General features: G+C 44.4%; 1 protein-coding gene across 1 annotated transcript; it reads right to left on the bottom strand.

Annotated features, from left to right (window-relative positions):
* Window positions 1-52,895: 52,895 nt before the first annotated feature.
* Window positions 52,896-110,135, bottom strand: LOC145798737 (uncharacterized). The gene is made up of 6 exons (XM_082887589.1): window positions 109,929-110,135; window positions 99,147-99,308; window positions 98,460-99,053; window positions 98,282-98,380; window positions 53,338-53,653; window positions 52,896-53,200 (listed from the first exon to the last, which is right to left on the bottom strand). The coding sequence occupies exons 1-6, from the start codon at window positions 110,133-110,135 to the stop codon at window positions 52,896-52,898; spliced, it is 1,683 nt and encodes a 560-aa protein (XP_082743715.1).
* Window positions 110,136-144,179: the final 34,044 nt, after the last annotated feature.

The raw sequence follows: 144,179 nt of genomic DNA, 5'->3' as shown, positions 1-144,179 counted from the left end.
AACCAAATGCTAGACCCACCAAAACTAAGGGCAAGAAGGAAATGAGCAAGCATACATAGGCCGATGATATGTTGTTGAAAACCCCGCCAGAGAAGGTCGCCTCTGTCGCCGACATCAAAAAATTGATAAATCGAGCTGGGAATGTCTAGTTCTCCGTTGTGGGCCAGAGATCGAGCCTCGTGTAAAGTAAGCCCAAACATCCGTGCCAAAGCTTAGGCATGGCCAAAACAGGATTGAGGCATGATTTCCTCATCACGCCAAGATTCCATTAGCGTATGAAATTCTTCAATTATTGGGCATATTGTAGACACCCCATTTTTGACCGCCCTTAAGACTTGGGCACTACTGATACTTTACTTGGTGGTGAAAGGTGTGCCGGACAAAGGTTCAGTTTCTTCGGCAAGGAGAGAGAGTCAAATCTCAACTTCATGCCCCTTTTTGGACCAAAACAATCTTGATCAAAAGATTTTAGACCTTGAAACCCTCTCTTTCAAATAATTTGAAAATAAAGTTCCTACGATGTTCCGACGCTCGCATTTCGTTAAATGTTGCGCTTTTCGGTAAACCGAGCAAGGACAAAGTGGAAATGAATGAAAAAGAGTTCAAATCTTTGAAAAATCTTTCAAAACACCTTGTTTAGGGATTTGGAGTTGAAGAAAAGAGGAGAAGAGGAAAGAAACCAAGTTGAAAAAGAAGGTGGGTATAAATCGCTACGAGAAAGTCGAGCGGTCCTCGCTAAATCAGGCCTATCCTTGTGAATACTTGGATTTCAACTATGAGGCCACCACTGTTGGAAAGCTTACTTCCGAGGCTTCATTTTACACTCAGGAATCTTCTAAAGCCAAGTCCGGATGGGGGAGATATGATTGGTTGAAGTAGGACATCAATCCGGTTGGATCGAAACTACACGGCTTCACCAAAACAGGCATAACTTTTTTCACAGATGGAATTTTAATGCAAGGTTGGCGCCATTGGAAAGCTAACTTCTGGGGCTTCAATTTGGGTACCTATTGACCACTTTTTGGCCTTGGCAGCCACCTGCCGGCCACCAAAGTAGCCGGCCGGCCAGAAAAAGTAGCCGGCTAACCAGTTTTCTGGTCGACAGATTTTCACCTGCTCCCTCACAGTTGTATCTTCCAGCTGGCACAGCTGGCAAGCATTTTGGCTATCCTCATACACGTGTATGGAGGGATTTCCTTGGCCCTTAGCTTCTTGGAGAAGCTTGTGCTTTTGATCTCTATAAGAGGGAGGCTCCTCCTCCCTCCTCTAGTTCAGAAAAATTAGGGTTTGAGTGATACGTATACATTTGTATCTATACATCTTCATTTCTCTCTTGTTTTGTGCCTTAAAGTGTAGATTTGTCTCACTTTTGTACACAAACACACACTCAAACACCTTACTTGTGTTGCTGAGGCCACTTGAAGTTGTTTTTGGTGTTCTTGGACTGGTTTGAGCTCAAAAAGTTGGCTGGAATTGCAGTATTGAAGAAGGTCTTCAAGCGTGAGCACTATTGGTTTATATTCTCCATTTTTGCACAAGCTTTTAGCCTATCTTACATACTGTTTTAAGCTTAGTGTTCTACTGATAAAAAGTTCTGTTTTTGCATGCTTTTGATCTTTGTTTAAGGCCACTTTTGTGTTTGGGGTTGTTTACCCCCTCTTAGGCCTTGTTTGGCCTTGTTTTTGTGCCTCTTTTGTGAGCTTCGGGACCACCTTTTTTTTGGCCTTCTGGTGTTTTGAGGTCCCAAGAAGGAGAGGGTCACCCCCTCTCCTTGTTGTCTTCAATACTTATCGTATATGCCTCATGTTTGAACATCTTTGTTAAGCTTGTGTTGGCTTGATCTTAGCTTATATTTGGGCCTATTTTGATGTGTCACGCCTCTGTTTTTACTTGGTTTTGCCACTCCATGCATGCCTAATACACTTGTAGTGTAAGCCTCATAAACTAGCTTTGTATTGCTTCTTGAAGTGGCATGTCATCCTATGCTTGTTTTGAGTCCACCTCAGTGGGTTTTTGGGGTTGTTTTGCCATGACATAAATCTGTTTTGACTTGGTTTGGGTGGCCCTTACATGCATCATACACTTGTAGCGCATTCCCATGAAATAGCCTAGTGTATCTCATGCCTTGACATGTCATTTTAGGATGCTTTTGGCTTAGCTCTGAGAAGACTTTGTTCATGTTTGAACATGTTTAAGGTCTGATTTGTGTTGTCTTCGCCATGCATGACCTGTTTTGAATAGCCATGGTTCAATTTTGCTCATTGGCCTTGTGTATTGAGTCCCCTTGCATGCATTGCTGGGCTTATTTCGATGATTTGGCATCATTTGTAATGTTATTTCAGTCCATGTAGTGTGGCCATACACTTGTATTTTTCATTCATTTAATGCATTGGAGGGTTGGTCTTTTATGCCTTAACATGGGTCATTGTGTATGTCTTCATGCCATAGCTTGCGAGCCATCATTTCAATGTGTTTTTGGGATTATTATGCCATGATATAACTCTGATTTTTGCTGGTTGAGTCATCTCATGCTTGGTCTTGGTAGGTGTAGAGTAATCCTCCCTATTGCCTTTAAATGATCCGTGTTTTGGCCCTTCAAGCTAGTTTATTTTGGCTTCCTTCGTTGCATGTTTTATTCTCATTTTAACATGTACTAGGACTGTTTTAGGTTGCCTTTGCCATAACCTTCATGCTTTGTATAGCTGTAGTGCAAGTGGCCTTGCTAGCTTTGTGTGTTGATGCCTCATGCATGTTATCTTTGAGCTATTTGGATGATTTGGCATCATTTAATACTTGATTTCAGAGCATGTGGCATTGCCATATTCCCACTTCATTCATGCTTTAAGTGCCTTTGAGTGTTGTGCTTTTGTTGCCTAGTTGGTGGCCAAGTATGTATGCTTGCATGCCTAGGTCTTTGGGTCCTCATCTCAGCACATTTTGGTCTTTGTTAAGACCCATTTCAACTTTGTCCATGCTTAGTTCATGCATATTTTCCATGTAGTGCATGCCTCATGTGCAGTCCTCTTTGATAGCTTCATGCTTTAGGGACCGTGCCATGCCATACTTGTGTTATTTAAATGATTTGGCATCATTTCTTGCTTCATTTCAGTGCACTTAGTGTCATTACACTTCCATGATTTTCATTCTTTAAGTGTTCTTGAGAGTTGAACTTTAGTACCTTAATTGGTGAGCTAATTGGCATGTAAGCTTTTGTGTGTTTTCGGTGCCTTCATGTTAGCATTTTGGCCACTGATTTTGGGTGTCGCTGAGGCCCAACCATGTTTAGTGTAAGTCCATTTTACCATGTCGTTGCATGCTTGTTTCATTTTGCATGTTGTTGCATGCTATGCATGTTTGCATATTTAGGTTGTATGCCTATTATATATTAGTTGCATTATGTGATATTGTTGCATACTTGTAGCATGCTTAAGTAGTTTGCATGTCTTGCTTGCATGCTTAGGTTGCATTGCATTGTGTATGCATCCCTTGCCTCTTGATCAAGCATGATAGAGGTTTGGGACCCTTATGTGTTTTGTGCATTTCATTTGATATTGGATTGCACATTGGGCTCCTTTGGCCATCATGCATTGAACTGTGTGATTGGTGGCTCGAGGGTCGGAGACTACACTCTTTTGAGTCTCAAATATGATAAGGGGGGTGGTCATGCAAACATTGTCTTGAAAATGTATTGCCATGCTCTGTTTGTCCTCGGCTGCAGCAAAACAGCATTTTGCAGGAAGAAATGGCCGGTCGGCTACTTTCAGTGCCGATCGGCTAACCTTTGTTGGCCGACAGATCCATAAGTGGTCGATGGCCTAATCCAATTGATCGATGGCCTCTCACAGAACCCAGAAGGTGATTCAGAAGCATCCTTGAGACTTGTGCAGTTTTCAGAAGCACAGAGCATTGTAAACAGAGGCAGCATGAGCATGGTGATAGATTTCCGAGCGGAGCCGAGCATGCATGCATTTGTTCCTCTTCCCGAGGCCTCTTTACTGCTTTAGTAGTTTAATTAATTTGTTTAATTAGTTAAATATTGTGTTATAATTAATTAGCTTATTAGTTAGTTAATTAGTTAATTTGTATTATTCTTTCGGACCCTCCGTTGAGAGGGCCAATTTTATAATAAGTGTGCGTGAGTGTGTGAATGTCTTCCAACCCCACGTCTTTCTCCCTTTTATTTATTTGCTTTCGATGGTTAGATTTAGGCATGTTTCAATTAGCATACTTATGCTCGCATGTTTGCATTCATTCATCTGTCTTGCATGCATCGGGCTCGACGCATCATACTAATTGCATTATATTTCAATTCCAATTTGAATACATGTACCAAGTTGAATTCCACATGCCATTTTAGAATAGCCGAGCCTATTATAGTTGCATTTTTGCATGTGTTGCATTAGCCATTTTAATATGAACTAGGATCATGCATTGATTACTAACTAGTTTTTGTTTTAGCTTGGAGTACTCGGTAAGTGTTTATGCTTTGGCATCTTGCATGAGTGTGAGTGTTACGTTGATAGCATGCTTGCCATGAGGCTATTTGCTTGTGTGATATAACTGCTTGAATACCTGTGGGTGAAGGTTGGATTACTTGAATGGGAACAATTCATCAATATGCGAGTTTTTTTAAGCCCACTTGAGAGTGGCAAAATCATGTTTTCTTAAGCCCACCCGAGGGTGGCAAATCCACGTCTTAGCCTACTTGCGAGTAGCACCTTCAAACCATTTTCAAACAAACAAACATGAGATGTTTCGTTCCAATTTAGGCGATCTAGTCTATACTTGTGTGTTGTGCGCATCACATAGTAATTCTAGGCTAATAAACCGGAATAAGAACGCATGTGCTTTTTAAAAACAAGATATCATGTTTAGTAGTGGCCGATCTTTGATCGGGCGAGCGGGGGTGCTCATTGCATGACCTTCCCTAATCGTACCCAAGTTCCCAAGCCGAGGCAACTTTGGTGATGACGGACACGTGGCCTTAGGCAACGAGTCAAGGTTTCCTAAATTTCCCAAAAATTTTTAGGTGTCGACTCTGTATTTGGCAAAGCAGTCCATGTTTGACACTTCTTTACAGAAAATCAGTTTTCCAAAACGATTTGCCAGATTTGGACTCTTTGGTGATTTATCGGTCTTGCATTGCACTTTGCGAGATTAGATTCAGAACCGTGACATTTGAGTCCGCTACTGTAGTTAGCCCAAAATGAACAAAACAGGGATTTTTTCCCCGGGACGTTCGGGACGTCTACAGTTTCTAGCGACTCTGCTGGGGATTTAGAGAACTTGACTCGAAGTCATGATATGTTGTTTTGTTTACACTTATGTTTTTCCTTGCATTGCATTTGCATTGGTGCGCCTAGGACACCGTGTTTGCCGTATGCTATTCCTGAACGGTTTGCCGGAGGCTCGCTTTGAGGAGCGTGCCATAAGGCTGACCGGTTGCAGGCTCTGCCACGACGGGAACACAAATCCTGATTTTACCGGGGCACCCTTTTTGACCATTCGACCTAGTGCATATTCAGAATCTATAGTGACTATTCCAAGCTAGGACAGGTTGCTTACCCGATTATAGGTTGGTTGAAACCGTTGCGTGCGTAGTGAAACCCTAGTTCTTGACGAAACTAGGACAGGGAAACCCTACCCCTCCATAGGGGTGTTTTGGCTCTCACTTGTTTGTTATGTGCTTTTAGAGTGTGTCTCTACAGGGAATGCATGTATCAGTTTGCAAGTCTAGGTATCAGGCCTGCGGGCATCAGTATTTTGGGGGAATCAGTTTTACCTGAGGGTATCAGATTTGAGGCAGAATTTCGGGGCAGAATTCAGTAAAAAGTACAGTCATTTAGTTGTGCTCAAATCTGTTCTGGTGAAATTGGGCTGAGATGCTGCCTATTTTCTCTTTTGCTAGGTAGTCTTGGAACCATAGCTTCAGAAGGCTCCAATATCCCCCGGGTACATTGGACTTGTATTGATAGACTTTGTCAAGTCAGAGATTCAGTTCAAGGGCCACCAGTTTTCCTTCGCCAGTGGTAAGGCATATAAGGGCCAGACAGGGCTCATTGGTTCATTTGATCCGATAGTCACCAGTCACGTCATCAGTAGACCCATGATGGCACAGGGTTCGGAAAAATTAGTGGCCGTGATAGCAGCGTTAAATAAGGGAACTACCATGCAGGATGAGACTAGTGCTGAAACACAACGCCCATCTAGGGCATCCACCTCACATCCAGCTTGGGGACCCCAGCCGAACTTTGACCACTTCCGCCAGCTGAAGATTTACAGGGTCCAGATCCTCGAGAAGGGTTAGCTCAAGCCCGAGTTTTTAGGCCCCTGGTGCAGCCTAATGAGAGGCCTTATCCCCTTGATGCTAATGACCTCGATCTGACCGCGGTAAAAATTGCGAACCTTGAGAAGCAATTCAAAAAGGCACAGGGCCTTAACTCCATTCCCGACATTGAGGATGGGTACACTGAGGCTACCGTACGGCTCCCAAACAGATTCAAAATGCCATATATTGACTGTTTCGATGGGTCTGGAGATCCTATGGTACATATCTGGCTTTTCTTGGATGTCCTGAAGCCGATGGGTCTGACTAAGCCACATAAACTCTCTCTGTATGGAAGAACCCTGTCGGGTGTAGTAGCCGCTTGGTATGCCAAATTGGAGAATACAGTGAAGCAAAACTAGGAAGAATTGGCTGAGGCCTTCGTTGATCAGTATTCTTACAATACCCAAGTTGAAATGACCATCCAAGAGCTTGAAGCAACTCGCCAGAACCCGACAGAGCCTTTTGTGGAATTTGTTGCAAGGTGGAGAGCAAAGGCAGCGCAGATGACAGATCGCCCTTCTGAGCATGATATGTTGCAAAAGTTGATAGTTGCTCCACTATTCACTTTCAAAAGTTTGCATGAACTGGGGGTTCAGATCGAGAATACGTTCAACAGTGGGATCATTCCTAGAACAAGTGAACCGATAAGGAGGGTTTTTGCAGGGAGTACCAATACTGGTAGTAGCATTATTCCCAAACCCATTGAGATTAATACAGTCGTCACAGCCGACCCTTTTGCCAATCCAAGCCTAGAAACAGCCGACCCAACCTGAGCTCAGGGTAGAACTTTCACCCCCCTCTATATGAGCCCTGACTAGCGCACTAAAAGTTTTGATGCAAAGAGGGTATCTCAAACCCCTCGATCTTCAACCTCTGTCTGACCCACTCCCAGCCAGACATAACCCCACCAAGTACTGTGTGTACCATCAACAGTGCGGTCATGGCACTGATCATTGCTACCGCCTTCGTCATGAGGTCCAGAATCTCATCGACAATCGGACGATAGCTCCACCTCCAAACCCCAATGACCAAACATCTCCTGCCTACCTCAACCTCATCCATATGTTCCCATCTGCCTACAACCCGAGCATATACATCACCCCGGCCCATTTACCCAAGCCTGAGGTGTTTATCCCGGAAAGCATGGACTTATGCATGATGGGTACATCTGAACCCCAATCATCTCAAACTCGTAAGCCCACTACTTCTGAGCTGATGAGAATGATTGAAGATCTTCAGAGAACTGTGGCAGATCTGGCCTTTGGGATATTGGCTCCGTCATCGACCACATCACATGCCAGAAATTTCACGCCAAGAGGCTCTCCAATCTTGGGGCAAGCTGCAATTGAAAATGTTCAACTTGAAGCCATCTCAGATCTGGGTGGTGGCGTATCAATAACAACAGGACCCCGCTCTGATATAGCAACCCGATCCTTTGGCAAAGTGGAGGCGAGTGGAAAGAACAAAGTAGGGGTAGGCATTGATCCCCATGAACACCTTCTGTGGACCGTTGAGGCTTTGAAAGCCGAAGGACTGAACAAACAGCAAGTGCTTACAGTGGTTGCAAAAACTGTGGATGGCACTTTTGCCACTCAGAATGAGAGCCGTTTGAATCAAGGGGCAAGCCGGGAGAAGGGCCGTCGTACCAGGAATGTTCCTTTCAACTCTAATCCCGCGCTCAGAAGAGATCAGCAAACCCAGTCAACGCCTACCAATCCCTTTGCCGATGCATCCAACAAAACTCCACAAACCTCTAAGTACCCACCCCGAGGTCAGAGGGTCTTCCATGCCCTCTACATGCCTTTGTCCAAAGCTCTCCAAATCCTCATTGGATAAGGCCATCTCAAACCCCTTGAGTCTCGGCCTCTCCCTGGTCGTCTTCCAGCCAGTCATGATGCTGGCCAGTACTGTGCCTTCCATTAACAAGCCGGCCTTGACACTGACATGTGTTTTCGTCTTAGCCACAAAATACAAGATTTGATTGATAAGGAGGTCATCGTCGCACCAAGTCCTGCAAAGTCTATCAGCACTGGATCAGTGAACTTGGGGGATAATATGATGCGATCGGGGAATGAACTACCGGTGGATGGCGCACAGTTTACTCCAGATGTGATGGATGGCCCGCACTCTTTTGAGCATTGTACAAATGCTGTTAATTTTGCTTTCTGACTTGGGTATTGAGTCAGTCTTGTTATGATGTATTGAGTTAGTCTTTTTATACCGAGTCAGTTGCATCAGTCTTGTTATATCGAGTCAGTCCTGTTTTGTTAGAGTCGGGTGATTTCGAGGGTGTTACCTCGGACATCACTTGCTTGTTTAGTGTTTGTCTTTTCGCTTTCTTTCGAGTCTGTTTCTGCCTTGGAGCCAGTTATGCCAACAGATCTAAATGAAACAACAGTGATTTTCACACTTTTGATTTTGTTTCTGCCTTGAAGCCAGTTGTGCCAGAAATCTGAATGAAATGGCAGTGCTTTTCACCTACTTTTCTGTGCCTTGAAATCATTGCATTGACCTAAGTTTTTCAAAACTTTTTGAACATTGTGATGACAAAAATTTGATCAATTGAGAGAAAGAGAGGCATGGTAATCCCTTAATGAATGAGATCATGCTTGTTAATGTGAGTACTGAGAAGGATCCTGGCTTGATCCAGATTGGTTCTACATTGTCTTCAGCGCGAGCGACTAGTCGCTTTCTTAAAAGATTTCAAAAAATGTTTTACGCCGTCCTGCGAAAACTTGCGTGGGATCGCTCTTGAGATTGTGCAGCATAGGATCACTCTCAGCCTCAAAACTTGACCCCTTTTTCTTTCAAACCTTGAACATGGATTCAGAATGTTCAACGGTCAACCATAATGCGAGGCCTGTGTGGCCAAATTTGAAGCAGCCCATGAACTAGGGGCAAGACAAATCAGATCAAGAAGATCAGGTGTTATCAAAAGAAGCTTGCAAAGCTGGATCAGAAATAGCCCTTGAACTAGGGGCAAAAATGTCAGATGTGCTCGAAGAGCCAAAGATGGATCATTCTGCAAACCAATGAAGACTGGCAAGAATGCCAAATCCCAGAAGGGAGGAAAGAAGGAAGTTTTTGTTGAAGGACAACTGAGTTCCTATCCACAAAACTAGGGGAAAATTCAGCCCCCCATTGGTTGGACTTTTACATCATCAGCGAACATTAGCCATTCTCCTGGATTCAGATGGCTTCGAGATTTCAAAACCATTCAACATGGACCAAGCTACACTTTTACCCTTGAGAGGCTCGCTGGGCTGAAAATCCGGAAGGGCGACCCAGGAAAAAGTTAGAGTAAGAAAAAGAAAAGAAAAAAAAAAGAGAACAAAAAATGAAGAAAAAATGAAAAAGAAAAAAAGAGAACAAAAAATGAAGAAAAAAATGAAAAGAAATGAAAAAAGAGGAAAGAGAAACAGAGCTCGCGAGGTTGAAAACCCAGAAGGGCGGCCTTGGCAAAAGTTAGAGCGCAAAAGGAGAGGTTAATACCTGGGTGTACCTTAACCCCGAACTACGTAAGGCTTGATTCCCATGTTTGGGATACATAGGCAACTTCATTCTAAAGTCCAGCCATAAACACTTCCAAATCGATTGTGTCCATGGAATGGTTCTGATCATCTTGGTCTTCTCTGTATCCGAGAGTCCAATTGTGATCTTCACTCTGAAGACTGAGTACAGTGTGTTGCGGTGCTATTCAAACAAGGGGCAACCTTCCGTTGCCATACAGTGTGCTGTGGTGCAATTCAAACAAGGGGCAACATTCCATTGCTATGCAGTGTCCTTTAGACAAGGGGCAATTTTCCATTGTTTTGGATTTGAGGTTGCGTATCTCAAGAGTAAATTCTGGGTTGGTCGAGCAGTGGCTATTTGCAAAAATAGTTTTTGAGAATTTTTAATGAGGTTAACTAATTCTCTCGAAAATTATTCTAAAACTGGACCATTTCTTAGACCTAAAAAAGGAAAATTTTCAATGCTCATAACCTAACTTGCATGATTTTTGAATCAGGAAAGTTGAATAAGCATGTTAACCTGACTCTCATTTTGGTCAAAATTGTTTTAACAGAAAGCAAAAGCAAAAAAAATGATCAAAATGATGATCTAAGGGCACAGTTAAGTCGGGAGTTCTGTCTTTTCCCCATTGTCGACATACTTGCCAAAAAGGGCACTCTACTTGCCAGAAAGGGCATTCTATTTGCCAGGAAGGGCACAACTGAAGCTAACAACAAAAGGGCCAAAAGCTATCTCACCCTCCGAGCAGCGAGATATCAAGCCAAGTGCAAAGCATGAATTGGAATGGATCAGGATATTCCACTCCCTCATCTGGACACATCTAACCATGTCCAAACTCCCCAGCGGAGCATCGTCAACCGATGTCAACTGCAGATTGGCTACACACCTGGTTGCAGCACAACTCCTCTGTAGGAAAATTCACTAGCTGTGCTCAGAAGAATGAGAATCTAGCAGAATGCTAGGGGATGAGAGCCCGCAACTTCTTGTTTATCCATCAACCACCTAGGGAGGGATAAAAAATGAGAGATTGAAGAATAGAGAGATGTGCATTGAGAGAAAAAGTGATGAAAAGGGCTTTTTCAGAAAAACAGAGATTGAGGGCCGAGTGATGTGAGAATCACAAATAAGAAATGGTGGGAAACAATATCCAGAGAAACTGGCTCCTCGTGAACTAAGAGGTCTTTCGCCGCTGGAACACATTTGAGTGTTATGTGTGTGTGTGTTTTTTTTTTGGTTTGTTTCGATTCTTGTCTTGAGTCGTTTTGAGTGTCAACAGATGTTGTTCAGGTTATTTTACCTTTGTCTTTCCCTTTGTTGAGTCGTGGTATGCTGTGTTCAGTCGTAGGCTCAATACCTGGTCAAAAAAAAAAAAAAAATCATCTCTCGATTTCAAAAAATAAATCGTTTTGTGCTCAGAGTGCTGTGCCATTCTCCACATTTGTGCAAAACAAGATTTGTTCTTTCATAAACCGCAGGGTTCAACCCAGGTCATGTGAGAATAGTAGAACAAGGACCTATCTGAAGCTATATAGGTTCCGGACTGCAAAGCAAAAGAAAAGAGGGAAAATTTGGAGCATCTTAGTGTGTTTCAACTCCAGCAAATTCCGAGACTGCATTCCAGGTGCATCTCGTCAAGCCTGGCCTTTCTCTAGAGCATGAGTGTATCTCGACCCCAAGTTTAAGCCTGACAAGTCAGAATGGCAATTAAAGCAGCAACAGATGTTATCTCTCGCCAATATGAATAGGGTGTGCCCTTTTTGAGCTGAGTGTGTTGCAAAGTCCTCTGAGAGGTAAATTGGAGGCACCAAAGTACATATTTGATGCCACCTCGCTTGAATAGAATGTGCATTTTCATACACTTCTGTTGCATGCATGCCGTGTATCGTTATGATTCATGCATAGAATATGCTTTGAATGTTGCATAGAATGTGATTGCTTTCAAGTTTGCATAGAACATGCCTGTCTTTTGCATAGAAAATGCCCCCCATGCTTGCATAGAAAATGCTCGTATCTCTTGCATAGAAATTGCATTCTTCCTTATTTGCATAGAAAATGCATTTTATCGCACTTCTTTTGTGCACCCTCATCGCACTGTTTTGTGCAGTTTACACTCGCGCTTTCTTGCGCATCGCACTGTTTTGTACAGTTTACACTCGCGCTTTCTTGCGTATTGCACTGTTTTGTGCAGTTTACACTCGCGCTTTCTTGCGCATCGCACTATTTTGTGCAGTTTACACTCGCGCTTTCTTGCGCATCGCACTGTTTTGTGCAGTTTACACTCGCGCTCCCTGGCGCATCGCACTATTTTGTGCAGTTTGCACTCGCGCTCACTTGTGCATCGCACTGTTTTGTGTAGTTTACACTCGCGCTTTCTTGCGTATGGCACTGTTTTGTGCAGTTTACACTCGCGCTCTCTTGCGCATCGCACTATTTTGTGCAGTTTACACTCGCGCTCTTGCGCATCGCAGTGTTTTGTGCATTTCATTACATGCTCTCTCTTGCATAGAAAATGCTTGTAGCACTTGTTAGTGCATTACTCGTGCTTTCTTGCGCACTTAACCTGCACTTGTTAGTGCATTGCTCGCACTTTCTTGCGTACCTTACCTGCACTTGTTTGTGCATTGCATCGCGTTATCTTGCGCACTTTACCTGTACTTGTTAGTGCATTGCATCGCACTATCTTGTGCACCTGTATAGCACTATTTTGTGCATTCACTCTTGCATCGCACTGTTTTGTGCATCATGTTAGCACTGTCTTGTGTATTTTAACCTGCATCATATTGTTTTGTGCATTCATTCTCCACTCGCACTGTCTTGTGCACTCCTCTGGTCTGGGAGACCTTAAATCCTCTGGTCTAGGAGACCTTAAATCTTGCATCTCTACTTCGCACTGTCTTGTGTACTCTCCGATCTAGGAGATCTTAAATCCTCTAAAGGTGTAATTCCTTTGGTGTTTGTCGTGCCCAAACGACTTCCAGTGGTCTGGTAAAGCCACCTGCCTGTGTTTGCGGTGATTTCCTAGGAGACCAACTGAGACGGTGGAAACTAGAGTTCAAATGGCTCATGCCTAGAACACAAAGGTTCGGGATTTCTGAGACTAAAGTCTGGTTTAAATACCCAGGGGTGTATCCTCGGCTTGAAATCTGTATGGCAGCCCCATAGATTGAGATAGCATGTGTATGCGCCTCAATTCTGGATACTGAACTAACCTAGTCTGTCACCCTGTTGGAGAATAGGGAAAGCTGCGACCATAGTCAGGGAGAAAAGTAGTACCTGTGGTTTAACCGAGAAGAAGGGGAAGATTCCCATATCAGCATGAGGTAGGACATTGCCGAGGTAAGTCATTGCCAATTGCCCCTGAAAGGTACCTTCACTTCCCAACTATTACATTGCATTTTTACATTGCATTGCATTGCATAAATCCTGAATTTTCAAACCGGCTTCGCGTAGCATATAAGTCCAATTTTCAAACCGGCTTCGCGCAGCGTATAAGTCCAACTTTCAAACCGGTTTCACATATCGTATAAGTCCAATTATCAAAATTTTCCTGCATAACATTTTGCATCCTGCCCCTGAACTACGCTGGTTTGATTCCTTGCAAAGTGATACGTAGGCAGCCTGTGGGCGCAACCATTTATTTATCTATATTTTGTTTGTTTGTCCAAGTCTTCGGCCTTGTCAAAAATGGGTCGTCTCTGGGCTTTGACATTCACTCTCGTCATTTCTTGACTTCCAAGTTCTGTCAAAGAGGGGCAACTGTAGACACGCCTTTTTTGACCGCCCTTAAGACTTGGGCACTACTAATGCTTTACTTGGTGGTGAAAAGTGTGCAGGGCAAAGGTTCAGTTTCTTCGGCAATGAGAGAGAGTCAAATCTCAACTTCATACCCCTTTTTGGACCAAAAAAATCTTGATCAAAAGATTTTAGACCTTGAAACCCTCTCTTTTAAAATATTTTAAAAATAAAGTTCCTACGATGTTCCGACGCTCGTATTTCGTTAAATATTGTGTTTTTGGGTAAACCGAGCAAGGACAAAGTGGAAATGAATGAAAGAGAGTTGAAATCTTTGAAAAATCTTTCAAAACACCTTATTTAGGGGTTTGGAGTTGAAGAAAAGAGGAGAAGAGGAAAGAAACCAAGTTGAAGAAGAAGATGGGTATAAATCGCTATGAGAAAGTCAAGCGGTCCTCGCTAAATCAGGCCTATCCTTATGAGTACTTGGATTTAAACTATGAGGCCACCACTGTTGGAAAGCTTACTTCTGGGGCTTCATTTTACACTTAAGAATCTCCTAAAGCCAAGTCCGGATGGGGGAGATATGATTGGTTGAAGTAGGACATCAATCCGGTTGGATCGAAACTGCGTGGGTTCACTAAAACAGGCATAACTTTTTGCATAGATGGAATTTTAATGCAAGGTTGGCGCCATTGGAAAGATAACTTCTGGGGCTTCAATTTCGGCACCTACCGACCACTTTTTGGCCATGGAAGCCACCTGCCGGCCACCAACGTAGCCGGCCAGCGAGAAAACGTAGCAGGCCGACCAGTTTTCTGGTCAGCAGATTTTCTCCTGCTCCCTCACAGCTGTATCTTCCAACTGGCACAGTTGGCAAGCATTTTGGCTATGCTCCATTTCCTTGGCCCTTAGCTTCTTGGAGAAGCTTGTGCTTTTGATCTCTATAAGAGGGAGGGTCCTCCTCCCTCCTCTGGTTCAGAAAAATTAGGGTTTGAGTGATACATACACATTTGTATCTATACATCTTCATTTCTCTCTTGTTTTGTCCCTTAAAGTGTAGATTTGTCTCACTTTTGTACACAAACACACACTCAAACACCTTACTTGTGTTGCTGAGGCCACTTGAAGTTGTTTTTGGTGTTTTTGGACTGGTTTGAGCACAAAAAGTTGGCTGGAATTGCAGTATTGAAGAAGGTCTTCAAGTGTGAGCACTATTGCTTTATATTCTCCATTTTTGCACAAGCTTTTAGCCTATCTTACATACTGTTTTAAGCTTAGTGTTCTACTGATAAAAAGTTCTGTTTTTGCATGCTTTTGATCTTTGTTTAAGGCCACTTTTGTGTTTGGGGTTGTTTACCCCCTCTTAGGCCTTGTTTTTGTGCCTCTTTTGTGAGCTTCGTGACCACCTTTTTTTTGGCCTTCTGGTGTTTTGAGGTCCCAAGAAGGAGAGGGTCACCCCCTTTCCTTGTTGTCTTCAATACTTATCATGTATGCCTCATGTTTGGACATCTTTGTTAAGCTTGTGTTGGCTTGCTCTTAGCTTATATTTGGGCCTATTTTGATGTGTCACGCCTCTGTTTTTACTTGGTTTTGCCACTTCATGCATGCCTAATACACTTGTAGTGTAATCCTCATAAACTAGCTTTGTATTGCTTCTTGAAGTGGCATGTCATCCTATGCTTGTTTTGAGTCCACCTCAGTGGGTTTTTGGGGTTGTTTTGCCATGACATAAATCTGTTTTGACTTGGTTTGGGTGGCCCTTACATGCTTCATACACTTGTAGTGCATTCCCATGAAATAGCCTAGTGTATCTCATGCCTTGACATGTCAATTTAGGATGCTTTTGGCTTAGCTCTGAGAAGACTTTGTTCATGTTTTAACATGTTTAAGGTCTGATTTGTGTTGTCTTGGCCATGGATGGCCTGTTTTGAATTGCCATGGTTCAATCTTGCTCACTGGCCTTGTGTATTGAGTCCCCTTGCATGCATTGCTGGGCATATTTCGATGATTTGGCATCATTTGTAATGTTATTTTAGTCCATGTAGTGTGGCCATACACTTGCATTTGTCATTCATTCAATGCATTGGAGGGTTGGTCTTTTTATGCCTTAACATGGGTCATTGTGTATGCCTTCATGTCATAGCTTGCGAGCCATCATCTCAATGTGTTTTGGGGGTTATTATGCCATGATATAACTCTAATTTTTGCTGGTTGAGTCATCTCATGCTTGGTCTTGGTAGGAGTAGAGTAATCCTCCCTATTGCCTTTAAATGATTCGTGTTTTGGCCCTTCAAGCTAGCTTATTTTGGCTTCCTTCCTGGCATGTTTTAGTCTCATTTTAACATGTACTAGGACTGGTTTAGGTTGCCTTTGCCATATCCTTCATGCTTTGTATAGCTGTAGTGCAATTGGCCTTGCTAGCTTTGTGTGTTGATGCCTCATGCATGTTATCTTTGAGCTATTTGGATGATTTGGCATCATTTAATACTTGATTTCAGAGCATGTGGCATTGCCATATTCCCACTTCATTCATGCTTTAAGTGCCTTTGAGTGTTGTGCTTTTGTTGCCTAGTTGGTGGCCAAGTATGTATGCTTGCATGCCTAGGTCTTTGGGCCCTCATCTCAGCACATTTTGGTCTTTGTTAAGACCCATTTCAACTTTGTCCATGCTTAGTTCATGCATATTTTCCATGTAGTGCATGCCTCATGTGCAGTCCTCTTTGATAGCTTCATGCTTTAGGGACCCTGCCATGCCATACTTGTGTTATTTAAATGATTTGGCATCATTTCTTGCTTCATTTCAGTGCACTTAGTGTCATTACACTTCCATGATTTTCATTCTTTAAGTGTTCTTAAGAGTTGAACTTTAGTACCTTAATTGGTGAGCCAATTGGCATGTAAGCTTGTGTGTGTTTCCGGTATCTTCATGTTAGCATTTTGGCCACTGATTTTGGACGTCGCTGAGGCCCAACCATCTTTAGTTTAAGTCCATTTTACCATGTCGTTGCATGCTTGTTTCATTTTGCATGTTTGCATATTTAGGTTGTATGCCTATTATATACTAGTTGCATTATGTGATATTGTTGCATACTTGTAGCATGCTTAAGTAGTTTGCATGTCTTGCTTGCATGCTTAGGTTGCATTGCATTGTGTGTGCATCCCTTGCCTCTTGATCAAGCATGATAGAGGTTTGGGACCCTTATGTGTTTTGTGCATTTCATTTGATATTGGATTGCACATTTGGCTCCTTTGGCCATCATGCATTGAAATGTGTGATTGGTGGCCCGAGGGTCGGGGACTACACTCCTTTAATTCTCAAATTTGATAAGGAGGGTGGTCGTGCAAACATTGTCTTGAAAATGTATTGCCATGCTTTCTTTGTCCTCTGCTACAGCAAAACATCATTCTGTTGGAAGAAATGGCCGGTCGGCTACTTTCAGTGCCGATCTGCTAACCATTGTTGGCCGACAGATCCATAAGTGGTCGATGGCCTGATCCAATTGGCCGGTGGCCTCTCATAGAACCCAGAAGGTGATTCAAAAGCATCCTTGAGACTTGTGCAGTTTTCAGAGGCGCAGAGCAGTGTAAACAGAGGCAGCATGAGCATGGTGATAGATTTTCGAGCGGAGCCGAGCATGCATGCATTTGTCCCTCTTCCTGAGGCGTCTTTACTGCTTTAATAGCTTAATTAATTTGTTTAATTAGTTAAATGTCGTGTAATAATTAATTAGCTTATTAGTTAGTGAGTTAGTTAATTTGTATTATTCTTTCGGACCTTCTGTCGAGAGGGCCAATTTTGTAATAAGTGTGCGTGAGTGTGTGAATGTCTTCCAACCCCACGTCTTTCTCCCTTTTATTTATTTGCTTTCGATGGTTAGATTTAGGCATGTTTCAATTAGCATACTTATGCTCGCATGTTTGCATTCATTCATCTGTCTTGCATGCACCGGGCTCGACGCATCATACTAATTGCATTATATTTCAATTCCAATTTGAATACATGTACCAAGTTGCATTCCACATGCCATTTTAGAATAGCCGAGCCTATTATAGTTGCATTTTTACATGTGTTGCATTAGCCATTTTAATATGAACTAGGATCATGCATTGATTACTAACTAGTTCCTGTTTTAGCTTGGAGTACTTGGTAAGTGTTTATGCTTTAGCATCTTGCATGAGTGTGAGTGTTACCATGATAGCATGCTTGCCATGAGGCTATTTGCTTATGTGATATAACTGCTTGAATGCCTGTGGGTGAAGGTTGGATTACATGAATGGGAACAATTCACTAATATGCGAGTTTTTTAAGCCCACTTGAGAGTGGCAAAATCATGTTTTCTTAAGCCCACCCGAGGGTGGCAAATCCACGTCTTAGCTTACTTGCGAGTAGCACCTTTAAACCATTTTCAAACAAACAAACATGAGATGTTTCGTTCCAATTTAGGCGATCTAGTCTATACTTGTGTGTTGTGCGCATCACATAGTAATTCTAGGCTAATAAACCGGAATAAGAACGCATGTGTTTTTCAAAAACAAGATATCATGTTTAGTAGTGGCTGATCTTTGATCGGGCGAGCGGGGGTGCTCATTGCATGACCTTCCCTAATCGTACCCAAGTTCCCGAGCCGAGGCAACTTTGGTGATGACGGACACGTGGCCTTAGGCAATGAGTCAGGGTTTCCTAAATTTTCCAAAAATATTTAGGTGGCGACTCTATATCTGGCAAAGTAGTCCATGTTTGGCATTTCTTTACAAAAAATCAGTTTTCCAAAACGATTTGCCAGATTTGGACTCTTTGGTGATTTATCGGTCTTGCATTGTACTTTGCGAGATTAGATTCAGAACCGTGACATTTGAGTCCGCTACTGTAGTAAGCCCAAAATGAACAAAACGTGGATTTTTTCCCTGGACGTTCGGGACGTCTACACATATTTCTTGTCCCCCGAAGCTAAAGACGTGTGTAATCGGGTCCCAGCATCGTGTTGCGGCATGAAGGAATGGGAAACAAAGTGGAGTTCGACTCAACGGAAAAAGTGCATTTATGCCAAATCCCAGAAATTTAACTTTTCCGTGCCGTCTAAAGGCGTTATCCAATTCGAGAGCTTTTTGGTGAAAAATGGCTCCATTTGTGGAAGAAATTCCAGTTGAAATGAAGTTCTAGAGGAGAATTCATGAAGCTGAACCTTTTGTAGAAGATAAGGCTATGAGTGGAAGCCAACTGTCAATAATCTGGCGATTCTCACTGTAACATGGCCCGCGAAAGGGGGGGACCTCACGCTACAGTTCGGACTCTCGATTTTGTGTCACGGTTCTTAATCTGAACCAAAGAGTCCAAATCTGGCAAATCGTTTTGAGAAACAGATTTTTTGAAAAAGTAGTGCCAAACATGGACTGCTTTGCCAGATACAGAGTCGCCACCTAAATATTTTAAAATGGGAGAATTTAGGAAACGCTGACTCGGTGCCGAAGGCCACATGTCCGTCATCATCGGAGTTGTCTCGACTCGGGAGCTTAGGTACGATCGGGGAAGGTCAGCTATGAGCACCCCCTTTCGCCCGGTCAGAAGACCGGCCTCTACTAACCGTGATATCCGTATTTGAAAACTTTATGTGTTCTTATTCCGTTTATTAGCTTAGCATTACTATGTTATGCGCACAGCAAACAAGTATAGACTAGATTGCCTAATTTGGAAATGAACATTGCATATCCGTTCGGTTTGAAAATGCTTTGGAATTTGCTACTTGCAAGTAGGCTAAAATGCGGATTTCAACGAGTCTTTCCAACTCAAACAATCCAACCTTCACCCACAGGCATTCAAAATAGTTTAACACATAAGCATCTAGCCACATGTTAAGCATGCTGTCATGGCAACATTCACACTCATGCGATATGCTAAAGCGGAAATACTTACATAGTACTCCATGCCAAAACAAAGAACTTGTTAGCAAACATGCATGATCCAAGTCCATGTTAAAAATGGCTAATGCAACACATGCAAAGATGCAATCTAAACAGGCTCGGCTAACCCTAAACATGGCATATGAAATGCGATCAACTATCACGTATTCAATTTTTGAATTGAAGTACAAATGCAGTTAGCGTGATGTACCGAGCCTAATGCATGCAATACAAATGCATGGATGCGCACATGCATAGCATAAGGTATGCTAAATTAAACGTGCCCTAATCTACCATCATAAGCAGGTAAATAAAAGGAAAGAAAGACGTGAGGTTGGAAGACATACATACACTCACGCACACTTATTACAGAATTGCCCTCGCTCGGAGGGACCAAATAAATATTACAAATTAATTAACTACGTAAGCTAATTAATATTACAAATTAACTAATTTAATTAACAAATTAAATAAATTAATTAAAGCAGGAAAACGCCTCGGGAAGCGTGCCACCATGCGCAAGCTGCCTCTGCTTTCCTTCCTTTCCTCCTCTGGAGGCTGTCAAAACCTCAGGGCTGATCCCTTGGACAGAGAGGATCACCGCCGGCTGATTGAAATTTCCACCGGCAGTGTAGTATGGCCATCGGCACAAAATAGGGTCTGTCGGCAGAGAAAATGGTGCCGGTCGGCACATTACACTGCCGGTCGGCAGAGTATTCCTGCAGAACCTGCAACTCACAGCAACAGAGGGCAAAACAAGGCATGGCAGCATATTTCAAGGCATGTATGCATCAACCATGTCTCTTATCATTGTGATAACTCAAAGGGACATGTGCCTCGGTTCTCGGACCACCAATCACGCATTTCTATGCATGATGGCCCAAAGAACCAAGTATGCAACTTTGGTTTCAAATGCAATGCAAACCAATCAAACAAAACTCCCAATCCCTATCACCCAAGTCAAGGGACAAGGAATGCATGCAAGATGCAATGCAACCTAGGCATAAAAGCTAAGGATGCAACATGGCATGGCAAAGCACTTATGCAATCATGCAAGCATACATATGGCAATGCAAATGGATGGCAAAGATGGACTTAAACATGAATTAGGCAACTCTAATAAGGCCTAAAACAGTGGCCATAAGTGCTAAAGAGTGAAGGCTAAATGGCATACACACAAATGCACATAAGGACCAACACTTAAGCACAAATCAAGCAACATTCAAGCACACTTGAAAGGGACAAACAAGAGCAATTAGCATACATTATAAGCTCTAAAATCATGCTAATACATGGTGCCAAACCGAACAACAAATCAAGCCAAACATGCACCCAAATGGCCTAAGTGTTCGAAGCAAATCAATGAGGCATTGAGCTACACTTAACAAGACCAAGCAAGGCATGCATTAAGCGACCAAAAACAAGTTTATAGCACATTAAAACAAGGCTAAAGGACTCTTTAGATGGCATCTAAATGGCCCAAATACAAAGGCATACACCATGGCCAAAACATGGAGCATTGCAACACATGCTTTCAAAGCATTAAAGAGACATGCAAGGCAATCAAACAAGCATGTAAATGGGACTGAAATGGCATGTAGGATGATTCCAAATCATCAAAACAATGCAAAGATGGCATGCTACACATGCACTTACTCAAGGCCAACAACCCCAAATACAAAGGAGCTATATAATGCATGCAAAGATCAACCCAAACGATTATGGAAAGAGCTAAAACATGGCAAAATAAGCACATAAACTTCACAAATACAAGCCTAAAACATGCTCCAACAAAGGCTAACAACCTAGGACATGTTAAGGCACAAATAAGGCATTACATGGCAACTATGCTAAACATGCATGAAGTTCCAAAACCAACTTGAAATCATGTTATATCATGGCTATATAAGCATGAAAAACAAACCAAATATGCTCAACACACACTCAAGCATAGGCTTCCTTAAGAGGCCAAAATATGCCCTTTTCAAGGACAACAAGGAGAGGGGGTGGCCCTCTCCTTCTTGGGACTTCAAAGCATCATCTTCACCACTGAAATCCCTCAAGATTTCAGTGGTGAAGAGACCTCAACACCAAAATCCCGGAGCTAGCACAAAATGGCTCAAAATGAGGCCTTTTGAGGCCTAAGGGTGGTCAACACCCCTCAAACAACAAAACACTCTTAATAAAAAATAAAGAGGGCTTAAAAACAGAACTTTTTTATGTTATACAATAATCACAAAAACAGCTCTAAGACAGGTGAAAAAACAATGCAAAAATGGGGGGAAAAGGGACTAGTTTCTCACCCTTGTAGTCCTCTTCAACAATGATGCTCCAATGGCCTCCTTTGGCTTGAATCCAACACCAAAACTTCAAACACACTCTTTAGAACCTCAGCTCCAAGAGGAAGGTGAAACACTAGGTGTTTGTGTGCAATAGTGAGACACAAAACACCTAGTGTGCAAAATGAGAGGGAAAGAGAGATAGGTTGTGTATGTCTAACCCTAACCCTAGAAAACCAGAGCTCTCCTCTGTATTTTTCCTCTCTCAAAAATGTCTAAGCCTCTCCCTCCTAAGCCTTTTGAGAGAGCTTCTCTCTATAAGCCTCTTGTAAAGCTTACAAGACAAGCTTTGCAAGAGGGAGATCCCTCCATACACGTGTATGGAGGGGAGCAAAAGTTATACAGCTGTCCAAAAATATCTGCAAAAGCAGATGAACAGCAATCGGCCGGCAAAAAATGCCATCTTGGCCAAACAAAGTGCCGACCGGCACAAAAAAGTGCCGACCGGCAACAAATAGTGCCGACCGGCAAACTATTTTGCCGGTGGCAGCAAAAACCAGCCGGTGGCATCTAGCCACTGCCGGTGGTGGGTGGGGATGGTCTACAAGCCCCACCCTGCCTCTCAAAGGCAAGATGCAAGTGTTTGGTGCAAAACCAGACACTAAACGGTCGAGTTCGGGGATCCTGAGGCAAGGCGCGTGAGCCGAGACCTCCGGGAACTCCAAACGAACACAATCATGGATGATCACCGAGTGTTCAAACGGTGACGTCCAAGTCTTGAGGACGGTCAAAAATGGGGTGTCTACAGTTGCCCCTCTTTGACAGAACTCGAAAGTCATAACAATGACGGGAGTGAATGTCAAAGCCCAAAGACGACCCATTTTTGACAAGGCCGAAGACTTAGACAAACATACAATACAAATAAGATATGCGCCCGGAGGCAGGGGCAAAATGCAAGACAATGCACAGAGCCGAGCATAACTTATGATCATGCAAAGAAAGCTGTAATGAAGCAAACATGCGACAGTTTTAAGCTATCATACCAAACTACACTACAATGCAGAAAGGATGTAAGAGAATTATGGAATTCTCAAAATGTCTCACTCGGGAGATACAATACCTGTGCGGCTCGTCTGGTTGCACCAGCTTTAAATGAACCGTACATACAATATCGTGCCTGAAAAGAAAACAAACTTAACAGGTACAATATGGTTAGCAACATGCATGACAATGCAAATGTGGATGCAAAACGATATGCGATATATACAAAACAATGTATAAACAATGCAAATGCAGATGCAATGTATTTGAAACAATGCAAACTACATGCAAAGCATTTGAATCGTGATCCAATCACGAGCGGTTCGAAACCACACCTATGTCAAATAGATTGATGGAGGTAACAAGTCTGTCTACCATAGAACGGTCAACTGAACTATGAGTATTGTAGACAGACGCAAGAACAAGTATTGGGTGGAATTGACATAAGTGGGGAAACAACCTGCTGGAGAAAGGACTACGATCCTAATGCCGGATGCAAAAATTACACTACAATGTAATGGATGAATATGGCACGCAGGCCAAACCAAATCTTGCCTAGGAAAGGCATGTACACACACAAGCCATGTGTAACGCAGAAAAGGTGCCGCAACCCTCAACCAACATACCAGCGTGGAATCGGCGCGATACACAAGAACTGCGTTTTAACATGAAAAGTAAGGGCACATACCGGACCAAGCTCAACCTGGAAAGGCGCTAGCCATAGGCGGAAGGTGATGCAATGAATGCATGCAATCTACAATGCAATATCTACAAATATGCAATTGAATGGATATGGATACAATGGATATGGCACGCAAGCCAAACCAAATCTTGCCTAGGAAAGGCATGCACACGTACGAGCCATGTGTAACACAGAAAAGGTGCCGCAACCCTCAACCAACATATCAACGTGGAATCGGCGCGATACACATACAGAACTGTGTTTTAACATGAAAAGTAAGGGCACATACCAGACCAAGCTTGACCTGGAAAGGCGCAAGCCATAGGTGGAAGGTGATGCAATGAATGCATGCAAACTACAATGCAAATGCATGACAATGCACTATGATGCAATGACTATGATTGCAACTTTCCCTATCTTACCAACAGGGTGATATACTAGGTTGGTTCAGTATCCAGAACTGAGGCGTAGACATGCCGCCTCAACCTATGGGGCTTCCATACAGATTTCAAGCCGAGGGTAAACCCCTGGGTATTTAAACCAGACTTTAGTCTCGGAACTCCCGAACCTTTGCGTTCTAGGCATAAGCCATTCGAACTCTAGTTTCCACCGTCCCAGTTGGTCTTCTAGGAACTCATCGCAAACACAGACAGGTGGCTTTACCAGACCACCGAAAAGTCGTTCGGGCACGACAAACACCGAAGGAATTGCACCTTCAGAGGATTTAAGGTCTCCTAGACCGGGATGCAAAATGTATGCATGACAATGCATGTTTTGTTTGTTTTTTTGTTTTTGAGATGCAAATGATGTATGAAATGCATGTTGCATGAGATGCGCGACAACACGCGGCTTTCGAAGTGTACGACAATGCGAACACTAAAGGTCTTACACCTTCCAAGGATTTAAGGTCTCCTAGACCGTACGTGTTTAAGGTCTCGCCAGACCATGCGTGTTTAAGGTCTCGCCAGACCGTGCGTGTTTAAGGTCTCGCCAGACCATGCGTGTTTAAGGTCTCGCCAGACCATGGTGGTATTGCACGACGGCATGATGCGCAAAATAGCGCAATGCGTTAGGCAACGCGAGTGCACAGGACAGTGCGATGGAATGCATGCAAAATGCAATGAGATGCGCAAAACAGCGCGAAATTGAAATGCACAAAACAGTGCAATGCGCAGAACAGCGCGAACAATACAATGCACAAAACAGTGCGATGCGCAGAACAGCGCGAACAATACAATGCACTAACAAGTGCGATGCGCAGAACAGCGCGAACAATACAATGCACAAAACAGTGCGATGCGCAGAACAGCGCGAACAAAATACAATGCACAAAACAGTGCGATGCGCAGAACAGCGCGAACAATACAATGCACTAACAAGTGCGATGCGCAGAACAGCGCGAACAATACAATGCACAAAACAGTGCGATGCGCAGAACAGCGCGAACAAAATACAATGCACAAAACAGTGCGATGCGCAAAATAGCGCGAAGGAAATACAATGCACTAACAAGTGCAAGTAAGGTGCGCAAGATAGCGCGAACAAATGCGATGCACTAACAAGTGCAATTGAGGTGCGCAAGATAGCGCGAAGAAAATGTGATGCACAAAACAGTGCGATGCCAAGTGTGACGTGCATGCCACACGGAGTGTAAATGGGCTTGAATGCGCAACAACGCACGTATTCCGGAATGCATGACAATGCAAGGAATGGAAATGCAATGATGATGCATGAGAAATGTGCACGACAATGCAAAGGGGTGCGTGTTGCAACGCATGTAACACGTGCATAACAATGCAAATGTGCGGCGCACGACAGTGCGATGTAATGTACCGAAGTAGTGTGATGAACTTGTGCAACACACATGGGGCAACCTTTGAATTCAAAAGGATACAAAAAGGATACACCTTGCACGAATTCGAGTGCCACGCACTGGAGACACGGCCCGCGGTCAAAACGGAGGTCGGTTGAGCGTCGGAGATGCACTTTCTTGCACTTTCTTCAGCTATGAAGACCAAAATCTTCTCAAATGGCCTAAACAAGGCTGTGGGAACCCTACCGGCAGTAAGGGGAGGCCACCGGCTGGCCATCGGCACAAAAACAATTATATCGGCACAAAAAAGTGCCGGCCGGCACAAAACATTGCCGACCGGCAAACAGTTGCTGAATCGGGGCAGTTTTGTCTTTTCACTTCGGGCATTATAAAATAGGGCTTGAAAACCCTATTCTTCACTTTTCCACCGCCGAAAATTCTTGCCCTCTCTCTCTAGAGTGCTTTTCTCTTATTTTTCGCCCGTTTCTTCGCGTTCTACGCCCGTTTCGTCGTCGGATTCGCGATCCTCTTCGCGTTTCGGACATTTTCCACCGATCACATTCTCGTTTCGGTGCCTCGTTCGGCGTTCTCGCCTTCTCGGGGTTTGTTCCCCTCACTTTCCTCTTCATTTCCGTGCCTCTTCACATTCCGGCCCTCCCGGCCATTTTCGACCCTCTCGGGAGTTGACTTTTCAGTTGACTCTTCATATTCTGGCTCGGTTTTCCTTTTCCGGCCATTTTCACACCACTCTCTACATGGCGGACGACATTCCACGTGGCGGGACTCCCCCGGACCACGAGATGGACCCCGGGGTCGAGCTCTTACCACTGAGCGAGCGCCCGTTCGACCCGGCGACCTACCGGCCGGCGATCCACGTTCTGCCCCCAGACGGACTGCGTCAGTTCCGGAGCTTCGAGAGGTACGCGCCCCCTGAGTTACTGCTACGCGAGCCTACCTCCCACCTTTCATTCGGCACTCCCGAGGTAACTCTTCGTCTTCTGCTTTACTTTCTGCAATGTAGGATACAAAACTGCCATAGTTAGCTGTATTCTTTAATTGCTGAAATCTGATATGCCGTAGACCGTAGTTGACTGTAAACATACATACAACTGATATCTGCTTGAGACTGACACATGCACACACACTGCACTAGCCCTGAATCACCCAAACACACGGCACTCACTGTATTCTACTGCACACACACTAGTACCCAGTATTTGTCTGAATCTGTTAGATTTGCATACATGCCTCATCTGTTCTGAGACACCCAAACACGCTGACACAGCACACGTATTTTCCTGTAAGCACACCGGTACTCGGTATCTGCCTGAATCTGACAAACTTGCATACATGCCATATCTGTCTTTTCAAAATCGCATTTTGAATGTTGTCCTGCGATTGTTGTTTTCTGTTTACAGGAGGGTTCCCATACCATTCGCGGGTATGGGAATACTGGTGCGCGGGAGTGGTATGACGAGCTCCCTGATGCGGTCCAGCGCATCGTGGACCGAGCGGGCTTCGGCACCTTCTGCCGAGGGCTCTCTAGGCTCTCCACATGCAGACCTCTCCTTGCTGCTTTGGCGGAGAGGTGGTGGGACACCACCGATTCTTTCCATTTCTCTGCTACAGGGGATATGACGATGACCCCTCATGACTTCTCGATGCTCACAGGCATCGGGGTAGGGGGTGATCCGATCCCCTTCGACATAGCGATGGATGAGTGGACCGCCGCTCAGGTTCATCTACTGGGGGAGGCCCCTCCGCTAGCTCGCCCGGGCTTCGTCCGATATTCCTGGTTCGAGGCACAGTTCAGGGTCCTGCCTGCATTGGGGGAGGAGATTCAGATGACCGAGGAGGACGTGGAGAGGTATGCTCGGGGCTTCCTCATGTTCCTGTTCGGGACTACTATCTTCGCCGACCGGGCGAACACCGTGCCTCTCTGCCTTCTCAGCGCACTGGTGGACGTCCGAGACATCTTGCACTATGACTGGGGCGGCGCTGCTCTGGCCACCCTGTACGGCTATATGAGCTCGGCTTCTCGCGGCAGCGGCCAGCTGCTTGGAGGTTACTGGCGGGCTTGGGAGGTACACTTCTTCTCCGCTTTTTTCATTCCTGTCCGATATTCTGTACTCTGTACACTGCACACACTGTAGTCTGCTTTACACTCACTGTATACTGTACACACGGCACACACATACATTCTGCTTTGCACTGACTGTACACTGCTCACACTGTACACTGCACACAATACACGGCTCAACACACGGCTCTGCCATTTCTGCTTTATTCTGTATACCCTGCTTTATCTGATGGTCATACTGACATCTGTTTTGCAGTTGTGGGTTTATGCCTACTTCCCTAGGCTTGCACCTGTGCCAGTTGCGGAGCCTCCTCCGGCTGTTCCTTTCTCGAGTCGCTTTGACGGGGGATGCACCCGGCGACCACGGGAGACGTTCGGCTTCTTCCGCCGATATTTCGACACCATCACCCCGGCCGAGGTATGCTTTACTTTCAGTTCATTTAGGCTTCGCTTTCCCACTGCATATTTCAATAACAGTAGATGACAAACTGTCTATCACTTTCAGATCACATGGCGGCCATGGGCTTCCTTGCCGTCGGCGATGCGGGGTCGGTTCCCTGGTGCTGAGGAGACCTCGCGTTTCCGGATTCTGCTAGAGGGCCCGGTCTGTCGGGCTTGGTACCTGGGGGAGCGTTTTCTACGCCAGACCCGCGGGTTACCTGAGCAGATAGTCCCGGCTCACCCTCCTGCAGAGATGAGGGAGACCGAGGGGCTGACCACTGAGCAGCTGGATGATTATTCCATCGGCTGGGAGGAGGCCGGCTTCCGAGGCACCGGCGACTATCAGGAGTACGTGCGGACGTACCTGATGCGACCTTTGAGCGGCCGTCGAGCAGAGGGGGCCAGGCCTGTAGCATCGGCGGCTGGGGCCGGAGCAGGAGCAGGGGCCGGATCTTCGAGGAGGGCCCGGGTCCGTGGCAGGGGCGGAGTGCGGGGTGGACGAGGAGCTGGGTGGCCTGCCCTTCCTGCTGTACTGACTTTTCAGGGGCAGGGTGGGGCGACCTATCAGATCCCCTTCGCCCCTCCACCAGCTGGTCATGAGTTCACTGACATCCCCGACCTTCCGCCGGTATGTATCACTGCACTTCGTACAGTTATTCAATTCAGTTTACTTGATATTCCACAGAATACTAATGCATCTGATACCTTTGCAGGCTTCCTCTGAGTACACCCGTCAGTCGTTGGCGATGAATGCCTCGATGATGGGGATGCTCCAGCGGACATTTGACCTTCTAGCCGTCTACAGCATACCGGTATGTCCTTCTGACACTGGCCTCAAACCATTCATACACTGCTTCGCATAATCTGATGCACGGCACAACACCTGATGCACTGATCTCACAGTATCTGAACACTGCATACACTGCATTCTGCACTAAACTCTGTACTGACAAACTGCTCACGACATTCATACACGGTACTCATACACTGCATTCTGCACTGATAAACGGCTCACGGCATTCTTACTGTATTCATACGCACTGCATTCTGCACTGTTAAACTGTCTACAGTATACTGATGCATTTCACTTTTGTGCACTTTTTCAGCCTCCTTTCCAGATTCCCATGGCAGGAGGTGCTCCAGCTAGACCTGCTCTCCCTGCTCGGGGGAGAGACGAGGAGGGCAGGATATTTCCCCGCACTAGGGGAGGGCGGACTCACGTCGGGAGTAGCTCGCGAGCTCCAGTCCCGGACGATGATGACGAGGAGTCAGAGGCGGAGGCAGGGTCATCGGAGGAGGAGACCGGAGACGGTTCTAGCTCGGGCTCTGATGACGACGCTGTTGATGCTCCTGGACCCTCGTCCAGGAAGAGGACCAGGACAGACTGACGGCCCTTCGGAGTGCTTGACACAGATGCAGATTTTTGCTATCTTTTCTTTCTTTCTTTGTACTTTTCTTTTTGGTTGGTAGATAGATTACCTTGTACTGCCACAGGCAGATTTTGTTTTCAAAGCTTGTACATTTGAAAAGATAGTGAAATGAAACAGCCTTTTTATCTGAAAAAGTGTTTACATTTACACATTTCATGCATTGCATCGCATCTCATCATGTTACACCTCAATGTAAATGCAATCGATCGCTTGTCTGAAAATTGAACACTTGCACTGTAATAATCAGATAACTTAAACAGCCAACAGCCAAAAATAACCCAAGCAACCCACTGCCTGATTCTGGACACACAGCCCTTACTCTGTTAGGGATTAATCTGCATACAGCCCAAAACGCAGCATTCGGTTCATTCTACACACAGCAAACTCTGAACAAACGACCCAATCTGACAAGACGGAGCTCAAAGACGGAACCGGTTGGAGTCGAAACACGTTCGAATGTAGAGAATGGCACAACATTCTGAGCATAGATGATTTTTGAAATTGAATGAGGGTTTTTCAAACCGGGATATCGAGCCTACCACTGAACACAGCGGGGAGGACTTAAACAAAGAGGTACACGACCTAAACACAACGAGACACGCTCGGGAGAGACTCAAAACAAAAGACGAGACCGTCAAATGAAAGAGACACGACACACAGACGCGTAACCGAAGATGGGGGACCTCGGACCACGAGGAGCCAGTTCAATCTGGGTATTGTTTCCCACCCATTCTGATTTGTGATTCTCACATCACTCGGCTCTCAAGCTCGGATTTTCTCTCAAAACCCTTTTCCTCACTTTTCTCTCAACTTACACCTCTCTATTCTTCAATCTCTCATTTTTCATCCCTCCCCAGGGTGATCGATGGATGAACAGGAAGTTGCGGGTTCACGCCCGATGCCGTTAGCTCACCGCCATTTCTTCTGGCGGGCAGAGTGCTCTTCTGGCAAGTACGTCGATGACGGGGGAGAGACAGAACGCCTGGCTCAACTGTGCCCCTAGTTCATCATTTTAACCATTTTTCGTTTTTGCTTTCTACTAAAACAGTTTTGATCAAAATGAGAGTCGGATTAACGTACTCGTTCGATTTTTGGTTTGAAAAGCATGCAGGTCAGGCAGCAAGCACTGAAAAGTTTCCTTTTTGGGTCCAAGACAATGGTCCGATTTTGGAAAATGAAATAGTTCTCGAGAAAGTAGTCAACCTCAGTAAAAATTTTCAAAAACTATTTTTCAAACAGCTGATGCTCAACAAGCATGGAACTTACTCTTCGAGATGCGCAACCTCGGATCGGAGGCGATGGAAAATTGCCCCTGGTTTAAAGGGGGTGGGAGGCAACGGAAAGTTGCCCCTAGTTTGAATGGTGTCTCACGACGGCTCATGGCAACGGAAAGTTGCCCCTTGTTTGGGATGGTGCCACAGCAATCTGTAAACAGTCTTCATTGGCGGTGGTCGAACTCTCGGACACAGCGATGACGAAGATGGTTATAACACATATATGGACACAGTCACCTTGAAGGGTGTTGGCCACTGGACTTTGGAACGAAATTGAAACCATTGCATGGACTGAGACGCTTATGAAAGCGTTGGGGGCTGGACTTCATGATGAAGTTGCCTACGTATCCCAAACATGGGAATCAAGCCTTACGTAGTTCCGGTTTAAGGTACACTCGGGTATTTAACCTCTCCTTTTTAGGCTCTAACTTTTGCCAAGGCGCCCGATGCGGGTTTTCGACCTTGCGAGCTTTGTTTTTCTTTTCTTTTCAATTCTTTTCATTTCTTTTCTTTTCATTGATTTTCTTTTTTTGTTCTTTTCTTTCTCTTTTTTTTTTTCTTCTTTTTTCTTTTTTTGTTCTTTTTCTTCTTTTTCTTGCTCTAACTTTTGCCTGGGTCGCCCTTCCGGGTTTTCGGCCCAGCGAGCCTCTCAAGGGTAAAAGTGTAGCTTGGTCCATGCCAAATGGTTATAGGGTTTCGAAGCCATCCGTATCCAGGAGAGTGGCTGTTGATTTGCAAGAGGACTCATCTTCAGCTCTTCGAGCATATCTGACATTTTTGCCCCTAGTTTGAGGGGGGGCTTCTGATCTAGCTTTACAAGCTTCCTTTGATTTGATCTTCTTGATCTGACTTTGGTGCCTCTTGTTCGAGGGCTACTTCAAAATGGCCACATAGGCCTCACGTTGTGGTTGACCGTTGAACGTTCTGAACTCAGGTTCAAGGCTTGAAAGTGAGGGGTCGAATCTCGAGGCTGAGAGCGATCCTAAGCTACACAATCTCAAGAGCGATTCCACACAGGTCTTCGCAGGATCGCGCAAAACATTTTTTTTTTGAAATCTTTTAAGAAAGCGACTAGTCGCTTGCGCTGAAGACAGTGTAGAACCTATCTGGATCAAGCCAGGGTCCTTCTCAGTACTCACATTAACAAGCATGATCTCAATCATTAAGGGCTTAGCACGCCTCTCTTTCCCTCAGTTGATCAAAATTTTGCAAATCCCGAGGAATTCCTTCCTCTTCGTTTTCACCGCAGTGTTCAAAAAAAAGTTTTGAAAAAAAAAACTTAGGTCGATACAATGATTTCAAGGCACAGAAAAGGCAGGCGAAGAGCACTGTTATTCCATTCAAACTTCTGGCACAACTGGCACACGGCGGAAACAAACACAAGAGTGTGAAAATCACTGCTGTTCATTCAAATCTGTTGGCACAACTGGCTCCCTGGCAGAAACAGACTCAAAAGGACAAACACAAAGCAAAATAGTGATATCCGAAGTAACACCCCCGGAATCACCCGACTTTAACAAAACAGGACTGACTCGATACAACAAGACAGACCATTAATCAAAAAAGACTGACTCAAAACAGAGAGACAGACTCAAAACAAAACCACAAAACTGACTCAACACCAAAGTCAGAAACTACAAAAACCAACATTCGCAAATGCTCAAAACAGTGCGTGCCAAATGCCACATCTAGAGTAAACTGAGTGCCGCCCACAAGTGGTTCATCCCCTGATCACATATCCGTACCATCCCCCGAGTTCACTGATCCAGTGGTGATAGACTTTACTGAGCTGGTGCGGCAATGACCTTGTTGTCAAACAAATCCTGTACATCATGGCGCAGACGAAAGCAGCTATCGGTCTCATGACCGGTTTGTTGGTGGTATGCACAGTATTTAGTCTGGTCATGCTTTGCAGGGATAGGATCGGGTAGGGGCCGTTGTTCCAACGGTTTCAGATGTCCTTTCCGGAGTAAGACCTCCAGAGCCTTTGACAAAGGCATATGGAGTGGGGTGAAAATCCTCTTGACTCGAGGTGGATATTTGGTTTTTTGTGAGCTACTTCCGGATGCACCGGTGAATGGGGTGGCTGTTTTTGATGCGGTGGTGGTGACCATGCCCACTTCAGAAGACCTTGCAGCTGCGTCACCGCTGGTGGTCGCATTCGAATTGCGGGAAAATGCCCTCCTGGGCTGCTCCTTATCCTGGTCAAAGAGGCCCTGTTTCATAGCATCCTCGATCTGCACTCCCATCTCATACAAGTCTGGAAAGGTAGGGAAGGGGATCACGATCATTTTCTGCATTAGCTTGGGCTGGAGATTGCGCACAATCATCCGAATTTGATCTTTGTCAGTTGGCCTAATGGTCATCATTGAGGCCTTGGCCCTCCAGCGGGCCACGAATTCTGAGAAGCTCTCTTTCGGCTCCTGTCTCATTGTCTCAAGATCACAGGTCGTAATCTCGATTTGGGTATTGTATGAATATTGTGCGACGAAGGCCTCGGCCATCTCCTCCCAGTTTCGTTTCACTGAATCCTCCAATTTGGCATACCAGGTGACCGCAATACCCGACAGGGTCCTGCCAAAAAGGGAGAGCTTCTGTAATCTTGTCAAGCCCATCGGGCGCAAAACATCTGAAAACAAGCTCAGGTGGACTATGGGATCTCCTGACCCATCAAAACGGTCGATGTGAGGCATCTTGAACCTATCCGGCAGAGTTACAGCTGCGTCGGTGTACCCGTCCTCAATGCCCGGGATGGACTTCACGCCTTGAGATTTCTTAAACAGCTTTTCAAGCTTGCTCATTTTTAATGCCATGGGGTCCACCTCGGACTCAAAGGGAGAATCCGATTGATTGATAGGAGTGGGTGCTTTGGATAGTTGAGGCGGGATCGGGGGCGGAGCTGGCCCGACTGGAATGTCCGTATCATCCTGGACATGGGTTGCCTCCCCGAGTATGGGAACTCTTGGTGGGGGAGGAGCCTGGTGTGAAGTAGATACTCCAGTTTGCTGCTCCAATCTGGCAATTGTCTCTGCCTGTTGGGCTATGACCACAGCCTGTTGCTTGGCGAATTCTGCTTGACAGACAGTGTCTTGCTGCATGGCTTTCATACTATCCTGGAGTTGGCGCACCATCTCTTCCAGACTCGACATATTGTCCTGATCTAACTGAGCAACTAGTATATCTCCCTGAGGTAAAAACAGATATCTCAACCCAACTGCACACAGGCGAGATGGGTAATGACTACTGATCTGAAGACTGTTGAACTAATAATCTGTGTCTGATTGGCCTTTTTACCCTACCTCTGGCGAAGGAACACTGATTGCCCTTGAACTGAATCTTTGACCCGACAAAGTCTATCAGCACAAGTCCAATGTACCTGGGGGATAGTGGAGCCTTCTGAAGCTATAGTTCCAGGACTACCTTGCAAAAGAGAAAACAGACAGCATCTCAGCTTAATTTCACTGGAACAGATTTGAGCATACTAGGATGAATGTACCCAATACTGATCACTGTTTCCCAAATATCTGCCTGTAAACTGATACCCTCAGGTAAAACTGATTCCCCAAATACTGATGCTGATGCCCACAGGCCTGATGCCCAGACTTGTAAACTGGTATATGCATTCCTGTAGAGATACACTCTAAAAGCACATAGCAAGTAAGGAGAGCCAAAACACCCCTATGTTGGGGTAGGGTTTCCCTGTCCTATTTTGTCAAGAGCTAGGGTTTCACTATGCACACAGCAGTTTTCAAACAACCTAACATGGGGTAAGCAACCTGTCCTAACTTGGAATGGTCACTATGGATCCGAATATGTACTAGGTCGAATGGTCGAAAAGGGTGCCCCGGTAAACCGGGGTTTGTGTTCCCATACTGTCAGAGCCCATAGCCGGTCAGCCTTATGGACATGCCTTGACAAGACAAGCCTCCGGCAAACCGTTCAGGAATGGCAGATGGCAAACACTGTGTTCCTAGGCGCACCACTGCACATGCAATGCAAAGAAACACATAAATGAAGTCAAAACAGGATATCACGAGTTCGAGTCAAACTCTCTAAAAATCCCCAGCAGAGTCGCCAGAAACTGTAACATGGCCCGCGAAAGGGGGGGACCTCACGCTACAGTTCGGACTCTCGATTTTGTGTCACGGTTCTTAATCTGAACCAAAGAGTCCAAATCTGACAAATCGTTTTGAGAAACAGATTTTTTGAAAAAGTAGTGCCAAACATGGACTGCTTTGCCAGATACAGAGTCGCCACCTAAATATTTTAAAATGGGAGAATTTAGGAAACCCTGACTCGGTGCCGAAGGCCACATGTCCGTCATCACCGGAGTTGTCTCGGCTCGGGAGCTTGGGTACGATCGGGGAAGGTCAGCTATGAGCACCCCCTTTCGCCCGGTCAGAAGACCGGCCTCTACTAACCGTGATATCCGTATTTGAAAACTTTATGTGTTCTTATTCCGTTTATTAGCTTAGCATTACTATGTTATGCGCACAGCAAACAAGTATAGACTAGATTGCCTAATTTGGAAATGAACATTGCATATCCGTTCGGTTTGAAAATGCTTTGGAATTTGCTACTCGCAAGTAGGCTAAAATGCGGATTTCAACGAGTCTTTCCAACTCAAACAATCCAACCTTCACCCACAGGCATTCAAAATAGTTTAACACATAAGCATCTAGCCACATGTTAAGCATGCTGTCATGGCAACATTCACACTCATGCGATATGCTAAAGCGGAAATACTTACATAGTACTCCATGCCAAAACAAAGAACTTGTTAGCAAACATGCATGATCCAAGTCCATGTTAAAAATGGCTAATGCAACACATGCAAAGATGCAATCTAAACAGGCTCGGCTAACCCTAAACATGGCATATGAAATGCGATCAACTATCACGTATTCAATTTTTGAATTGAAGTACAAATGCAGTTAGCGTGATGTACCGAGCCTAATGCATGCAATACAAATGCATGGATGCGCACATGCATAGCATAAGGTATGCTAAATTAAACGTGCCCTAATCTACCATCATAAGCAGGTAAATAAAAGGGAAGAAAGACGTGAGGTTGGAAGACATACATACACTCACGCACACTTATTACAGAATTGCCCTCGCTCGGAGGGACCAAATAAATATTACAAATTAATTAACTACGTAAGCTAATTAATATTACAAATTAACTAATTTAATTAACAAATTAAATAAATAAATTAAAGCAGGAAAACGCCTCGGGAAGCGTGCCACCATGCACAAGCTGCCTCTGCTTTCCTTCCTTTCCTCCTCTGGAGGCTGTCAAAACCTCAGGGCTGATCCCTTGGACAGAGAGGATCACCGCCGGCTGATTGAAATTTCCACCGGCAGTGTAGTATGGCCATCGGCACAAAATAGGGTCTGTCGGCAGAGAAAATGGTGCCGGTCGGCACATTACACTGCCGGTCGGCAGAGTATTCCTGCAGAACCTGCAACTCACAGCAACAGAGGGCAAAACAAGGCATGGCAGCATATTTCAAGGCATGTATGCATCAACCATGTCTCTTATCATTGTGATAACTCAAAGGGACATGTGCCTCGGTTCTCGGACCACCAATCACGCATTTCTATGCATGATGGCCCAAAGAACCAAGTATGCAACTTTGGTTTCAAATGCAATGCAAACCAATCAAACAAAACTCCCAATCCCTATCACCCAAGTCAAGGGACAAGGAATGCATGCAAGATGCAATGCAACCTAGGCATAAAAGCTAAGGATGCAACATGGCATGGCAAAGCACTTATGCAATCATGCAAGCATACATATGGCAATGCAAATGGATGGCAAAGATGGACTTAAACATGAATTAGGCAACTCTAATAAGGCCTAAAACAGTGGCCATAAGTGCTAAAGAGTGAAGGCTAAATGGCATACACACAAATGCACATAAGGACCAACACTTAAGCACAAATCAAGCAACATTCAAGCACACTTGAAAGGGACAAACAAGAGCAATTAGCATACATTATAAGCTCTAAAATCATGCTAATACATGGTGCCAAACCGAACAACAAATCAAGCCAAACATGCACCCAAATGGCCTAAGTGTTCGAAGCAAATCAATGAGGCATTGAGCTACACTTAACAAGACCAAGCAAGGCATGCATTAAGCGACCAAAAACAAGTTTATAGCACATTAAAACAAGGCTAAAGGACTCTTTAGATGGCATCTAAATGGCCCAAATACAAAGGCATACACCATGGCCAAAACATGGAGCATTGCAACACATGCTTTCAAAGCATTAAAGAGACATGCAAGGCAATCAAACAAGCATGTAAATGGGACTGAAATGGCATGTAGGATGATTCCAAATCATCAAAACAATGCAAAGATGGCATGCTACACATGCACTTACTCAAGGCCAACAAGCCCAAATACAAAGGAGCTATATAATGCATGCAAAGATCAACCCAAACGATTATGGACAGAGCTAAAACATGGCAAAATAAGCACATAAACTTCACAAATACAAGCCTAAAACATGCTCCAACAAAGGCTAACAACCTAGGACATGTTAAGGCACAAATAAGGCATTACATGGCAACTATGCTAAACATGCATGAAGTTCCAAAACCAACTTGAAATCATGTTATATCATGGCTATATAAGCATGAAAAACAAACCAAATATGCTCAACACACACTCAAGCATAGGCTTCCTTAAGAGGCCAAAATATGCCCTTTTCAAGGACAACAAGGAGAGGGGGTGGCCCTCTCCTTCTTGGGACTTCAAAGCATCATCTTCACCACTGAAATCCCTCAAGATTTCAGTGGTGAAGAGACCTCAACACCAAAATCCCGGAGCTAGCACAAAATGGCTCAAAATGAGGCCTTTTGAGGCCTAAGGGTGGTCAACACCCCTCAAACAACAAAACACTCTTAATAAAAAATAAAGAGGGCTTAAAAACAGAACTTTTTTATGTTATACAATAATCACAAAAACAGCTCTAAGACAGGTGAAAAAACAATGCAAAAATGGGGGGAAAAGGGACTAGTTTCTCACCCTTGTAGTCCTCTTCAACAATGATGCTCCAATGGCCTCCTTTGGCTTGAATCCAACACCAAAACTTCAAAACACACTCTTTAGAACCTCAGCTCCAAGAGGAAGGTGAAACACTAGGTGTTTGTGTGCAATAGTGAGACACAAAACACCTAGTGTGCAAAATGAGAGGGAAAGAGAGATAGGTTGTGTATGTCTAACCCTAACCCTAGAAAACCAGAGCTCTCCTCTGTATTTTTCCTCTCTCAAAAATGTCTAAGCCTCTCCCTCCTAAGCCTTTTGAGAGAGCTTCTCTCTATAAGCCTCTTGTAAAGCTTACAAGACAAGCTTTGCAAGAGGGAGATCCCTCCATACACGTGTATGGAGGGGAGCAAAAGTTATACAGCTGTCCAAAAATATCTGCAAAAGCAGATGAACAGCAATCGGCCGGCAAAAAATGCCATCTTGGCCAAACAAAGTGCCGACCGGCACAAAAAAGTGCCGACCGGCAACAAATAGTGCCAACCGGCAAACTATTTTGCCGGTGGCAGCAAAAACCAGCCGGTGGCATCTAGCCACTGCCGGTGGTGGGTGGGGATGGTCTACAAGCCCCACCCTGCCTCTCAAAGGCAAGATGCAAGTGTTTGGTGCAAAACCAGACACTAAACGGTCGAGTTCGGGGATCCTGAGGCAAGGCGCGTGAGCCGAGACCTCCGGGAACTCCAAACGAACACAATCATGGATGATCACCGAGTGTTCAAACGGTGACGTCCAAGTCTTGAGGACGGTCAAAAATGGGGTGTCTACACTCACATTTGGTGGCTGGCAGATGGCTAGCAGGTGGCCGACATGCTACTTTGGTAGCCAACAGGCCACCTCTTGTGCCCGGCAGGCCACCCTCTATAGCCAATAAGCTCTCTCTGGCCGACAACCTTTTTCTCAACCCTACCGTCCACTTGTTTGCTGAGCAGTGCTGGAAACATGTGTTTTGTCTTTATCTTTGAGTGTTTGAAGGTCTTGTTTTGAGTCTTTTTGGTTTTAGCCAGTTTATGTATTTGTACTTGAGTTGTTTTTTCTTTGTTTATCGAGTTGTATGTTGTAGTTTATATTTCGTTTGTTGGTCAGTTTATTATCTGATTAAGAACGTTGTTTCAATCAAGTGCTCTTGGCCAATTCAATTTCGGTCCATTTTCATGCAAATATGGTGCTCATGATGCAAAAATAACAACACTTTTTATAAATAAATAAAAAAACTACGAGGTTTTATTCCGATCATGGTTTTTTTTTTTAATTATACAAAAGAGAAGTACAAGTTTCAAAGCAAAATAAAACCTATCTGAGGCTATACATCTACGGAGCTAGATAAGGAAGAAGAAATCAGGGCTGAGCCAAATGGAAAAGAAGCAGAGATAGCTGTAGTAGCCGAAAAGGCTGATGAGAAAGGAAAGCTGCCAGAAAGCACTAGTGTGGAAAACCCAGCCAAGGAAGTGGGTGTTGTGAATGATGTGGATACCGAACAAGAAGCTGCACTGAAGCAGTTTGAACGAGAATGGATTGAAGATAGCCAGGAAACTATAAAGTTACAACACCCTAGGGGGGGTACCTATGATGTAAAGGTGATACAAGCAGAGCCGAACAACTGTTTGTCGGCCGTTGAGGGCAAATAATGGGACGATAATGATTTGCATATGGCCCACACCGACGAAGACTGGGGCGATTGCCTTCCGAACAATACGTAGGACACCAAGGAAATAGACCATCTGATAAGAAGTGGGCGGTATTTTAAGCCGCCATACCTAAATCAAGCAAAGGCATCTGGAAAAGACAGAGAAGCTGAGAAACAGAAAGAGAAACAACTAGAAGAAGAGGTATTGTTGAAACTACTCAAGAAAATTCAAGCTGACATCTCTATTTGGGGTCTTCTCATGGCCTCCTGGGTACACCGATAGGCAGTGCTGTTGGCAATGGACAAGGCTAAATTGTCCATTGACACAACGCCCGAGCAGCTTGTGGGTTTGGTTTTTCCAAGTGGTGCCAGGCCAACCCTTACTTTCTCTGACAAAGAGTTGTCGTCGGAAGGCTCGGCTCATAACAAACCGTTGTACATATCTGTGGAATGCAAGGAGAAATGGGTGTCAGTGGTGTTGGTAGGCACCAGTTCAGCCATTAATGTCTGTCCTTCTCACACCACCTATGCAATTGGCCTTAAACCAGCGGACTTTGTTTCCACATCCCAAGTAATACGGGGCATATGATAACAAAAGTAGAGAGGTCATGGGCACAGTGCAAGTCAGAGTCCAGGTGGGCCCAGCTGAGCAAGAGGTCGAATTTCACATCTTGGATGTGCCGGCCACTTTCAATTTGTTATTAGGGAGACCCTGGTTACACCATGCAAAGGCTGTCTCTTCCACTCTCCATCATATTGAAGTACCCTCATGGGGAAGGAGTAGCAATTGTTTTTGGGAATTCATCCATTGATCCTCTGCCAGAGGTAACTATGCCAGTGCTGGAGATCAACCATGGCGAAGAGGATGTATTCCTCTTGGGATTTACTCTGGCTAAAGCCTGGGTAATGCAGACCATTCTAGTCGCGCACCAAGGCATGTATGTCAGCACCTAGTCTATTTATTTCATGAACAAATTGCATCACGTTCCAGGAATGGGACTCAGAAGAAGTGGCCAGAAAGACGTTGTAGCACTGACAAACATGCTACACTACCCACATGCCTTTGGACTGGGCTATGTGCCCACTAAGGAAGACTGGATAAGGAAGGAAGAAGAGATGAAAGGCAGGGCCAAGGCCAAGAAAGCTGGAAAATGTTATGAACTTATCCACAAGCCAATCCAGGAGACGTTGAATGGCCATTTTGTTCGGGAATGAGAGGATTTCCCCTTTTGTGGCTTTCCCGAGCCTTGGGTAAATTCCTCAAAGCAACGTGTCCCCGGGTTCGAGATCTTCTTTGATCTACAGCTGCAGGACAATGAGGATGAGGAAAGGGTTGAATGGAGCATCAAAGCTAAACAGAGCATGGAAAGTAACTCAAATGGCAACGAATTTAGAGTAGGGGTAGCACTAGCTAATCTCTTGATAGATCCCGTGGCCGGCCTAAAGAACTTGGGGGATAACTTTACTATCTCCATGATCAGGAAAAAACTGGGTGTGAACCCAACTAGTGGCATTTTGGATGCATCAGGGGCACAATATCTTACCTGGGAGCTTGAGAGGGGCTATCTGTCCGGTTCTGAATCGAGTGATAAGCTAGAATCTGATTCCACTGAATCTGTAGGGTAGGGATCGAATTCAAGTTCTTTTGAGTTTGAGTCTGGTATTTCTGGAGGTGGTAACCCAGATACCAAAGTCCTGTCTAGGTCTTCATTCAGCTTTTCTTTTGAGTCTGTAACCGATGATCTGGACTTTTTGAATGAGAACTCTGTAGGTTTTGTATACTTTTCTATGCCGTTGGTTTATTGTATTGACCAAGATTTTCAAAATTTTAATGAAAACGAAGGGGAAGAAATTCACCTGGCTTTGAAAAACTTGATTGATCAAGAGGAAGAAATGTATGTTAAGCCCTGTATTGATGAAATCATTGCCATTAATGTGGGCACCAAGAAGGATCCACGCTTGGTCCAAATCGAGTCCACATTGTCTTCGGAGAAATGCGAGCCCTTAGTCGTTTTACTAAAAGATTTCAAAGATGTTTTTGCATGGTCCTACGAAGACGTGTCTGGAATCGACCCTGAGATTGTACAGCACCGGATCCTTCTTGACCCTGAGGCTTGCCCAGTGAAGCAGAAACTGCGCATAATTCACTAAGATTGGACACTAAAGATCAATGAGGAGGTCACCAAACAGATCGATACAAGATTCTTGTTGGTATCTGAGTATCCGACTTGGTTGGCCAATATAGTCCCGATGCTGAAGAATGATGGCAGAATTTGGGTTTGTGTTGATTTTCGGGACTTGAACAAAGCCAGTTTGAAGGATGACTTTCTGTTGCCGCATATTGATGAGTTCGTAGATTTCATTGCGGGCCATGCCTTGCTCTCCTTGATGAATGGGTTTTTTGGTTATAACCATATTCTGATAGCTCCCGAGGACAAAGAGAAAACTGCGTTCACAACGTCGTAGGGCACGTACTGTTATTGAGTCATGCCGTTTGGGTTCAAAAATGCTGGGGCTACTGTAGACGTCCCCGAACGCCCCAGGAGGAATGAGTCCCCCGTGTTCCGTTCGATATTGGGCTCACTACAGTTCGGACTCTCAATTTGTCACGGTTCGTAATCTGAACCAAAGAGTCCAAATCCGGCAAATTGTTTTGAGAAAACAGATTTTTGAAAGAAGTGCCAAACATGGACTGCTTTGCCAGATACAGAGTCGCCACCTAAATATTTTAAAATGGGGGAATTTAGTAAACCCTGACTCGGTGCCGAAGGCCACATGTCCGTCATCACCAGAGTTGCCTCAGCTCGGGAGCTAGGGTACGATTGGGGAAGGTCAGCTATGAGCACCCCCTCTCGCCCGATCTGAAGATCGGCCTCTACTAACCATGATATCCGTTTTTGAAAATGGTATGTGTTCTTATCCCAGTTATTAGCCTAGAATCACTATGTTGTGCGCACAGCAAACAAGTATAGACTAGATTGCCTAATTTGGAAATAAGCATTGCATATCCGTTTGTCTTTGAAAAACACTTTGGAATTTGATACTCGTAAGTAGGCTAAAATACGGATTTCAACGAGTTTTTCCAACTCAGACAATCCAACCTTCACCCACAGGCATCCAAGTAGTTATATTACATAAGCAGCTAGCCTCATGGTAATCATGCTATTATGGCAACACTCACAAGCATGCAAGGATGCTAAAGCAAAAGAACTCACAGAGTACTCCAAGCCAAGATAGGAACTAGTTAGTAATCACATGCATGATCCTAGTTCATATTTGAAATGGCTAATGCAACACATGCAAATATACAATCCAAACAGGCTCGGCTATCCTAAACATGGCATGTGAAATGCTGCAATTAACACGTATTCAATTTGGAATTGAAATATAGATGCGGTTAGAATGATGCGCCGAGCCCGGTGCGTACAAGACAAATGTATGAATGCACGCATGCTATAGCATAAGGTATGCTAAATTAAACATGCTCTAGTCTACCATCATAAGCGGGTAAATAAAAGGGAACAAAGATGTGGGGTTGGAAGACATACACACACTCACGCACACTTATTACACAATTGCCCTCACTCGGAGGGTCCAAAAGAATAATACAAATCGAATAATGAATTAACTATCCTAGCTAATTAAATATTACAAATTACCTAATTAGTTAACAAACTAACTAAGCTAGGAAAAACAGTAAACCGCCTCGGGAAGAGAGCTCAATGCGATGCATGCTCGGTCTTGCTCGGGAATTCACTGCCATGCGCAATCTGCCTCTGTTTTCCCTGCTCTGCTCCTCTGAAGACTGTTAAAGTCTCAGAATTGCTTCTCTGGATATTGGGGAATGCCACCGGCTAAAGGGAATCATCACCGGCTGTGATTTGGTATCCATCGGCACACAATGAATCCATCGGCTTCCGATTTATTGCCAGTCGGCACTCTATGAAGTCGATCGGCAAGAAGTTCCTGGAGAACCTGTTTGACAGCAGCAAAGGACAGAACTTTGCATGGCAATGCAATTCAAGCCATATATGCACCAATCATGTTCCTTATCATGTGAGCGAGTCAAAGGGACATGCTCCTTGGTTCTCGGACCATCAATCGCGCATTTCCATGCATGATGGCCCAAGGGACCAAGTGTGCACATTTTGATGTCAAATGCAATGCAAACCAACAAACCAAAGCCCAATTCCTATCACTAGATCAAGGAACGAGACATGCATGCTAGATGCAATGCAACCTAGGCATGCAAGCTAAGGATGCAACATGGGAACGCAAGATGTACATGCAAGCATGCAAACATACATGCAAGGTAAGCATGCAAGCAAGCAAAGGATGGACTTAAGCATGATTTAGGCAGCTCTAATTAGGCCCAAAACAGTGGCCAAAGTGCCCAAAATGAAGGACTAATGGCATGCAAACATGCATGCGAATGATCTCCAACACTTCAAACATTAAAGAGCAATTCTCAAGCACACTTAAGAGGATGCAAACATGGACATATAGCATGCAAATTAAGCCTTGAAAATCATGCTATAGGAGGTGCCAAACCAACTTAAACAAGACAAACATAGAATGCAACAATGGTCTAAAACTCAAGACAAGCCAAGAGGCTTAAACCAAGACTAGATCAACCAAGCCTCACAAGGCTAAGGGGACTTAAAATAGGTCTAAGGCAGGCCTAGACAACACCCAAGGGACACCTAGATGGCATCTAAGTGGCTCAAATTCAAAAGCATTCACAATGACCAAAACATGGAGCATGCAAGACAAGCTTTCAAAGCTTCAAAGAGGCATCCAAGGCAAGCATACAAGCATGTTAAAGGGACTGAAATGATGCTATAAATGGCACCAAATCATTAAAACAAAGCAAGTAATGCATGCTACACACTCGCACACTTAAGGCCAACAAGCCGGAATGCAAAGGGGCTATACCAAACACATCATGGCCGACCAAAATGACTAAGGACAGACCTTTAGCATGGCAAAATAAGCACAAAAGCTTCGCAAAGCTCGACCTAAAACATGCTTGAACAATGGTTTACAACCTAAGGCATGTTAAGGCCTAAGCATGGCATTACAAGGTAGGTATGCTAAGCATGCATGGTGTACCAAAACCAACATACAACAATGCTATTTCATGGCAAAATAAGCATAAATAACAGCCAAGGCATGGTCAACATGAGGCTTAGCTAGGTGCTCATTAAAGAGGTTAAAATGGCCCTTTTCAAGGACAACAAGGAGGGGGGTGGCCCTCTCCTTCTTGGGACCTCAAGGCACCATCCTCACCTCTGAAATCCCTCAAGATTTCAGTGGTGAGGAGGCCCAAACACCAAGGTCTCGGAGCTCACTCAAAATAGCACAAAATGGGGCCTCTCAAGGCCTAAGAGGGGTCAAACACCTCCAAAACACAAAACACTCTAAACAAACTATTTACAGGGTCCAAAAACAGAACTTTTTTATATTATACACTAAGCTCAAAAATAGTTCTAAGATAGGCAAAAATAGTATGCAAAAATGGGGAATAAAGGAGTAAGATTGTTACCCTTGAAGATCCTCTTCACAAATGAAGCTCCAGCAGCTTCTTTGAGCTCAAAACAGCTCCCAAGCTTCAAGAACAAACCTCTGGCCCTTCAAGAATCAAGCAAAGGTGTAACACTATGTGTTTGTGTGCAATAGTAAGACACAAACACACTTATACACACACAAGAGAGAGATATAGAGATAGGATATGTATCAAACCCTAACCCTAGAACTCAAACCCTAAAAATGGCTGTCTAAAATGTCTAACCCTTTTTTTCTAACCCTAGAGCCAAGAGAGGAGGGCTCCTCTTATAGAGAAGCCAATCTTGTAAAGCTTACAAGGTAAGCTAACAAGAAGGCCATCCCTCCATACACGTGTATGGAGGGGAACAAAATATCATACAGCTGTATTAAAATATCTGCAAAAGCAGATGAACAGTAATCGGCTGCTCAAAATTGCCATTTTGACAAAATGAACTGCCGACCGGCAATATACATTGCCGATGGCAACAAAACACCAGTCGGTGGCCTCTGGCCATGGCCGGTGATGTGTGGGGATGCCTCACAAGGCATTCCCTGCCCCTCCAAGGCAAAACACAAGTGTTTGGTGCAAAACCAGACACTAAACAGTCGAGTTCGGAGATCCTGAGGCAAAGCGCGTAGCCGAGACCTCCGGGAACTCCAAACGAACACAAACATGGATGATCACCGGGTGTTCAAACAGTAACGTCCAAGTCTTGAGGACGGTCAAAAATGGGGTGTCTACAGCTACCTATCAAAGGGCGCCAACCACCATTCTGCATGATATGATCCACAAAGAAGTCGAAGTGTATGTGGACAACATGATAATCAAGTCCAAAGATCAAGAGGGTCACTACACCTCCTTGGAGAAATTCTTTCAATGGATCAGGGAATATAGATTGAGGTTAAACCTGCAGAAATGCATCTTCGGCATAACAACAGGAAAAATGTTGGGCTTTCTAATCACACAGAGGGGAATCGAAATAGATCCTTCCAAAATCAAGGCCATCGTAGAAATGCCACCACCAAGGACTAAAAAGGAGGTGCGTGGCTTTCTGGGCAAAGTACAATTCATAAGGCGGTTTATCTCTAAACTAACCTTGACTTGTGAACCGCTACTTGGTCTCCTGAAGAAAGGAAACAAATTCCGACGGGACGATCGATGTCAATTTGCCTTCGAGCAGGTTAAGCAGTATCTAGAGAATCCGCCAGTGTTATTACCGCTAGAGTCGGGGAGGCCTTGGATTTTGTATCTGTCAGTAACAGATTCTACCATGGGAGGCATGCTAGCTCAAGAACCTGAAAATAGGGTAGAGAAGGCCATCTAGTACTTGAGCAAAAAGATGCTAGACTATGAGACCTATTACACTCCTCTTGAGAAGGCTTACTTAGCCTTGGTATGGGCTACCCGGAAGCTGAGGCACTACTTGTTAGCTTACTTTGTAATCCTGGTTTCGAAATTGGATCCCATCAAATATCTCTTTGAGAAACCGTCACTTACGGGTAGGCAAATATCTTTTTGAGAAACCGACACTTACGGGTAGGCTAGCCCATTGGTTGCTTCTCCTCTCCAAATTCGATCTCAAATATGTCACCCGCAATTCGATCAAGGGAAGAGCTGTAGCAAAGTTCCTGGCAAACCACCTAGTAGAGGGAGATGAGGCAGTGGAATACCTGTTCCCAGATGAAAATATTCTGCATGTTGAAGAGGAAATTGCATGATGTATTTTGACGGAGTGTCTCACCAGTATGTTTATGAGATCAGTATGTTACTGATAGCGCCTGATAGTTCCTAGATACCCTTAGCTTTCAAACTTCGGTTCAAGGTGTCCAACAACGAAGCAGAATATGAAGCGTGTATTACTAGTCTGGAAGCTGCCCTAGAACTAGGGGCAATACGGTTGGATGTCATCGGAGACTCAAACATGGTTATCTCTCAAGCAAACGGAGACTGGAAAGTCAAAGAAGAGAAAATGAAGGTTTACCATCAGACTTTGGATATGCTGATCCTGAGGTTTGAAAAGTTGACATTCACGCATCTACTGAGAGAGAATAACAGGTTCGCTGATACTTTGGCAACTTTATCTTCTATGGCAGACATCTCGTTGGGAGTCAGGATGCGTCCAATCATTATCGAACCGAAATACACACCAGCCTATGAGACCGTTACTACAATAGATGAGGCTTCAGATAAAAACTCCTGGTATTACAATATTTGGAACTTTCTAGAAAAGGAGGTGTATCTATCGGGGGCAAATGCCAAGGACAAACGGGGAATACAGCGTCTGGTCGTCCAGTACATTATCTGTGGGGGTAAGCTCTACAAAACAGGCCATCTGGGAATGCACAAGTTGTGTGTAGAACAAGAAGAATCAAAGCGCCTTATGGAGGCCATCCACGGGAGAGAGTGTGGAGCACATATGAATGATGTAATACTAGCCCAAAAAATCCTTAGACAAGGGTATTACTGGTCTACTGTGGAAGAAGATTGTATTTGTTTTGTATGATAATGCCACAAGTGTCAAATTCATGCCAATCACATGAATATCCCACTGTCGAAGCTCAATAACATGAATTCACCCTGGCCATTCTCTGTCTAGGGGATAGACGTTATCGGCGCAATGACGCCAAAGGGGTCAAACGGGCATGAGTTCATTCTGGTAGCGAATGATTACTTCACAAAGTGGGTGGAGGCCCAGTCCTATTCTGTGCTAAAGGTGTCACATGTGGCTAGGTTTATCAGGAATAACATCATCTGCCGATATGGGGTTCCGAATAAAATTATCTCTAATAATGGGTCACATTTTAAGAAAAAGGTGTTAAATCTGCTTGAGAAGTATAATGTGGCTTTTTATAAGTCATCAACTTACAGGCTGCAGACTAACGGAGCCGTTGAGGCTGCGAACAAAAACATTAAGAAAATTCTACAGAAGATGGTGGAGACTTACAGGGACTAGCCAGAGAAACTAACGTTTGCACTTTGGGGCTACAGAACGTTGATTCGGACATCTACAGGGGCGACCCCCTATTCTCTTGTTTATGGCATGGAAGCTGTTCTGCCAATTGAAATTGAAGTACCGTCACTGCGAGTTATGGCAGAGTGTCAGATAACAGAGGCGAACTGGCAACAGAGCAGGTTTGAGGAGTTAATGTTGTTTGATAAGAAGAGGCTGAAGGCATTGTATCATGTTCAGGGCTACCAACGTAGAATTGCTAGGGATTTTAACAAGAAGGTTAAGTCTAGGAATCTCAAGGAAGGAGATCTGGTGCTCAAAGACAACAGAACTCCAATCCATGACCCTAGGGGCAAGTTGAGACCCAATAGGACTGGTCCTTACATCATCAAAGCTATCTGGTCACGAGAGACAGTCATTCTTATGGACCTAGATGGCTTGGAATTTTCACAACCAATCAACATGGACAAGTTGAAGGAATATTACCCTTGGGAGGCTCACTAGGCCGAAAACCCGGAAGGGCGACCTAGGCAAAAATTAGAGCATGAAAAATTAGAAACAAAGAAAAACTAAGCTCGCAAGGTTGAAAACCCGGAAAGGCGACTTTAGCAAAAGTTAGAACGTAAAATGAGAGAGTTAACACCCGAGTGAGCCAGAACCGAACTACGTAAGGCTTGATTCCCATTTTGGGATACTTAGGTGACTTCATCCTGAAGTTCGGCCATAACCATCTCTAGCTTGAATGTCCAGTTTGTTTATTTGATCGGGCCATCTTTGTTCATTTTAGCTTGGTTGTGTTACTTTGATTCAGCAGAAGAGCCATTTGAGATGAAGAGCAGTAGCGATGGATGAAATCAGGAGTAGTTGTGGTCTTCTGATTTGGGGCTGTGCATCTTAAGGATTGATTCTGTGCGTGTTAGGTAGTGATCACTTTCGAAAATGGCTTTGAAAAGTTTTAATAAAAGTTGATTTTTCTCAAAATTTTACCTTTTACAACTTAGACCATTTTGGGACCAAAAGGAAAAACAAAATTTCGTTGATTTCAACTTTAATTTCGTTGATTTCAACATTAAGTACATTCTCTAAATCTCTGATACAAATCAAAGTTGCTTTTACATCATAAAACTTAAAAACAAAAAGGTCAAAGCAATAAATTAGGGGCATAGATGAGTCAGGTGGTCCTGCGTCCTCTGCTCGTTCTTGTGGAAGCCTTTATAGCCAAAGTTCGCCCAACCAGTGCCTCCTCTTCAAGCCAAGCCAAGCACTCGCCAGAAAGGCATAACTGAAACTAGGGGCAGGGGCTAGAAGCTCTCTTGTTCTCCGAGTAATGAGGTACTGAGTTGCGTTTGAAGCGCGAATGGGGAATGGAGTCGGGTATTCTATTCCCTCACCCAGACGAATCTGATTATGTCCAAACTGGCGTCTGAATTGGAAGGGGAAGTAAAACGCGTAGTGCGTCAAACCAATCAACTGTATGCCCGGTTGACGCGTCATGCTGTAACTCATTTCGGCTAAATCAAGCTAGGGGCAATGCTAGGCTATGTCGGGCGCCGATCTATTACACATCCAATTGTACCACTATCCCTCATTGGGAAAGTCCACCAGTCGCTGACAGAAGAAATAAGCTAGAGCTAAATACTCGGAGTAAGGGTCCACCACCTTTAGCTTATCCATGAGCCATATCTAGGGAAGGATGAAAAATAAGAGAGATTAAATAATAGAGAGGTGTACATTAAGAGAAAAAGTAAAGAAAAGGGGTTAGAGAAAAACAGAGCATGAGTACCGAATGATGTGAGAATCACATATATAAGAAGGGTGGGAAATATTACCTGAAGAAGTAGTGGACTTCCCGCAAACCTACTGGTTTCCCGTCGATGAATAGCATCCAAACCCATTAGGGTTTCGGCCAATGCTGAGCCAATACAACTCTTACCCTCTTTCAAGCCTTGTGCCACTTCAATTAACCGGATGTGAGCTTTGCTGAAACTAGGGGCAAGGAGGAAATGTGCTAGCATACATAAACAGAGGGTGTGTTGCCGAAAACCTCGCCAAAGAAGCTCACCTCTATCTCTAATGTCAAAAATTCGATGAATCAAGTTGGGTATATCCAACTCTTCATAATGGGCCAAAGATCGAGCTTCATGCAAAGTAAGCCCACACATCCATCCCAAAACCTGGGCGTGGCCAAAACAGGGCTGAGGCATGATTTCCTCATCACACCAGGTTTCTATCAATGCCCGAAATTCTTCAAGACTTGGGCACATTTCCTGTGTGCTAAAGCGAAACACATGTGTAATTGGGTCCCAGCATCTGACCGCGGCATAGAGGAACGGAAAGCAAAGTGGAGTACGGCTCAATGGGAAAAGTACATTTATGCCGAAACCTCAGAAATTTACCTTTCTTGTGCCGTTTAAAGTGGCTATCTAATCCGTGAGCTTCTTGGCAAGAAATGTTTCCATTTGTGGAAGAAACAATAGCTAAAATGAGGTTCTGGAGAAGAAATCATGAAGGAGGACCTTTTGTAGAAGATAGGGCTGTGAGTGGTGGCTAACGGTCGGTTTTCTGGTGGTTCTTCACGTTAGTGGCCTGCACACCACTAATTGTGGCCGGCAGTCCACTTTTTCTGGCCTGCCATCCACCAGTGGTGGCCGGCCGTCCACTTGTGGGCCAGGCAGTTTTGGGCAGCCTATTTTTGTCTTGATCTTTGTGTTTTGAGGTATTGTTTTGAGTCTTTTTGGTTTTAGAAAGTGTGTACATCTGTGTTTGAGTTGTTTTTACTTTGTTTATCGAGTTGTATTTTTTGTTTTTGTTGTCGATTGCCTCATTACCTGATTAAGAACACTGTGACAATACAAGTTTTGGTTTTAAATTCCACTCCATTTTCATTCCGCAAATGTGGTGCTCATAATGCGAAAGCAAAAACACTTTTCATAAAAACTGCGAGGTTTTATTTCGGTCATTTTTTTTTTATTTTTTTTACAAAAGGCAGTACAAGTTTCAAAAGTAAAAGTAAAACGTATCTGATGCTATGCATGTGCTAAGCTACAAAACAAAAAGAAACTAAGCAAAAAGTACAAAAATCGGCGTCAGTTATTTCAAGCTCGAAAGGCCTTTTTTGTCCTCTTTCTCGGAGAAGACTCAGGGACACTGTCTCCAACCGCACCGCTATCTGAATTAGACTCAGAGCCAGCCTTGGCATCATCTCCGCTCCCTGACCCCGAGCCAGCATCATCACCTCCGTCCTCAGACTTAGAATGTCAACTCATTGCCTCCTCGGAGTCACTAGTCTCGGTATCATCGTCACTCAAAACGAGCTCTGAGGGATTGCTCCGGCCCCGAGCACCCCTATCGCTACCTCGATCTCAGCGCTCAACTCGGCCATGTGCTAGGGCCTATCTCTGTCTTCTCTCTACTACTGGAAGAGGTGCTGCAGGTGCTGGTGCCACTACTGCCACTGGTGCCCTCGATATATATGGAATTTGGAAAGAAAAAAAAACTAGATGTTAACATATCAGATACAGTGTATGTATGCGGAATGAGTGCAAAAGGTACAGGATGAGTACAGTGTGTCAGTGAAGTGAATCAGTGCAATGTAAGGTGGTGTGACTGTTACGGTTGGCGTGTCAGTGGGTATGCGTGTCAGCGTACTAGTAGGAATGTGATAGTGCGGTGCACAATAGTGTGAGGTGGCAATGAAATATATGTGGAAAATAAAAAAACTACCTGGATATCGTGCAGATCCAGCAACGCCTCTCTCCCTTGTACCATGCTAGCCAAAGAAGCAACCAGCTGTAGCCGGCCCTCCGTGTACTCAGTAGGTAGCTGTAAGTGCATTTGAATGATCAATATCTAGAATAATCAATATTTGAAATGGAAAATGTGGGGTGCAAATTGTAAAGTGTGGTCTATACTTGAGGTGTGCCACGAGCTCTAATATACCCGTGTCCTGTTTTTGCCTGTTCGATCAGGATCTGGTAGGCTGTCCGGTCAGCAGCTAACATGTAAGCACAGTGGGAATCTCCAGCCAATCGGTAATCTGCCCAACGAGAAGGGCCCCTCTAGTGTCAGCTCTAGTCGCTTGAGTCACCTCACCCACCACGGGAGCACCTGCTGCCTCGCTTGCATGAACGCCCGTCAAAGGGGGCATGAGATGAGTCTAGATGAATGTCGCATAGTCGCCCTTCGCTCTGAAGAAGTCAGCATCTACGCCCACCATGAACTGGATAATCACCTTAACTAAGAGGCTATCTACTGTCTTCATGGACATTGGGGTTGGCATGGAAACAACCGGATCTGGCGAGCCTACGGTCTGGCGTATAAACCGCTCACTTAAGAACCAGGCCCGGCAAACCGGGCCCTCCAACAAAATTCGGAAGCGAGATGTGGCTCAAGCCCTGGCGTACTGGTCTCTTACTCTAGCCGGCATCATTGCCCAAGGCTGCCACATGATCTGTAAACAGAGAGTGTACAAAACAGTCAGTTGTCAAAGTATGAATCAGAACGCTAGTAAAGCAAAAATGACTATGAGTTCAGATTACATCGGTGGAAGAAGGTGAAGGTCATGTTGTCGCGGCTCCGGTGCCGGAATCAGTCATTGTATTGCCGCGAGTGAGGCATGACATGGGGGATCTCATCTACAAGCTCTGGAGCCAGAGTTGGGAAATAGGCATAAATCCATAACTATAGGGAGAAGGCAGTGGTGTTATCAGCACAATGCATGAACAAATATGAAAACAGAAAGTGCAAAGCAGACAACACAAGTTGTGAACAGATATAAAACAGAAAGTGTAAAGCAAAAAACACAATATATGAACAGATATTGAGCAGAAAGTACAGAAGCAGAAAGGTGTGGTGCATACCTCCCAAGCTCTCCAATAGCCTCTAACCGGCTGTCTCCTCTTGCAGGAAGTAGAGCTCTTGTAGCTATAGACTGTGGCAAGGCCAGCTCCACTCCAGTCATAGAATCAAACTCGGGGTAGTGTCGCGAGGGCGCCCAGTAAGTACAAGCCTACGGTGTTCCACCTATTCGCAAACAAGGTGGTACCGAGAAGGAACATCAAGAAACCCCTGTCATACTACTTTACCTCCTCTGGTGTCTCGGGCTCGCTTTTGCCAAAGTGCTCGGCGAACCAACTATACCTCACCATCGCCAGCCTGTATAGAGGCGGGCGTGCTCTGAGAAGGTGGATCCAAGCTGCCTCTCACTCACCCATGTCCATATCGAAGGGGATCGGATCACTCCTTACTCCTAAGCTGGTGATCATGGCTAAGTCGTAGGGAGTCATCGTCGTCTCCCCGGTAGACGAGATGTGGAAAAGGTTGGTATTGTCCCACCACCTCTCCACCAACGCTCCAAGAAGAGCTGGGCTCGCTATGTGTCGTGAAAGTCCATAGTAGAATAGGCCAAAGTCGGCCTCGTCAACAAGGTCGCGGACCTCTGGAGGGAGCTCATCGTACCAGTCTCTCGCTGTCGCTGCCCCATTCCCTCCGTAAGAGCGGGAGTCCCCTGTGGCAAAAAGAAAAAGAAAAATGGGGAGTGAATCAGACAATGATAAAAGAACATTCAAATGAAGGGCAGTTTAAAAAATACAATTAAAGGAAAGGCAAGAAAGCATGAAAATACAGTTCATACCTCCGTGACACTGTAGGAAAGATGGGAGTCTGGCTCCCTCAGTAGAACGTCCTCTGGCACGCCACCGGTGAAATTGCTGAAGCGCATGATGCCTCTAGGCGGCAGTATGTGTGTGAGAGGATAATAAGTCATGGGTTCAAAAGGCCGTACCCTTAGTGGTAGTGGCTCAAGCTTGAGCTCTGGAGCGAACTCTGCCTCATGGTCAGCCGCGATGCCCTCCATCGCATTGCCAGCCTCGACGATCACCGGCTTCTCAAACTCGGCAGGGGGTGATAGTGGACGTGGAACGTCAGAAGGAGCACCATCATGTGGAATATCATCCGTCATCTGGAAAATGGGTGAAAAATGAAGAAAAGTGAAGAAAAATAGAGAAAACTTGGAAAAAGTCAACCCTATGAGAGAGAAAATGAGAGAAAAAGTCAAAACCCAAGGAAACTCACAAAACCCAAGAGAAACTCGAGGTGAACAAGCCTAAAGTGGTGAAAACTCAAGAAAAGCAACGAAATCAAAATCTAATCGGTTCAAAGTGTAGAGAATTAAGAGGGTTTCGCGAATAAAGTTTGCGTGGGGTGTTGGAAAATGCGTATAAAACACAAATCTAGAAAGTGGGAACACATAGAGAGAGGGAAGGATTTCAAACTTGGTAGAGGGGGAAAATGAGGTATGGTGATGTGTATATAAAGACCCGAAAATGGCAATTTTGCCCTCGAAAGTGCACGGGTGGCCGGCAAGTGGCTGGCAGTCCTCACTTATGGCCAGCAGGTGGCCGACGGTCCTCATCTGTGGCCTGGTTCTGTTTTGTGCCTCTGTTCCCCGAGCAGTGTATGGGAGGTTCTCTTTTGGATTCAGATTAATCTTTGAGGAACTTGAAACTGTGTTCCGATCGAGTCATTCCCAATATTAACTGCGTTCTGGCACGTGAATGTTTTCCATTTGACAATATGAGCAGGGCATATCATTTTTGAGCATGTTGAAAAGTCTCTGAAAGGTAAATCAGAGGTTGTCGCCGAGCATCATTTTTATTTATCTTGTCAAAATACATATTTGTTCTCTTCTATTACATAGAATATGCATTTTCATATATACTTATGTTGCACACTTGTCCTGTATCGTTCATGATTCATGCATAGAATATGCTTTCAATTTTGTGTAGAGTATGCCCTTGTTTCTTCCATCGAACATGTTTTCAATTAACATCATATATCGGTTGTCTATCTTGCAAGGAACATGCATTGTCACTATATTGATTTGTAATCTTCTTCACTTTGTGCATCTATCGCACTTGTTCACTTTGTGCATTTATCGCACTTGTTGACTTTGTGCATTTATCGCACACGCTTACTTTGTGCATCTATCGCATATGCTCATTTGTCTTTGCATCCATTGTTTTTATCTCAGGACCCGTGAAACGCGACCCTGGGCAAGTTTTATCTCGAGACGCGTGAAATGCGAGCTCGAGTGGTTTTTCTCATCCTCTCATGACTTCAGTCTGATTAGAGTATCTCAGGACGCGTGAAATGCGACCCTAAGCGGGTTTTATCTCAGGACACGTGAAATGCAACCCTGTAGACACCCTATTTTTGACTGACCTTAAGACTCAGACGTCATCGATTGAGCTTTCGGTGATTATATATGTTGTGCTCGTTTCGAGTTTCCGAAATTTTCGGCTGAGAGCCTTCCCTCCGGACCTCTGAACTCTTTGTGCTTTGGCTCAGTTTGTGGACCGAATCTTGTTTTCTCTTCCCTGGACGGAGGGGATGGTCTTGTAGACCATCCTTTTGTGGTCATAGGCCACCTTTCTCGTTTGGAGACCCGTTTTCGATTTTTGGAACCTTCGGTCGCGCGCCTTGTCTCGGGATCGCTTAACGTTCTCCATTTGGCATGGTTTTTTAACCACACCTTGTTACCTCTGCCTATGGGGGCACTGTGGTCTGGGAGACCACTTTTGTGGTCGCAGACCACTTTTGATGCCCGTAGACTAGTTTTCGAGGCTTTCGGCTGCGCACCTTGCCTCCCAATCTCTCGTCTTGCATCCGTTTTGGTTTGTTTTTGGTACAAACCTTGTTTTCCTTGTTTGGAAGATGGTACAAGGGTGGGAGACCACTTCTTCCCCTTGGAGACCACTTTTTCTCCTGCCAGCCAATTTTCTGATTTGATAACTGGTCTCCTTGGTCTTTGGGTCACCTTTTCTGGTTGGCCACCACACCACTGCATTGTTTTCATGCTTTAGACTTTCTCCCACCATGGCCAACTAGTTGTCTTCTTGGGATACCACTTGAAGTGGTCGGCCGACCACTTTAAGTAACTGGCCGACCACCTCAAGTGGTCGGCTGCTTTTTGTCACCTTTTTGGAGATATTTTTAGCCAGCTGGTACAGTTAGAGAGCAGTAGGACCATCTTCCATACACGTGTATATGGAGGGATGGCCTTGAGCCTTAGCTTCTTCAAGAAGCTTGTGCTTTTGTTCTCTATAAGAGGGAGGCTCCCCCTCTCTCCTCCAGGTTCAGATTTTGGAGATTTGAGATATACATACACACTTGTATCTATATCTCTCTTTTGTTCTTGTTTTGTGCCTTAAAAGTGTCATTTTGTCTCACTTTTGTACACAAACACACACTTAAACACCATCCTTGTGTTGCTGAGGCTTCTTGAGGTTTGTTTTGGTGTTCTTGGACTGGTTTGAGCTCAAAGAAGTTGCTGAAGTTGCAGCTTTGAAGGTGGTCTTCAAGGGTGAGTCTTTAACCTTTTAAACCCCCATTTTTGCTTAAGCTTTTAGCCTTATTTGCATGCTGATTTAAGCTTGGATTTCTACTACAAAAAGTTCTGATTTTGTATGCTTAAGATCTTTGTTTAAGGTCACTTTTGTGTTGGGGGTTGTTTACCCCCTCTTAGGTCTAGTTTGGCCTTGCTTTTGTGCCTTGTTTTTAAGCCTTTGGGGCCACCTTGTTTTGGCCTTCTCACCACCGAAACTCAGAGGAATTTCAATGGTGGGAAGGGTGTTTTGAGGTCCCAAAAAGGAGAGGGTCGTCCCCTCTCCTTGTGTCTTCAATACTTGCTTTGAATGCCTCATGTTTGTTAAGCTTATGTTGGCCATATCTTAGCATGTATTTGGGCTTATTTCAGCATGGCACGTTACTGCCTTGGTTTGGTTTTGTCACCTCATGCATGCCTTATACACTTATAGTGTAAACTTTGCAAACTAGTCTTGTATGCTTCGTGAAGTAGCATGTCATTCTAACTTGTTTTGAGTCTATCTCAGCATGTTCCTGGTGTTGTTTTGCCATGTCATACCTCTGTTAAGCGTTGGTTTGGTTGGCCCTTGCATGCTCCATGCACTTGTAGTGCATTTCCATGAACTTGCCTAATGTGTGTGTAGACGCGCCCGTGGGCCTCATGCTACAGTTCAGACTCAATTTGTGTCACGGTTCTTAATCTGAACCAAAGAGTCCAAATCTGGCAAATCGTTTTGAGAAAACAAATTTTTTGAAAGAAGTGCCAAACATGGACTGCTTTGCCAGATACAGAGTCGCCACCTAAATATTTTAAAATGGGGGAATTTAGGAAACCCTGACTCGGTGCCGAAGGCCACATGTCCGTCATCACCGGAGTTGTCTCGGCTCGGGACCTAGGGTACGATCGGGGAAGGTCAACTATGACCACCCCCTTTCGCCCGGTCCGAAGACCGGCCTCTACTAACCATGATATCCGATTTTGAAAACGCTATGTGTTCTTATTCCAATTTTTAGCCTAGAATTGCTATGTTATGCGCGCAGCAAACAAGTATAGACTAGATTGCCTAATTTGGAAATAAACATTGCATATCCGTTTGTTTTGGGAAAATGTTTTGAAATTTGCTACTCGCAAGTAGGCTAAAATACGGATTTCAACGAGTTTTTCCAACTCAAACAATCCAACCTTCACCCACAGGCATTCAAACAATTTATAACACATAAGCATCTAGCCACATGTTAAGCATACTGTCATGGCAACACTCACACGCATGCGGGATGCTAAAGCATAAACACTTACATCGTACTCCGTGCCAAAACAATAAACTAGTTAGCAAACATGCACGTCCTAGTTCATGTTAGATTGACTAATGCAACACATACGGGATGCAATTGAAGTAGGCTCGGCTAACCTAAGCATGGCATGTGAGATGCAATCAATTGATGCACGTATTCAATTTTGAAATTAAAGTACAAATGCAGTTAGCATGATGTGCCGAGCCTGATGCATGTCAACAAATGCATGAATGCACGCATGCATAGCATAAGGTATGCTAAAATAAATGTGCCCTAATCTACCATCATAAGCAGGTAAATAAAAGGGAAGAAAGAAGTGGGGTTGGAAGACATACATCACACGCACGCACACTTATTACAAATATGCCCCCACTCGGAGGGACCCAAAATAATAATACAAATTAATTAACTACGCAAGCTAATTAAATATTACAAATTGCTTAATTAATTAATAAATTAACTAAATTAAAGAAAAACAGTAAACCGCCTCGGCGCGAGGGCCAGATGCAACACATGCTCGGGACTGGCTTGGAATCGCACTGCCATGCATAGTTTGCCTCTGTTTTCCCTGCTCTGCTCCTTTGAAAACTGCCAAAGTCTCAGGGATGCCTCTCAGGACACTGGGGGATATCATCGGCTGAGCAGAATTTCCACCGGCAGTAGCATTTAGTCACCGGCACAAAAGAGATCCACCGGCCATCGATTGACTGCCGGTCGGTACTAAACACTGCCGGCCGGCAATAAATTCCTGCAGAACCGGCAACTCACAGCAGCAGAGGGCAAAATCTTGCATGGCAATGCAATTCAAGCAATTTCTGCACCCATCACATTCCTTATCATGCTAATGACTCAAAGGAGGATGTGCCCCAATTCTCGGACCACCAATCACGCATTTCCATGCATGATGGCCCAAAGAATCAAGTGTGCAACTTCAATTTTAAAATGCATGCAAACCAAATAAACACACAAGGAGACCTAACCTCTATCATACTCATCTCAAGAGGCAAGGTGATGCATGCAAGATGCAATGCAACTTAGGCATACGAGCTAAGGATGCAACATGCCGATACAAGCAAACATGCAAATAAGCAAAGGATGGTCTTAAACATGAATTAGGCAGCTCTAGTTAGGCCCAAAACAGTGGCCAAAATGCTAAGTGCATGGAAGCAAATGACATGCAAACATGCATAGATACATGGTCCAAGACTTAAGCATAATGAAGCCACTTTTCGACACATTTGAAAGGCACAAACATGGACAATTTGCATGCAAATTTCAGAGGCGATAGGTGATGCAAAACAGCCCCGAAACATAACGAAACGACACTCAACGCATGAAATAAATCCCGAAATGCAAGATTAGGCACATGAAATGGCTTACAGCTATATAAAGCATGCACAATATGGACATGGAGCATGAAGACAGAAGCAAGACAGCCCTGAGACAAGCATTTTTACAGTTTATGACATGGCCAAACAGCAAGCAAAGATAGGGCTAAAATGGCGTACAAAAACAGCCCTAAACATGAGATTATGAAGCAACTCACAGCTGCTGACCCCAAGCATGTTAGGGCCCTTCAACAACATTGAAGAGGGGCCAAAAATATGACTACTTACAGTTTATGGCAGCCCCAAAAACAGTATATAAATACACTCAAAATGTCATGCAAGGTGAGGCTCAAAAGAGGCTACAACACAAAGTATACAAAATATTCAACAAACAGCCAAAGACCCTTAATGAAACATGAATAATGGATCAAAATGAGGCTGTTTTGAGTTCGGACCTCAGTCCAACAACAGCAACATCAGGGGTTGCTAAGGCATGCAAGAATGGGACCAAAAAGAGAATATAAGGGCAAGTATAACATGGAGGTCCCAAACAGTGTTGAGCCCTTCTTCAATGTTGAATAAGGGCTCAAAAGAAGCAACTTCACAGTTTATAACATGCCTCAAAACAGATCACACGCAGGCCAAAAATACATGCAAGATTATGGCATTTAAGAAGGACAATGAAGCAAGTGCAAGAGGGGGGGCTCAAACAGTGTTGAGCCCTTAATGAAACATGAAAAATGGCTCAAAATGAGCTTAACTTCAGTTAGGGTCGGAGCCCAAAGATGTAAGCACAAGGAGCTAAGATATAGGCCAAAAAGATGCACAAAAGAGGGAAAATGGGACTCACCCTTGTAGAACCAATCTTTAGCAACCTTTGGACCGAGTTTGGGAGCTTTTAACCTCTGGAGGACAGCCTCAAGCTGCTGGAATGGGCGTTGGAGGTATTGTGCTATGGCTTGGTGTGTAAATGGCCAAGGATAATGACCTTTGGAGCTTGGAAGAGAGGGTTGAATGTATAGATATAGGGTTGTATGTATAATGGTGCCTCAGTTGGTTTTTTCTAACCTAGTATAAGGAAGAAGAGAGCTTCCTTTATAGGCAAAACAAAGTGTAAAGCTTCTTGAGGAAGCTAAACAAGGGTGCATATCCTCCATACACGTGTATGGAGGATCCAGTCTGTGCCCTCCAGCTGGCACAGCTGGCATACACTCAATCTGAAGAATGCTCCGGAAGGTCGTCGGCCATCAAAAATGGCCGGTCAGCACAATAAATTGCCGGTCGGCATAATAAATTGCCGGTCGGCACAAACAGAGTGCCGATGGGTGTCCGGTGAGGTCAAAAAAGTGCCGGTGGATGTCCAGATTGAAGCCCCGGAAGTTAGCTTTCCAATGGCGCAAACCTTGCATTAAAATTCCTCCTGTGGAAAAAGTTATGCCCTTTTTCGTGAAGCCGCGCAGATTCGATCCAACCGGGATGATGCCCGACTTCAACTGATCATATCTCCCCCACCCGGACTTGGCTCTAGGAGATTCTTGAGTGAAAAATGAAGCCCCGGAAGTCTTCTTTCCAATGGTGGTGACCTCATAACTAAACTCCAAGTGTATAGACAGATAAGCCCGATTCAGTGAGGGCTGCTCGACTCACTTCTACCCGGATTCATGCCGAACTTCTCCCAAACTAGTTTTCTCCTCTCCTTTCCTCTCTTCTTCAACTCCAAACCCCTAAACAAAGTGTTTTGAAGGATTTGCCTCTCTCCTTGCTGAAGAAACTGAACATTTGCCCTGCACGCCGTTTACCACCAAGTAAACCATCAGTAACGCCCAAGTCTTAAGGGCGGTCAAAAATGGGGTGTCTACAGTGTACCATGCTTTAGATTGTCATTCTAGCGTGATTTTGGCTTAACTTCAAGAAGCTTTTGTCCATGTTTTAGCATGCTTTAGCTCTGATTTGTGTTGTTTTGGCCATGCATGTCATGCTTTGTATAGCTATAGTGCATACTAGCTTGTTAGCTTTGTGCATCAAGACCACTAGCATGCCATACTTGGACTGTTTGAATGATTTGGCATCATTTATAATGTGATTTCAGTCCATGTTTCATGGTCATGCACTTGCATTTAGCACTTATTCAATGCATTAGAGGGTTTGCCCCTTTATGCCTTAACATGGATCATTGCGTATGCCTTCATGCCTAAGCTTGCGAGCCATCCTTTCAATGTGTTTTGGGGGTTATTTTGCCATGATATAACTTTGATTTTTTTTGGCTAAGTGATTCCATGCTTGGTCTTAATAGGTGTAGTGTAATCCACCTTATTTGCCTTGTATGCAATATGCCTTATGCCCCCCTCATGCTAGATTGTTTTGGCTTCCTTCCATGCATGTTTTAGACTCATTTTGACATGTTCTAGGACTGTTTTGGGTTGCCTTTGTCATATACTTCATGCTTTGTATAGCTGTAGTGCAATTGGTCTTGCTAGCTTTCTGTTTTGGTGACTCATGCATGCTATCTTTGAGCTACTTAGATGATTTGGCATCATTTAATATTTCATTTTAGAGCTTATAGCATGGCTATGTTCCCACTTCATTCACCATTTAAGTGCCTTTGAGAGTTGTGCTCTTAGGCCTAGTTGAATGGCCAATGCATTGTGCATGCATGCCTTGCCTTCTGTGCCTTTATTTTGGTGTTATGGCCACTGATTTGGACATGGCAGAGGTCTGTCCATTTTGGTTTAAGTCCATTGAGCATTGTGTATGCCATGTTACATCGCATTGTGCATGTTATGTCATTGTTTGCATTGTGTATGCAATGTTCTTGTTCATATTATGTATGCCATAATCACATTGCATTGAGTATGCCATGTAGTTCATTGCATTGAGCATGTTTGTTTACATGTTCTTAGCATTGAGTGTGCCATCCTTTTCATAGCATTGTGTATGCCATGTTGTTTGCATGTTGATTCATTGCATTGTGTATGCCATGTTGTTTGCATTGTTGCATTGTGCGTGCCATTTGCCTTGTTAGGTTGTTCATGTTTCATTGCCTGTTTGCATGCTTGTCTCTTGCACATTGTTCATATGCTTGTTTAAGTTGCATTCCATGCTTGCATGCTCGAGTCGCGTTGTGTATGCCATGCTTTTTTTGCATTTGTGTTTGGAATAGGTGTTAGTCCAAACACGGGAAACAAGGGACGTTTCATACTTGAAGTGATGAAACGTGCCTCAATCCTCGGTCTCCAACCCTCTTGATCATACATGATAGAGTTTTAGGCATTTATGTGTTTATTTGTGGATTCATTTCATATCGAATTGTGCAATTTGGCTTCTCGGCCATCATGCATCGAGATGCGTGATTTGTGGCCCGAGCGTCGAGAACCACACTCCCTTGAGCTTATGAAATGATAGGGAGGGTGGTTGTGCACACATATCTTGCAAATACTTTGCCATGCCCTTTCTTGCTCTCTGTTGTAGCAAATTGGAAGAAAGCAGCAACAACTGGTCGGCCAGCCAAAAAAACTAGCTGGCCGACCACTTTTTTTGGTTTCCAGTAGCAAAAGGTGGTTGGCCAGTGGCTGGAGAGAGCAACAACTGGTCGGCCACGCTCCCACAGGTCCCCAAGGTGAGTTGGAAGCTTTCTGGAGCTTGGTGCAAGTTTCTAAGAGCAGTTGCAAACAGAGGCAAGTTGGGGCATCGCGATAGATTTCCGAACGAGACGACTGTGCATGCATGCACTCCTTTCCCTCATAGGGCCCCTTTTCATTGCTTTATTTAGCTAATGTGTTTAGCCAGTTTACGCTTTGGTTTGTACCTTAATTAGTTAATGTGTTTAACTATTCAATTGTTTTGTAATAATTAGTTAACTAGGATTAGTTAATTACTTTGCTTGTAATAATTAGTTTAATTAGCTTAGATTGGCTAGTTGGCTTTTTTATTCGAACCCTCCGACAAGAAGGCCAACTGTTGTAATAAGCGTGCGTGTGTGTGATGCATGTCTTCCAATCCCCATTTCTTTCTCCCTTTTACTTACCTGCTTATGATGGTTAGTTTTAGGGCATATTTCATTAGTATACCTTGTACTTCGCATACGTGCATCATTCATCTGTATTGCATGCACTGGGCTCGGCGCATCATACTAACTGCATTGTATTTCAATTCCTATTTGAATACATGTACCAAGCTGCATTTCACATACCATCTTAGATAGTCGAGCCTCTCTAGTTGCATTTTTGCATGTGTTGCATTAGGCATCTAGCATAGTTAGGATTCATGCATTGATTTCTAATTAGCTTCTTTCTTTGGCTCGGAGTACACTATGAGTGTTTAAGCTTTAGCATCTTTGCATGTGTGTGAGTGTTGCCATGATAGCATGCTTGCCATGAGGCTATTTGCTTATGTGATATAATTGCATGAATGCCTGTGGGTGAAGGTTGGATTACTTGAATTGGAACAATTCATTGATTGCGAGTTTTAAGCCCACTTGAGAGTGGCAAATCACGATGTTTTCTTGAGGGTGGCAAAATCCGCATTTTAGCCTACTTGCGAGTAGCAAACTGTTTTCAAACAAATGAACATGCAATGTTTTGTTCCAACTTAGGCGATCTAGTCTATACTTGTATGCTGTGCGCATCACATAATAATTCTAGGTTAATAACCGGAATAAGGACACACGTGTTTTCAGAAACAAAATATCATGTTAGTAAAGGCCGATCTTTGATCGGGCGAGCGGGAGTGCTCATTGCATGACCTTCCCCTCTCGTACGCAAGTTCCAGAGCCGAGGCAACTTTGGTGATGATGGACACGTGGCCTTAGGCACGAGTCAGGGTTTCCTGAATTTCCCCAAAATAAAATATTTAGGTGGCGACTCTGTATCTGGTAAAGCACTTCTTTATAAAAATCAGTTTTTCAAAACGATTTGTCGGATTTGGACTCTTTGGTGATTTATCGGTCATGCATTTCACTTTGCGAGATTAGATTTAGAACCGTGACATTGAGTCCGAACTGTAGTAGCTATTGAACAAAACGGATTTCGCGCCATTCGCGCGCGGAGCCAGGACGTTCGGGCACGGCTACAGTTTCTGGCGACTCTGCTGGGGATTTAGAGAACTTGACTCGAACTCATGATATCTTGTTTTGACTACACTTATGTGTCTCTTTGCATTTGCATTTGCATTGGTGCGCCTAGGACACCGTGTTTGCCGTATGTTATTCCTAAACGGTTTGTCAGAGGCCCGCTTTAAGAAGCGTGCCATAAGGCTGACCGGTTGGGGGCTCTGCCACGACGGGAACACAAACCCCGATTTTTACCGGGGCACCCTTTTTTACCATTCGACCTAGTGCATATCGGAATCCATAGTGACTATTCCAAGCTAAGACAGGTTGCTTGCCCGATTATAGGCTGTTTGAAACCGCTGTGTACGTAGTGAAACCCTAGTTCTTGACGAAACTAGGACAGGGAAACCCTACCCCCCATAGGGGTGTTTTGGCTCTCACTTGTTTGCTATGTGCTTTTAGAGTGCGTCTCTACAGGAATGCATGTATCAGTTTGCAAGTCTGGGTATCAGGCCATCAACATCAATATTCAGGAATCAGTTTTACCTGCAGGTATCGGATTCAAATTTGGGGCAGTGATTTGGGAACAGTGATCAGTGGTTGAGAACAGTTCTTTCAGCCTGTGTTTGCCAACTGTGTGTTGTCTTTATTTAAGCTATTATGCTGTCCGTTTTTCTGGTTATTTGTTTCCTTATTATGCTTTATTTATCTTTTTGCAAGGTAGTTTAGCACCATTGCATCCGACCAGACAGATATTCCCCGAGCACTCTGGGTTAGAGGTCGTAGACTTAATCGATCCGAGGATCTGATAGACGGACAACCAGTGTTCCACTCTTTACCCCTGGTTACTAAACGGAGGTCAGTAAGGCGCAGTGTATTGGTACAGCGGTTGCCAGATCAGTGGTCCTTGAGTAGTCAGGCTGAGATTTCTGAGTCTACTGCAGAGATAGATATACCAGTTGTTCAGTTAGACCAGTACAATATGGCAGGAATGGAAGAGATGATGTGTCAGCTCCAGGAAACTATGAAAGCCATGCAGTAGGATGCTGCTCCCCAGGCAGAACTGGCTGCACGCCAAGCAGAAGTAGTGGCCCAACAGGCAGAGCTAATCGCCAAGCTACTGCAGCAAACCGGAGCATCTGCTTCACACCCACCTCCTCCCCCACCAAGAGTTCCAATACCTGGGGAGACAGCGACGTCAAGGACAATACGGACAGCCCAACGGGGCCGGCTTCGCCCTCAATCCTACCTCAGCTATCCAAAGCACAGACTAACCTGAGGGATACACCGTTTGAATTTGAGGTGGATCCGACAGCGCTAAAAGTGAGCAAGCTAGAAAAGCTATTCAAGAAGTCTTAAGGGGCTCATTTCATTCCGGATATAGAGGATGGGTACACTGACTCAGCCGTGACTCTGCCAGACTGGTTTAAAATGCCATACATAGACCGTTTCGATGGGTCTAGGGATCCCACGGTACACTTGCGGCTGTTCTCAGATATCTTAAGGGCGATGGGCCTCTCCAGATTGCAAAAACTTTCTCTGTTTGGCCAGACCCTGTCGGGTATAGCGGCCATTTGGAATGCAAAACTGGAGGACTCTGTTAAGATAAGGTGGGAGGAGATGGCTAAGGCCTTTATAGCTCAATACTCTTACAACACACAGATCGAGATCACAACTCGTGATCTCGAGACAACCAGGCAGCAGCCGAAGGAGAGCTTCTCCGACTTCATAACCCATTGGAGGGCCAAAGCCTCAATGATGACCATCAGGCCGGTGGACAAAGACCAGATACGGATGGTTGTGCGTAATCTCCAGCCCAAGCTCATGCAAAAGATGATCGTTCTCCTCCTACCCACCTTTGCAGATCTACATGAGATTGGGGTGCAGATCAAGGACGCCATGAAACAGGGTCTGATTGACCATGAAAGAGAGCAGCCCAAGAGGGCATGCAACCGCAGTACAAATGCAGGCACAAGCAATGCTGCAGCTGCCAGAATTTCAGATGTAAGAATGGTCACCACCACTACCCCTCCATAAACCCTTGTAGCTACACCCTTTTCCGGTACGTCTGGAAGTAGCTCACAAACAGCCAGATATGCACCCTGAGGCCAAAGAACCTTTACTCCACTATACATGCCCCTGTCCAAAGCTCTAGGGTTTCTGATTAGGAAAGGGCATTTGAAGCCCCTGGAGCCGCGGCCATTACCAGACAAACTTCCTTCCTCCCATAACCCAGCCAAATACTGTGCCTATCACCAACAACATGGTCACGACACTGACCAATGCATCAGACTGCATCACGAGATCTAGGATCTCGTTGACAACAAGGTGATCGCACCTCCAGAAAAACCAAATGTCACAGCCAACCCTCTCCTACCACATAACCAAGCTCCACCACCCAAACGCATTAACCTGATCCAAACTGGGGTTGCGTCATATGACCTTAGTATATATATCACACCCTCCCACCTACCCAAGCCAGAGGTGTTCATTCCAGAAAGCACGGATTTGTGCATGTTGAGCACCTCTCTAATCTAACCCGAACTAGTGGTGGTGACTATCGAAGATAGAATCGGGATGATTGTGGGAGCAGATGGAAGTGATAATTCAGAGCCTGAGGGGTCTGTGAGCGTTGAATACAACCTGAGTGGTTACATCACATCAACAGGCCAGATTAAACTGAGGATAGGGCTGCCGGTTGGGGCAGAGATCTGTGTGATTAGGGAGGATGAACCCAGTCAAGGGTTGGATAACTTGGCAGAATTGGAGGAGGATATCGCGAATTTGTAATTCTTCAATGAACAGGGTCCTGGGGGACGTGACCGTCAACTGGTTTGATTTAGATGGATCAGCGGAAGCTACTGGGTGGCTCAGCAACGAGCCCAATGTTATCGAGCAACCCCAGCCATAACAGGGATTGTTAGAGATAGGGACATCAGCTATAGCCGGAAGGGCCAGGAATCAGGATGCACCGCTGGAGAGCACCGGTGTTAAGAATTTTGCTCAGGATCAAAGCATTTTGAGTACGAAAGATTCTGAACAGCAGGCTACACTAAATCAGTTTGAACAGGAAAAGATTGAAGACCTTGAGAGAGCTAGAAAGGCCAAAGCCCCTAAGGGGACAGAACGTGCTTTGAGCACAGAAGTAGTTGTAATGGAACCAGATAGCTGTTTGTCGATGGCCGACGGAATGTGGTGGGAAGATGACGACCTATGTCTTGCCCACACAGATGAAGATTGGGGGCAAAGTCAACCGGATGATACCTGGTACATTGAGGAGGTTGACCACATGAATAGGAGTGGGTGGTATTTCAAGCTCCCACACTTAGATCAACCAGAGGCTTCCAAAAAGGACAAAGAAGCGGAGAAGCAGAAAGAAAAATTACTCGAGGAGGAAACTGTACTGAAACAGCTTAAGAAGATACAGACAGACATCTTCATTTGGGGACTGCTTTTGGCCTCAAGAGTTCATAGACAAGCTGTCCTTTCTGCGATGGACAAGGCTAAACTTTCGATCAATACCATGCCTGAGCAGCTGGTAGGATTGGTTTTTCCGGGAGGAGCTTCCCCGACGTTGACCTTCACTGACAAGGAACTACCGCCTGAGGGCTCAAACCATAACAAACCGCTTTATATCTCTGTCAAGTGTAGAGACAAATGGGTACCGGCGGTTCTTGTTGACACGGGATCCACTATCAATGTGTGTCCGTCGAGGACGACATATGCTATCGGGTTGAAACTCGCGAATTTCAAGCCTACTGCCCAGGTGATAAAGGCATATGACAACACTAGCAGAGAAGTGATGGGGGACTGCACAGATTCAGACTCAGGTTGGTCCAGGACAACACGATATTGAGTTTCAAGTCTTGGATGTTCCCGCAACCTTTAATCTACTCCTAGGGCGGCCGTGGCTACACCAGGTGAAGGCAGTCTCTTCCACCCTGCACCAAATACTGAAATACCCCCACGAGAAGGGGGTTGCTATAGTTTTTGGAAATTCTTTAATCCATCCACCGCCAGAAGTGTCCACACCAATTTTGGAGATTGAACATGGCACGGAGGATGTATTCCTGTCAGGATTTACCCTAGCCGAGGCCCGGGTTGTGCAGAACATCTTTGCTGTTGATGAGGGGTTGTATGTCAGCACACAATCAGTGTACCTCATGAACAAGCTTCAACACATCCCTGGGATGGGATTATGAAAAAGTGGCCGAATGGGCATTACTGTATCGGCCGAAGTGCTGTACAACATGCATACCTTTGGCTTAGGCTATTTGCCTACCAAAGAGGACTGGGTGAGGAAAGGAAAAGAAGTGGCCGGAAGAGCCAGAGCCAAGCAGACCGGGAAGCGTTATGAGTTGATGCATCGGCCTATTCGGGGCACCTTGAATGGACGCTTTGTCCGGGAGGGGGAGGACTTTCCGTTCTGCGGCTTCCCAGAGCCATGGCTAAATGCAGAGAAGAGGCGTCTGTCGGGATTTGAGATTTTCTTTGACTTGCAATTGTCCGGGGATGATGTTGTCGAAGAGCAGATAGACCCACAGCTGAGGCTGAGCAGTATAAGGAAATGGATTCCGAGAGCACCGAGATCGAAATGGGGGTAACACTGGCTTGTTTACTTTCAGATCCTCCGATCGTACATGAGTGCTTAGGGGATAACTTCTCGGTGTCCATGATCGAGAATGAAACAGCTGCGAGTCCATCTTCAAACATTTTGGATGCATCCATCGCACCCTCCCTCGTCTGGCAATACGAGGAGGGATTCTTATCGAGCAACACCGGGTCAGGTAGTAAGCCAGAATTTGATTCCACCGAGTCTGTGGAGTCGGAATCAGGTTCCAGCTCGTCTAAGTCTGAGTTCGGTATTTCTAGGCATGACAACTCGGATGCCACAGTCCTGTCTAGGTCGTCTTTTTCTTTTTCCTTTGAGTCTGTTGTAACAGAGAAATCAGGCGATTTGGAGGTGGTTAATGAGAATGGAATGGCTGTGTCTTCTAAGTACTTTTCTGTGCCTTTGATTTATTGTATTAATCATGACTTTCAAAATTTCGATAAAAACGACGAGGAAGAAATTCTTCCGGTTTTGAAATATTTGCTAGATCAAGAGCAGGAGAGGTTTGTTAAATCGCTGGTTGATGAAATCACCCAAATTAATGTTGGTACTGAGAAGGACCCGCGGCTGGTCCAGATCGGGTCCACGTTGTCTTCGGAGGAGTGCGAGCGCTTAGTCGCTTTATTAAAAGATTTCAAAGATGTTTTCGCGTAGTCCTACAAAGACATGCTTGGAATCGATCCTGAGATTGTACAACACTGGATCCCTCTTGACCCAGAGGCCCAACCTGTTAAGAAGAAACTCAGAAGGATCCGCCCGGATTGGGCTCTCAAGATCAAAGAAGAGGTCACCAAGCAAATTGACATAGGGTTCCTGCTGGTATCTGAATACCCAACTTGGTTGTCCAATATAGTTCCGGTGCCAAAGAAGGACGTCAGAATTCAGGTATGTATGGACTTCAGGGATTTGAACAAAGCCAGTCCGAAGGATGACTTTCCTCTGCCGCATATCGATGAATTAGTGGATTTCACTGCTGGGCAAGCACTGCTCTCGTTCATGGATGGGTTTTTGGTTACAATCAGATTTTGATGGCACTCAAAGACTAGGAGAAGACTGCTTTTACCACCCCGTGGGGGACCTATTGTTATAGGGTAATGCCATTTGGGCTAAAGAATACTGGAGCTACATATCAACGGGCTGTGACCACGATTTTGCATGATATGATCCATAAAGAGGTTGAGGTGTACGTAGACGACATGATTGTCAAGTCCAAAGAAACAGAGGGCCACTACACCGCCTTGCAGAAATTCTTCCAAAGGTTCAGAGAGTATCGGTTGTGGCTGAATCCTTAGAAGTGTACGTCTAGTTTTACAGTAGGGAAAATGCTGGGGTTCTTGATCACACAGAAAGGCATCGAGGTCGATCCTTCCAAAATCAAGGCCATCTTAGAAATGCCCCCGCCAAGGACTGAAAAGGAGATGCGAGGCTTTCTGGATAAAGTGCAATTCATAAGATGGTTTATCGCAAAATTAACCTTGACTTGTGAACCACTCTTTGGTCTCCTAAAGAAAGGAAAGAAATTCCAATGGGACGGCCGATGCCAAGCTGCTTTCGAACAAATTAAGCAATATTTACAGAACCTACCTGTGTTGTCACCATCTGAGTCGGGGAAACTGTTGATTCTATATCTTTCAGTGACTGAAAGTACAATGGGTTGCATGCTCGCATAGGATTCTGAGGACAAAGTGGAGAAAGCTATCTACTACCTGAGCAAGAAAATGTTGGATTTCGAGACCCGCCACACTCCGCTGGAGAAGGCTTGTTTGGCCTTGGTATGGGCTGCCAGGAAGCTGCGGCACTACCTGTTAGCTCACTCCATAATATTGGCTTCGAGATTAGATCCCATCAAATATCTCTTCGAGAAACCAGCACTTACGGGTAGGCTAGCCCGTTGGTTGTTTCTGCTATCCGAATTCGATTTGAAGTATATGACGTGCAAGTCAGTGAAGGGGAGAGCGGTAGCGAAGTTCCTAGCCAATCACCCAGTTAAAGGAGATGAAACAGTTGCGTACCTGTTCCCAGACGAGGCCATTCTGCATGTCGAAGAAGAATCCTGGACGATGTACTTTGACGGAGCATCAAACCAATATGGGTATAGGATAGGGGTGTTGCTGATAGCACCCGACAATTCCCTCATACCTTTAGCGTTGAAACTTCGGTTCAAAGTCTTGAACAATGAAGCAGAGTACGAGGCATGTATTGCTAGATTGGAAACCGTCCTAGAACTAGGGGCAAAATGGTTGGATGTCATCGGGGACTTGAACCTTGTTGTGTCTCAAGCTAAAGGAAATTGGAAAGTTAAAGAAGAAAAGATGAGAATCTATCACCAGACCTTGGACGTGCTGATTTCTCGGTTTGAGAAGCTGAATTTCGCTCATCTGTTAAGGGAGAACAACAGGTTCGGTGATTCATTAGCAACTCTATCTTCTATGATAAACATCCCTTTTGGAGCCCGGATACGTCCAATCATCATTGAACAGAAATTTGTGCCGGCCTATGAGTTGATTGCTGCCATAGATGAAGTATAAGATAAGAGTCCCTGGTATTATGACGTCTGGAACTTCTTGAAAAAGGAAGCGTATCCACCAGGGGCAAAGGCCAAAGATAAGAGGGCAATTCGAAGAATGGCTGCTCAGTTCATCGTCTGCGGGGGTAAACTGTACAAGAGGGGTCATCTGGGGATGCTTAAACTGTGTGTTGATGCTGAAGAATCCAAGCGCCTGATGGAGGCCATCCATGGAGGAGAATGTGGAGCGCACATGAACGGGGTGATGCTAGCCCGGAAGATCCTTAGACAAGGTTATTACTGGTCCACCATGGAGGAGGATTGTATTGGCTTTATTCGGCGATGCCACAAATGTCAGATCCATGCAAACCGCATGAACATTCCGCCATCGAAGCTGTACGACATGACTTCGCCATGGCCATTTTCAATCTGGGGGATTGATGTGATTGGAGCTGTCACTCCGAAAGGGTCCAATGGGCATGAATACATTCTGGTAGCGATAGACTACTTCATGAAGTGGGTTGAGGCCCAATCTTACGCGGTGTTGAAGGCTTCGCATGTCTCTAAGTTCATCAGGAATAACATCATCTGTCACTACGGGGTCCCGACTGAGATTATTTCGGATAATGGTTCCCACTTCAAGAAGGAGGTGATCGACTTGTTGGAGAAGTACAACATGGCTTTTCATAAGTCATCTACATATCGGCCGCAGACCAACGGAGCAGTTGACGCAGCCAACAAGAACATCAAGCACATTCTGTAGAAGATGGTGGAAACCTACTAGGACTGGCCAGATAAGCTATCATTTGCTCTTTGGGGCTACCGGACTTCAATTCGAACTTCTACTGGGGCAACTCCGTACTCCTTGGTTTATGGGATGGAGGCTGTTCTGCCTATCAAAGTTGTGGTTCCGTCATCGCGAGTATTGGCTGAATGTCAGATAGCTGAGGCAGATTGGCAGCAAAGCAGGTTCGAAGAACTCATGATCTTTGACGAAAGGAGGCTGAAAGCATTATACCATGTTCAGGGTTATCAACGAAGAATTACCAGGGCTTTTAACAAGAAGGTTATGTCCAAGAATTTGAACGAAGGGAATCTAGTGCTCAAAGACAACCGAGCTCCCATCCCTGACCCTAGGGGCAAGTTCAGACCCAATTGGACTGGTCTTTACATCATCAAGTCTATCTGGTTGGGTGGAGCTGTCGTTCTGATGGACTTAGATGGCCTAGAGTTCTCCCAATTGATCAATATGGGCAAGTTGAAGAAATACTTTCCTTGAGTGGCTCGTTAGGCCGAAAACCCGAAAAGACGATCTAGGCAAAAGTTAGAGCATGAAAAATTTGAAATAATAAAAATTGAGCTTGCAAGGTTGAAAACCCAGAAAGGGCAACCTTGGCAAAAGTTAGAGCGCAAAAGGAGAGTGTTAATACACGAGTGAACCCGAGCCGAACTACGTAAGGCTTGATTCCCATTTTTGGGATACGTAGGCAACTTCATTCTGAAGTCTAGCCATAAACACTTCCCTGATCAACTTTGTCCATGTGGTCATCTTGGTCATCTTTGTCGGTTCAGTATTCAAGAGCTCAGTTGTGATCTCCAGTGCAGTGCTATTCAGACTAGGGGTAACTTTCCAGTTGCTGGGATCCGGGGTTGTGCATCTCAGTGATAGATCTCAGGCGTGTCTAGTTCTGATTCATATCGAAAATGGTTTTGGAAAAGTTTTAATAAAAGTTGATTTTGTTCAAATTAATCTTTTTACAACTTAGACCATTTTTGGACCAAACGAAAAATTTTCAGTACCCACAACCTTCAATTACATTGATTTCAATACAGAGTTCTCCAACTGTTGAATACAAATTGAAGTTGTTTTTTATTACATTCATAAAGAAAACTTCAAAGTACTAATTAAGGCAAATAAGCTTGGGGCATAGTTAGGTGTTCCTGCGTCCCTTCCCAGAGCTTGTGGACGCCTCTAATGCCAAAGTGGGCCCGATCTGCGCCTCCTCATCAAGCCAAGCTATGCACTCATCAAAGAGGGTGCAACTGAAAATGGGAGCGGGGGCTAGAAGCTCTCTCGTCCTCCATGCTGTGGCATACCGGGCTAGCTGTGCGCCTCAGACCAGAAACGTAGCAGGTACTCTATTCCCTCTTCTGGGCAAGTCTGATCATGACCGAACTGGGGCCGAAATCGGAATGAGAAGTAAAAGACACAGTGTGTTAGGCCGATCAACTGAATCCCGGGCTGGCGAGTCATGCTGTAACTCATCACCAGTAAATTGAGCTAGGGGCAGCGCCAAGCAACGTCGAGAGCAGTCAAACTGCACATCCATTCGTACCACCATCCCTCATCAGGGGCATCAACTAGACGTCGTCGGAAGAAATAGCTGCGAGCTGAATATGCCGGGCATGAGTCCACAACCTTCAATTTATCCATCAAACATATCTGGAGAGGGATGAAAAATGAGAGATTAAAGAAAAGAGAGGTGTACGTGGAGAGAAAAGTAAGAAGAGGGTTTTGACAGAAAAATCGAGCCTGAGGGCCGAGGATGTGAGAAATATATGTGACACCCCTGTTCTGTATTATGCTAATTGCTCCCAAATGCCAATGTGATTATATGTTTTGATATGATTTTGTGTGCCATTATGCGAATATATATGATTTTGAAGTTTTATCTGTTCATCGTAGGAATATCTGTTTGAATAACCTGCTTTGGAAATTAAATTGAGGGCCTTATCGGCCACAGAACCCGAAATTGATTACGCCATTTAGATTGGCATAATTCTTAGAGCCTACGGTGAAATTTAATTGAAAAATTGATTCGGACCAGATTAAGTTGATTAAATTGGTAAATTGGTGCCCAATTATTTACTATTATTATTATGAGTTAGTGAAAATTGTTGGGTGAGGTCACTACACTTCCCATTCTCTCCTATGTATTCATTTTGGCTGATCAAACCTTGAGAAAAGGGGGAGAGTCGGCTGTAGGGAGGGAGAGAGGAGAGAATTGTGCAAATTGTAGCTTAAAGCTTGGGAACCTTGAAGATAATCCAAGAATTGTTATAGATCGTGGGAATCAAAGCTTCTAGGTGAGTAATTCTTGGATTATAGTTTGTAATTTTGTGTGTTCAAGCTAATTGGGTGATCAAAAGTAAGATTGAAATGAAATTGGGTTGGTTTTGTTGGATTGAAGCTTGATATATGCATGCATGTAAGGAAATGTTTTGAAATAGCATGTATAAGCTTAAAATACATGATTCATGTAGAGTTTTGGTTGAAACTCATGTCTTGATCACCATTTGTGTTGTCTAAGTTGAGAATGTGGCAATTCATCGCATGCATGTACAATTTAAGAAGATATGAACTTGAATGTATGAATTTGTTATGTTAGAATGAGTTTGATGGGAGATTGGGGCATGCATGTGAATTAATTGTGAATTGAGCTCCATTGGGTTGTGATTTGGGGTTTACATCATGTTAGTATAATTATATTTGAGATTTGAGTCATTGCATGCAAGATATGTTGGTTGGAAACCGAATTTGAGCTCAAGAACACATTCTGGGTTTTCTAGAATTTTGAGGCCCGCTCGAGCGGGAGAAACTACGCTCGAGCGTAAATTTCGTGCTCCCAGCACTTTTTTGCAGAGTTGGCTGTTCGCTCGAGCGGGATATTTCACGCTCGAGCGGGGAGCTTTTGCAGACGAGCCTTCCGCTCGAACTCCCTAATTCGCGCTCGAGCGTAATTTTGAGGTAACCAGTACTTTTGCAGGCCTCTTGGGTCCGCTCGAGCCGGGAAGTCCACGCTCGAGCGGGGACCCTGTTTTCTTAAATTTCGTTCATGCGTTCTGTGTTTCGTTTTCCGTTCTCTTCCACTTGTAAACACTCTTAGGCATGTGTTAAACATCGTAAATGAGTTAATGAGATAGGAATAAAGCCTAAAGAGGAATATGTGAATTAAAGAACGAATTGAACTGTTAGTGACCCTTTTGTGTTCATGCAATGTGTAGGGTCAAGCTCCAGGGCAAATCCTCAAGCCGATCGCTGTGAGTAATATCAATATTTGAAAGCTTGTCAATGTCCAGTTGTTTATTCCCTTATGAACTTTATGAGTTGTTAATTGGGATTGTGGACAAAAGTCTGACAGGAATGAATGATTGGACCAAAGGTCGTTTTGATAGGAATGAATGGACCGAAGGTCGTTTTGACGTAAACGAATGGACCAAAGGTCGTTTTGATAGGAATGAATGGACCGAAGGTCGTTTTGATGTAAATGAATGGGCCAAAGGCCATTTTGATAGGAAGGAATGGGCCGAAGGCCGTTTTGACGAAAATGAATGGGCCAAAGGCCATTTTGACAGAAATGAATGGGCCGAAGGCCGTTTTGACATAAATGGATGGGTCGAAGGCCGTTTTGACATAAATGAATGGGCCGAAGGCCGTTTTGACAGGAATGGAAACCTGAATGGGCCAAAGGCCAGTATGTTGGAACTACAGTCACTTGATCTAAATTTTGTATAAGTATATATATGTTAAGTAGAAATGTGAATTGGGCCAAAGGCTGTTTGGAACATGTTGTTCTACATTGTTATGTAATTTCTGTATTTGATATTATTCACTGGGCTATTGCTCACGCTCATTCATGTGTTTGTAGGTGAGCCAAGAGAAGTCCAAACCCAGCCCCAGTGAAGTCGGCCAGGAACAACATCAGTTTTGGAGAGTCCTTGTGTCTCACGCACGAGACCCATCCTTGCCATTTTGTTATGTATTTATAGTTTGTCTTGTTGGCAAGGACTTTATGTATATCTGTATATAGTTTTGATATGGGTTGACTCATTTTGGATGATCCTGTCTGTAAAGGATTTTATGGCACTATATTTTGTTGTGGGTTATTAACATATACGTGTATGGTTTGTTTGATGTGCATATAAGCACGGCTCTATGGACAAAGTTTTTAATTATTGCTTCCGTTTGGCCCCTTTACTCTGACGAGCTATGTCTGTTTTGGTCTGAGGCCATAGGTAATCTCAGGATTACTGGTCGGTTATGTCCTTAACCCATAGGGGCGGGTTCAAGTCATGACAGAGTGGTATCAGAGCACGAGTTAATAACTCACACACTTGTCCAAAAAACAAAGAGCAATAAGCGTCTAGATAAGATCTAGGATGCATTCATGTGATAAATACGAGTTTGGAAGCATTGATTATATGCTTAAATGTTTTGTTATGAACAATTATATGTGTAAGTTGTGAACTACTTGCATTGCAAATTATCTGAAAATATGTGTTTCTTAGTGTATGCATACTTGTGTACCTTTTGTATGAAATATAATGCAAGTTTAATCAGATGGTGAGAACCAGAGGTGATGAGATAGAGGAATCTTCTACTGCCAGACTGGACAGAATGGAAAGACTGATACAGGAAATGGCAGAAGCTTTGAGACAGCAACAGGAGTGGCAACAACAGTGGCAGCAACCACATCCGCCACCTCTGCCTCCGGCACCACCCGTGCCAGATAATTAAAATGATGACCGGATTATAGCTCTCACCAAGGAATTCAAGAAAATGAAACCACCACAGTTCCACGGGGGATTAGATCCGTTGAAAGCCGAAGCATGGGTCCTCGGCATTGAGAAATTATTTGAAGTGTTCCCCTGTTCAGAGACTCAGAAAGTGCTTCTAGCCACTTTTATGCTAGAAGACGAAGCGAGAAGATGGTGGATGTTGATGCGAGAGAATCATAAGGATGTTGACTGGGTAAAGTTCCTAGAAATATTCTATGACAAGTACTTTCCGCAGTGTGTCCGGGATAGGAAAGTGACAGAGTTCATGGAACTCAAGCAAGACAGCATGACTGTAGCTGAGTATGAGGCCAAATTCACTGAGTTGGCCAGGTTTGCACCACACGTAATTGACACTGATTATAAGAAGGCAAGGCATTTTGAAGGTGGGCTCCGAAGTGATATCCTAGAGAGAGTGAATGTCCTGAAGTTGGAGACCTACATCGGGGTGCTTGACCGGGCCATCATATCAGAGGCTAACATAGCTAGACAAGCTAAGCCAACAACAGAATGGAAAGGCAACAAAAGACAAGGCTTCTTTTCGAAGAAGAAATTTCTGAAAAAGCAAAACACGGGTTCCTCAAATACTTCGAGTTCTTCCCGAGACACAGCTCCCATGTGCAACATTTGTAGCAAAAGGCACCGTGGAGTCTGTTACCGTGCATCGGGGGCCTGCTTTAAGTGTGGGAAACAAGGGCATATAGCCCGAGATTGTAATCAAAATAGTGGAAAGATAGCTTCTAGCTCCACTGCATCGATCCCAAAACCGGGAAATACTTTGAGATCTGCTACTACTGGGGATACAGTGAGATAGGGGAGAGTTTTTGCACTCGTTCCGGGCGATACACGGAATGCCAATGCCGTTGTCTCAGGTACTATTTCAATATGTAACCAGGATGCCTTTGTATTAATTGATTCTGGATCAACACACTCATTTGTGACATGTACATTTGCATCTAGACTGAATAGACCCCTAGAGTTGTTGCCATATTTCTTATGTGTGTCTGCTCCATCGGGGGAATCTGTGTTATGTGAATATATATATCGGTTTTGTGACATGCATATTGAGGATGCTTCCCTATATGTAGATTTGTTGCCCTTGAAATTTAGACATTTCGATGTAATTTTGGGCATGGATTGGTTGACCAAGTATTGTGCCACCATAGACTGTGTGGCAAAAAGAGTTGTATTTAAACCACCAAAACAGAAAGAGATTGTGTTTGTGGGTAATGGGGTAGTGCCTCCACCTTATTTGATATCTGCAATGAAAGCATGTAAACTGATCAGGAAAGGGTGCCAGGGTTATTTGTGCTATGTGTTGTCTGAACAATCTGAGAGTGTTGAATTGAATAATATTCCTATTGTTAGAGAATTTCCAGATGTGTTTCCGAATGAATTACCAGGGGAATTGGTAGACAGGGAGATAGAGTTTACAATTGAGACTGTGCCAGGTACCCAGCCTATTTCGAAAACTCCCTACAAAATGGCTACTGCCGAAATGAAAGAATTAAAGGAACAGTTGCAAGACCTTCTTGATAAAGGGTTTATCCGGCCTAGCACTTCGCCTTGGGGTGCACCAGTGTTATTTGTAAAGAAGAAGGATGGTACTTTGCGCCTGTGCATTGATTACCAGGAATTGAACAAGGTAACGATAAAGAACAAATATCCCTTACCCCGTATTGATGACTTATTTGACCAGTTGCAGGGATCACAGGTGTTTTCTAAGATTGATTTGAGATCGAGGTATCATCAGCTGAAGGTTAAAGCAGAGGATGTTGAGAAAACTGCATTCAGAACGAGGTATGGTCATTTTGAGTTTCTTGTTATGCCATTTGGAGTGACTAATGCTCCGGCAGCATTTATGGACTTAATGAATAGAATTTTTAAAGCCTACCTTGATGAGTTTGTTGTTGTCTTCATCGATGATATTTTGATATACTCTAAAGATAGACTTGAACATGAACATCATTTGAGGATTGTTTTACAAATACTTGGGGAAAGAAAACTATTTGCTAAATTAAAGAAATGTGAGTTTTGGTTGGATGAGGTTGTTTTCTTAGGGCATGTGATCAACAAGGAAGGAATTTCAGTGGACCCGCAGAAAATAGAGGCAATTGTAAATTGGCCTACACCGACTAATGTGACAGAAGTTCGCAGTTTCATGGGTTTGGCTGGGTACTACAGGAGGTTTGTGAAGGACTTTTTGAAATTAGCTGTGCCTCTTACCCAATTGACACGTAAAGGACAACCATTTGAGTGGAATAGTGAAAGAGAATCAGCCTTTCATGAATTGAAAACAAGATTGACCACGGCACCAATTTTGACACTACCTTCAGGTACGAAAAATTTTGTGATTTTCAGTGATGCATCTCATAAAGGTTTGGGTTGTGTGTTAATCCAGAACGGAAAAGTTATTGCTTACGCCTCCAGGCAGTTGAGGCCACACGAGAAGAACTATCCAACACATGACTTAGAATTGGCCGCAGTTGTTTTTGCCTTGAAAATTTGGCGGCATTATCTGTATGGAGCAAAATGTGAAGTCTACACGAATCATAAGAGCCTGAAATACTTCTTCATGCAGAAAGAGTTGAATATGCGTCAGAGAAGATGGCTAGAACTGATAAAAGACTACGATCTAGAGATTCAGTATCATCCCGGGAAAGCTAATACAGTGGCGGATGCCTTGAGCAGAAAATCAACAAGGAGTATAGCTTGTTTGCTTACTGAACAAAGGGAGATTTTGCAAGACTTTGAAAAGTCTGAAATTGAAGTGGTAGTATGTGAACAGGGCAGATTGATAGCCGCTATTACAGCCGAGCCGGCAATTGTTGATGAAATCAAGCAGAAACAGAAAGAGGATGAGTTCCTCAGAAAGGTAATTGATGAATTTGAGACAAGTCCAAAAGCAGAATTTAGTATTGAGAATGAAGTGTTGAAATTCCGGAACAGAATATGTGTCCCTGATATCGCGAAACTAAAGAAGAGGGTTTTGGATGAAGCCCACAGATCCGTATTTGCTATGCATCCGGGTAAGAATAAAATGTATCGGGATTTGAAACAAACCTATTGGTGGCCTAAAATGAAGAAAGAGATTGCAGAATATGTGTCCAAGTGCCTTCAGTGTCAGCAAGTTAATGCTGAACATCAGAAACCAGGCGGTCTACTTCAACCTCTCCCTATTCCTGAATGGAAGTGGGAACATGTGACTATGGATTTCGTTGTTGGCCTACCTCGGACTTCTCGAGGTATGGATTCTATTTGGATTGTAGTTGATAGACTGACTAAATCTGCACATTTTCTGCCTGTCAAAACTACATTTACTGCTTACAGGTTGGCTACTATTTATGTTGATGAAATTGTCCATTTACACGGAGTTCCGGTATCTATTGTGTCGGATAGATATCCGAAATTTGTATCTAGATTGTGGAAGAGTTTGCAGGAAGCTATGGGAACAGAACTAAGGTTCAGTACTGCATTCCACCCACAGACAGATGGGCAGTCAGAACAAACGATACAGACTTTGGAAGATATGCTTCGCATGTGTGCTTTGGATTTTCAGGGGAGTTGGGAAGATTACTTGCCACTTGCAGAATTTGCTTATAATAATAGCTTTCACTCCAGCATCGGTATGGCACCATACGAGGCTTTGTATGGTAGGAGGTGTAGATCACCTATTTGTTGGACAGAGGTCGGGGACAGAGCTTTGCTTGGGCCTGAAATTGTACAAGACACCTCTGAAAAGATCAAAACTATTCGGCAAAGGCTCAGAACAGCTCAAGACCGACAGAAGAATTATGCAGACATTCGGAGAAGACCTCTTGAGTATGAGGTCGGCGACCATGTGTTCATCCGTGTTTCTCCGATGAAAGGCCAAGTCAGATTTGGGAAAAAGGGCAAGTTGTCGCCCCGTTACATTGGGCAGTTTCAAATTTTGGAGAGGCTTGGTCCAGTTGCTTATAGAGTTGCTTTGCCACCGGGATTCGAGCAAATCCATAACGTGTTTCATGTGTCGACGTTGAGGGGTTACCTCCGAAACCCGTTACATGTGATTGATTATCATCGGGTAGCTATTGATGAGAATATGGAATACGCTGAATGGCCGGAAAGAATTGTTGACCAACAAGTGAAAGAATTGAGAAACAGGTCCATCCCAATGGTGAAAGTAGAATGGAAGGAACACTATGGGACGGATGCTACGTGGGAAAAAGAGGAGGAAATGCGACTACACTATCCACATTTGTTTCCCGATGAAGGTAAATTAAGTTTGGAGGACCAAACTTCCTAAAGAGGGGAAGACTGTGACACCCCTGTTCTGTATTATGCTAATTGGTCCCAAATGTCAATGTGATTATATGTTTTGATATGATTTTGTGTGCCATTATACGAATATATATGATTTTGAAGTTTTATCTGTTCATCGTAGGAATATTTGTTTGAATAACCGGCTTTGGAAATTAAATTGAGAGCCTTATCGGCCACAGAACCCGAAATTGATTATGCCATTGTGATTGGCATAATTCTTAGAGCCTACGGTGAAATTTAATTGAAAAATTGATTCAGACTAGATTAAGTTGATTAAATTGGTAAATTGGTGCCCAATTATTTACTATTATTATTATGAGTTAGTGGGAATTGTTGGGTGAGGTCACTACACTTCCCATTCTCTCCTATGTATTCATTTTGGCTTATCAAACCTTGAGAAAATGAGGAGAGTCGGCTGTAGAGAGGGAGAGAGGAGAGAATTGTGCAAATTGTAGCTTAAAGCTTGGGAACCTTGAAGATAATCCAAGAATTGTTATAGATCGTGTGAATCAAAGCTTCTAGGTGAGTAATTCTTGGATTATAGTTTGTAATTTTGTGTGTTCAAGCTAATTGGGTGATCAAAAGTAAGATTGAAATGAAATTGGGTTGGTTTTGTTGGATTGAAGCTTGATATATGCATGCATGTAAGGAAATGTTTTGAAATAGCATGTATAAGCTTAAAATACATGATTCATGTAGAGTTTTGGTTGAAACTCATGTCTTGATCACCATTTGTGTTGTCTAAGTTGAGAATGTGGCAATTCATCGCATGCATGTACAATTTAAGAAGATATGAACTTGAATGTATGAATTTGTTATGTTAGAATGAGTTTGATGGGAGATTGGGGCATGCATGTGAATTAATTGTGAATTGAGCTCTATTGGGTTGTGATTTGGGGTTTACATCATGTTAGTATAATTATATTTGAGATTTGAGTCATTGCATGCAAGATATGTTGGTTGGAAACCGAATTTGAGCTCAAGAACACATTCTGGGTTTTCCAGAATTTTGAGGCCCGCTCGAGCGGGAGAAACTACGCTCGAGCGTAAATTTCGTGCTCCCAGCACTTTTTTGCAGAGTTGGCTGTTCGCTCGAGCGGGATATTTCACGCTCGAGCGGGGAGCTTTTGCAGATGAGCCTTCCGCTCGAGCTCCCTAATTCGCGCTCGAGCGTAATTTTGAGGTAACCAGTACTTTTGCAGGCCTCTTAGGTCCGCTCGAGCCGGGAAGTCCACGCTCGAGCGGGGACCCTGTTTTCTTAAATTTCGTTCATGCGTTCTGTGTTTCGTTTTCCGTTCTCTTTCACTTGTAAACACTCTTAGGCATGTGTTAAACATCGTAAATGAGTTAATGAGATAGGAATAAAGCCTAAAGAGGAATATGTGAATTAAAGAATGAATTGAACTGTTAGTGACCCTTTTGTGTTCATGCAATGTGTAAGGTCAAGCTCCAGGGCAAATCCGCAAGCCGATCACTGTGAGTAATTGTAGACACCCTATTTTTGACCAACCTTAAGACTCAGACGTCACCGATGGAGCACTTGGTGATGTTGCATAATGTGCTCGTTCAGAAGTTTCAGAGTCGCGGCCGTATGCCCTGCCTCCGGACTTCCGAACCCTTTTCTGTGCCTTGTCTCGGTTCGCGAACCAGACTCGGTTTTCTCTGTTTCTTTTCCTGAAGGGAGGGAGAGGTCTCGTAGACCATCTCTCAATGTCCGTAGGCTACATTTGGTGGCCGTGGGCCATTTTGCCCATTTCGGAGTCCAGTTCCCGGTTTTCGGAGCCGTCAGGCCGTGTGCCTCGGTTCGGGACCGCTTAACCATCTCCTATTGCTTTGATTTTTGGCATACATCTTATTTCATCCATTTTGAGGGACACTGGGGGCTGAGAAACCCACTTCGAGGTCAGATACAATTTTCGGTGCTTAACAGCCCATTTCCGGGACCCCGAACTGCGTGTTTTGGCTCCGAAACATTCGTTTTGCAACGGTTTTCGCTCATTTTTTGGCAGGTACCTCTGTTTTATCACAGGGAAGGTCACTGAAGGATGGGAGGCCAGCAATTGTTGCAGCAACCAGTTATTTCTCTTCCGGAGCCTCCCGGCGCCCGTTTTTCGTACTTCCGGGCTAATGTTGAATACCTTAGAGCTAGTGTTGCCAACTTTCAACCACATATCTGTGATCTACACACCTGAGAGGCCCCTAAAAGTTGGTGGCCGGCCATTAAGGTCACTTGACCCTTTTGACCCCTTTCTTCCGGGCTAATGTTGAACCCCTTGGACCTCTTTTCTTGAACTTTGAACCACATATCTGTGATGTACACACCTGAGAGGCCCCTAAAAGTTCATGGCCGGCCAGTAAGTCAACTTGACCCTTTTGACCCCCTCTTTCCGAGCCATTGTTGAACCCCTTGGGCCCACTTTCTTGAAATTTCAATTACATGGTTGTGTTGTACACACATAGGGCTACCTCCCCAATACCTGGCCGGCCAGAAAATGTGGTTGACCCTTTTGACCCCTAGTCGGCCGGCTAGGGGGTGTGGCCGGCCGGCCACCTCCAGCAAAAGTGAGCGGCCGGCCGTGCTCTCCTCACTGTGCCCCTTCCAGCTGTGGGGCAATATCCCCCAGATATTTTCTGTATCCGGGGGATATTTTGGGAGAGAGAATTCCTCTCCATTTCACCCCCCTTTTACACCCCCTTTCTTGACCTTATAACCAGCTGAGGGTCTTCTTCATGAGGGTTAGAAAAATTCTTCTCCAAGGACAAACCCTAAACTCCATTGTCTTCTTCTTCAATTCTTCAAAAAAACCCTAAGTCTATAATCTTCATTCCTTCTACACCACCAAGCTCTACCACCACCATCTCATTTCCAGCAGCTAGGAGGGATTCTTGAAGGCTAAAGAAGCTGCAAATCAACCCAAGAAGCAACAAAAACTTGGATCTTCAAGGGTAAGTTACACTTTGATCCTTTTGACCCTTTCCTTTGATCTATTTTTAAGCCTCATTTCTTTTTGGTTTCAAGCTTCGGCCCTAACTGAAAAGGGCCATATTTTGAGCTCATCTTCACTTCTCATTAAGGGCTCAACCTTGTTTGAGCCTTCCATAATATACTTGCTTCATTGACCATGTTGTATGTCATGATTTTGCATGCTATTTTTGACCCATGAGAAATTTATTTTCGAGCATGTTATAAACTGATATGAGGCATATTTTGAGCCCCTCTTCAACATTGGAGAAGGGCTCAACATTGTTTGGTGTTTCCATATGTCACTTGTAGTTATATCCCCTATTTGGCCCCATTTTTGCATAAATTAGTAGCCCTCTTTGCTTCTGTTTTTGGACCTTGGTCCGAACTGAAAGTGGTCTTATTTTGGCCTATACTTCATGTTTCATTCACACTTTTTTTTCTGTTTGGTGATTATTTTATATACTTCATGTTATAGCACCTTTTGAGCCTTGTTTTGCATCACATTTTTGGCATGTTTGTATACTGATTTGAGGTCTGCCACATACTGTAAATGTTCATTTTTTTGGTTCATCTTCAGTGTTATAGAAGGAAATTTTTCAGTTTGGGTTTAGCTTATACCACTTGCTTCATTACCCCTATCTTGGCCCCTGTTCTTGTATGCTATTTTTGCCATGATTATACTTGCTGTTTGGCCATGTTTATAACTGGAAAAGTGCTTATTTTGGGGCTGTCTAGCTTCTGTCTTTGCATTGCATGTCCATGTTGTGCATGATTAGCATGGCTATAGGCCATTTCGGGTGCCTAATGTTGCATTTCGGGACAATTTCATGCATTTGGTATCATTTCGCTACATTTCGGGACTGTTTTTCCCCATATTTTGTTGCTGAAATTCTGTTAGTATACTTGCATATCATTTTTGCCATTTTCCATATCATTTCATCGCATTTTATCATTGCCTCGGTTTGCGTGCCCGTGTGCACGCATTTCGAGGCACCTCATTTTCTGCCACCGGCATCCGATGTGAGCGTGGCTGAGGCTCACTCATGTTGGTATAAGCCCACTTGTCATTTCCATTCCATTTCATCGCATTTTATCATTGCCTCGGTTTGCGTGCCCGTGTGCACGCATTTCGAGGCACCTCATTTTCTGCCACCGGCATCCGATGTGAGCGTGGCTGAGGCTCACTCATGTTGGTATAAGCCCACTTGTCATTTCCATGCCATTTCATCGCATTTTATCATTGCCTCGGTTTGCGTGCCCGTGTGCACGCATTTCGAGGCACCTCATTTTCTGCCACCGGCATCCGATGTGAGCGTGGCTGAGGCTCACTCATGTTGGTATAAGCCCACTTGTCATTTCCGTGCCATTTCATTGCATTTTATCATTGCCTCGGTTTGCGTGCCCATGTGCACGCATTTCGAGGCACCTCATTTTCTGCCATCGGCATCCGATGTGAGTGTGGCTGAGGCTCACTCATGTTGGTATAAGCCCACTTGTCATTTCCATATCATTTCATCGCATTTTATCATTGCCTCGGTTTGCGTGCCCGTGTGCACGCATTTCGAGGCACTCCGTTTTTATCCGCTGGCATCCGATGTGAGTGTGGCTAAGGCTCACTCATGTTGGTATAAGCCCACTTGTCATTTCCATGCCATTTCATTGCATTTTATCACTGCCTCGGTTTGCGTGCCCGTGTGCACGCATTTCGAGGCACTTTATTTTCTGCCATCGGCATCTTATGTGAGTGTGGCTGAGGCTCATTCATGTTAGTATAAGTCCATTTATCATTTTCCATGTCATTCACTATCGCCTCGATTTGCGTGCCCGTGTGCACGTACTTCGAGGCATCTCATTTTCATCATATTCTGTCATCGTCTCGATTTGCGTGCCCGTGTGCACGCACTTCGAGACATCTCATTTTCATTGTATCTGTCATCGTCTCGATCTGCGTGCCCGTGTGCACGCACTTCGAGGCATCTCATTTTCATTGTATCTGTCATCGTCTCGATCTGCGTGCCCGTGTGCACGTACTTCGAGGCATCTCATTTTCATTGTATCTGTCATCGCCTCGATTTACGTACCCGTGTGCACGCACTTCGAGGCATCTCATTTTCAGCATTCCGTCTTTTTCTCGATTCGCGTGCTCGTGTACACGCATTTCGAGGCATCTCATTTCTATAGCATTCTGTATGTTAGGATTGTATCTTAGTTGCATTTCATGCATGTCATGCATACTGCATCATGTCCGGAATAGGAGTTAGCCCGGGCACGGGAAACGAGGTACATTTCGTACTCCGAGTGATGGAATGTGTCTCAATTCCCCAATCACCGACACTCCGGATTATCCATGATGGAGTTAGGTTTTAGCTGTAGTTTCATGTGCATTCATCCTATATTGAGTTGTGCATTTCGACTCTTCGGCCATCATGCCTCGGTATGCGTGATTGGTGGCACGAGGATCGAGACATGCATATATTTGTGCAGATACATTGCTATGCCCCTTTCCTGCTCTCTGTTGCAGCAAAACGAAGAATCAGCAATTTTTCAGGGCTCAGCACACATTTCAAGAACAGATGTAAACAGAGGCTAATTGGGGCATTCCGGTGGATTTCCGCGCAAGACAACCCGGACATGCATCATCCACCAGAAGCAAGATAGTCCCTGGCTTGCACGCCAGTTCATTTGCTTTCTAGTTAATTCATTAATTAATTAGAATTCTATAATATTTTGGACTGTAATATTCTTTTATTTTGGGGACTGTAATATTTGGACTGTATTATTTATTCGGACCCTCCGAGTGAGGGCACAACTGTAATAAGTGTGCGTGAGTGTGATGTATGTCTTCCAACCCCATGTCTTTCTCCCTTTTATTTATCCGCTTATGATGGTTAGATTAGGGCATATTTAAATTAGCATACAGTATGACAGCATGTTTGCATCATTCATCTGTATTGAATGCACCGGGCTTGGCACATCATACTAACTGCATTTGTATTTCAATTCCAAGTTGAATACATGGTAGTTGTAGCATTTCATATACCATCTTAGAATAGCTGAGCCTGCTATAGTTGCATTCTGCATGTGTTGCATTAGACATTTCTGTATACTTAGGATTCATGCATGATTTCTAATAAGTGTCTATTTTGGCTTGGAGTACTCGGTAAGTTTTTATGCTTTAGCATCCTTGCATGCGTGTGAGTGAATGCCATGATAGCATGCTTACCATGAGGCTATGTGCTTATATGATATAACTGCCTGAATGCCTGTGGATGAAGGTCGGGTTATCTGAATTGGAGTAAATCATCAAATGTTTCAAGCCTACCTGCGGGTAGCAAAACCTCTTTCAAAAAAGGCAAACATGAAATGTTTTGTTCCAATTCGGGCGACCCGGTCTATACTTATATGCTGTGCGCATCACATAGTAACCTAGGCTAATAACCGGTATAAGAACTCACAATGTTTTCAAAAATTGATATCATGGTTAGTAGAGGCCGGTCTATGACCGGGCGAGCGGGGGTGCTCACGAAGTGACCTTCCCCAATCGTACCCAAGTTCCCGAGCCGAGGCAACTTTGGTGATGACGGACACGTGGCCTTTCGGCATCGAGTCAGGGTTTCCTAAAATTCCCAAAAATATTTAGGTGGCGACTCTGTATCTGGCAAAGCAGTCCATGTTTGGCACTACTTTTTCAAAAAATCAGTTTTCTCAAAACGATTTGCCGGATTTGGACTCTTTGGTTCAGACTTAGAACCGTGACTGCGAAAGTCGAGTCCGAGCTGTAGCGAGGTCCCCCGCGAGGCTTGTTACAGTTTCTGGCGACTCTGCTGGGGATTTAGAGAGCTTGACTCGAATTCATGATATCTGTTTTTGACTACACTTGTGTGTTTCTTTGCATTGCATTTGCATTGGTGCGCCTAGGACACCGTGTTTGCCATCTGCTATTCCTGAACGGTTTGCCGGAGGCTTGTCTTGTCAAGGCATGACCATAAGGCTGACCGGTTATGGGCTCTGCCAGTATGGGAACACAAACCCCGGTTTTACCGGGGCACCCTTTTTGACCATTCGACCTAGTGCATATTCGGATCCGTAGTGACCATTCCCAATTAGGACAGGTTGCTTACCCGTTTATAGGTGGTTCGAAACCGCTGCGTGCGTAGTGAAACCCTAGCTCCTGACAAAATAGGACAGGGAAACCCTACCCCAACATAGGGGTGTTTTGGCTCTCACTTATCTGTTATGTGCTTTAGAGTGCGTCTCTACAGGAATGCATGTATCAGTATATGAGTTTGGGCATCAAGCTTGCGGGCTTCAGTTCGGTATTGTCAGTATCAGGCCTGCGGGCATCAGATCAGTACATGAGTTTGAGTATCAAGCCTGCGAGCATCAGCTCAGTATTGTCGACATCAGGCCTGCGGGCATCAGTTTTGTATTACGGGTATCAAGCCTGCGGGCATCAGCCAGTATTTGAGGATTATTTATCTGCGGATATCAGATTCTGTTTTAGGGAACAATGATACAGGGATGATAATCAGTGTTTGAGGACAGTGTATATTTCAGCTTATTGACTGTGTGTTGATTATGCCCGACTGTGTGTCTTGCATTTTATTTTAAGCTGTTACGTTGCCCGTTTATCTGTTTATTATTTCCTTTTCGCTTTATTTATCTTTTGCTAGGTCAGTTTTAGCACGATTGCTTCCGACCCAACAGGCATTCCCCAAGCACCTTGGACACGAGGTCGTCGACTCCACCGATCTGAGGATCTAATAGACGGACAGCCAGTGTTCTATTCTCTACCCCCTGTTATCAGAAGGAAGCCGAAAAGGCGCAGTGTGTCAGAACAGAGGTTGTCAGGGCAGTGGGTTACTCCGTCAGAGGACTATAGGACTGAGGTCTCAATTACTATTGCAGAAATAGACATACCAGTTAGACAGATGGAGCAACAGAATACATCGGGGATAGAGGCTCTAATGCGCCAGATGCAGGAGAGCATGAAACAGATGCACGATGATGCCGCCCGTCAAGCGGAATTCTCCAAACAGCAGGCCACAGTCATGGCCCAACAGGCTGAGTTGATTACCAGATTGCAACAACAGAACACAGCGTCTGCTTCACAACAAATCCCTCCTCCGACGGGGGTCCCATTACCCGAGAAGGCTCCTGCTATTCAGGACGTTCCCCCGAACACCCAAAATACTGTACCGACTGTCCAAAATTTACAAGAGGACACGAGTCTTCCAACGGGGCCAGCACCGCCCCCGATTCCATTACAACTGTCCAAGGTTCATACATCCAATCACCCGGACTCTCCATCCGAGGACGAGGTTGATCATACGGCTCTGAAATTGAGCAAATTGGAGAAACTCTTTAAGAAATCCCAAGGGGCTAAGGCTATGCCGGATATCGGAGATGGATATACCGAGGAGGCCGTGACACTCCCCGATAGGTTCAAGATGCCACAAATAGACCGTTTTGACGGGACTGGTGACCCCATGGTCCATATCCGACTGTTTGCGGATGTCTTGCGGCCAATGGGCCTAACACGACAACAGAAGCTCTCACTATTCGGCCGAACCCTGTCGGGTGTGGCCTCCCATTGGTACGCAAGATTATCGGATGAGGTGAAGAAGAATTGGGACGAGATGGCTGAGGCCTTTGTCACACAATATTCATACAACACACAGATCGAGATCACAACCCGTGATCTTGAAACGACGAGGCAAGAGCCCAAGGAATCTTTCTCGGACTTTGTGATCCGATGGAGGGCAAAGGCGTCGACGATGACTTTAAGGCCCACTGACAGAGATCAAATTCGGATGATTGTGCGCAATCTCCACCCCAAGTTAATGCAAAGAATGATTGTGGTCCCCTTCCCTACTTTCGCAGATTTACATGATATGGGAGTGCAAATAGAAGATGCTATGAGGCAAGGACTGCTTGACCAGGACAGAGAACAACCGAGGAGGACCTTCAATCGCAATAACAATGCAGGCCCGAGCGGCGCTACAAATACAAGGGCCTCGGAAGTTGGTATGGTCACCACCACTCCCCCTCCCCCTCCAAGGCCCATGACTGCCACACCATTTTCCGGCGCGTCCGGAAGTAACTCACAAAACAGCCGGTTCCAACCACGAGGCCAAAGAACCTTTACTCCACTATATATGCCTCTGACCAAAGTTCTAGGAATACTGATCAGAAAGAATCATTTAAAACCCCTAGAACCAAAGCCATTACCAAATCCACTTCCCCCCTCATATGACCCGTCAAAATACTGTGCATACCACCAACAACACGGTCATGACACCGACCGTTGTTACAGACTGCGTCATGAGATCCAAGATCTTATTGACAAACAGGTAATCGCACCTCCCGACCAACCCAATGTTACGACCAACCCTCTCCCATCACATAACCAAGCCCCTCCTCCCAAAAGAATTAACTTTATCCAGACTGGGGTCGCATCTTACGATCCTAGCATCTACATTACTCCCACCCACCTACCCAAGCCGGAGGTGCTCCTCCCCGATTGCACTGACTGCTTATGCATGGTGGACATCTCCAAAACCCAACCGGAACCGATGGTGGTGACCGTCGAAGGCAGGACAGGGCAGATTTTGGGGGAGACCGAGTCTATTGAATCTGGAACTGGGCATAATTTTGCTGAGAGGGCTTATGATCCAAGCAAGTACATCCTATCAACGAGCCGAACTGGGCTAAGTGTAAAATTTCCCGAGACAGGAGAGCTATGCATGATCCGAGGGGAGGGATCTGAGTTATGGGCAGATGAGCCGACAACCGTAGAAGAGGACTTTGCTAACTTGCAATTTCTCGATGATCAGGAGCTGGAGGATGCGTCCATTAACTGGAATGATTATGAGGGATCAGAGGAGGCCACGGGATGGCTCGAAGATCAACCGGATGCAGTGGGGGAAGCTCAACCAAAACAGAGCCCGGCAGGGGCAGAAATATCAGTTGTGGCCGGAACGGCCGAAAATCAAGTTGTACCGCCAGAGAGCGCCGGTGTTAAGAATTCCGCTCAGGACATGGGCGTTACGGATGTGGGAACTATTGAACAAACAGCTGTACTGATGCAGTTGGAACAAAGGAAGTTTGAGGAAACTGAGAGAGCCAGAAAGGCAAAAGGCCCTGAGGAGACCGAAAGTGCTGTGTGCACAAAGACAAGCAATGCTGCAAGCATATGGGCAGAGAGCACTGAGAGTGCGAGTAGACTGGAGCCGGACAGATGTTTGTTGGCTGCCAGTGGAATGTGGTGGGAAGATGACGATTTGTGTCTTGCCCACACCGATGAAGACTGGGGGAATAACCAGCCGGATGATACTTGGTATCTGGATGAAGTGGCCCACATGACAAGAAGTGGGCGGTACTTCAAGCCCCCACAAATAGACCAACCCGAGGCATCCGGGAAAGACAGAGAAGTGGAGAGACAGAAGGAGAAGCAGATTGAGGATGAAGCTGTGCTGAAACAGTTAAAGAAAATACAAGCAGACATCTCCATCTGGGGACTGCTAATGGCATCGCGAGTGCACAGAGAAGCTGTCCTATCTGCCATGGACAAGTCGAAACTTTCCATAGACACCATGCCTGAACAGCTGGTTGGGCTGGTTTTTCCGGGAGGAGGTTCCCCGGCATTAACCTTTTCGGACAAGGAGCTACCGCCTGAGGGCGCAAATCATAACAAGCCTCTCTATATTTCTGTGGAATGTAGAGATAAGTGGATACCGGTGGTACTTGTTGATACCGGGTCTGCAATTAATGTTTGCCCAACTAGAACGGCATATGCAATTGGGTTGAAGCCCGTAGATTTCGTCCCAACCACCCAAGTGATCAGAGCATATGACAATACCAGCAGAGAAGTGATGGGGACTGTTAAAATTCAAACCAAGGTTGGTCCAGGACAACACAGTATTGAATTTCATATCTTGGACGTTCCCGCAACCTTTAACTTACTTTTGGGGCGACCGTGGTTGCACCAGGTCAAAGCAGTCTCTTCCACCCTACATCAAATGCTGAAGTACCCCCACGGGAAAGGGGTAGCAATCGTTTTTGGAAATTCATCGATCCATCCGCCGCCGGAAGTGTCTACACCCGTCTTGGAGATCGAGCACGGCACGGAGGATGTGTTTTTGTCGGGGTTCACTTTGGCCGAGGCTCAAGTGGTGCAGAATGTCATGGCTGCGAATGAGGGCATGTATGTTAGTGCACAATCCATATACCTCATGAATAAGCTAAAACATACCCCTGGGATGGGATTAGGGAGAAGCGGCCGGAAAGGCGTTTCAGTATTGGCCGAAGTGCCACACAACCCCCACGCCTTTGGACTGGGTTATCTGCCCACCAAGGAGGATTGGGTAAGGAAAGGGAAAGAAATGGCCGGAAGGGCCAGAGCAAAGAAGGCCGGGAAGCCATTTGATTTAATGCACAGGCCCATCTGGGGTACCCTAAACGGACGTTTCGTCCTGGAGGGGGAAGATTTTCCATTCTGCGGCTTCCCGGAGCCATGGCTAAACGCGAAGGGGGAGCGTGTGCCTGGTTTTGAAATCTTCTTCGACATACAACTATCTGGGGATGACGTTGCCGAATCGCAGACAGACCCACCGATTGAGGTTGAGCAATGTGAAGCAGTGGATCCTGAGAGTACAGAGCTGGAAATGGGGGTAGCACTGGCGAGTCTACTATCAGATCCTCCGATCGGCCAAGAGTGCTTGGGGGATAACTCTTCGGTTTCTGTGATTGGAGATGAAATAGCTGCGGGCTTTCCAGCGCCGATCTTGGATGCATCTATCGCACCTTCTCTCATCTGGCAGTATGAAGAAGGCTTTTTATCTAGCAGTTCCGGGTCAGGTAGTGAGCCGGAATCTGATTCTGCCGAATCTTCTGCGTCGGAATCAGATTCCAGCTCGACTGAGTCTGAGTCCGGTATTCCTGGGGGTGATAACCCGGATGCCACAGTCCTGTCTAGGTCGTCTTTTTCATTTTCTTTTGAGTCTGTTGTAACAGAGGAATCTGACGGCTTGGAAGTATTTAATGAGAATGATGTGGATGTGGTTTCCGAGTATTTTTCTGTGCCTTTGATTTATTGCTTAAATCAGGATTTTCAAAATTTTGATGAAAACAGCGAGGAAGAAATTCCTCCAGTTTTGCAACGATTAATTGATCAAGAGCAGGAAAGATTTGTTAAACCTTTAATGGATGAAATCACTACTGTGAATGTTGGTACTGAGAAGGACCCGCGGCTGGTCCAGATCGGATCCACGTTGTCTTCAGAGGAGCGCGAGCGCTTAGTCGCTTTATTAAAAGATTTTAAAGATGTTTTCGCGTGGTCCTATGAAGACATGCCTGGAATCGATCCTGAGATTGTACAGCACCGGATCCCTCTTGATCCAGAGGCCCGCCCTGTCAAACAGAAACTCAGAAGGATTCGCCCGGACTGGGCCCTCAAGATTAAGGAAGAGGTCACCAAGCAAATTGACGCAGGGTTCCTGCTAGTATCTGAATATCCAACTTGGTTGGCCAACATAGTTCCGGTGCCAAAGAAGGATGGCAGAATTCGGGTCTGTGTAGACTTCAGAGATTTGAACAGGGCCAGTCCGAAGGACGACTTCCCCTTGCCACACATCGATGAATTGGTGGATTTCACGGCAGGACACGCCTTGCTTTCGTTTATGGATGGTTTCTCAGGCTATAACCAGATAGTGATGGCACCCGAAGACCGGGAGAAGACTGCGTTCACTACCCCGTGGGGGACATATTGTTATCGAGTGATGCCATTCGGGTTGAAAAATGCTGGAGCTACGTATCAACGGGCAGCGACTACAATATTGCATGATATGATCCATAAGGAGGTCGAGGTGTATGTGGACGACATGATTGTCAAGTCCAAAGATAGAGAGGGCCACTACACCGCCTTACAAAAATTCTTTCAACGGATCAAAGAGTTTCGGCTGCGACTGAATCCCCAGAAATGCACGTTTGGTGTTATAGCAGGGAAGATGCTAGGGTTTCTGATCACACAAAGGGGCATCGAGGTCGATCCTTCCAAAATCAAGGCCATCTTAGAAATGCCACCACCAAGGACTGAAAAGGAGGTGCGAGGCTTTCTAGGTAAAGTGCAATTCATAAGACGGTTTATCTCTAAATTAACCTTGACTTGTGAACCACTTTTTGGTTTCCTGAAGAAAGGAAAGAAATTCCAGTGGGACGACCGATGTCAAGTAGCTTTTGAGCAGATCAAAGAATATCTACAGAACCCATCCGTGTTGTCACCGCCAGAACCGGGGAGACCGTTGATACTGTACCTTTCGGTAACTGAGACTACCATGGGCTGCATGCTCGCGCAGGAGTCAGAAGACAAAGTGGAAAGAGCCATCTACTATCTGAGCAAAAAGATGCTAGACTACGAGACCCGCTATACGCCACTGGAGAAGGCTTGTTTGACCTTGGTATGGGCAACCAGGAAGCTGCAGCACTACCTGTTAGCCCACTCTGTAATGTTGGTTTCGCGTTTGGATCCCATCAAATATCTTTTCCAGAAACCAGCACTTACGGGTAGGCTAGCTCGTTGGCTGCTGTTGCTCTCCGAATTTGATTTGAAGTATGTGACGCGCAAGTCAGTAAAAGGCAGAGCGGTAGCGGAGTTCCTTGCCGACCACCCGGTTGAGGGGGATGAAGCGGTTGAGTATCTATTCCCAGATGAAGCCATTCTGCACATCAAAGATGAAACTTGGACAATGTACTTTGACGGAGCGTCAAACCAGTATGGGTATGGGATAGGGGTGTTGCTGATAGCGCCTGATGATTCCCGCATCCCTTTAGCATTCAAACTCCGGTTCAAGGTCTCCAACAATGAGGCAGAGTATGAGGCATGTATTGCTGGCCTGGAAGCAGCCCTGGAACTAGGGGCAAGACGAGTGGACGTCATTGGGGACTCGAACCTTGTTGTGTCTCAAGCAAAAGGAGATTGGAAGGTCAAGGAGGAAAGGATGATAATCTACCACCAAACCTTGGATTTGTTAATTCCTCGGTTTGAGAAACTAAATTTTACCCACCTCGTAAGAGAGAACAACAGGTTTGCAGATTCACTAGCAACTCTATCTTCTATGATAGACATCCCGTCCGGAGTCCGGATGCGTCCAGTCATTATTGATCAGAAGTTCGTGCCGGCATACGAGTCGATTTCCGCCATAGATGAGGTTCAAGACGGCAACCCCTGGTATTACGACATCTGGAACTTCTTAGAAAAGGAGACATATCCACTAGGGGCAAATGCCAAAGATAAGAGGGCTGTCAGAAGAATGGCTGCTCAATTCGTTATCTGCGGGGGAAATTTGTACAAAAGAGGTCATCTGGGAATGCATAAGCTCTGTGTAGAAGCTGAAGAGTCAAAACGCCTGATGGAAGCCATCCATGGGGGGGAGTGCGGTGCACACATGAATGGAGTAATGCTGGCCAGAAAGATCCTCAGACAGGGTTACTACTGGTCAACCATGGAGGAGGATTGTATTAATTTTGTTCGGCGATGCCACAAATGTCAAATCCATGCAAATCGCATGAACATCCCGCCGTCAAAGCTGTACAACATGACTTCGCCGTGGCCTTTTTCAGTCTGGGGAATCGATGTGATCGGAGCTGTTACCCCGAAGGGGTCAAACGGGCATGAGTTTATCCTAGTAGCGATAGATTATTTCACAAAGTGGGTCGAGGCCCAATCATACGCAGTGTTGATGGCGTCGCATGTCGCAAAGTTCATCAGGAACAACATCATCTGTCGCTACGGGGTGCCAAACGAAATAATTTCAGACAATGGTTCCCACTTCAAGAAAGAAGTGATAGACTTATTGGAGAAACACAATGTGGCTTTCCATAAGTCATCTACATACAGGCCGCAGACCAACGGAGCGGTTGAGGCCGCCAACAAGAATATCAAGCGTATACTACAGAAAATGGTGGAAACCTATCGAGATTGGCCAGACAAGCTGCCATTTGCTCTGTGGGGCTACAGGACTTCAATCAGAACTTCTACTGGAGCAACTCCATATTCATTGGTCTATGGAATGGAGGCTGTTCTACCCATTGAGATTGAAGTTCCATCGTTACGAGTATTGGCTGAATGCCAAATAGCCGAAGCAGATTGGCAGCAAAGCAGATTCGAAGAACTCATGCTCTTTGATGAAAGAAGACTGAAAGCACTGTACCACATCCAAGGCTATCAACGCAGAATCGCCCGGGCTTTCAACAAGAAGGTTAAGTCCAGGAATCTGAAAGAAGGAGATTTGGTGCTCAAAGATAACCGAGCTCCCATCCACGACCCAAGGGGCAAGTTCAAACCCAATTGGACTGGTCCTTACATCATCAAAGCTATCTGGTCAGGTGGGGCTGTGGTTCTGATGGATCTAGATGGCTTGGAGTTCTCACAACCGATCAATATGGACAAGTTGAAGAAATACTATCCTTGAGAGGCTCGCTAGGCCGAAAACCCGAAAGGGCGACCTAGGCAAAAGTCAGAGCACAAAAAATTAGAAAATATAAAAACTGAGCTCGCAAGGTTGAAAACCCGCAAAGGGCGGCCTTGGCAAAAGTTAGAGCGCAAAAGGAGAGTGAAAATACTCGAGTGAACCTTAGCCTGAACTACGTAAGACTTGATTCCCATCTTTGGGATACGTAGGCAGCTTCGTCTTGAAGTTCAGTCATAAACTTTTCCCCGATCAACTTTGTCCATTTCGATCATCTCAGTCATCTTTATCCATCAGCATTTACCGTGATCTCCGGTACAGTGTTCTTCAAACTAGGGGCAACTTTCCGTTGCTTTGGAGTGCCGCATTGTTCTTCAAACTAGGGGCAACTTTCCAGTTGCAGGGATCTGGGGTTGTGCATTTCAGTGACAGATTTTCGGCATGTCCAGTTCTGATCCACATCGAAAATAATTTTGAAAAAGTTTTAATAAAAGTTGACTTTGTTCAAATCAATCTTTTTACGACTTAGACCATTTTTGGACCAAAAAGTGGAAAATTTTCAGTACCATAACTTTCAATTTCATTGATTTCAAAATAGAATTCTCCTGCTCTTGCATTACAATCGAGGTTGCTTATTTTAGTACAGTCATAAAGAAAACTTGAAAATGCTAAATAAGCAATAAATTTGGGGCATAGTTGAATCAAGTATCTCTGTGTCCCCTTCCAGAGCTGGACGGAGCATCTGATGCCAAGCTGGGCCCAACTTGTACCTCCTCTTTGAGCCAATCCATGCATTCATCTGACAAAGTGCAACTGAAGGTTGAAGCAGGGGCCAGAAGCTCTCTAGTCTTCCATGCCGTGGCATATCTCTGGCTGGCCAGCCATTCACTTTTTGCAAAAATGGCCGGCCAGCTCCCCGGGATGGCTGGCAGTGCTGCAATGTGTCTCCTCGGCCCTGTCTTACTCTTCGAAGGAGAACTCCAAGCATTTCCATGAAACGGGAGAGTCGAAGGCCTTCATTCCGGATGCGTTCCGATGCCCAGATCGTCAGAAGTACACTTTGTTGTTGAGTCTTGCTTATCGAGTTGTTGTTTTGCTTATCGAGTTGTTTGTCGAGCGGACGTGTTTTGTGTTTTGAGTCATTGCTCTCTGTTTAAGCAATTTTTGTTTAAAAGTCTTGTTTATTTGCGTTGTTGCATTTTGCTTATCGAGTTGTAAACTTGCTAAAGATTCTATTATATCTTAGTAAGTTGAGTTGTTTAGTTTGTTGCGTCGGTTCACTACCTGATTTGGTGATTACACAATGCGCATTACCATTCAATTTCATTTTTGTGCAAAGTAAATGATGCGATACGATGCTAAAAGTTCAAAATACAAACACCTTTCCAAAAGCTATTTCATTTCATCATGCTTTACAACAAACAAAGGTACAAGTTTTACAAAAATAAAACTGCCTAACAATGTGCAAAGTGCTACAAACTACTAGTAAAAGAAAATAATAAAGCAGGAAATAGCAACATCAAAATCCTCGGGAACGGGAACGAGAAGCACGCCTCGTCCTCTTTGGCGGGACGACCTCCACGCCATCGTCTGAGTCGGAGCTGTCATCCTCAGGATCCTCCTCAGCCTCACCTCTGTTCCCCGAGCCAAAACCGGAGCCTCCCTCCTCAACAGATGTCTCAAACTGACGGTCGGTAGCCTCAGCATCCTCCTCCTCCTCATCAGACTCCACCTCCACAACATGAGCCCTGCGTCTGCGGACAGGCCCTCCTCGAGCTCCCCGATAAGGCCTAGATGGCCCGGCTCCTCGGGAAGGCCGAGATGACCCCTCCCCCTGATAAGGCCCGGATGGCCCAGCTCCCTGATAAGGCCCAGATGGCCCAGCTCCCCAATGAGGCCCAGGTGGCCTGGTCTGCGGCTGACCGGACCATGAAGGCATCTGAAAACAAAGAGTCCAATTCAAATACATCAGTCCAAATATGTACATCAGATGCAGATACAAGCAAAAGCTACATGAAGTGGGTGCATGTAAATACAGTGTACAAGTGAGGTGTGTGTCAGATGTGCTCTACACAAGTAGTCTATCGATGCAGTAGAAATCAGCATGACATCAGAAGTATGATAAATGCCAAAAAACTGAAGGGTACCTGAATGCCCGCGACGGACAACTGTGCCTCCCTGCGTAGGACCATGCCCTCGAGTGTGGCCACCAGCCCAACCATCTCCTCCATGTACCCTCGCGATGGCTGCAAAAATGAGTTCATAATCATTAGTGAACAGAAGAGTGTCTAAATATCTGAAATGATAAATGAAAGTGGAGCATACCGGCGGTGAGTCCGGATCAATGGCGTATCGATCACTGGGCATTGGAGGCTCTAGTGGAATCGGAATCGGAGAGCTAGTCCCATACTGCCACGCCATCAACTCAGTAGGCATATCTGGCCATCCCAGATGAGGATGAATCGACGGGTTCGGAGGAAACGGTCTACTCCCACCTCTAGATGTGTCAGCCCTGCTAGAAGAAGGGATGTCTGTAGCTCGAGCCTGAGCCTGATCCGAGGATGACATACCGGCAGGTCTCATCATCGGAATACGAGCTTCTGTCAATGGAGGCATCAAATATATATGACGATAGGTGGCGTAGTCCCCCTCTGCAACATATAGCAAAGCATCGCTGCCCAGCATGGCGCCGACTACCTCTGAGTAAGAGAGCCTGTCAGCGGTCCGCATACTAGCTGGAGGTACCGCGGGAACATCCTGAGAAAGATGCCCCCGTACCTGGCACAGAAAGCGCTCCCCCAGGAACCAGACTCTGCCGACTGGCCCTTCGAGCAGGACCCTATACCGGGAGATGCCTGATGCTCCGGTATACTGAAGTAGGAGATCATCACCCAGGGGTGCCCAAGGCTGCCAAGTAATCTGCGGATGATAAATGTATAAACCAATCAGAAAACGAGGATATACAGAGCAAGTCAAAGATGAAAATGAAAAGAACTGAAAGTTCTGAAGTACCTCTGAGTGTCGCACAGTGTCGAAGTACTGTCGCAGGCGAACCAGGGTCTCTCGAGGCCTCGCCCGGTGCGGGCCCTCAAATATCAATGAATATGGGGTCACGGGAATCCCCACCACCTCCAGCACTGGGGCTAACGATGGGAAATATACATAAGCCCATAGCTGAGAAAAGCAGTGCAGAATGTAAGTACGAAATGCTGAGAGCAAAATGCAGATTGTAAAAGTGCGCTGTGTGTGCAATGTATAAGTAATGAAAAGCAAAAATGTAAATCAGGGGGACAGAAAATACCTCCCAAGCTCTCCAGTAGCCACCAAGCAAATCGCCCCGCCCGCGGGAGGTCGCGCTCATGTAAAAGTAGAGGGTAGCCAGGCCAGCGCCACCCCAATCATATCTACTGACCTGTGATAGGTCGACTAGAGCGCTCAGCAGATATAGCCCAATGGTGTTCCCTCTGTCGGCGAACAGGGTAGTCCCGAAGAGGAACATCAGGAAGCCACGAGCATACTGCTCTGTCTCCTCAGGAGTCTCGGGCACCATCTCCGCCCGCCGGAAATGAGAGGAGAACCAAGTGTATCTGACTCTCCCTGAAACCCTATCAACAGGTGGGCGAGCCCCCAACAAATACATCTAGGCGGCCTCCCACTCGCCCATATCCTCGTCATAGGGGATGGGCCAACCTCCGACATCAAGGCCGGTCAATACAGCAAAGTCAAAAGGGGTCATGGTCATGTCCCCGGTGGCAGAGAAATGAAAGGAATTGGTGGTGTCCCACCATCTCTCTACCAAAGCTGCCATCAAGGTCCTCCTGGCAGGACAGCGTGACAACCCGGTGCAGAAGGGCCCAAACCCTGCCAAGTCTACCAAATCCCTGACGCCCTCCGGGAGCTCAGCATAGCAATCCCGCGCCATGGTAGAACCATATCCTCGCACACTGCGGGAACCACCCTGCATTCAGAATGAATATATGTGTCAATAATAAGATGAAATGGGCTGTATGCCAATGATAATGAAATGGGCTGCGTGTTCAGAGAATTTGAATTTTGGGCTGCGTGTTCAACTTTCAGTTAATTTGTGGGCTGCGTGTTCACTATCTACCTGGGCTGCGTGTTCAGAGAATTTGAATTTTGGGCTGCGTGTTCAACTTTCAGTTAATTTGTGGGCTGCGTGTTCACTATCTACCTGGACTGCGTGTTCAGAGAATTTGAATTTTGGGCTGCGTGTTCAACTTTCAGTTAATTTGTGGACTGCGTGTTCACTATCTGCCTGGGCTGCGTGTTCAGAGAATTTGAATTTTGGGCTGCGTGTTCAACTTTCAGTTAATTTGTGGGCTGCGTGTTCACTATCTACCTGGACTGGGTGTTCAGAGAATTTGAATTTTGGGCTGCGTGTTCAACTTTCAGTTAATTTGTGGGCTGCGTGTTCACTATCTACCTGGGCTGCGTGTTCAGAGAGTTTGAATTTTGGGCTGCGTGTTCAACTTTCAGTTAATTTGTGGACTGCGTGTTCACTATCTACCTGGGCTGCGTGTTCAGAGAATTTGAATTTTGGGCTGCGTGTTCAACTTTCAGTTAATTTGTGGACTGCGTGTTCACTATCTACCTGGGCTGCGTGTTCAGAGAATTTGAATTTTGGGCTGCGTGTTCAACTTTCAGTTAATTTGTGGACTGCGTGTTCACTATCTACCTGGGCTGCGTGTTCAGAGAATTTGAATTTTGGGCTGCGTGTTCAACTTTCAGTTAATTTGTGGGCTGCGTGTTCACTATCTACCTGGGCTGCGTGTTCAGAGAATTTGAATTTTGGGCTGCGTGTTCAACTTTCAGTTTAATTGTGGGCTGCGTGTTCACTATCTACCTGGGCTGCGTGTTCAGAGAATTTGAATTTTGGGCTGCGTGTTCAACTTTCAGTTAATTTGTGGACTGCGTGTTCACTATATACCTGGGCTGCGTGTTCAGAGAGTTTGAATTTTGGGCTGCGTGTTCAACTTTCAGTTAATTTGTGGGCTGCGTGTTCACTATCTACCTGGGCTGCGTGTTCAGAGAATTTGAATTTTGGGCTGCGTGTTCAACTTTCAGTTAATTTGTGGGCTGCGTGTTCACTATCTACCTGGGCTGCGTGTTCAGAGAATTTGAATTTTGGGCTGCGTGTTCAACTTTCAGTTAATTTGTGGGCTGCGTGTTCACTATCTACCTGGGCTGCGTGTTCAGAGAGTTTGAATTTTGGGCTGCGTGTTCAACTTTCAGTTAATTTGTGGGCTGCGTGTTCACTATCTACCTGGGCTGCTTGTTCAGAGAATTTGAATTTTGGGCTGCGTGTTCAACTTTCGGTTAAAGTGTAGGCTGTGTGTTCACTTTCGAATTCGGGCTGTGTGTTCGACAAATCAGTGTTTGAGCCATGTGTTTTAATGTGGGCTGTGTGTTCGCAATTAATTAATGAGCCGAGTGTTCAATAATTCAAGTGTTGAAACTACATGTTCAAAGATGTAAGGAAAATACTATGTCACAAGCTAAATGTTTAAGCATGGCAAGGGTGCGAAATGTAAAATACAGAAGATGAGGTAAATACCTCTCGGGCCTCGTGAGAGAGATGCTGCTCCGGCTCTCTGAGAAGCAGATCCGCGGGTGCTCTCTCGTCGAAACTAGTAAAATGACGAAAAACGGCACGAGGGAGGACGTGCGCCGCCGGACGGTACCTCTCGGGCATGAAAGGTCGAGTCCTCGGAGGTAGAGTCGTGGGATCGAAATCATCCCCGGCACCTGGAAGACCGCCACCATGGGAAGAAGTACCCGCCATTTTCAGGAATCTGCAAAAGGGGAGGAAAAATGAGCAAAATGAGCAAAAATTGGAAAAAGTCAACAAAAGTCAACTCTCGGGAAAGAAAAATTCAACAAAAGTCAACTCCCGAGAAAATATTCTAAATATTAAGATGAACTTACCTCAAGTGGTGAAAATGCAAAAAGAAGCTCCGAAACCGGAATTTAATCGCTCCAAAGTGTTTAAAACTAAGTGTTTTTACGAAAACAATTTGCGCGAGGCGTTGGAAAACGCGCGTAAAACTCAAAACTGGAGAGAAAAGTGTTGAAAGAGGCAAGAAATGAAGTGAGGATCAGCTGCCATTTATAGGCCTCAAGCCTTGGGTGAAAAGGCATGCAAAAAGGAGGGGAAAAGACCAAAATGCCCCTGGGAAAAGGGCATGGCCGGCCGGCCTCTAAAAATAGCTGGCCAGCCATCTGCTTTTTGCAGAAATGGCCGGCCAGCCATTAGCTTTTGTGGAAAACGGTTGGCCACCTCCCCTTGGGAAGATAAACGGCCGGCCATCATCTCCACATGCTCACCTAGCTCTCTGCAAATTTTGAGGAAGATCGGAGTTCCCGGAACCTGAAAAAGTTCAAGAAAAGTACACTTCCGGTCGCGAAATTGCTCCGTCGGGACTTCGGTTTCAAGTGCTGACATGTGTCTCATCATCATTCATCGAAATCAAAGTGTATCCTTTTTGAATGAACTGTAACCTTTCAAAGAAGCAGATCGGAGGCCGTGATCGAGTTACCCTCGCCGAAACACGCGTTTCCATACTCGTTGTTTCACGACGAATGACACTCTGATTCATGCTCGTTTTGTACTTTCATGCACACATCTTGCATTCTCATGGGCATACTCACATTGTCATGTACATTTCTTGATATTTGTATATCTCTGTGTTTGAGCATGCGTTGTCACACATATTCCATTCTTGCATTGCGATGCATTCACTCACCAACACTGCGTGTGTCGAATTTTCGGAATCACATCAAATATGTGTTGTTAGCATATTGTACTTGTTGCAATTTCTCTCTTTTGCAGGCACGATATTGTATGTACGGTTCAATTGAGGCTGGTGCGACCAGACGAATCGCGCAGGTATCGTATCTTCTCCGTGTGAGACAGGGCGGGGATTGAATAATCCTCCGCATTCTTAACTGCATGAAATGTAGTTGTTGCTTTGCATTCTTGCTTAAAACTGTTGCATCTATTTGCGAATACTTGCTTCATTACAGCTTGCTGCATTTGCATGATCATTGGGTTACCTTCGGCTTCTTGCATATCATTTGCATTTTGCCCCCTGCCTGCGGGCATGCCTGCGGGCACATCTTTGTCTATCTTGTATGTTTGTCTAAGTCTTCGGCCTTGTCAAAAATGGGTCGTCTCTGGGCTTTGACATTCACTCCCGTCACTTGTGACTTCCGAGTTCTGTCAAAGAGGGGCAACTGTAGACACCCCATTTTTGACCGACCTTAAGACTCAGACGTCACCAATGGAGCACTTGGTGATGTTGCATAATGTGCTCGTTCAGAAGTTTCAGAGTCGCGGCCGTAAGCCCTGCCTCCGGACTTCCGAACCCTTTTCTGTGCCTTGTCTCGGTTCGCGAACCAGACTCGATTTTCTCTGTTTCTTTTCCTGAAGGGAGGGAGAGGTCTCGTAGACCATCTCTCAATGTCCGTAGGCTACATTTGGTGGCCGTAGGCCATTTTGCCCATTTCGGAGTCCGGTTCCCGGTTTTCGGAGCCGTCAGGCCGTGTGCCTCGGTTCGGGACCGCTTAACCATCTCCTATTGCTTTGATTTTTGGCATACATCTTATTTCATCCATTTTGAGGGACACTGGGGGCTGAGAAACCCACTTCGAGGTCAGATACAATTTTCGGTGCTTAACAGCCCATTTCCGGGACCCCGAACTGCGTGTTTTGGCTCCGGAACATTCGTTTTGCAACGGTTTTCGCTCATTTTTTGGCAGGTACCTCTGTTTTATCACAGGGAAGGTCACTGAAGGATGGGAGGCCAGCAATTGTTGCAGCAACCAGTTATTTCTCTTCCGGAGCCTCCCGGCGCCCGTTTTTCGTACTTCCGGGCTAATGTTGAATACCTTAGAGCTAGTGTTGCCAACTTTCAACCACATATCTGTGATCTACACACCTGAGAGGCCCCTAAAAGTTGGTGGCCGGCCATTAAGGTCACTTGACCCTTTTGACCCCTTTCTTCCGGGCTAATGTTGAACCCCTTGGACCTCTTTTCTTGAACTTTCACATATCTGTGATGTACACACCTGAGAGGCCCCTAAAAGTTCATGGCCGGCCAGTAAGTCAACTTGACCCTTTTGACCCCCTCTTTCCGAGCCATTGTTGAACCCCTTGGGCCCACTTTCTTGAAATTTCAATTACATGGTTGTGTTGTACACACATAGGGCTACCTCCCCAATACCTGGCCGGCCAGAAAATATGGTTGACCCTTTGGACCCCTAGCCGGCCGGCTAGGGGGTGTGGCCGGCCGGCCACCTCCAGCAAAAGTGAGCGGCCGGCCGTGCTCTCCTCACTGTGCCCCTTCCAGCTGTGGGGCAATATCCCCCAGATATTTTCTGTATCCGGGGGATATTTTGGGAGAGAGAATTCCTCTCCATTTCACCCCCCTTTTACACCCCCTTTCTTGACCTTATAACCAGCTGAGGGTCTTCTTCATGAGGGTTAGAAAAATTCTTCTCCAAGGACAAACCCTAAACTCCATTGTCTTCTTCTTCAATTCTTCAAAAAACCCTAAGTCTATAATCTTCATTCCTTCTACACCACCAAGCTCTACCACCACCATCTCATTTCCAGCAGCTAGGAGGGATTCTTGAAGGCTAAAGAAGCTGCAAATCAACCCAAGAAGCAACAAAAACTTGGATCTTCAAGGGTAAGTTACACTTTGATCCTTTTGACCCTTTCCTTTGATCTATTTTTAAGCCTCATTTCTTTTTGGTTTCAAGCTTCGGCCCTAACTGAAAAGGGCCATATTTTGAGCTCATCTTCACTTCTCATTAAGGGCTCAACCTTGTTTGAGCCCTCCATAATATACTTGCTTCATTGACCATGTTGTATGTCATGATTTTGCATGCTATTTTTGACCCATGAGAAATTTATTTTCGAGCATGTTATAAACTGATATGAGGAATATTTTGAGCCCCTCTTCAACATTGGAGAAGGGCTCAACATTGTTTGGTGTTTCCATATGTCACTTGTAGTTATATCCCCTATTTGGCCCCATTTTTGCATAAATTAGTAGCCCTCTTTGCTTCTGTTTTTGGACCTTGGTCCGAACTGAAAGTGGTCTTATTTTGGCCTATAATTCATGTTTCATTCAAACTTTTTTTTCTGTTTGGTGATTATTTTATATACTTCATGTTATAGCACCTTTTGAGCCTTGTTTTGCATCACATTTTTGGCATGTTTGTATACTGATTTGAGGTCTGCCACATACTGTAAATGTTCATTTTTTTGGTTCATCTTCAGTGTTATAGAAGGAAATTTTTCAGTTTGGGTTTAGCTTATACCACTTGCTTCATTACCCCTATCTTGGCCCCTGTTCTTGTATGCTATTTTTGCCATGATTATACTTGCTGTTTGGCCATGTTTATAACTGGAAAAGTGCTTATTTTGGGGCTGTCTAGCTTCTGTCTTTGCATTGCATGTCCATGTTGTGCATGATTAGCATGGCTATAGGCCATTTCGGGTGCATAATGTTGCATTTCGGGACAATTTCATGCATTTGGTATCATTTCGCTACATTTCGGGACTGTTTTTCCCCATATTTTGTTGCTGAAATTCTGTTAGTATACTTGCATATCATTTTTGCCATTTTCCATATCATTTCATCGCATTTTATCATTGCCTCGGTTTGCGTGCCCGTGTGCACGCATTTCGAGGCACCTCATTTTCTGCCACCGGCATCCGATGTGAGCGTGGCTGAGGCTCACTCATGTTGGTATAAGCCCACTTGTCATTTCCATGCCATTTCATCGCATTTTATCATTGCCTCGGTTTGCGTGCCCGTGTGCACGCATTTCGAGGCACCTCATTTTCTGCCATCGGCATCCGATGTGAGTGTGGCTGAGGCTCACTCATGTTGGTATAAGCCCACTTGTCATTTCCATATCATTTCATCGCATTTTATCATTGCCTCGGTTTGCGTGCCCGTGTGCACGCATTTCGAGGCACCTCATTTTCTGCCACCGGCATCCGATGTGAGCGTGGCAGAGGCTCACTCATGTTGGTATAAGCCCACTTGTCATTTCCATGCCATTTCATCGCATTTTATCATTGCCTCGGTTTGCGTGCCCGTGTGCACGCATTTCGAGGCACCTCATTTTCTGCCATCGGCATCCGATGTGAGTGTGGCTGAGGCTCACTCATGTTGGTATAAGCCCACTTGTCATTTCCATATCATTTCATCGCATTTTATCATTGCCTCGGTTTGCGTGCCCGTGTGGACGCATTTCGAGGCACTCCGTTTTTATCCGCTGGCATCCGATGTGAGTGTGGCTAAGGCTCACTCATGTTGGTATAAGCCCACTTGTCATTTCCATGCCATTTCATTGCATTTTATCACTGCCTCGGTTTGCGTGCCCGTGTGCACGCATTTCGAGGCACTTCATTTTCTGTCATCGGCATCTTATGTGAGTGTGGCTGAGGCTCATTCATGTTAGTATAAGTCCATTTATCATTTTCCATGTCATTCACTATCGCCTCGATTTGCGTGCCCGTGTGCACGTACTTCGAGGCATCTCATTTTCATCATATTCTGTCATCGTCTCGATTTGCGTGCCCGTGTGCACGCACTTCGAGGCATCTCATTTTCATTGTATCTGTCATCGTCTCGATCTGCGTGCCCGTGTGCACGCACTTCGAGGCATCTCATTTTCATTGTATCTGTCATCGTCTCGATCTGCGTGCCCGTGTGCACGCACTTCGAGGCATCTCATTTTCATTGTATCTGTCATCGTCTCGATCTGCGTGCCCGTGTGCACGTACTTCGAGGCATCTCATTTTCATTGTATCTGTCATCGCCTCGATTTGCGTACCCGTGTGCACGCACTTCGAGGCATCTCATTTTCAGCATTCCGTCTTTTTCTCGATTCGCGTGCTCGTGTACACGCATTTCGAGGCATCTCATTTCCATAGCATTCTGTATGTTAGGATTGTATCTTAGTTGCATTTCATGCATGTCATGCATATTGCATCATGTCCGGAATAGGAGTTAGCCCGGGCACGGGAAACGAGGTACATTTCGTACTCCGAGTGATGGAATGTGTCTCAATTCCCCAGTCACCGACACTCCGGATTATCCATGATGGAGTTAGGTTTTAGCTGTAGTTTCATGTGCATTCATCCTATATTGAGTTGTGCATTTCGACTCTTCGGCCATCATGCCTCGGTATGCGTGATTGGTGGCACGAGGATCGAGACATGCATATATCTGTGCAGATACATTGCTATGCCCCTTTCCTGCTCTCTGTTGCAGCAAAACGAAGAATCAGCAATTTTTCAGGGCTCAGCACACATTTCAAGAACAGATGTAAACAGAGGCTAATTGGGGCATTCCGGTGGATTTCCGCGCAAGACAACCCGGACATGCATCATCCACCAGAAGCAAGATAGTCCCTGGCTTGCACGCCAGTTCATTTGCTTTCTAGTTAATTCATTAATTAATTAGAATTCTATAATATTTTGAACTGTAATATTCTTTTATTTTGGGGACTGTAATATTTGGACTGTATTATTTATTCGGACCCTCCGAGTGAGGGCACAACTGTAATAAGTGTGCGTGAGTGTGATGTATGTCTTCCAACCCCACGTCTTTCTCCCTTTTATTTATCCGCTTATGATGGTTAGATTAGGGCATATTTAAATTAGCATACAGTATGACAGCATGTTTGCATCATTCATCTGTATTGAATGCACCGGGCTTGGCACATCATACTAACTGCATTTGTATTTCAATTCCAAGTTGAATACATGGTAGTTGTAGCATTTCATATACCATCTTAGAATAGCTGAGCCTGCTATAGTTGCATTCTGCATGTGTTGCATTAGACATTTCTGTATACTTAGGATTCATGCATGATTTCTAATAAGTGTCTATTTTGGCTTGGAGTACTCGGTAAGTTTTTATGCTTTAGCATCCTTGCATGCGTGTGAGTGAATGCCATGATAGCATGCTTACCATGAGGCTATGTGCTTATATGATATAACTGCCTGAATGCCTGTGGGTGAAGGTCGGGTTATCTGAATTGGAGTAAATCATCAAATGTTTCAAGCCTACCTGCGGGTAGCAAAACCTCTTTCAAAAAAGGCAAACATGAAATGTTTTGTTCCAATTCGGGCGACCCGGTCTATACTTATATGCTGTGCGCATCACATAGTAACCTAGGCTAATAACCGGTATAAGAACTCACAATGTTTTCAAAAATTGATATCATGGTTAGTAGAGGCCGGTCTATGACCGGGCGAGCGGGGGTGCTCACGAAGTGACCTTCCCCAATCGTACCCAAGTTCCCGAGCCGAGGCAACTTTGGTGATGACGGACACGTGGCCTTTCGGCACCGAGTCAGGGTTTCCTAAAATTCCCAAAAATATTTAGGTGGCGACTCTGTATCTGGCAAAGCAGTCCATGTTTGGCACAACTTTTTCAAAAAATCAGTTTTCTCAAAACGATTTGCCGGATTTGGACTCTTTGGTTCAGACTTAGAACCGTGACTGCGAAAGTCGAGTCCGAGCTGTAGCGAGGTCCCCCGCGGGGCTTGTTACAGTAATATCAATATTTGAAAGCTTGTCAATGTCCAATTGTTTATTCCCTTATGAACTTTATGAGTTGTTAATTGGGATTGTGGACAAAAGTCTGACAGGAATGAATGAATGGACCAAAGGTCGTTTTGATAGGAATGAATGGACCGAAGGTCGTTTTGACGTAAACGAATGGACCAAAGGTCGTTTTGATAGGAATGAATGGACCGAAGGTTGTTTTGACGTAAATGAATGGGCCAAAGGCCATTTTGATAGGAATGAATGGGCCGAAGGCCGTTTTGACGAAAATGAATGGGCCAAAGGCCATTTTGACAGAAATGAATGGGCCGAAGGCCGTTTTGACATAAATGGATGGGCCGAAGGCTGTTTTGACATAAATGAATGGGCCGAAGGCCGTTTTGACAGGAATGGAAACCTGAATGGGCCAAAGGCCAGTATGTTGGACCTACAGTCACTTGATCTAAATTTTGTATAAGTATATATATGTTAAGTAGAAATGTGAATTGGGCCAAAGGCCGTTTGGAACATGTTGTTCTACATTGTTATGTAATTTCTGTATTTGATATTATTCACTGGGCTATTGCTCACGCTCATTCATGTGTTTGTAGGTGAGCCAAGAGAAGTCCAAACCCAGCCCCAGTGAAGTCGGCCAGGAACAACATGAGTTTTGGAGAGTCAGCCTTGTGTCTCACGCACGAGACCCATCCTTGCCATTTTGTTATGTATTTAGAATTTGTCTTGTTGGCAAGGACTTTATGTATATCTGTATATAATTTTGATATGGGTTGACTCATTTTGGATGATCCTGTCTGTAAAGGATTTTATGGTACTGTATTTTGTTGTGGGTTATTAACATATACGTGTATGGTTTGTTTGATGTGCATATAAGCACGGCTCTATGGACAAAGTTTTTAATTATTGCTTCCGTTTGGCCCCTTTACTCTGACGAGTTATGTCTGTTTTGGTCTGAGGCCGTAGGTAATCTCAGGATTACTGGCCGGTTATGTCCTTAACCTATAGGGGTGGGTTCGGGTCATGACAATATATGTCAACTGGGGCGGAAACATTACCTACAGCAGTAGTGGACTCCCCACAAATCTAGTCGTCTCCTAGCGATGGAAAGCATCCAAACCCATCAACGTCTCAGCTAGTGTCATAGCAATGCAACTCTTGCCCTCTTTCAAGCCTTAGGTAACCTCAATCGAACGGGCACTAAATCCACTAGAACCTGGGACAAGCAAGAAATGAGACAGCATACACAAGCAAAGCGCGTGTCGTTGAAAACCCTGCCAATGATGGTCACCGCGGTCGCTAGTATCAGAAAATCGACGAATCAAACTTGGAATGTCCAGTTCTCCGTCGTGAATCAATGACTGAGCATCATACAAAGTGAGCTCGCACATCCGTCCTAAGGCTTGGACGTGACCGAAGCGGAGCTGGGGCAAGATTTCTTCATTGCGCTCGGATTCCATCAAAGCTTGGAAGTCTTCGAAAGTGGGACACATCTCTTGTCCGCCGAAGCTAAAGACGTGAGTTACCGGATTCCAACATCTTGTCGCAGCATGAAGGAACATAAAACGCAGCGGGGTGCGGCCCAGCGTAAATAGTGCCTTTATGCCGAAACCCCGGAAGTTCAACTTTTTCGAGCCATCCAAGGTAGCAATCCAATTTGTGAGATTTTGGACGAGAAATGCCTCCATTTGGTGCAAAACTGAGTTAGAATGAGGGAACCACGAAGCTGGAACCCTTATGGAGGATAAGGCACTGTTTGGAGGACAAGTGTCAAGAATCTAGAGGTCACCAGGCTAACTGGTCGACCGACCACTTTTTCTGGTCGGCCAGCTACATAAACTGGTCTGCAGAGCAAGAAACTAGTCGGCCAGCTCTTTTACTGGTCGGCCATGATCAAAATGTGGGCTGCAGCCTTTTTCTTGTCTTCGGAAAAGAGTCTCTAGCTTTCCCATGTGGTGAGATTGTTCAAGGTCTGAGTTTACCTCTGTTTCGGATGCGTTCCGTCACTTCGTATACACTTTTAAGGCACAAAATGCATTTGCTTATCGAGTTGTTAAGTTTTGCTTATCGAGTTGTTGCTCTTTGCTTATCGAGTTGTGGCTCTTTGCTTATCGACTTGTTAAGTTTTGATTATCGAGTTGCTCTCTGTTTATCGAGTTGTGGCTCCTTACTTATCGAGTTGTAAACTTGCTAAGGTTTTGTTATTTCTTAGTGAGTTAAGTTGTTTAGTTTGCTACGTTGGTTCACTACTTGACTTGGCAATACATGATGTTCAAATTCCATTCAATTCCATTTTTGTGCAAAATGATGCGATGCGATGCGATGCTTAGAATACAAATACAACACTTTTTAAACACAAAAAGCCGTTTTCATTCCATTATGTCTCCTTTTTATAGCATTTTAGAACAAGGTACAAGTCTTGAAGGAAAATAAAACTGCCTAAGCTGTACAATGTGCTACAACTACATGTAAAAAGAAAAATAAAGCAGGAACATCTGCATCGGTGCCATCGGGCTCAAGATCGGGAGGCTCTCTTCATCCTCTTCGGCTGAGCAGCCTCTGCACCACCTCTACCAGCACTACGATCTGAATCGGAGCCGCCATCCTCGGAATCCTCCTTGGCGTCACCTCCGTCCTCAGAACCAAAACCAGAGTCATCATCCCTGCCTGCGAATGTCTCCGACTGTGGATGCGCTGACTCCTTCTCCTCGCTAGACTCCTCGTTATCCTGTCTAGCAGGTGCTCTGTGCCTACCTCAGCCACGAGTCGAGGCACCTCTCCCAACTGCTCGAGAATGCCTGGATGGCCCGGACTGTAGTGGTGGGACCTGGAAAAGGTAGTTCGAATACATCAGCCAGAGTATGTATATCAGATGCAGATGCAAGAATGCTACATAGAGTGTGTGCATGCAGATATAGTATGTGAATATGGTGTGTCAGATGTGCTCTACACATGTAGTCAATCAATATAGTGGAATGTTCAATTTTAGTATGTCATCAGAAGTATGATAAATGCAAATAAATTGAAAAGTACCGAAACGCCGAAGGAGAACAACAGCGTCTCTCTCCACAGGACCATGCTCTCGAGTGAGGCCACCACTCCGAGCAATCCCTCGGTATACTCTCTGGGAGGCTACAGATGCAAGTTCAAGTCATCAGTGAATGAATGAATGTCTAAATATCAATGATAAATGAAACTGCGGAGTATACCGGTGGTGAGTCAGGATCACTGACGTATCGATGATCGGGCAATAGAGGCTCCAGTGGAATCGGGTAAGATGTCCCATACTGCTAGCCTGTCAGCTCGTTCGGAAGATCTGGCCATCCAGCATACTGCCTGATGGAAGTCGTCCCTCCAGCTCTACCCCTCGAACCACTGGCCTTGCTAATGGAAGGGATGTCTGTAGCTCGAGCGCGACTCGATAACGGCATATCAGTAGCCCTCCTCGTAGGAGTACGGATGCCTATCAGTGGAGGCATCAAGTATGTATAGAGGTACGTCGCATACTCCCCTTCCTCCAGGAAAAGAACTGCATCACTACCCAGCATAAGGTCGTCGACCTCCTGGGGAGTGAGTCTCTCTGTGGACCGCATGTCCAGTGGAGGCGCTGAGGGGATCTCCTGATCGGGGTTGCCCATCGTCTGGCGCATGAAGCGATCCCCGAGAAACTAGGCCCTGCCGACTGGTTCCTCGAACAAAATCCTGTATCGGGAGGCGCCCCATGTCCCAGGGAACTGGAACCGGGCATATCCTGACATGGATATCCATGGCTGCCAAGTGATCTGCAGACACCAAGTGCATAAACTGATTAGTTGCCATAAATATGCAAGATGAATCAAAGCTGAAAGCATGGAGAATTGAGAGTTATGGATTACCTCCGTCGCCTGTACAATATCGAAGAACTGTCGGAGGTAGAGCAGAGTCTCCCAGGGCCTGGGCCGACACCGATCCTCAAATCTGCGTGAGTAAGAGATCTCAAGAGGTGTCTCAACCTCGAGCTCAGGGGCTAGTGTTGGGAAGTATGCGTAAACCCATAACTGTGAAAGGCAGGACAGTGGCAGTCAGTATACAAAACGTATAAGAAACGTAGAATCCTGAGTGCAAAATGCTAAGTGTACAATGCTGAGTGCGGAATGCTGGGTGCCGAATATTGTGAGCAGTGTGCAGTATATAGAATGTATAGAAAATGTGGAATGCCGAGTGCAGAATGCTGAGTGCAGGATGCCGTGTGCAGTGTGCAAAGTACAGATAATGAAAGTAGAAATGTAAATCAAGAGCGCAGAATGTACCTCCCAGGCTCACTAGTAGCCTCCAACTATGGTCCCCTTCTCGCGGGAGGTCGCACTCATATAGCAGTAAAGGGTAGCGAGGGCAGCGCCACCCCAATCAAAGAGTCGGACCTGTGATAGGTCCACCAGAGCACTCAGAAGATAAAGCCCGATGGTGTTCCCCCTGTCGGAGAACAGTGTGGTCCCGAGAAGGAACATCAAAAACCCCCGAGCATACTGCTGTATGGCCTCAATGGTCTCAGGCATAGTCCTCTTGTACTGCTCGGTGAACCAGGTGTACCTGACCATGCCTGGTGATCTGCAAGGCGGCGGACGACCTTCGAGCAGATAAACCCAAGCTGCCTCCCATTCGCCCATATCGACATCATATGGAATCGGCCATCTTGCCTCGTCGAGGCCTGTCAGCATAGAGAAGTCATACGGGGTCATCGTCATGTCCCCGGTGGCCGAGAATGGAAGGAGTTGGTGGTGTCCCACCATCTGTCTACAAGTGCGCCGAGAATGGTCCTACTCGCTGGATGACGCGACAACCCCATACAAAACGGGCCAAATCCTATCTCATCCACAATCTGTCGGACGACATCCGGGAGCTCTAGGTACCAGTCCCTCACAATAATCGATTCGTACCCCTGGGTAAAGCGGGAAGATACCTGCGTTCAGAATGAACAGATGTTCTCAGTTCAAAGTTCAAAGAATACTGTGAAATGAGCCATGCGTGCAAATTGGGCAGTGTTGTGTTATGGGTTGTGTGTTCAAATAAATAGAATGCTGTGTTATAAGCCATTTGTTCAGATTGAACAGTGTGCTATGTATAAGCTGCGGGCCAAATAAACCAAATACTGCGAAAAAATGAGTTGTGTACCTGAAAAGTGTGCTGTGTGCCCGAAATGAGCCGTGTGCCCAAAAAAATGAGCTGTGCACTGTAACACGTCCGTGAGGGACCCAATGCTACAGTTCAGACTCGATTTCATGTCACGGTTCTTAATCTAAACCAAAGAGTCCAAATCCGGCAAATCGTTTTGAGAAAGTAGATTTTTAGAAAAGAAGTGCCAAACATGGACTGCTTTGCCAGATACAAAGTCGCCACCTAAATATTTTTTAATGGGGGGATTTAGGAAACCCTGACTCATTGCCTAAGGCCACATGTCCGTCATCACCAAAGTTACCTCGGCTCGGGAACTTGGGTACAATTGGAGAATGTCACTTCGTGAGCACCCCCGCTCGCCCGATCCGAAGATCGGCCTCTACTAACCATGATATCCGTTTTTGAAAACGTTATGTGTTCTTATTTTGATTAATTAGCTAGAATTACTATGTGATGCGCACAACACAAAAGTATAGACTAGACCGCCTAATTTGGAAACAAGCATTGCATATCCGTTTGTTTTGAAAATGCTTTGGGATTTGCTACTCGTAGTAGGCTAAAACACGGATTTCAATGAGCTGTTCCAACTTAAACAATCCAACCTTCACCCACAGGCAATCAATCAGTAATATCACGTAAGCATTTAGCCGCATGGCAAGCATACTGTCATGTTAACATCCAGACGCATGTGGTATGCTAAAGCATAAAAATACTTACATCGTACTCCGTGCCAAAACAATAAACTAGTTAACAAACATGCATGACCCTAGTCCATGTTGAGTGGCTAATGCATCGCATACAAAATATAATTAGGATAGGCTCGACTAATCCTAAAATGGCATGTGAAATGCAATCATTTGATGCACGTATTCAAGTTAGATTTGAAATACTAATGCAGCTAGCATGATGCGCCGAGCCCGGTGCATGCAAGACAAAGGTATGGATGCACGCATGCATTGCATAAGGTATGCTAATTTAAGCATGCCTTAATCTACCATCATAAGCAGGTAAATAAAAGGGAAGAAAGATGTGGGGTTCGGAAGACATGCACACACACGCACCCACACTTATTACAAATTTGCCCTCGCTCGGAGGGACCAAAAGAATAATACAAATTAACTAACTCGCAAGCTAATTGATTATTACAAACCAACTAAATTAATTAAGCGGATTAATTAATCTAAGAGAAACAATAAACAGCAGCCTCGAGTAGAAGGCTCGAATGCACGCGTGCTCGGGTCCTGCTCGGAAGTGCACTGCCATGCATAGACTGCCTCTGTTTTCCTTGCTCTGCCCCTCTGAAGACTACCAAAGTCTCAGAATTGCTTCCTTGGACATTGGGAGACACCACCGGCTGAGTAGAATTGCCACCGGCAGTAGGATGTAGTCATCGGCTGTTGATGAAGCTATCGGCCACCAATTGATTGCCGATCGGCACTCTGTGAAGTCGGTCGGCAGAAAGTGCCTGCAGAACCTGTTTGACAGTAGCAAAGGACAGAGCCTTGCATGACAATGCAATTCAAGCAATGTATGCCCTAACCACACCCCTTATCATGTGTATGACTCAAGGGACATGATCCTTGGTTCTCGGACCACCAATCAAGCATTCCCATGCATAATGGCCCAAGAATCAAGTTATGCATTTTGATGTCAAATGCAATGCAAACCATCAAATAAAGGCCCAATCCCTATCACTAGATCAAAGGACAAGGCATGCATGCTTATGTAATATAACCCTAAGCATGTTAGCTAGTATGTAACATGGCCTAAAAGGGAGCATACAATGCATTCATGCAAGTATGCAAGAAAACATGTAAGGTAAGCATGCAAGCAAGCAAATGATGGACTTAAACATGATTTAGGCAGCCTCATCTAGGCCTAAAACAGTGGCCAAAAGCTTAAGAAAATGGAACCAAACACACATACACACATGCACATGTTAAGGCCTAAACGCTTAAGCATCAAAGGACTACTTTTAAGCACACTTAAAAGGGAATAATCATGGACATATGGCATGCATTAAAAGCCTTGAAAACATATAAGAAATCATGCCAAATCAACCTACCAATGCAAGCAATGCATGCAACCAAGCCCAAGGACCTAAAACATGATCATATGACTCATGAAGCAAATGACCAAATTGAATCAAAACAGTCCCAAATCATGCAAAAGTAAGCCTCAAGAACCACTTAGATGGCATCTAAATGACCTAATCCTAGAGGCATACACAGTGGCACAAACATAAAGCATGAAACATCAACTCTTGAAGCATCAAAAGGGCCAAGAAATGCAAGCATATAAGCATGCTAAGTGGACTGAAATGACATGGTGGATAGTTCCAAACCACTAAATCAATGCAAGAATGGCATGCTAGAAGGGCCAAAGCTTAAGGCATACAAGAGGAATTACATGGTAGCTATACAAAGCGAGGCATGAACGACTCAAATGACTTAAAACAGTCCCTTAGCACACCAAATCATGCAAGTAAGCTTCACAAAGCTTGGCCAAAACACAAAAGCATGATAGTCTAAATGTTGTGCACGTATTGAGGCAAATCATGGCATTATAAGGTAGCTATGCTAAGCGTGCATGGTGTACCAAAACCAACTGAAAACAGAGGCATATTATGACATAATAAGTACAAAAATCAGCTATGGCATGGTCAATATGAGGCTTAGCTACGTGCTCATTAAAGAGGCAAAAATGGCCTTTTTCAAGGACAACAAGGAGAGGGGGTGGTCCTCTCCTTCTTGGGACTTCAAGGCACCATCCTTACCACTGAAATCCCTCAAGAATTCAGTGGTGAGGAGGCCCAAACACCAAAGTCCCAAAGCTCACTCAAAATAGCACAAAAAGGAGCCCCTCAAGGCTTAAGAGCGGTCAAACACCTCCAACCCACAAAACACTCTAAACAAACTATTTAGAGGGCCCAAAAATAGAACTTTTTTATATTGTAGCTCAAAAACAGTTCTAAGATAGGCAAAAATAGTATGCAAGAATGGGGTAAAAGGGGAAAGATTGTTACCCTTGTTGACCTTCTTCACAAATGGTGGACCAGCCCCTTCCTTGAGCTCAAAACAACTCCAAAGCTTCAAGAACAAACCTCTGGCCCTTCAAGAACCAAGAAAATGTGTAACACTATGTGTTTGTGTGCAATAGTAAGCCTAAACACACACAATACAAGAGAATGAGAGATATAGATATAGGATAGATACAAAACCCTAAACCTAGAACCAGAGCTTCTCTCACAACTTTTCCAACCTTTTTTGTCTAACCCTCAAGCCAAGAGAGGAGGGCTCCTCTTATAGAGAAGCCAATCTTGTAAAGCTTACTCAAGAAGCTAACAAGGAAGCCATCCCTCCATAAACGTGTATGGAGGGGAACAAAATGCAAGCCAGCTGTATTAAAATATCTGCAAAAGCAGATGAACAGTAGTCGGCTGCTCAAAAATTGCCATTTTGACAAAATGGACTGCCGACCGGCAACAAAGAATGCCGACCGGCAATATACATTGCCGATGGCAACAAAACACCAGCCGGTGGCCTCTGGCCATGGCCGGTGATGTGTGGGGATGCCTCAAAAGGCATTCCCTGCCCCTCCAAGGCAAAACACAAGTGTTTGGTGCAAAATCAAACACAAAACAATCGAGTCGAGAGGTCCTGAGGCAAGGCGCGTAGCCGAGACCTCCGGGAACTCAAGACGAACACGAACAAGGGTAATCACCAAGTGTTCCAATGGTGACGTCCAAGTCTTGAGGACGGTCAAAAATGGGATGTCTACATGTACCCGAAAAGTCTGTTGTGTGTCCGAAAAATGTGCTATGTGCCCGCAAAATGAGCCGTGTGCCCAACAAGTGTGCTATGTGCCCAAAATGAGCTGTGTGCCCGAAAAAATGAGCTGTGTGCCCGAAAAGTGTGCTGTGTACCCAAAAAATGAGCTGTGTGCCCGCAAAATGCGTTGTGTGCCCGAAAACTGTGTTGTGTGCCCGTAAAATGAGCTGTGTGCCCGAAATGAACTGTGCATTCAGAATGAACTGTGTGCCCAAAATGAGCTGTGTGCCTAGTCCGCATTGTGTTATGAATAAGTTGTGTGCCAAATCCGTAAAGTGATGTCTAAACTGTATGCCAGAATGAGCAGAAATACTGTATATGTGAATGTGTTCAGAATAAGCCGATAAAGTACATAGCAAAAGCGTGAAATGTGCAAGGAATGCAGAATACATTGCAGAGAATGTAAAAATGAAGTACCTACCTCTCGCGCATAATGAGATAGGTGAGACTCCGACTCCCGTAGCAGTAGGTCTACAGGTGCTCGTCGCGCGAAATCGGTAAAATGGTGGAAGGTACTGGGAGGAAGGATGTGCTCCTCCGGATGATATGCCATGGGGTCGAAAGGCCGTATCCTCGGAGGAAATGACATAATGTCTGGCTCATCTTCTGCATGTGGAGAACCTCCGTCGTGATGAAAGTGATCAGCCATCTGAAGAAATCTGCAAAAATGAGCGAAAGGAGCCAAAATTGCAAAAAGTCAACAAAGTCAATCTCGGGAAGAGACAAAAGTCAACAAAAGTCAACAAAAGTCAACGCCCGAGAAAAGGAGCCAAACTTTGAGACAAACATACCTCAAGTGGTGAAAATGGAGAAAGAAGCTCCGAAAACAAATTCTAATCGGTTCAAAACGAAGAGAATCGAAAGTTTTCGCGAAACAATTTCGTGTGGGGCGTTGGAAAACGCATATAAAGTGCAGATCTGAGAGAGAAAAGGGTCTAGGGAGGAAGAAAAATGTATTTCGGCCTTAGAGGTGTGAGAAAAAGTGATTTGGATGAGTGAACTTAAAGATCCAGCCTTAAAAGACTAAACTGCCCGAAATTTTGTAAACTGGTCGGCCAGCCAGTTTTTCTGGTCGGCCGACCACTTTTGTGGTCAACAACTGGTCGTACACTAGCCTAGGTGGTCGGCCACCCTCCTGGATGGTCTCCAAGGTCCCTTCGTTCTCCCTCTGTGTTTTGGTGGTGATTGGAGTCCTTGTCTCTCGAGAATGTAAAAGTAAAGCACACCTTTCGCCTCAAAATAGTCCCCGCGGGAGCTTCAATTCAAGTCTACAATGCGTAGCTCATCGTCACTTGTCAAGAGCAAGGTGTATCCTTTTTGAGTGCGTTATGATCCCTTCGAGAGGTAAATCGGAGGTTCCGATTAAATTGCTCGAGTTAAGGCTTGTTTTTCCTTATTCAGCATTTCGTCTCGAACATCCTATTGAAGTTGCGTTTCTTGTCGCATTGTCATGCACATTTTCCTCTCTTTGCATTGTTATGCACCTTCACTTGCGTTGTCATGCATTTTTCACTTGCATTGCTATGCATGTTTCCATTGGCATTGTATATGCACCCATTTATCTCGCATTGGAATTGTACCATGTTGTAACGTGGAACATGTGTTACTACTATATTGTACCTGTTGAGTCTCTCTTTTATGCAGGCACGATATTGTATGTACAGTTCATTTGAAGTTGGTGCGACTAGACGATATTGTATGTATAGTTCATTTGAAGCTGGCGCGACCAGACGATATTGTATGTACAGTTCACTTGAAGCTGGTGCGACTAGACGGTATTGTATGTACTCCGCGTGAGACGTAGCGAGAATTTTATAATTCTCTTACATCTTTTCTACATGTAATGTAGTTCGGTTGGCATTCACTTAAAACTGTTGCATTTATTGTGTATAATTGCTTCATTGCAGCTCTCTTTGCATGATCATAAATTATGTTCGGTGTTGTGCATGTCATTTGCATCTTGCCCCTGCCTGCGGGCTCATCTCTTTGTTATCTTCCCTGTTTGTCTAAGTCTTTGGCCTTGTCAAAAATGGGTCGTCTTTGGGCTTTGGCATTCACTCCCGTCACTTCTTGACTTCCGAGTTCTGTCAAAGAGGGGCAACTGTAGACACCCAATTTTTGACCGACCTTAAGACTCAGACGTCATCAATTGAGCGCTCGGTGATTATGTATGTTGTGCTCATTTCGAGTTTCCGGAGTTTTCGGCTGAGAGCCTTACCTCCGGGCCTCTGAACTCTTTGTGCTTTGGCTCGGTTTGTGGACCGAATCGTGTTTTCTCTTCCTTGGAGGGAGGGGATGGTCTTATAGACCATTCTTTTATGGTCATAGACCACTTTTTGTGGTCCTAGGCCACCTTTCCCGTTTGGAGATCCGTTTCCAGTTTTCGGAGCCTTCGGCTGCGCGCCTTGTCTCGGGACCACTTAACGTTCTCCATTTGGCGTGGTTTTTGACACACCTTGTTACCTCTGCCTATGGGGGCACTGTGGTCTAGGTGACCACTTTTGTGGTCGCAAACCACTTTTGATGCCCGTAGATAAGTTTTCGAGGCTTTCGGCTGCGCTTCTTGCCTCCCGATCTCTCATCCTGCATCCGTTTTGGTTCGTTTTTGGTACAAAGCTTGTTTTCCTTCTTGGAAGATGGTACAAGGGTGGGAGACCAGTTCTTCCCCTTGGAGACCACTTTTCCTCCTGCCAGCCAGTTTTCTGGTTTGAAAACCAGTCTCCTTGGTCTTTGGGCCACCTTTTCTGGTCGACCACCACACCATTGCATTGTTTTCATGCTTTAGACTTTCTCGCACCATGGCCGACCAGTGTCTTCTTGGGAGACCACTTGAAGTGGTCGGCCGACCACTTTAAGTAGCTAGCCGACCACCTCAAGTGGTCGGTTGCTTTTTGTCACCTTTTTGGAGATATTTTCAGCCAGCTGGTACAGCTGGAGAGCATTAAGACCATCCTCCATACACGTGTATGGAGGGATGGCCTTGAGCCTTAGCTTCTTCAAGAAGCTTGTGCTTTTGTTCTCTATAAGAGGGAGGCTACCCCTCCCTCCTCCAGGTTCAGATTTTGGAGGTTTGAGATATACATACACACTTGTATCTATATCTCTCTTTTGTTCTTGTTTTGTGCCTTAAAAGTGTCATTTTGTCTTACTTTTGTACACAAACACACACTCAAACACCATCCTTGTGTTGCTGAGGCTTCTTGAGGTTTGTTTTGGTGTTCTTGGACTGGTTTGAGCTCAAAGAAGTTGCTGAAGTTGTAGCTTTGAAGGTGGTCTTCAAGGGTGAGTCTTTAACCTTTTAAACCCCCATTTTTCCTTAAGCTTTTAGCCTTATTTGCATGCTAATTTAAGCTTGGCTTTCTACTGCAAAAAGTTCTGATTTTGTATGCTTAAGATCTTTGTTCAGGGTCACTTTTGTGTTGGGGGTTGTTTACCCCCTCTTAGGCCTTGTTTGGCCTTGCTTTTGTGCCTTGTTTTTAAGCCTTTGGGACCACCTTGTTTTGGCCTTCCCACCACTGAAACTCAGAGGAATTTCAGTGGTGGGAAGGGTGTTTTGAGGTCCCAAAAAGGAGAGGGTCATCCCTCTCCTTATGTCTTCAATACTTGCTTTGAATGCCTCATGTTTGAGCATGTTTGTTAAGCTTATGTTGGCCATATCTTAGCATGTATTTGGGCTTATTTCAGCATGGCATGTCACTTTCTTGGTTTGGTTTTGTCACCTCATGCATGCCTTATACACTTGTAGTGTAAATTTTGCAAACTAGTCTTGTATGCTTCATGAAGTAGCATGTCATTCTAGCTTGTTTTGAGTCTATCTCAACATGTTTTTGGTATTGTTTTGCCATGTCATACCTCTGTTAAGGGTTGGTTTGGTTGGCCCTTGCATGCTCCGTGCACTTGTAGTGCATTTCCATGAACTTGCCTAATGTGTGCCATGCTTTAGATTGTCATTCTAGCATGATTTTGGCTTAACTTCAAGAAGCTTTTGTCCATGTTTTAGCATGCTTTAGCTCTAATTTGTGTTGTTTTGGCCATGCATGCCATGCTTTGTATAGCTATAGTGCATACTAGCTTGTTAGCTTTGTGCATTAAGACCACTAGCATACATTACTTGGACTATTTGAATGATTTGACATCATTTATAATGTGGTTTCAGTCCATGTTTCGTGGTGATGCACTTGCGTTTAGCACTTATTCAATGCGTTGGAGGGTTTGCCCCTTTATGCCTTAACATGGGTCGTTGCGTATGCCTTCATGTCTAAGCTTGCAAGCCATCCTTTCAATGTGTTTTTGGGGTTACTTTTCCATGATATAACTCTAATTTTTGTTGGCTAAGTCATTCCATGCTTGGTCTTAATAGGTGTAGTGTAATCCACCTTATTTGCCTTGTATGCACTATGCTTTATGCCTCCCTCATGCTAGCTTGTTTTGGCTTCCTTCCATGCATGTTTTAGACTCATTTTGACATGTTCTAGGACTATTTTGGGTTGCCTTTGTCATATACTTCATGCTTTGTATAGCTGTAGTGCAATTGGCCTTGCTAGCTTTGTGTTTTGGTGGCTCATGCATGCTACCTTTGAGCTACTTAGATGATTTGGCATCATTTAATATTTCATTTCAGAGCTTATAGCATGGCTATGTTCCCACTTCATTCATTTTGTAAGTGCCTTTGAGAGTTGTGCTCTTAGGCCTAGTTGAATGGCCAATGCATTGTGCATGCATGCCTTGGCTTCTGTGCCTTTATTTTGGTGTTATGGCCACTGATTTGGACATGGCTAAGGTTTGTCCATTTTGGTTTAAGTCCATTGAGCATTATGTATGCCATGTTACATCGGATTGTGCATGTTATGTCGTTGTTTGCATTGTGTATGCTATGTTCTTGTTCCTATTGTGTATGCCATAATCACATTGCATTGAGTATGCCATGTAGTTCATCGCATTGAGCATGTTTGTTTACATGTTCTTAGCATTGAGTGTGCCATCCTTTTCATAGCATTGTGTATGACATGTTGTTTGCATTGTGTATGTCATGTTGTTTGCATTGTGTATGCCATGTTGTTTGCATTGTTGTATTGTGCATTGTGAGTGCCATTAGTCTTGTTAGGTCGTTCATGTTGCATTGCATGTTTGCATGCTTGTCTCTTGCATATTGTTCATATGCTTGTTTAAGTTGCATTCCATGCTTGCATGCTCGAGTCACATTGTGTATGCCATGCTTGTTTTGCATTTGTGTTTGGAATAGGTGTTAGTCCAGACACGGGAAACAAGGGACGTTTCATACTTGAAGTGATGAAACGTGCCTCAATCCTCGGTCTCCGACCCTCTTGATCATACATGATAGAGTTTTAAGCATTTATGTATTTATTTGTGCATTCATTTCATATTGAATTATGCAATTTGGCTTCTCGGCCATCATGCATCGAGATACACGATCGGTGGCCCGAGGGTCGAAAACCAGACTCCCTTGAGCTTATGAAATGATAGAGAGGGTGGTTGTGCACACATATCTTGCAAATACTTTGCCATGCCTTTTCTTGCTCTCTGTTGTAGCAAATTGGAAGAAAGCAACAACAACTGGTCGGCCAGCCAGAAAAACTAGCTGGCCGACCACTTTTTCTGGTTTGCAGTAGCAAAAGGTGGTCGGCCAGTGGCTGGAGAGAGCAACAACTGGTCGGCCACCCTCCCACAGGCCTCCAAGGTGAGTTGGAAGCTTTTTGGAGCTTGGTGCAAGTTTCTAAGAGCAGTTGCAAACAGAGGAAGGTTGGGGCATTGCGACGGATTTCTGAACGAGGCAACTGAGCATGCATGCACTCCTTTCCCTCTGAGGGCCCCTTTTCATTGCCTTATTTAGCTAATGTGTTTAGCTAGTTTACACTTTGGTTTGTACCTTAATTAGTTAATGTGTTTAACTATTCAATTGTTTTTTCATAATTGGTTAACTAGGATTTGTTAATTAGTTGGCTTGTAATAATTAGTTTAATTAGCTTAGATTATCTAGTTGGCTTTTTTATTCGGGCCCTCCATCGAGAGGACCAACTGTTGTAATAAGCGTGCGTGTGTGTGATGCATGTCTTCCAATCCCCATTTCTTTCTCCCTTTTACTTACCTGCTTATGATGGTTAGTTTTAGGGCATATTTCATTAGCATACCTTATGCTTGGCATGCGTGCATCATTCATCTGTATTGCATGCACCGGGCTCGGCACATCATACTAACTGCATTGTATTTCAATTCCTATTTGAATACATGTACCAAGCTGTATTTCACATACCATCTTAGATAGCCGAGCCTCTCTAGTTGCGTTTTTGCATGTGTTGCATTAGGCATCTAGCATAGTTAGGATTCATGCATTGATTTCTAATTAACTTCTTTCTTTGGCTCGCAGTACACTGTGAGTGTTTATGCTTTAGCATCCTTGCATGCGTGTGAGTGTTGCCATGATAGCATGCTTGCCATGAGGCTATTTGCTAATGTGATATAATTGCATGAATGCCTGTGGGTGAAGGTTGGATTACTTGAATTGGAACAATTCATTGATTGCGAGTTTTAAGCCCACTTGAGAGTGGCAAGTCACCATGTTTTCTAAGCCCACTTGAGGGTGGCAAAATCTGCATTTTAGCCTACTTGCGAGTAGCAAACTGTTTTCAGACAAAGGAACATGCAATGTTTTGTTCCAACTTAAGCGATCTAGTCTATACTTGTATGCTGTGCGCATCACATAGTAATTCTAGGTTAATAACCGGAATAAGGACATATGTGTTGTCAAAAGCAAAATATCATGTTAGTAAAGGCTGATCTTTGATCGGGCAAGCGGGGGTGCTCATTGCATGACCTTCCCCTCTCGTACCCAAGTTCCCGAGCCGAGGCAACTTTGGTGATGACGGACACGTGGCCTTAGGCACGGGTCAGGGTTTCCTAAATTCCCCCAAAATAAAATATTTAGGTGGCGACTCTATATCTGGAAAAGCAGTCCATGTTTGGCATTTCTTTATAAAAATCAGTTTTCCAAAACGATTTGCCGGATTTGGACTCTTTGGTGATTTATTGGTCTTGCATTGCACTTTGCGAGATTAGATTCAGAACCGTGACATTGAGTTCGAACTATAGTAGCTAATGAACAAAATGGATTTCGCGTCATTCGCGTGCGGAACCAGGACGTTCGGTCACGTCTACAGACCTCGAGCGATTTTTCTCCTCTTCTCACGATTTCAGCGTGATTAGAGTGTCTCAAGACGCATGGAACGCGACCTTGGGCAAGTTTTATCTCGAGACGCGTAAAATGCACCCCTGAGCGATTTTTCTCCTCTTCTCTCGATTTTAGCGTGATTAGACTATCTCAGGACGCGTGAAATGCGACCCTAGGCGAGTTCTATCTCGAGATGCATGAAACGTGACCCCGAGCTATTTTTTTCCTCTTTTCACCATTTCAGCGTGATTAGAGTATCTCAAGACGCATGAAACGCGACCCTGGACAGGTTTTATCTCAGGACGTGTGAAACGCAACCTCGAGCGATTTTTTTCCTCTTCTCACAATTGCAGCATGATTAGAGTATCTCAGGACGCGTGAAACGCGACCTTGGGCGGTTTTTATCTTGGGACACGTGAAACATGACCTTCAACGATTTTCATTTCTCGGTTACTCAGAACGCATGAAACGTGACCTTGAGCGGTGTTTTCTTTCCTCGTCTCCCATTTTAGCATGGTTAGAGTGTGTTTTAGACCTTTTTGCATGGAACCTATGTTGGTTTTAAGCTTGAAGCTGCTCATTCATATGTTGGCCCTATTTGGTAGAGTTATGGGAAAGTGATTATAACTTATAGCCTAACAGCTTATATCTTATAACTGTGAACATAAGCTGATTTTTGACTTATAAATTAAGCTTCTCCTCCCCCACTCAAAGAATAAGTTGATTTTTGACTTACAAAAAGCTATAAGTTGTATCGTTAAGCTGAACCAAATACATCAAAATAACTTAAATTAAGCTAAAAGCTGAAATAAACTAGAAATAAGCCCTACCAAACAGGGCCGTAATTATCTTCCTATTGCTTATTGCATCTGTTATTTGCTTATTGCATCATCTTGCATGATCATGAGTTTTCAAAATAGCCGGCTTCACGAAGTGTGTTAGTCCAACTTTCCAAGTATATTTTTCGTGTATATCATTTGCATTTTATCCCAGAACTACGCTAGTTTGATTCTTTGCAAATGGATACGTAGGCAGCTTGCGAGCGCAACCATTTAATTTATGTCTTGATTGTTTGCTGAAGTCTTACGGCCTTATCAAAAAGGGTTGTCTTCAGGCTTTGACATTCACTCACGTCACTTCATGACTTCGAGTTCTGTCAAAGAGGGGCAACTATAGACACCCCATTTTTGATCGTCCTTACCACTTGGACTCCACCGCTTGAGCACCCAATGATGAATTTGTATATGCTTGTCAAGTGCTCGAAGTCCTTAACAGAATGCCATAACTTTGAGCCTTCAAACCCTACATACCTTTTGCCTCATTTTGGACCAAAACTACAGGTTTTCAATCCTAAAATTCCTGGGGCCTGCCGGGCCACTGGTGTGGGTTGCTGGCCACCAATGTGGGCTGTCGGCCATTTGTATGGCCTACCGGCCAACATTAGTGGCCTATCGGCCACTTGTGTGTTTTTGCAGATATTTTTGCTAGCTGTGCCAGCTGTTTCCACAAGTTCATACACCAATCCACACATGTATGTATGGATATTTCTGAGGGAGTTTCATGTATAATAGAAGACCTTTCCTTCCATTTTTTAGTGTTGGAAAATTTTGGAGCAAAAACTTCTCTCTCTCTCTCTCTCTCTACAATTCTCTCTCTCTCTCTTGCAAATTCTTAAGCCTTTGCCTATACACTGTAAACCAAACCTTGTGGAATTGGAGCTGAGGTACTTTTGAGCTTACTTCGAGCTCTTGAGGGTGTGTAAGTGTTGGTTTGTCACTTAGAAAGGGTTCTCCTTTTCAAGAGGTATAAGTCTTGGCTTGTTTCTTTGACTTATTTGCTATTTTTCCTACTATTTTTGGACTATTTTTATACTGAATTTTTGGGCTGAAACTTGTGGTTTAAGGCCATTTAAGGTAGAGAGGTTGATAGCCCTTCTTTGAACCTTGCCTCTTAGGCCTTTGCCCTTGTGTTTCTCACCTTTCTTTTTTCTCTTTTTGAACTTTTTATCATTGAATCTCAAAGTTTTTTCAGAGGCTAAAATCATGTTTTGAAGTCCCAAAATGGAGGGGTTAGCCTCCCCTCCTTGTGCATGCTTACTAGCTTAACTTGCTCCATGTTTTAGCTTATTATTTTAGCTATTGTTAGCTCAATTCTAGTATGTTTTTGGACTATTTTAACACTGTTTTTAGTTGTTCATTACATTTGAGACTTGTATAGCATGCTTGTAATGTCATGGTCCTCATAGATGTAACAACCCCGACCCATAATTAAAATTAATTCATGCTTAAGTGTGCCTAACAAGTAATTAAGAAGAAATCCTGAGTTAATTACATGTGCATTGCATCATTTTGTGTTTATATCTGTTCAGCGTAGAAAGATCTGTTCTTGTTTTTGTTTCGGTTTACGAATTGAAGGCCTTATCGGCATCTGATTCAGAAATTGACTTGATTTATGTGTTAATTAGAATTTTTAGAATCTTATGGTAGGTCCAATTGAAATTTGATTCGGAATGATTTAAACATGCCCATGTGATTAGCCTTAATTATCTATCAATAGACAAGCCTATATAAGGCACCTATAGCCTCCACTCATCTTTTCTTTCCTTCATTCAACACACTCTTGAGCCTATGCACACACAAAACGTGCGACAGTGAGAGAAGGGAGTTTGGAGTCAATTTGAAGCCAAGCTAGCAAGAATTAGAGGAATTGCAGAGAATTTAAGAAGTTACAACTTCAACACTTATGAACTCAAGCCTCTAGGTAAGAATTTTATCCTTAAACCTTGAAATCTAGACTATAATGCATGAACTCAAGAGAATTATGTTGATTTATACAAGATTTGAGTTGGAACTTGGGAATTGTGAGTCATTCCATGCATGCATGTCCATATCATGAAGTTTTGAGGTTCCTTTCATGAAAATCTCACATGCATATTCATATCATGGTTGTAATCTAAGAATTCACCATGTTTTTGAGTTGAATATTTCATTTGATCATGTTTTGGAAAAATTGAGTTCAAAGGAAATCATGCATGTCTTGTTCAAGAATCATTCATGAATTTTAAGTTGGATTTTGCACAATTGACAAGCTTTTGAGCCATGAGTCCTTGAAATAAACCTTCCTTCTTATTGTTTTAAGAGTTTTCATGTATTTCCTCAAGTTTTTGGTTTGAGTTTGAAGCTTGGAGATCAAATCTTGAAATTCCAGAATTTGAATCCACGCTCGAGCGTAGGAGTCCACGCTCGAACGTAGGAGTTCATGCTCGAGCGAGTACTCTGAATACGTGCACTTCCGCTCGAGTGACCTGATGCTCGTTCGAGCGTGAAATGCATGTACCTAGAAACTCATATGTTTGCAGCACGCTCGAGTGATAGAAGCCACCCTTGGACGAGGGTCTGAGTCTCATGCTCGAGCGGGGATCGAGCGTCCGTCAAGTGTGAAAATCAAGTAACTAGTACTTTTTCAAAGTTTGCAGTCCGCTCAAGCGAAAGAAGTTACGCTCGAGCAAACCTTCACATTTTGCATGTTCGCTCGAGCGTGGACCCTATTTTCAACAAGTTTTGAAAAATGTTTTCAAGTACATTTTTGCATCTTCATTCCATTCTAGGCATTCCTAGGCCATAATTAAGACACCATAATGAGGATATTGAAGTAAAAGAACACCAAGACGTGAAAGAACTAAGTTAACATTTTCGGGTGTGTAATTCAATATATGTACATTCTATAACTGTGTAGATCACGCGCCACAAGGAAGCTGAATTTTCCTACTCTGTTTATCTACTTGTAGCACCTGTTATTAGTGAGTAATAACTCTGTAAAGTTATGTTTAACTTTAAGTATTTTTTGACTGATATGATACGATCTGTTTTCTGAAATACTATTTTATGAATTATGAATGAATGTCCAATTTTCTAAAATGTGTTTGTGGCACCCTTAGTTCACGTGGCCCTCGCCTAGGGGTAACAATACTGTTGTCAATATGCATGTGGCCCTCGCCCAGGGGTGACAATACAGTGGCTTATATTCGCGTGGCCCTCACCCGGGGGTAACAATATCGTGGCCAATATGCACGTAGCCCTCGCCCAGGGGTAACAATACTATGGCTTATATTCACGTGGCCCTTGCTTGGGGGTAGCAATACCATGGCTACTTGTGCGCAAGATGTGGACCTTTATGGTCGTCGGTACCGACTATACATGTGGGTCTCAGGACCAAGTTGATATGATGGCTAATGGGTGTACCACGTATAATCTTATGCAAAATTTGAATACGAATATGAGCATGTATCTGAATCCAATTCTGATTTGAAATCTGAATATGCGTAAGACTCTATTTCCGATAAGAATATGTTTTTTTATATAAACTCTGATTTCTAACTCTGTGATGGGCATCATTCATTAAAACCCTTTACCCTTTTATCATTCATTGGGCTTCCGCTCACTATTTATTTGTATGTATGTAGGTGAACAGGCGTGTGACCAGGCCTAAGTTGCTGCCTGGCGAGTTTTGGTGTCAGCCAGCCATCATACCTCCCGTGGAGGTTCCCTTTTGAGATCTGCTCAAGCTTTGTGTCCTTGGGACTTTTGTACTTTCTAAACGCTTATGCCTGGTTTGAACACATTTGGAAGTTTTGTATAAGTGGCTTGGAAGACGTAAGACTAATGTACTGTCGATGCCACATCTGTATATATATATATATAAGTTTGTTCAAAAATTTCCTGTTCCATGTATGTCCACATGGCTCTATGGACTATGTATGTTTTGCATATTTGCTTCCGCAGCCCCTGTTTATATATTATTCTGATCAAAGGTCTTTGGTAATCCAAGGATTACTGGCAGGTTACGATGCCAAACCCATAGGGGTGGGTTCGGGTCGTGACAATAGGCTTGGTGGTTTAGGCCTTAGCCACCAACCTATTTGAGTTAATAGTGTTTATTTCTTGCTTTTCATACTTGTTTTCATATTTAATCACCTCTGCAACCTCCCTCCCTTCTTGGCTTTTTTCTTTGCTTTGAAAGTTGTTTCAAACTACTTGCTTGTTTAAGCTTGAGATAGAGGTATTGTGCTTAATGGTTTAATCCCTTTAGGGGGTTCATTACCACCGGCATGACACTTCTCTCATGCCTAAAACAACACTTGGTTTGGTACTCCTTTCCATTAGAGGACTTAAAGTTCACTATCGGACTTAATGAACTAAGGAATGGTTGGTAAGTGAAATGAAGTAATAAAATTGGGACTAAAAAATGATGCAAGATAATAAGCAATTTGGTGTTCAATCGGACGTAAATTGAACACATGGATACTTGAGGTATTTTATACTTGCTAGTGATGAAATGGTTCAAGTTTTCAAGGTCAACCACTTTCCTTGATCAATCCATGATAGGGAGGAGGTTTGAGAGTCTTTTATTGTGCACTTATTGAAATTGTAAATCTTGGTTCATAGGCCATCATGCAATGAAATTACATCGATTGATGGCTTGCAAATTGATTCTTCCACTCTTTTGAGCTGTTTGATAATAAGGAGGGGTAAGGTGTACAAACATACCTTGAGAATACCTTGTCTGTGCTCTGTATCCTTTCTTTTGCAGCAGGAGGAACCAGGCTTTAGTGGCTGGCAGGCCACTTTTTCTCCACTTCTTTTGGAGGGCAGGCTACCATTTGTGGCCGACCGGCCGCCACTTTTGGCTGCCAGCCACTTTTATCAAACTGAGCAGCAATTTTTTGGAACAAAACAGAGCAGAGGTTAAGGTGAAAAGATGTTCTAACTATGCAACAGAGGCATTCTGGCAACAGGACAGTGGGCTTTTCAGGTGGAAATCCGCGCATGCATGAGCATTCCTCGCTTCTTGAGGCTGATTAGTTAGCTTAGTTACTTCTTTCATGTTCTAATTAATTAGTTAATTCTAATTTGTAATTAATTAATTAGTTAGTTCATAGAATAGTCAATTAATTAATTGGTTTTGTAATAACTAGCTAGCATAGTTAGTTTATTTTGTTTGTAATAATTAGTTAACTTGATTTGTAATAGCTAGTTACTTAGCTTAGTTAGTTAGTTTATTCGGACCCTCCTGCCTGAGGGCATACTTCTTATAATGTGTATGTCTTCCAACCCCACGTCTTTCTCCCTTTTATTTACTTGCTTATAATGGTTAACCTAGAACATCATGTTTCTTTTAGCATATTCCATGTTTGCATCCATTTGTTTTGCATGCATCGAGGCTCGGTTCATCATTCTAAACAAAGCATTGTCATTTTAAATACTTCTTTGAAAATGTGCTTAAAAACACATGCTATCAAATTGATTCATATATCATAATTAGTAGTCGAGCCTATTAGTTGCATATTGCATGTGTTTCATGAGTCATGTTGCATTAGTTAGGAACATGCATGTTTTCTAACTCTTTTGTTTCTTTTTGCTCACCTCGGAGTACTAGGTGAGCATTTTTTGTGCTTTAGCATATCGCATGAGTGTGATTATTGCTATGTCTAGCATGCTTGCCATGAGGCTAATTGCTTAATTGATAAATTGCTTGAATGCCTGTGGATGAAGGCTAATTGCTTGAATTGAGATAATTTGAGTAATGTTCATTATGCGATCGCTTTTTCAAGTGGTACATATTTGAAACAATTTTCAAAACAAACATGAGATCAAGTGTTCCAATTCTTACAAATTAGTCTATACTTGTGCGCATCACATAGTAATGCTAACTTAATAACCAGAACAAGAACATATAAGGTAAATAAGAATCATATCATGATTAGTAGAGGTCGATCTTTGATTGAGCGAGTGGGGTGTTCAATTCATGACCTTCCCCTCTCGTACCTAAGTTCTAGAGCCGAGACACTCTTGGTGATGACGGATAAGTAGCCTTTGGCATGAGTCTCGAGTTTTCTAAGTTTTTCAAAAAAAAATATTTGGGTGGCAATTCTGTATCTGGCAAAGCAATCCATTTTTGGTAATTTGATTCAAATTTGATTTTCCAAAAGATTTGCCAGATTTGGACTCCTTTGTGTTTATCTATTTCACATTGCACTTGTGAGATCAGATTCAGAACCACATGAGTCCGAACTGTAGGGCTAGTCGTATCCGAAAGGAGCACGAAAAGTCGAGCTACACCTAAACAGCCCCTAATATGCGAAAAACAGTGGCTAAAAGTTATGTAAAAGAGCACAAAAAGATAGGAATAATAAAAAGAGACAGAGCTAGTAAACAAAAGCAAGGAGATGTGGCTAACCCCTCCATTTTTAGACCTCTAAACCATATTTTTCAGCCCTTTTAAACTTTGAAAATCAATTTGAAAACCAAAGAAAAGAGTGCAATAACAAGAGGTATGAGCTATGAATTAAGATATAAGAAAGGGTGTTAAGCCTTTCTACCTTAGTAGTTATTCAACCCCAAATTCCAACACTTGAAATGGATCCAAAACAGCACAAAAACACTAGAAATAGACAGAAAGAGAAAAAAATGAAAGCAAGAAGAAAGGTGGTAAGCTTATACCTCTTGAAGAGCACAAGCTCTTGTTGTAAACCAAACTCAATCCAAAGGCCCTCTCAAGTTTGAATTATGATTCATAAGTCTCAACCAAGGCTCTTGGGTCATGTTTGATTCACAAGACTATTAGTGAGGTATTAATAATCCTATCAAATTAGTGTGGTATTCACTATCCAATTGGATTAATAGGATAAATTATCCATTGGATTAATAATCCCACCCCTACCCAATTACTAATAATCCTACTAATTTGTGGGATTAATTATCCATTGGATTAATAATCCTAAACCAAAATGTTAAAACAAACATAGGACAATTGGGCCCATGGATTAATAATCTCAATCCCATGCTCTAATCCATCCAATCAAACATGCCCTTAAGGCTTTGCTCTAAGGTTGTATATGGTGTATAGATATGGTGTAAGGATGACAAAATATCTCAAAGCTAGCTTGCTCAAGAAGGAGAAGCTCACAAAGATGTTTTGGCTTTTTGAAATTTTTTCTAACCCTCAACATAGTGGCTTAGGCTCGTATTTATAGAATTTGAGAAAAATAGATCGAAAATATTTTCAAAAAATAACAGCTTGCTGATTCCCGCCCAGAATAGTGTTTCTCACCAAAGAGAGCCGGTCGGCTCTCAATGGCCACAGTCGGCTCGCAATGGGGCACAACCGACTTTAAATGGCCGCCCATGTTCCTCTGTTTCAAGCTCAGGGCAAGTTGGCATAGGGTTCAAAAATGAAATTCAAGGGTACAAACAGTGCAAATATGAAGGTTTTAGGATTGTTTCAAAGCTTGAACTTAGATCCTTCGTTGAGAATTCGAACCACACTCAACGTAACTTTCATCATCGAGTGTGCAGGACAAAGCGTCCAAATCTTGCTGGCGGTCAAAAATGGGGTGTCTATACTGAGTAGATTATCTTATTTGCATATATGTAATGATCAAATTGCTAGTTTTTATTGTATGTGAAAGTGCACTTTAAATTAAAGTGTCTCACTGAAGGTTGCCTAAATCATGAATTTTTGAACCAACAAAGAAGGTAGGTCAAAAAAAAGATGCAAAGGTGGTCATTTGGGGGTCAACCGGGAAGTCGACTAGTCAATGTAAATTTTTCACAAATATTTCCTTGAGGTGGTCATCTAGGGAGACGTCCGGCCGGATGTTCGACCAGTCCTCTGGTGGGTCAACACTCAACGGCTATGCATAGTAAATTGCTGAAAGGTGCAAGACATCCTCAGTTTGATGAAACATTTGTTATATTCTCAATTTGACACGGGTTTGATGAAACCATTGGAGCACAAGAAAAAGTACTTTTTCACCAAATTTGAATTTGGTTTTGAATTTGGTGCAACGTTGGAGATGGCCTAACGGTAGTGATACACATCCAAAACTATAGAAATTCCTAAGAAAGAAACCTTATAGAGTGTTTGATTTATTTTTGTATTTTTTATTTTTTTTTTGAATGAGTTTTAAATAAAATGGTAATTCCATTTAAATATTCATCAATAAGGAGCATGATCATTCCGTTGAGAGATCAAGAAACAATCGTTTTATTCCCATCCAAATCATTCCAGTGAACTAAATTAAATACTCTCTTTGCTCTTGCCTTTATTTATTTATATAATATCATATATTTGCTTGTTTGATTTCATCAATGAAATTCCTTTTTTTGCTAATTTTTTTATAATAATAATAATAATAATAATAATAATAATAATAAAACTATCTCAAAAAACATTCATCTTATTTTGAGCTTGACAAGAAGCTTAAATTCCTCTAACACTTTTACACCAAATGGCGATGGATTCATCATTCATTTTCTTTTCACACTATATCTAAGCGCCCTGAACAATGCTAACCTTCTCCAAAGGAAACAACAAAGTACATCAATTATTAGAAATAATTATTTATGAGGGAATAAATGAGCAATTCCTTCAATTACAAATATAATGACATTTTAAAATAAAATTACAGAAGTTGTACCAAATATCTCAAGAAACCGAAAATAAGCAATTCTCCAACGCATCTTGAATAGTAAAGGACCCACCACAACCCAAAAACCAACAACAAATCCAAGTGCCAATATCGTATAGAACCACACTTCTGGAAATCCCTCTCCTTCTTCATTGCCTCCATGTCCAACTTTAGGTATTGCCTTGTTTGTGTCGCAGTTTGGGAGTGGCGGTCCACAAAGTTTGTTGCCGGCAAAGCTGGAATTCTCTAAGCTTTGAAGTTGAGTACTTAAAGGAATTTGTCCTATCAAATTATTATAAGACAAATTCAAGTGACTCAAGAATGTCAAACTTGACATGCTCAAAGGAATTTCACCACAAAGTTGGTTTAGAGAGAAATCTAGGGATTCAAGTTGTTCCATATCACCAATATTCTTTGGGATCTCTCCGGTAAAATGATTTCCAGGCATATTCAATGAATGCAATCCTACTAGTCTAGTTAGTTCCTTGGGGATCTCTCCAGATAAATTGTTTTCTGAAAGATCCATGCTTGTAACAAATTTAAGGGTGGTGCTATATTCAACCTCTCTTCCTTTGGTCACAACAAATGCATTTTCTTGAGCTTCTAATGTAGGACTCAATGCATAATAAGAAAAGAGATTGCTTGAATTTTGTTTCTCAGCCATGGCTGTGAAATTGTTGAAACATTTGGGCACAACTGTTGAGAGATTATTATGTGCAAGGTCCAAGATTTGAAGAGAACACAGACAACATAGTTCATATGGAATGCCGCCTTAAAACTTATTTGAACGAAGGTTAAGAACTACCAATTTCGAAAATGAATTCCCCATCCAAGTAGGTATGTTTCCAATAAATTCATTTCCACCAAGATCAATGAGCACCAAGTTTATAAAAAGTTGTAGAGATTGTGGTAGTTTTCCTAAGAGGTTATTATGTCGCAAGTGCAATGATTTGAGGGAAGCTAAATGTCCAATAGATGATGGAATGGTACCCATCAATTTGTTATTTTCTAATTTTAAGACTTGCAAATATTGCCAATCCTGCCAACAATTAGGAATTCTTCCGGACAAATAATTGTTTGCAAGATTAAGAACAATCAGCCAATTTTGTTTCCTTATCCTACCACATAAGGCATGGTAAATAGATCCTAAAAAATAATTATTTGAAAGATCTAACCATACCACAGTAGGGGAGATGAATGGTAACATACCCTTGGAAGTTATTGAAACTCAAGTCAATCACAAAAGCACTAATTAGAACCTCAAATTTTCTTGGAATCTCTCCACGAATTTGGTTACGAGAGAGATTTAATTGCGAAAGGTTGGAAATTTTGGGCCAAAACCATCGCGGAATGGAATCACAAATTCCTGTGTTGCATATGTCCAATGTTTCTAATTGTCCATGGTATTGAAGCCAAGCCGGAAATTGCGGCCCTAATTGCCAAGAGGCCAACGTCAAAGCTCTAACTTGAAAAGTGGGAATCCAACCACCACGCACTTTCAAAGTTAAATTGTTCCCACTTCCATCTAAGTAACTTAATCTAGTGAGATGGGCAAAGTGAATCTCAAAGACAACACCCTTCATCAAATTATGAGATAACATCTAAATAGTTTAACATCGCAAGTTACCCAAGACTTTCAGGAAGAGTTCCATTCAAATGATTATATGAAAGATCTAAAGTTTCTAACTTTGCAAGTTGCCCAAGACTTTCAGGAAGAATTCCAGTCAAATGATTATAGGAAAGAGATAACCTTGTCAAGGATGATAATCTTTTGATCGACTCCGGAATGGGACCAAAAATGAAGTTGTTTTGAAGAGAAAGGTAGGTTAGATTTTTGAATTGGTGAAGCTCATTTGGAAATTGACCATCAAGACCATTGTTCTCTAATGCCATTGACTCCAATCCATCTAATATGCAATGGGAGAAACCTCTAAAAACTTCAGCTACCTCTCCACCAAATTTGTTATTTGATAAATCAATACTCTTCAACTTGCATATTTTTCCCAATAAGCTTGATGTATTTCCCTCAAGTTGATTGTATGACAAGTCAAGGCTAATGAGGGAAGTCAAGTTTCCTATCCCTCCTGAGATTACACCTTGCAAGAGATTGTTAGCGAGAATGACCGACTCGAGACGGCTAAGCCTAGACAACCCATTCGGCAATGAAATGAAAAAATTGTGTGACATGTCAAGGCTAATGAGGGAAGTCAAGTTTCCTATGGCTCCTGAGATTACACCTTGCAAGAGATTGTCTGCAAGATCGATCGACTCGAGACAGCTAAGCCTGGACAACAACCCATTCAGCAACGTAGTGAAAAGATTATCTCCCAAATCTAGATATCTAAGACAAGTCATGTTTAGAAGTCCAATTGGAATTGGTCCCTGAAACTTGTTAGAGCCTAAGTCCAGAACAACAAGGTCTTTGAAGCTAAACAACCCCCTGGGCAATGATGAATTCAGATTATTTCCAACAGCATAAAACTCTTTGAGAGAAGTCATGTTTTGAATACCATTGGGAATTGGGCCATCAAAGTTGCAATAAATGATATCTAGGGAAACTAGATGATTCAAACTAAAAATCCACTTAGGTATTGAAGGTCCAAATAGTTGCCAAGAAGGTTGAGGATATGTAGTGATGTAAAGTTAACGGTAGTTAAAGGAGAAGAATATTTGAGATCACATTCAGCTAAGAGCAATTCTACCAAAGAAGGAAGCGTGCTTATCACCTCTACCCAATCCACTACTTTGCTAAGGTTTACCCCTGACATATCAAGGTGTTGTAATGAAAGAAGACCTGAAACCCAGTGTAAATTATCACCACGTAACTGTGGTTCAGTTCCAGAAAACGTACCCTGAAGACCAAGATAACGCATCATGGTGAGATTTCCTAGTTGATGAGGAATGGCTCCGCTGAATCCGCCATTAGACAGGTCGAGATACCTCAAACTTCCAATAGAAACAATGAAGCTAGGAATGCGAATCCCTCCAAAATCATTCCAGCTCAAGTCCAGATAACGCATCATGGTGAGATTTCCTAGTTGATGAGGAATGGCTCCGCTGAATCCGACATTAGACAGGTTGACGTACCTCAAACTTCCAATAGAGCCAATGAAACTAGGAATGTGAATCCCTGCAAAATAATTTTGGCTCAAGTCCAGATGACAGAGGTGCTTCAAATCGAGCAAAGAAGGATTTTTTTTTACTTCCTAACTGGTGATAACACCAGCAAGCTTCATATTCAGAATAAGTTCCATTATAATGACAATCAGCATCACTATAATTATTAGGAAGGTGGATCTCATGGACATGGCCAGTGAAGTTGTCGCAGACAACTCCGGACTATTGACAACAGTCGTCACCAGCCAAAGAGGACAACCAGTTCGAAGGGTCTGCAAGATCTTGCTTGAATTTTGGAAGGGCTTGCTGTTCAATTTTTGAGCAAACAATGTTGGAGTTTCCATTACACAAGCAATTATGAAATGTTGCAAAGGTGAGAAAGCGAAGGTAAAAAACAATTGCTGCAATTCTCATGGATGATGAACCCATGATAAACATGCAACACAACACAATTTAGTATTCAGTGTATTTGTGACTTAACATCGAATGTTATTCGCGCTATATATAGTGTGTTTTTCCTGGCCAGACCTTGGCTGGTCAATATGGGGAGATATTTTAAATGACTTTTGTGTAACAATCCAAAGGAAAATGTTACAATCTTTGATCTTTCTCACTTATATCTCCATTAAAGTATTAGTGAATCTAAGGAATGAAATTTGAGTTTGGACAAGCACGCATCATTTTCTATTATATATTATATAGTTTATTTGGATAAGCACGCATTATTTTGAGTTTGGATAAGCATGCATCAAGTTATTTAATGTGTGTTTGGTAACGTTTACGTTTTTTATATTTACAAAAAATTTATAAATTGTGTTTTATTTATTTTTTGTTTATTTTTAGAAAAACATAAACTACAAACGCATTTGATAATTGACAAAATTTTTAAAAAATTTTAAAAATATAAAAAAGAGTGAGAAATGGCAAGTGGTGGCAAGTGGCGATGGAAGATGGTGGTGGAAAGTGGTGACGGTGGGTGGTGGGTAGCTGGTGGTGGTGGGTGCTGGCGGGTGGGGGGTGGTGGTGGGTGACGGCGGCGAGTGGTGGGTGGTAGCGAGTGGGTGGTTGTGGCGAGTGGCGGGTGGTGGTTAGTGGTGGCAGGTGGATGGCGGGTGGTGGTGGGTGGTGGCAGGTAGGTGGCAGGTGGATGGCGGGTGGTGGTGGGTGGTGGCGGGTAGGTGGCGGGTGATGGTGGTGGCTGGGTGGGTGGGTGACGGTGGCGGGTGGTGGATGGTAGCGAGTGGGTGGTGGTGGCAGGTGGGTGGCGGGTGGTGGTGGGTGGTGGCGGGTGGGTGGGTGGGTAACGATGGCTGGTGGCGAGTGGCGGGTGGTGGGTGATAGCGAGTGGGTGGTGATGGTGGTGGTGGCGAGTGGTGGGTGGTGGCGGTGGCAGGTGGGTAGCGAATGGCAGGTGGTGGCGGGTGGTGGTGGTTGTTGGTGGGTGGGTAACGGTGGCAGGTGGTAGGTGGTAGCGAGTGGGTGGGGGGGTGGTGGTGGTGGTGGTCGTGGTGGGTGGTGAGTGGTGGTGGCAGGTGGGTGGCGCGTGGGTAGCGGTGGTGGTGGTAGTGGGTGGTGGGTGGTGGTGGCGGGTTTGTGACGGGTGGCTGGTGGTGGCAGGTGGTGGATGGTGGTGGCAGGTGGGTGGTGAGTGGTGGTGGCAAGTAGGTGGCGGGTGGTGGTGGCGGGCGGTGGATGGTAGTGGCGGATGGTAGGTGGTGGCGGGTGGATGGTGGATGGTGGATGGTAGGTGGGTGGTGGTGGTGGTGGTGGTGGTGGCGGCGGAGGCAAAGGGTGGGTGGTGGTGGCGAGTGGGTGGCAGGTGGGTGGTGGTTGGTGGTGGTTGGTGGGTGGCTGGTGAGTGGTGGTGGCGGGTGGTGGGTGGTGGTGGCGGGTGGGTGGTGAGGGGTGGTGGTGGCGGAAGACGGTGGTGGAAAATGGTGGCGGGTGGTGGCTAGTGTTGGGTGGTTAAAAAAGAAATTGAAAACTCAAAACGGAAACACATTTGTAGACATCCCATTTTTTACCGACCTTAAGACTCAGACGTCACTGATTGAGCGCTCGGTGATATTGCATATTGTGCCCGTTCAGAAGTTTCAGAGTCCCGGCTGCGAGCCTTGCCTCCGGACTTCTAGACTCTTTTGTACCTTGCCTCGGTTTGCGAACCAGGCTCTGTTTTCTCTGTTTTCTCTTCCCGAAGGGAGGGAGAGGTCTCGTAGATCATCTCTCAGTGGCCGTAGGCTACGTTTTGTGGTCGTAGGCCATTTTTCCCGTTTGGAGCCCGGTTTCCGATTTTTCGAAGCTAACGGCCGTGTGCCTCGGTTCGGGACCGCCTAACCACCTCTGTTTGCTCCGATTTTTGGTATGCACCTTATTTCCTCCCTTTTAAGGAACACTGTGGCCCGAGAGACCAACTTCGTGGTCGAATGCCACCTCCGGTGCTTAACAGCCCATTTTCGGGGCCCCAGGCCGCGCGTTTCGGTCCCCGAACCTCCGTTTTGCATCCGTTTGGTTCATTTTTGGTGGAGACCTTATTTTCATTGTTAGAAAGCTTCTAGGAGGGTGGGAGGCCAGCAATTTTTCTGAAAAGCCAGTTTTATTTCTTCATCGCTCTCCGTCGCCCGTTTTCCTCACTAAAAAGCTAATGTTGACCACTCCCGGGGCACTTTCTTTAGCCCTAAACCCCATATCTGTGTTGTACACACCTGGGAGGCCACCAATATGAATAGGCCGGCCAGTAACTGTCTCTGACCCTTTTGAACCCCTCTAAAAAGTTGGCTTTTCTCTCTCCTGGTTCACATTTTCTGGGTTTTGACCACATAGTTGTGTTGTGCACACATGGGAGGCCACCTTTTTGAGGTGGCCGGCCAGCAATCTTCATTGACCCTTTTGACCCTTGGTCGGCCGGCCATGGGGGGTGGCCGGCCGGCCCCCTGAACCTTTTGAACCGGTCCGGCCATGATCCTCTCTCCAAGTGTATTCCAGATGTGCCAGCTGTTTCCCCTCAGATCCTGTATCCAAGGGGCTGCCTTTTGGGAGGGAAATTTGAATTTGTTTTCCCCCCCCTTTTCCTTAACCTCTCTCCCTCTATATAATACACCCTTAAGCCTCATTTCTAAGGGTTAGAAAACCAGCTAGAGCATACACCCTTCCCTCCTCCATTGCTCTCCATTTTCAAGCTTCAAACACCCATTGTTCTTGACCTTTACACACCACCTCCAAGCCTACAACCTCCACACTCCATTCCAGAAACTTGAGGCTGTTTTTTAGAGGCAAGGAGCACCTTTCCTTGGTCCAAAAGCTGCTGAAGACTTGTGCTACATGGGTGAGCCTCATTTCTCTCTCTTTTTGTTCTATTTTGTATGCAATCTTAGCCTTTGTTTCTTACATTTTTGGGCTCTGACCTGAACTGTAAATAGCCATATTTTGAGCTTCTTTTCATGTTTGATCAAGGACCTCTTGCTTTTTGAGGTCTCCTACTGCCACTTGCCTCTTTATCTCTCTTTTAGGCCTATTTTTGCATAAGTATTTTAGTCTTATTTGTGAGCTGTTTTGGACTTGGTCATAAACTGTAAAATGTCTTATTTTGAGGCCCTATTCAACTTTGTTGAAGGGTTCTCCTATGTTTGAGGCCAGATGCTACCACTTGTCTCTTTATCCCTCTCTTAGGCCTTTTTCTTGCATGCTGTTTTAGCCTCGTGTTTATTTTCGAGACTTGATATAAACTGTAAAGTGCCTTGTTTTGAGCCCCTCTTCAACTTTGTGGAAGCGCTCTTTGCTATTTGGGGCCAGCTGCTGTCCCTTGTCTCTAATCTCTCTTTTAAGGCCATTTTTGCATAATAGATTAGCCCTATTTGTGTTCACTTTTCAGATTTTTTATAAACTGGAAAAAGTCTCTTTTTGACATCATCTTCATGTTTGATTAATGGAATTTTCTTGTTTGAGGTCACATGCTTCCTTGTATGCTTGATTGTCCCTTATTTTGAGCCTTACACCTAAGCTCTTGTTGCATGCTTGGTGTAGACACCCCATTTTTGACCGCCCTTAAGACTTGGGCACTACTGATGGTTTGCTCGGTGTTGAGAGATGTGCAGGGCAAAGAATCAGTTTCTTCGGCTAGAAGAGAGGCAAATCTTTCAAAACACTTTGTTTAGGGTTTTGGAGTTGAAGAAAAGAGGAAAGGAGAGGAGAAAACTGGTCTGGGAAAAGTTCGGCATGAATCCGGGTAGAAGCAAGTCGAGCAGCCCTCGCTGAATCGGGCTTATCTATCTGTACACTTGGAGTTTAGCTATGGGGCCACCACCGTCGGAAAGCTTACTTCCGGGGCTTCATTTTGCACTCAAGAATCTCCTAGAGCCAAGTCCGGGTGGGGGAGATATGATCAGTTGAAGTCGGGCATCATCCCGGTTGGATCGAATCTGCGCGGCTTCACGGAAAAGGGCATAACTTTTTGCACAGAAGGAATTTTAATGCAAGGTTTGCGCCATTGGAAAGCTAACTTCCGGGGCTTCAATCTGGACATCCACCGGCACTTTTTGGACCTCACCGGACACCCACCGGCACTCTGTTTGTGCCGGCCGGCAATTTATTGTGCCGACCGGCCATTTATTGTGCCGACCGGCACTTTATTGTGCTGACCGGCAATTTTTGCTAGCCGACGACCTTCCGGAGCATTCTGCAGATTGAGTGGATTCCAGCTGTGCCAGCTGGAATGCACAGAATTGATCCCCCACGTGCATGTGTGCTTGTTTTGCACCCTTTGCACACCTTTGGCCCCTTTTCTTGCACCCTTTGCTCAAGGCTTCTTGAGGAAGCCTTGACCCCTTTTCTTGGCTTCCTCAAGAAGCCTACCAGCTGTCCAAGCTTCTCCAATAAGCCTTGAACCCCTTTGACCCTTTGAAGCTTGTCTTAGAAGCTTAGCATTGCTTATATAAGCACCTCTCCTCCTCCTTTGTTTAGGTTAGAGACTTGAGGCAAAAAAACCAGAGATATACCATATATATCTGATATACATACATACAAACCTCCATCTCTCTCTATATCTCTCCCATTCAACCATCAAACACCCTTGTTCTTGGGCCATTTCTTCATCAACTCATAGCACAAGGCATCCAACGCCTATTCCAACAGCTTGAGGCTGTTCTCCAGAGCTTAGGAGCACCTAAACTTGGTCCAAGAGGTGCTGGTTCATTGATCTACAAGGGTGAGTCCTCATCTTCCCTTTTCTATCCTTTTTTTGCTTCATATCTAAGCCATAGTTGCTTGCACTTTTGGGCTCCGACCTAAACTTCAAATCATCATATTTTGGGGTCCTCTTCATGTTTGATTGAGGACCTCTTGCTGTTTGAGGATAGTAGCTAGCACTTCCTTCTTTATCTCTCCTTTAGGCCCTAATCTTGCATGTTGTTTTTGGCCTATGTGTAATCTGTTTTTGGGGATGTAGTAAACTGTAGATAGGCTTATTTTGAGCCCCTCTTCAACATTGAGGAAGGGCTCAACACTGTTTGGGACTTCCATGTTGTACTTCCCTTTATATCCTCTTTTTGGTCCCATTTTTGTATGTCTTGGCAGCCCCCGATGTTGCTGTTTTTGGGCTGAGGTCCGAACTCAAAACAGCCATATTTTGACCCCCTTGTCATGTTTCATTAAGGGTCTTTGGCTGTTTGGTGAATATTTTGTGTACTTCATGTTATAGCCCTTTTGTGGCCTTAATCTTGCATAAATTGTTTGCCATGTTTGTATCTGTTTTCGAGCCTTGCTATGAACTGTAAAAATGCTTGTCTCAGAGCTGTCTTGCTTCTGTCTTCATGCTCCATGTCCATATTATGCATGCTTTGTATAGCTGTAAGCCATTTCGGGTGCCTAATTTCGCATTTCGGGAGGAATTCCATGCATCGGGCGTACTTTCGCCTCATTTCGGGGCTGTTTTGCCCCTCATTTTGCTGCTGAAATCCCATTGGCATGTTTGCATATCATTTCCATGCCATTGCATTGCGTATGCCATTGCCTCGGTTTGCGTGCCCGTGTGCACGCATTTCGAGGCACTCCATTTTCATTCATCGGCCTCTTATGTGAGTGTGGCTGAGGCTCTCTCATGTTAGTATAAGTCCATGTTGCATTCTATATGCCGTTTTAGCCATTGCATTGCGTATGCCATTACCTCGGTTTGCGTGCCCGTGTGCACGCATTTCGAGGCACTTCATTTTCATATGATGGCCACTGTTTTGGGCCTAACTAGAGCTGCCTAATTCACGTTTAAGTCCATCTTCTATTTGTTTTGCATGCTTACCTTGCATGTTTGCTTGTAAGCTTTGCATGATTACATTGCATTGTTCATGTTGCATGATAGCTAACATGCTTAGGTTGCATTGCATCAACATGCATTCCTTGTCCCTTGATTTGGGTGATAGGGATTGGGAGTTTGTTTGATTGATTTGCATTACATTTGAAATCAAAGTTGCATACTTGGTTCTTTGGGCCATCATGCATGGAAATGCGTGATTGGTGGTCCGAGAATTGAGGCACATGCCCCTTTGAGTCATTATCATGATAAGGGACATGGTTGGTGCATATATGCCTTGAATTGTGCTGCCATGCTTTGCCTTGCCCTCTGTTGCTGTCATTTGCAGATTCTGCAGGAATACTCTGCCGACCGGCAGTATAAGATGCCGACCGGCAATCT

The sequence above is a fragment of the Camellia sinensis genome, chromosome 1, assembly GCF_055761805.1.
Source record: "Camellia sinensis isolate YWXY chromosome 1, ASM5576180v1, whole genome shotgun sequence".
NCBI classification, from domain to species: domain Eukaryota; kingdom Viridiplantae; phylum Streptophyta; class Magnoliopsida; order Ericales; family Theaceae; genus Camellia; species Camellia sinensis.
The sequence above is the reverse complement of the archived record's forward strand: the minus strand, read 5'-3'. Positions and strand labels throughout refer to the sequence as shown.

What these genes read in the sequence shown, in the direction of transcription:
- LOC145798737 (XM_082887589.1), bottom strand. Translation starts at nt 110,135, where the DNA reads ATGTGCGAGCTCACTTTGTATGATGCTCAGTCATTGATTCACGACGGA. An exon ending in TTGATCCGGACTCACCGCCG is followed by an intron (nt 98,381 to 98,459) that starts GTATGCTCCACT and finishes TCATTTTTGCAG; the next exon opens with CCATCGCGAGGGTACATGGA. An exon ending in AGACTCCCATCTTTCCTACA is followed by an intron (nt 53,201 to 53,337) that starts GTGTCACGGAGG and finishes TTTTTGCCACAG; the next exon opens with GGGACTCCCGCTCTTACGGA.